We start from the raw sequence: 144,179 nt of genomic DNA on the forward strand, positions 1-144,179 counted from the left end.
ATCTGTTAGTTCAATCTCTAACGTTCTGCTCTCTCTGCTTTTTCTCATAGTAGCTTCATCTGGTCTGTTCCTGTTTGGCTGTGACTCCATCCTGGAGAGAAATATCAGCTGTGCTGCTGCCATCAACACCTTTGTTTCTAGATGTTGGAGCTTGGCCTGTTTTCCAGTGTAGTCCTGTTTCTCTGACTGTGACTGGCTGGATGTGCTCTCTTCTAAACTATTTCAACTATTTAAATATTTACCAGTTGTATGAAGATAAACCAAAAATACTGGATAAACATTAATCAAAAAATGTAGCATTTTGAAGCGGTAGCACGGCGCATGCGCACTGTAGTGTCACAGCAGGACTGATTCTGCTCCGAGTCCAGACGTCAGAGACGGAGCAAGAGGTAGTCCTGACAACAGTTTGAGGTAAGTTATTATTGCTCTACTTTACATTTGTGATAATAACTAAGTCTGCGTGTACATTGACGCAAGAAATGTCACTGTTATTTTGAGCGTGTTTGTGTCGGTTAAATATTCTTGATCTTACATGAGTAAATTTCTGTAATGAATCTTGAAACTGAGTTTTAGGGTTTTACTTTTTTTATTGAATAGTACAATTCCAGTTAGACTGTCAAATTTCTGGCTGGCCCATGAAGTGAGTAGCCTGGGTTCCATTCCGAACTTAGTCCCGCCCACAACGTTTGAGGTCGGGAAGTTCGGTCTGGCTCTGCTCCATAGTAGCGCGAGTATTATCGCCCACCCTCTGGTGATCCAATCAAATTGTCAGGGCGGGCTTTATACGATGATGGACAGATGATCAGCAGTAACATAATCAACGTTGACCAAAACGTTGACCAAATCACGTGACCAAAGCGCGCTTGGTTGACAACAACAATGGCTGCCGCTGGAGAGTTGAGGTGAGTAGATTCTGCTATTAGGTCTGTTCTAGAAGATATCGACAGCAAATTAATTTTAAAAGAGGAACAGAGAAACGCGATCAAGGCTCATCTTCTTATTCTAGGCGTGAAACTGCACGCTTTGATTTTTGTGGACAACAACTATGCGTCGCTTAACATACGTCACGCACTCCGTTGCTCTTATTGGTTGTAGGTCTATCCAATTGAGTGCAGAGGCATTTTCTTTCCTGGTTCGTTCAAAACACGCCCCATAATCACAGCTCTATGGAGCAGCATCAGACTCATTCTGACTAGAATTGAGTCGACTACGTCAGGCTATGAAGTGGGTAGCGCTGCTGCCTTTCAGCAAGAAGGTTCTGGGTTCAATTCCCGACCTGGGGTCTTTCTGCATGGAGTTTACATGTTCTCCCTAAGCATGCGTTGGTTCTCTCCGGGTACTCCGGCTTCCTCCCACAGTCCAAAAACATGACTGTTAGGTTGATTGGCTTCTCTAAATTCTCCTTAGGTGTGTGTGTGTGCATGAATGGTTGTGTGTCTCTGTGATGGACTGGCCTCTTGCCCATCACTGCTGGAGACAGGCACCAGCAGACCCCACTCAGGACAAGCGTGTAAGAAGATGGATGGTATATAAAATGTATAAACTTTTATTTCAATGTATTTGGTAACATTTATCAGAAGAAAAATGGCAATGGTTACCTAATATTAGCGAGTAATGTAACATAATGAAGCAAAGTAAATGTCAATCAGAGAAAATAATTAATATCTACTTAAATTACTTCATAACAACACATTCTACAGGGATATAACATTTACTTAAAATTTTGAGTAAAATGCAAATTCACTTTACTTAATTTTTTAAAAATAAATCTAACTTACAACTTGGATGTAATTAAGTAAATGTTACTGAATATCTTCACAACTGTTATGTTTAATGGAAAGTAAAATTCTCTTGATACTGGCAAGTGTTACTTGATATTGCAGCATTAAATTTTACATAAATCATTTGAGTGCAAATACTTACAATATATTTTTCAAGGAAATCTTATGAGCTGTTTTTTTCAGTGTAGCGAGAACGCGGCCAGCAGTGTTTTGGATCAGCTGCAGCTGTCTGATGGACTATTTAGGCAAACCTATGGAGACACTGTTGCAGTGATCAAATCTTCTCAAAATACATGAATTAGTTTTTCTAGATCCTGCTTGGACATTAGTCCTTTAGTCCTGGAAACAAAGTGTTCATTTTAAGCTGCTAATGAATCCTCGTGATCAAGTTTATCAGCTTGAGATGATCTTTTGTAGATAATAAAATTCTAACTAACTATTTGAAGGATTGTGCATAAAAGAGACATAACACCAAACGTGAGGGAGTCTTTATGAATGTTTATGATTATAATCATTAAGTGTAATTTTATTAGATGACACCTTTAACACTAAGGTGTAATAACGCGTCTTTTGTTATTACACATTGACAATAGTCTCTAAATCATAACCTATCATATAAATATGTTATAACTGATCTATTTATATACCTTTAAATTGTTATTTCAATGTGTGCTAACAAATTTTATTAAAGTATTTGACACTTAATGAAAGCTTTACAATCAGTCCTACATGTTCATATTTATTTACTGAAGTTTTAGTGACACTATCAAAATAGTGGGACAGCTAAAGTTTAGACCAATCTAATTTTACAGGATAATGTTATGTAAACACTTGAAAATAATTAATATGAAAACTGAAATTTGATTCTCCGCTAGTTTACCCTAAATGTGTTTAATATTGCTGAAGTCAGCCATATTTGTTGTCTCTACAACAAACTTTCTCCACCTGCAGCAACAAAGCTTGTGTACAAACAGGAAGTCTCACTTCAACGTGGAGAGGAACTTTGACTCTTTGATGCATTTTTGGCTGAAAATGAGTCTATTTTTTTTATTTATTATTTTATTTATCAAATAGATTTTTTATTAGAATTTATGTTGCCTTTTTATAGTCTCAAAATAGTCTGTCAGAAAGGAATCCAACCTTCGACTTTAGCAACATTTTTTTTAATTAACATTAATGCAGTTTACTGTATATTTTACTCTTTGAATTATTCCTTATAAACTCCAAAGACTGAGTGTGAAAATCTCAGTAGTTCAACAGTTTGTGAAATCATCAGACCAATCAGTTTTGAATCAACAGCCAAAACAAATTCAAATAAAACCGTATTTGTTTCCTTTTATTGACGCTTGCTTCAAATTTCATCAAGTTTTCTTTAGAAATGCAGCATTTAATTTTATTTATTTTCTGTGTTAAAACTAATTAAACAGGTGTACTTAATAAAGTGGATTATTATTTATGCTCAGTTTTAGGGACATCCATTAAAGGAGGGATGTTTAAATTAAACTTCAATTTACAAAAAAATATACTTTTAGATTTAAAGCTTGTAAAAATAACCTATGCTCAGACATAGCAGATGATGGTTTGAGTAATTTAGCTATCCTGAACATCAGAGATGGCAAAAGTACTCACTTTCCGTACTTGAGTAAAAGTACAGATACTTGTGTTAAAAAATCCTCTGGTAAAAGTGGAAGTACTGATTAAACTTCTTTACTCAAGTAAAAGTAACAAAGTACAGGCTTGTAAATTTACTTAAAGTATAAAAGTAAAAGTAGAAACCACTTTTTTCATGCCGTTGCCTACATTTTAAATGGATGTCTGCCAATAGGACTAGATCTCCGTTGTGTTCATTTTCAATCATCTCGTCGTCCATGCTACTATGCTAACGCCACCGCCACCAAGCTGCAATGATTTGCCGCCAATGAATACCGCCGAATCTGTCGATTCATCTTGTAGTGGTGCGTCAAATGCAACGTAGATTCCCATCCAATTAGATTGAATTTGGTATTGATGACGTGAAAAATAATAACGGTAACTCCATTGAAATGATTCAAAACTAAAGTAACGAGCCAATTTTTTAAAATGTAAGGAGTAGAAAGTACAGATATTTGTGTAAAAATGTAAGGAGTAGAAGTAAAAAGTCGCCATAAAAATAAGTAGTAAAGTAAAGTAAAAATATCAGAAAAATCTACTTGAGTACAGTAATGAAGTATTTGTACTTCGTTTCTTCCCATCTATGCTGAACATAGAGAAGCATCCTGTCAGAGTAAAACATGTAATTCTCTTTGTGAAACATTTTGCCACCCAGCATAACAGTTGTTTACTAAAAAGGAATAAAGATTAGTTGTAACAAGATATTTTATTTGAGAAATGTTTAAATACAGTAAAAATACCGTAACCTGTTTTATTTTGATACATTTCAATAAAATATTGTCTCTAAGACATTGCCGTTATTTTACGCTGCGATGCATTCTGCAGCAAAATGATTTGAACAATGATTTGCCTGATTTTAAAATGTCATCAAAATATGTGCAGCGGTCAGCTCCTTTTGACGGTTCTGCATACAAAGCAACTACAACTGCAGTACTTAAGACTTGACTGTATTCATGGTAACAGCTGAAAAAAAGACTATAAAAATAAAGAAAGGTACAAATATGCATTAATAAAAATAAAAGCTTTATTAAAATTTCACCACCATGGTTAGAATTAAACTAATACAGCTGTTGTGTAAAATCTTTTTTTGTGAAGGAATAGTGTAACTAAATCTGAGAAAATTATGTCAGGATGAAGAAAAAAAAAGTATCTTTTTCTGCATTTCTTTATTAAAGTTGGGAAAAAATAAACCTTACAGCAGCACAAAAAAAGTTTAAAGCAGAAAAACCTTCTAACACAAGGTTGAAGGTCTATAGGGCTTTTATTTTGAAACCACCTACTCCTTTTAACATGCTAATGTATGCAGCTGAATGAGGCAGACAAAAATAGAAAAGCTGAGACGGATGTTTATAAAAACAAAAAAATTGGAGTTGAATAAAACAAACAGACTGATTTCAGTAGAATTGACAAATAATTAAAATATCCATACATGTAGGCGACAGAAAGGAAATATACTCATGCACTCATAAAGCCGTTGATCAGGCTGTAATCAGACAAGCTTTCAACTCATAAATACCTTTTGCCACATTTTTAATACATTTGTTGTAATAAAAAAAAAAAAAAAAAAAAAAAAAGTGTGGCATCTGCAGCACTTCCTCTTCAGAAACCATCCTGCAGGTGTGTCTATCACCCCCAAGAATTAAACGTTCAATAAAACCTGAACAAGCCACGCTGGGTAGCCATGTATCTATAAACCCACAGTCCACTGCAGTGCAGAGCTGGGTGTTACTTTCAGAAACACCCGATGACGACTGTTCCCGTCTGCAGATTGGTGTGGAGCTAAAGCCTCGCCCACGGTGCCTTTCCTCATATCTGTACTGTGTAGTTTGCAGGAAACAACCCACTCTGCCCCCGCAGCCTGCCTTTCCACCAAGAATTGTCTGAGCGATCCAACACCTCGATGATGTCACCGGCACTAAACCCCAGCTCGTCGTCTTCCTCAGCGGTGAAGTCGTACAGCGCCCTCACCTGCACTGTGGACGATCGCTGTTGGAAAGGGGGAAATGATCATTACCATCATGAAGGCAGCTCATATATGACCTAGCTCACAACTTTTAAAACATTTAACACCACAAGATGATACTCTACAACTTAAGTTATAAATGTTTAATTAACTTTACCATAAGTTATTGAGGAAAAAAAACATAAAGTTGTGAGTCAGAATTACTCAACTTACAAAAATCTTACAGAAGTCTAACAAATATGGCTAAATTTGACTTCAAATTTGACTTAAAAAGTCAAATTTACTTAATTTTAGGATGCTTTCTTCAGTTTAACTGAACTGAATCAAAAACATTGTCTTTAAAGGCTAAGATTTATAACATAATTAGAGAGACCAACATTTATAACCTTTAATAACACGTACAATTTGCCTCTGATTTTAGATGAAATGATCTGAATTCCCCCTGTAATCAGTTCATTTGAGTGGTCTGTCTCTGAGGAGCGTCAGATGGAGAGTTAAGCTGAACTCAGTTACCCCCATATTACATGTCGTCCTCCGAAAAGATATAAACTTTGAACGAACATAACAAAACCAAACACAGCGGTTTCATTATGTCCACTGCGCAGCGGTGCCAAGCCTACAGGAGCTCCGAGCAGGATGCACAGATTGTATTTTAAAAGCTTCTAAGACCGAGGGCAGAGCAATACTGTACGACATCTTCAATGGATTTTAATCTGTTTTCCTCACTTTGTTTTGAGGATCCAGATATTTTTAGTTCTATTCTTCAATGAGTGATTAGACTGAGTGTGGAGAGGCCATTTTTGTTGTTTACATTTGAGCATTTCATGTTCAATCATTAGGTTTTGATGACCTACATTAATATATACCACCCAGTAATTGATCTGATATGTTTAGTGGATAGAATACGGACATATATAATTATACTCCTGCCTTAAAGGATAGTGGAGGATTTTTGAAAAGACCCGTCCTCGTGAATTACACCTATCAAACATGTGCAACAGCGTGCACGAGCCCATTTCACCTCGTGCACGCTCTGGTTAAAAGTAGCTATTTACATCACTCATACAAGCTTACTTTCCCAAAGATTTGAAATTTTTCCACTGTCAGACTCACCGCCGGTAAGTGAATATGGGGACGAGCACGTAGGACGGCCTTACGTACACATATCACCAGAATGATTGACAATTAGGAGGACCACTTATTTAGATGATCCACCCAGAAAAAGAACATCCTCCACTATACCTTTAATATAAAAAGGTTTTTTAAGCAAACATAGCCGTCTTAAACAACTTTTGTTGAAAATCTTCTGCCATCTTGCTGCAGTAAATCTGGGTACTTTAAATAAAAGACTAAGCTAACAAATAGGGCCGGATTTATCAAGATCCAATTTTGCGTGCAGTAATTTGTGCTCGCAAACTGGAATTTTGCGCGAGGGACTGAACCATGGTTTGCGGGTGATTTAACAAGAGTGATTGCGTAACTGGTGGCAGGCGCAAAACTGTTGGAGACGCCCTATTTAAATGATGGTTTTGCGCGTTTTGGGGTTTGCGGCATGGCGAGTTTGGACAGCAGAAGGCGCAAGAGGAAATTCGACCCCATGGAAATGGAGGTGTTGGTGGATGAAGCCAACAAACATTTAAGTGAGCTACAGCAAAGAAGTGTGACTGTCACACAGAGGAGCGCTATATGTGAACAAATCTGTAATAAAGTAAATGCTGTCGGAGAAACCTTGCGAACAGTGGATGAAGTAAAAAGAAGATACCAGGATATTAGAAGACGAACCAAAGAAAAACTGGCATATAACAAAACATCTGCAAACAAAACAGGAGGGGGCACAGTAGATGAGATGCCTCTGACCAGCATTAAGGAACAAGTACAGCTGACGCTCTGTGAGGAGCAAATCACTGGAATTGCAGCTCCAAAATGGCAATGCTGGATAAACGATATGTTTTGATGATCGTTTCCTCGTTCATTCCAAAAATATTCACACGGAGTGAAAAAATGCGTTCTCTGCGTCTCCTTGCTTCATTTCCATGTCTCCTTCTTGCGACAATAACCGCTGCCATGTGTGCGCAATTACGCATACAGACCATTTGCACTTTCTTTTGAAACGTGTTAAATATAGAGTCAGATACCGTTAGCAAAATTGCTTTCAGGTTTAATAAATCACTTTGCGAGTGCTAAATTAATATATTTACATGTTCTCCTCCCACAAGACGCACTTTTGCGTGTAAACGCCCCATATTGCATATTCATTGCAGAAAAAGTACTAAATGGATAAGAGGCGCTATTTAGCACGTTTTAAAGACCAAATCCTTTTAGCACGCTGTTGATAGATCAGTTTGTACATTTTTTAGCGTGCGCAGTGAAATAGCTCACGTTTTTATACACGCAAACCTTTGATAGATCCGGCCCTGAGTGTATAAAGTTTCCACCCGAAAATTAAACTAATTCTGGGAATTCCAATTCCTGACCGGCCATGGGGGCATGAGTCTGAGTGACAGGGATTTATTGCACATTCTGCTGGGAAAGTACGGTGGCCAAAACAGTAGCGATAGTGGCCATATGACTGAAAACTTTAAACAGTGGGACCGTACCAGAGATTACCTCCCAGTTGCCTCTTCTGAGGTAAATTAAACACACCCTATGACCCATAGGGGGAAGCACTTAGGGAAAGATTGCAGATTTATTCAAGGTGACATAAATAAGCCAATATTTATAGAATAACATAAAAATAGCATCCATAATGCCCAATTTTTACAAACAAAATTTTTGCAAACAAAAGTTGCTTTGGGGTTTATTTACTCAGCCAACAGATGCTCTTACAAACATAAACAAAAGTAGGAACCTGCAATCCTTAGGCTAACTCTAATAGTTTGAATTATCCTGTCAGTCAAGCTGAGTGACAGGGGATCTTATCTGGGCACCAGAAATGATCCAGTCAAGTAAGATGTACAAAGTATGAGGGGTTTTTTTTTGGACCTGCCTATGACATCCCCTGGCTTTGCCCTGGTTGGCAGGCCAAAAACAGCCTTTTTAATTAAAAAAATTATAATAAATCACTGCTGAGTTCTTTTTACTGTATGTAAAATAGTAATAGATGAAAAGTTTCCCACTAAAAAATAACAGAACCAGGCTGACCGTAGGTGGAGGCATGGTTTCAGAGATGCGGCGAGGATGACAGGCGGAGGGGACAGGGCTGCTTCTGCCCGTGTGTCCACCAATGGTGTGCGCTCGCTCCTGAATGGCAGGATTTTTAACCTAAAATCAGAAGAAATAAACAAATAAAAATAAAATGATACATGTTCTTCTTGCATCCATGTCAAGATGGTTAAAGTCGTCCTAGAAACAGAGACCCAGAGTCTGGCATTCAACAGAAATCCAATGATGATTGGTTGATTGAGCGGAAAAGTGGGCGGCTTTGGGTGCTAAACTGGTTCCGTTTTTTTTTTTGGCAGCGATTTACTTTATTCAGTTTAAATCTAGGAGAGAATGTATTAATTATGGAGTTCCTCAAAGATCCCTTCTAGACTCAGTTTAATTGAGCATCTAGATACTGTAATCCCACTAAACCAGATTATAGAGAACTAGAGCATGTCTTTACATATCCTGCCGACACACAACTTTATATTTCTGTCAAACACATGACCATAGTTTATCACAGTCACCAAATCAGTGCGTTGTTTATTGAGACAGAAATTACTGTGTTTGAGCCCAAAAAACTGAAAATCCAGATCAAGACTCAACTAGATTTACCCTGGCTAGAAAAATGTAACATCTATATTTTATATCACTATCTTTTTTTTAATTACCTTTAAATTACTTTAGATTTTCTTTAAGTTTTTTTTACCCTGTACAAAAAAAATTCCAAGCCAAACTTAATAAGGTTACGTAGCTCTTTCAGCTGTAAAAAAAAATTAATTTCTTATGTAATAAAGATGTATAAATATTAGACTGTAGAAAGAAAAGTTGCTACCAGCTGGCTGACGGGTTGATCTGAGGCCCTGCGAGGCGATGAAGCAACGGCTGCAGCTGAGTTGCGTTCAGGCAAACTCACCCTCTTCCCCTGCAGGAAGGAAACACAGGAAGCCGATAAGAGAGATTCATTGAGATATGCAAACCTAAAGAGATAAATGAAATAAACAACTCTCGTCTCTATTTATACGCGTATAAATCAAATGGGTTTTTATCACATAGGAAGTCAGACGGTGAAGATCAGAAGAAAAATTGTTCTTATCCTTTCAGCTCAACCTGGAAGGTCAAAATCTAAATGTTTCCCAACATGATAGCTTCAGTTGGAAATATCTGAAAAATAATTGGTAGGAAACCTTTTGAATTTACAAAAGAAACCATTGAGTGAGATAAAATAATTAACATTTAAACAGGTTTTAAAAAAGGTTTTTATTAGGCCGTTTAGTTGTTTCTAGCCCTAAATAATATATTTATATTATCAAAAAATACTAATAATCATCATTCTGTGTGTAGTTAATATACATAATGCCCTATCACTAAGTGATATTGGTTGATTATGAGGAAACTCATGACTTTTTAATCACAATTTAATGTATTTAATGTATCTGAATGAGGTTTGACACTAAAATAATTATTTCTGTTCACTCAGGTGGCCCCGTCTTTCCTAAAAAAAAAAAAAATGTCCTCAACAACTGAAAAAACAAACAAAAACAAACTCTTTCTAAACTATTGAAATTTTAACATTTCTGAACTTTCATATTAACTGCCAGTTATGAAGTGTTATTTAAAGACTTTTTCCAGAGTGATCTCTTTTCAGGAAAAGGAACCAGAAAGAGAAAGCTTCAAGGTTTAGACACGGAAAACACCTTTCACAGAATAAAGCACATTAAAAAATACAGTGACGTTTGTTACCTTTAAGGTTTCAGAAAAATGGGCAAACATATAAAACCAAATAGTTCCTCACTTTAAATTAGAATCTCATAACTGAAAAGTTTAACTTTATGCAATTTTCTATTCTGATTATTTATGTATTTTTGGATTAGTAGAAACAAGAACAAGAACAAACAAAGAACCCGTAGAACAGAATCACTGCCTGGTTGAGTGATTGTATGGTCATTTATTGCATAAATAGTTTCCTTCAATGAGAAAATGAGAATAAAAGAGCCTTTTTATTACCTGGGACATGGGGCCATTCCTGCCGTCTGAGCTGCCGTCGTACAGGAAGATCTGTCTGGTTTTGGAGATGGAGGTGGTTTTGTAGAAGTCCACCAGTTTGTTGAGTGAGGTGAACTTCTCCGACCACAGGAAGTACTGGCCCTTATTGTCTCTCATCACCTTGAAGTGCTGGACGTCGTTCTCGTGTCTGAGGAGGGACAGACAGACAGACGCCTCTAAGTTATAGAAATAAAACCTGCAGATGGATTTACAATTTTCTAAAACTGCAAGTTGACATCTGGAAAACTGGTTCTGGTTTGGATCTCTGATCAGGTTCTCCTTTATTAGACCGGAAAACAACTATTGCAATAGATGTTTCTAGAACATTGTTTGATATTTCAGCTTTCTTTGTCTCTTTCAAACCCACCATTTATACTATACTATAATCTCTTTAGCTAAACTTTAAGCAATTTTTTAATAGGATCTCTATTCCGTGCGGAAAATGTTTGCAAAAGAAAATCAAGAGTAAATTTATATTGATATTATTGTCATGAAAAAAAAATTCCCAATTTGATATCGATACCCAAGAAAATATACGATACTCGATACCATTTTCACTGCCACAAAGATTGAACAATACCAAATAATTAAAGGAATAAAAGAAACAACATATTTATCAGCATGAAAAACTCCAACTTATTCAATTTCTAAATAGAAAATGGTTTCGCAACAGAATCGCAGATTATATTAACTAAATAGGTGTTCAAATAAATGCAAAATAAATAACCAGAATACAACATTTGATAATATTTTAAGGTTGTTGGAGGTCTTACTCATTTAATGCGAAAATAATCTAGAAATCTAAAATTAACTTTATCAAAAAAATGTAAATAATATTCTGATTTAGAACTGACACCATGCCAAATGAATATTGTCTATTGATACTTTTCAAAGTATCCATACTTTGGAGAGCACTAATCGATATATCTTACATTAAACTTTATCACGTCCCTGAATTTAATTCCTGCTTAAAAATCTGTCAGTTTGGGCTCATAAAAACCATCCCAGATTTTATTACATTTTGTGCACAAAAACACAAAGAATCTAATCTGGGTCCCAAACATTTGATCTTAGTTGGGAGCCCTGATATTTGCTGTAGGCATAATGTCACAACAAATGCATGTTTAATTGTCATAGGCCTCCAAAAAAAAAAATAATTCCACATTATTTCATTTATCAAATCTGTCATGATTTGGTTTAAGAAGGGAAGAAATGTAGAGGCAGACTGGTGTGGAAAAAAAACACCAAAAAGTCCTTTAATAGGAGAAGAATAGACATCAAGACGGCAACAGACATAGAAAATAGTTTTGTCAAAAGTATCAATACTTTTTTGAGTATCGATACTGAAACGTTGTATCCGGATACAATACTCGTTTTTAAAAGTATCAAAAATGCCACCACCAGTGGCACCTAAGCAGTCATTCATCTAAAGTGCAGAATAGAGGAAAATGCACTTTATGAACACTGTGATTGAATAATTCTACGCACTTTTCAGTTTCAGACTTGTTTTCTGTAACAGGTGCAGCTGCTGAGAATTATTTTTGTTTCTTAACCGGTTTGGTTAGTGTCATTGTTATGTCTGCAAAGCATAGCCAAGGAGGGAACACTTCATTTTAATTTTATACGTTTTTTATCAAGCTTGCTTAATTTTGTGCACAGCATACAACCTCAAAATATTGTTCTTATTGTTTATTGTATTTTTTTATTGTATTTTATTTATTAATGAAAATATTTCTGTAGAATTTTGGAGACTTTGTTTTTATCCTTGTAGTATCGAAAATGGTATCGTGTATCGAATATTTTCCTTAGTATCGCTATCGGGTTGAAAATAATAGAATGAGAGAATAATGGAAGAAAGCAGAGAGAACAATGGTAACCAGTGAGTTTATTCACTGATTTCATCCCAGCGCTGCGTGTCCCGAGCCCGTGACATCATCAGTGACCCCTCACCCCCCCACCATGGACTGTTCTCCCTGCTGCCCTCTGGGAAGAGGCTTCCCAGCATTCAATGCCGGACCAGCAGGTTCTGCAGCAGCTTCTTTCCCACCGCCATCACACTGATGAATGTTGTAACACTTTTAATCATGTAACAGACTCTGCATCACACTGATCACACCAAAGCAGAAATACTGCACATTAGCACCATATATATAAATGCTCTGAACTTCCATATCAATGCATTTTTTTCTCCCACACTGTTTACATTTGATCACTGCTGCACTTTATGGAATGGAAATGTTCAATTAGTCTGAAAAACTGTACTAAATGAAATTTCAAGGTTGTCCAAGTTTAAGTCTGATGGGAGAAGAGGAAAGCAGCACTGAACACAGATAATAATAATATAATATAGTTCAACAAAGAAAACAAGAATTTGGTTTTATAACATAAAACAACATGATGGTGAGATTCTGAGGTTCTGATCCAACTATATGACAAAGGCTTGTTGATGAAATGAATCTAAATAAATTCCCTTCAAAGCCAATTCTGTCAATATCTGCTTTATTCAGTCAATCAGGAATTTTACTGCTTCAACTAACGACAGAAAGACTCATTCTAAGATGGATCCCAAAGGGTCCAGATGTTTACTAAGATGTGAAATTGTGGAATTTAAAACTTAACGTTTAGAAGTTTTAAAAAATCTAGGGCTCAATAAAGGTATGGAAGCAAATCGTTACCATATTTAAAATGAAAAAAACATTTCTGGAAATGCTTTTTCATTTTAAATATGGTAACGATTTGCTTCCATAATAAAGTACAGCATAAGTTTCAAGTAAGTCCTAAATATTTGGAAAAACTTTTCTAACCTTCCTGTAGATGTTTAACTGGTTTAAGTCCTAATCTGTTTTAATCCTAGGAGATTTAAAACTGTTAGAGTGATTTCATCAGAGTAAAAACCCATATGTTTATATTCTCTAAATCTGTGAAATTTGCAGAAACATAAATCATCTTGAATAAGGATAATAATATCAATGATTTTATTTATGGGATCCTTTACAGACACTTTCGGTCAGCTTATGTGGTTTAATATAAAACAGACAGAATATTAAAATACACAAGGAAAATAAGTACAGAGGAATATTTAAATAAGACAATGCAGCAGCAATTACCGCAAATAGGCTTCTTAAAAAATAAATAAAAAAAATAAACAAGTATTGAGTTTGAATTTGAAATGCAGCCTTGAGTCTGTGTTACAGAGATCAGGAGGTACATGAGCTTATTCCCTCTAGCAGGGTTATTATTATTGGTATAACTTTATATATTTATTATAAACTGTATTTATCAAGATGCAATAATGATTCTTATTCCATCTTCTTTTTTACAAAAAGAGAAAAAATAATTAATTTCATCTTATATAAACTGATTATTTACAACATGCACTGAATAAATTGGAAATTAACTTTTAGTTTTAGTAAAACCTAAAAGTTAAAAGGCCCTAATGAATGTTTACATTCACTGAATCTAGAAATAATCAAATAAATTTCTGTTTTTATGAGCACCATAACATCTCCTGTATGATATTTAATACAGAAGGTTTATTTATTTCAGATTAAGAGTCAAGCTTTTCAAGCTTATTTTAAGCTCTACAGGAAACACACCTTTGACTGAATTTGTTAATCTTTATGACGGATGGATTAGTCATCCAGATTAGGTCAGAAAGGTCGCTGAAAATGGACTGATAGCTGAAACTGAAACTAGTTTTGTAATAATTGAAAATATGTCGCTTTTGTTTATTCTGGGCTTTCCAGCTCTGTCCCAGTTTCCCTGAGCCTCAGCTGTTTGCTCAGCTGGATTGTCCTCTGCTGGTCAACCTGCAGAACTGCAGCTTTAACAACAAGAGGTCAAAACTTCCATCAGAAAATCAAACCGCAGCAGCATTCTCAGAAAGAAAGAAGCTCAGTCAGTCATAATTCTTGTTCAGCATGAAAATGTATAAAAATAATGTTGGTAATTTAAAAAAAAATCAGGATAGGAAACAGAAAAATTTACTCCTGATTGTTGATTGTTAAATGCTTCTTCCTCATTTATACAGGATTTCAATTTAAATCCATACAAATGTTTACCTTTCCACAGAATCTGTAAATTTCAAATTATGAAATAAATAACAGAAAAACAATTTAGATCTCCTTAAATTTAAATCAGGATTAGTATTCTATAGACTTTTTTTTTTTTGCTTAATTATTGCCTCAGTAAGTGTAAAAGTTAATAAACATGTTTGTGTGCAGAACCTGTAATATCCTGTTGTATAAATATAGAAGTTAAAAATCTTTGGTACAGTTTGATCAGTGAGTTCTGCAAAGATAAACTAAGGCTGCGAGGCAGAAGAGAACCGTGAGTCACCGCAGGATTACTGCTTTTTTTTTCAGCTATAAAAAGAAATTTTCCTAAGAGCGAGCGTCGCTGCAGGTCCGACACACGCTGGTCAGAGAGGAAACTGACTGAACTTACAACCTGTTTAATGTGCAGCTGCCTTCAGCTACAGTATAAGTCTGCCAGTCTCAGGGGAATTTAAAGGGTAAAAAGATGAGTCACATCTTGTTTTATCTTAAAGTGTAAAAAGAAATACTTGTGCTAGTGAACCAGATTTTTTTTATGAACAAAAAGAAACTAACAAAATCTTATATTAGCAGCAAGGATGTGTTGCAACTTCGTTATGGTTACAAAACTGCTTAATAGATTTGTGACAGCCTGCTGTCACACTCTGAAGCTGTGTGCTAACTTTAACATGAGTTGCACATTTCATATATTTTCATTAGCCTGACTTTAAGTTATCTTTTTGCAGCGCACACATTTAGTTAACTTTATTTGTTGCGTTGTTTGTTTTGTCAAGCTGCAATTGATTGCAGGCTAATCAGAGGGTCAAACCATTTGTAATGGGAAGGGGAATTTGTTTATCATTTCTTTAAATATTCTTAGTGTGGGTAATTTTGTTAATTAGTTAAATTTAAAAAGTACTTAGTGTCTGGCCAGTATTTATCTGTTCAATTAAGTTTAGTTATTTTGTTAGTTTGATGGTCAGTTATCCCCCTCGTGTGTCAACAGTGGTTTGATCAGCCACTATTTAAGTTTCCCTCATGTCTTGTTTTTTTAGGTCAGTTTGTGGTTGAGTTCTTTATGTTAAAGCCTGAATTAAATTCTGTTTTGTTGACCACTGTTTTTTTGGCCTAGTTTATCATTTTTTGAACACTTTTTTTTTTGGAATAAATTAAGAATTTTTTTAAAAAAAATTAGTTTTCTGGCTGGTTTGTGCAAATCCCTCACAAGATTGATAAAAAGGAAAAAATGTTCTAAATAACTTAGCTGTTTTGATTCATTTTCATGGCCTTTTCTGTTGCAGCTAAATCCAATTTATCTAGACAATGTTCCTGTTTTGTCACAGATTCCCAATTTTAGGGAGAGTTCAAGTTGACAGTAATTTGATCTACTTAAGACTTCTGCTAAATCAGTTTCCATTTTTAGCTTTCAGGCCTGTAAATGACTCCTGCCATCCTCCGTTTAGCAGTGCCTACACTCTAATTCACAGCTGCCTCAAACCAGGCTTCTGTTTTCTCTGAAGTGATTAACTGGTAAAAATTTCCCTGAATGTTTGCTGCATTTCACATTTCTTCTTTTTACTGCAAATCACATTTAGTGTGTGCATAAAAAACAAAGACGGTTAATTACAGAAAATGCATCTTAGAGGATTAGAAAACAGTCTGCAGTGAATCTAAAACTCACATCTGAGAACTAAAAAACTCGAGGGATCGTCTTCCTTTAGAGGTGGGAAGTTTTCAGTGAACAGCACTGTGGGGATTAGCCTTCTTGGCTGTAAAACTCTCCGTTTTGGGTATTTTTTATAGATAAAACAAAACTTTGATCAGTTATGTCTAAGTGACAGACTGCTCTCAACAAAGAGCCTGAAGATGCAATCTAAAATATGTTATTTAGTATATTTAGGCAAGGTTTGCTGGTATGAGCTGAGAAACTTATTCTTAAACATTGCTAAGCTGCTGCTCATTCACTGTCTGAAAGTTGTACAAAACGAAATTTTGTTTTCTATACACTCTGTATACGAAATTATGATAAAAGTTGTTTAAGTCTAACTTATGAAGTCTGATAGATCAAGTCAAATTTGTATGACTCGTTAATAGTCTCATTATATATACAAGAAAGAAAAAAAAACATTTGATCATGAACAAAATAAGATTATAACACCAAGCCTCCATCCTGGTGGCGTTCAGGCTTCTTTTTGAGCCTTAATAGAATTGCAGCATCAAGCACAATGAGCAGACATGGCGCCACCTGTTGGCAGGACTTCAGAAGTATCAGAAAACAAGTCTGCAAGTATTAAATAAAGCCCGACTGTCCTGCAATGCCTCCCAGTAAAGCGACAGCTTTGCATGGAGGAATACCAACTGATATTGATTAACTTAGACAACTTTTGTTGAAAAACTGTGAAGTTTTCGTTTCGTAAAGCTTTTCAGGAAGTAAATTAACATTTCCTTTCCATAAAGTGCATCAGCGATCAAATGTAAACAGTTTTGTGGGAAACACATGTTGCAAAAAAACACACTTATATGGAAGTTCAGAGCATTAATATATATGTTGGATTAAATAAAACAACTGACAGCCATTTCAGTTCTATTCAATCCCCCCCAGAGCCTCCTGTCAGATGAACATGAAGGGAAAACAAAATTCCTGTTCTTTGGGAATAAAAACAGGGAGACAGCAGGGACCAATCAATCAATCTATTAATATATTAATTCTGCTGTCACTAGCAGCATTAATAAAGACATTTATCCACGTATCCATTACCTTAGCAGCCATCTATGAACGCCTGCGATAGCTTTAGCTTCTGCCTCATTAAAAACCAACTTTCAAACTTTACTCTGACAGCTGTTGTATTCTTATCTCTCTTGGAATTAAATATGGATTCATTTTTTTCTGACTTTGTCTTGGACTTGTCTTCATAATATTTGCGCTTCCCTGGACGGCACCAACTGGCTGAGCCATAGTAGGCTACCTCCTTTTTTACCTCCTACGTAGATATACCCTCACCGGCCACTTTATTAGGTACACCTGTCCAACTGCTCGTTAACACTTAATTTCTAAGCAGCCAATCACATGGCGGCAACTCAGTGCATTTAGGCGTGTAGACATGGTCAAGACAATCTCCGGCAGTTCAAACCGAGCATCAGTATGGGGAAGAAAGGTGATTTGAGTGACTTTGAACGTGGCATGATTGTTGGTGCCAGAAGGGCTGGTCTGAGTATTTCAGAAACTGCTGATCTACTGGGATTTTCACGCACAACCATCTCTAGGGTTTACAGAGAATGGTCCGAAAAAGAAAAAACATCCAGTGAGCGGCAGTTCTGTGGGCGAAAATGCCTTGTTGATGCCAGAGGTCAGAGGAGAATGGCCAGACTGGTTGGAGCTGATAGAAGGGCAACAGTGACTCAAATAACCACCCGTTACAACCAAGGTGGGCAGAAGAGCATCTCTGAACGCACAGTACGTGGAACTTTGAGGCAGATGGGCTACAGCAGCAGAAGACCACACCGGGTGCCACTCCTTTCAGCTAAGAACAGGAAACTGAGGCTACAATTTGCACAAGCTCATGGAAATTGGACAATAGAAGATTGGAAAAACGTTGCCTGGTCTGATGAGTCTCGATTTCTGCTGCGACATTCGGATGGTAGGGTCAGAATTTGGCGTCTACAACATGAAAGCATGGATCCATCCTGCCTTGTATCATCGGTTCAGGCTGGTGGTGGTGGTGTCATGGTGTGGGGAATATTTTCTTGGCACTCTTTGGGCCCCTTGGTACCAATTGAGCATCGTTGCAACGCCACAGCCTACCTGAGTATTGTTGCTGACCATGTCCATCCCTTTATGACCACAATGTACCCAACTTCTGATGGCTACTTTCAGCAGGATAATGCGCCATGTCATAAAGCTGGAATCATCTCAGACTGGTTTCTTGAACATGACAATGAGTTCACTGTACTCAAATGGCCTCCACAGTCACCAGATCTCAATCCAATAGAGCATCTTTGGGATGTGGTGGAACGGGAGATTCGCATCATGGATGTGCAGCCGACAAATCTGCAGCAACTGTGTGATGTCATCATGTCAATATGGACCAAACTCCCTGAGGAATGCTTCCAGCACCTTGTTGAATCTATGCCACCAAGAATTGAGGCAGTTCTGAAGGCAAAAGGGGGTCCAACCCGTTACTAGCATGGGGTACCTAATAAAGAGGCCGGTGAGTGTATATAGTATCATACCAATGTTATTATTGTAAATATACACAAAGGGATTTAAAACGTGTAAAATAAAAAAATAAAGTGACTTAGTTATCTTTCAGAAAAAACTTTATATGTGTACCCAGGCAGGATAATTGGCATAAAAAAGTCAAATAATGTGACTATGCACCTTTAAAGTAGTATGACTCTAGACCTGTAACTTCCAGATTTAGTCCACCTGAAGGTCCCTGAAGGATGAAAAATTAAACAGTCTTTCTCTATGGTTTGGAATCTGATAGCAGAACCCTAAAGAAACATTCACCCTCTAGATGAAATCCTACTTTAGAGAACTAAAAACATACAGTATCTGATCAGGTAACGGTCATATTGGGTTTGATGCCTTTAGCTCAAATTCCTGATTTAATACAGCAATGAATCTGAACCTTTAAAGATAAATAGGCAAGTTTCTGAGAAGAGGAACCCATAGGGAGCTTCAATACACACTTGTAAAGTGCTGAATATTGACCTAAAAAATGACTGTAATTTATCTAAATTAAGCTGAAACTTGGGGCACCAGTTATGCATGATTGCTTTAACAAACAAACATACTTTTGTGAAAATAATAAGTTTCTGAACTGTAAAAACATACAAAAGACCAATCAGCATGCAAAAGCAAACATCAAAACACTCCAAGCAAACTAAAAAACTATATTAAATTAACTCAGATAAATTACAGTCTAGTTTTGTGTCAGATTGGAAAGGTCAATCTTTTTTTTTTCATCACAGGAAGATTGCTCCACCCCAGGTTTACCAAGAGATTCAAAAATCTTCCCATGTAGTTTCTCTGCAACCGTATTCTGCAATCTTCCAACTAAAAATGACTGTTTCTGAACCAGGCATTCGTTCCAGCATGCCTCCTATTACAACATATAAGGGATGAAACGTCCCATTAATGGTACTAAAAAGGGCTACCGTTGCTTTAAGTTGATTTGTCTTATAGAAATATTTAATCATTTTCAGACAAAAATAGAACTTTAAAGTAAGAATTAGATTTTCTGCATTAAAAACAACATTGGATGCCACAGCATGTTGAAAATAAGCCATCGAGTCGCAAAAACATTCTTTTTTAATCATCTTTTCTTGTAATCTGATTTGTGGTGTAACTGGTCTACAAGCTGACAGCTGTACAGACATTTAACAAGAAAGGAAACCACCGCATTAAGTCAATGATCTTTATGAAATTCAAAGGGTTCAAGTAATTAACCTGCTTTCATTCAAGTTTCTGACTCAAAGCAGAAAAAGTGCAATTTCTCAACTAGAAGCTAGTTTAGCGTTAACTAAATGCTGGAGCAGAGATAAGCCATTCTGAGCCAAAACGTTTGCCACGGTCTGTGGGATATTTCTCTGAAGTAAAATTTGAATGTACAAGATTTAAAGGTTTACTTCCCCTTCTGCCCTGTAGATTCAGTTTTCATCTGATCAAAAGCGAACAGCTCTGCATTAGTATCTAGATGTTAAACCACAGGAAACAAACAGGCACCGTTCTGTGAAATTTAAATCCAAGAAACCTGCTATCAGTACTGAAAGCATTAAACACATCAACTGGTTTTCTGCACACTGTTGTTGCTGTGCAATGACTTTGACAACTTTTATTGTCATTTTGAATACACAGTGTATGCAAAACATTTCATTTTGTTCAGCTTTCATTACATTTCCATTTTTTAAAGTGCAGCAGTGATCAAAATGTCTCCCCTGTGAGATCAATAAAGTCAATAAATCAAAAAATGTAAACAGGTATGGAAAAAAAAAACATTGATATGGAAGTTCAGAGCATTAAATATAACAAATAAACTAGCAAAGTTGGTTCAAAGTCCCACATATTCCTTTTTTAGAGAGATTTTTACAGCTCCATCTGAGGAATTTAAAACAGGTATATATATATATATATATATATATATATATATATATATATATATATATATATATATATATATATATATATATATATATATATATATTTATATATATATATATATATATATATATCTTATTTGGGTTTGACAGGGATATACCTGCAACCATGGGACAATATAATAATTTCTGTTAACTGCTTTCTGTACTGATAGAAGTCTTTATTTCATATTTCTTTGATTTAAAATTCACAGAACTCTGCCTGTTTGTTTCCTGTGGTTTAACATCTACTGTAGATTTTACGCTGCACGGCTCTTGATCAGGTGAAAATTGAATCTAGAGGGCAGTGAGGAAAGTAAAACTTTAAATATTGAAAAGTCATCATTTATGCTAGATAAATATCCAATAGACCATGACGAATGCTTTGCCATTACTCAGGTTTTGCTGAGTCTGAGAAAAGCTTCCCTTTGCTTCAACATTTCCTCTTTGTGTTTGTGCAGACTGGGAGGAGCTATGGACATAAGAACCAGTATGTGAGGTTGGGGGCAACGTGTTTCCTGCAATATTTGAAACAAGCACATTTGTTTGTCCCTCCAGCACAAAAAAGCAACAAAAAACCTTTATATATTTTTAAAGGGCAATGCAGCATGATGTAAGGTTCCCAATGTTTAACTCCTTCCTACAGCTTTGGTAGTAGCTAATGCGGAATAGCTCCTGGTAGCTTCGAATCAATCAATCAGTCAAATCAATCAATCAAATCGATCAGTTTCTTTATCATCAACTACAATATACATTGTAATTGAGATTTTAGTTTCAGTACAAACTAGGGACGGAACGGTTTATGAAAACAATGCTTGCACACTGTTGCACTTTTATCCACAACTTTCTTCCCGCCGTCATCGTAGGTCACTCTAAATGCAAAGTGGTCCCATACAGCAGACCTATAAAGTGCTGCTGCCGCGTCTTCCAACTCCTGTTCTTTCCCACTCGCCATACCCACACAATTCTCCACAACAACTGATTGTTTTCTGCTACACCCGGCTACGCTGCTTCGCTTCTTCTTCTTGTTTACTACTGGTGGTTGGCTTTGGTCGCAGTAGCGCCACCTTCTGCTCTGGAGTGTAAACGCTTCGCCTATGAGAAAAAGGAGCAGCGCATGAACCGAACGCAACACACGCGAACCGAACTGAACGGTTCGGACGGTTTTCATAAACCGTTCCATCCCTACTTAATATGGATTGTAAAGTTGCCTATTTCTTGCAGAATAGGCAAATAATCGTTCATTCATCTCTATTCATTGACCCACTTTGCTATCTCTGGTAAAGAAAAGCATCCCCACAGCATGATGCTGCCAACGCCATGTTTCACAGAAGAGATGCCGTGTTCTAGATGGCACATAACGCTGGTCTCATTAGATAAAAGCACTTCTTGACCCTGGCAAACTAATAACAGGATTTTTTTATTTATTTTTTTTTGCAATAGTAACTTTCTTTATCCAAATCTTCTGAGCGTTTGGTTCAGTTTTACAATCTTGAGAGAATGTGTCGGCCTCTCACTGAAAATTAATTTTAAAAACATAGAAGTTTGTAATGTGAAAACATTTTAAAATGTTCTTGTGTCTAGATTCAACTTTTCTACACGTTCACCTACTTGACAGAGATGGAGAAGTCTCCTGGGGAGCTCTGGCATCCTCGGATCACAAAGTCTCCGACTGTTTTGTGCCTCAGTAGATCCTCTGCATGGCTGCGACTGGCGTCCTCCTTAAACCAACTAAACAGAGATTCCCCATTATTATCTCACATGCTCAAAACACATCTTATTTATTGTATTATATAACAGCTACATGATTTCATTTAGAAATTCAGCTAAAACTCTGTTTTTGCGCTGCATCTTTTATTCCATTTACATAGGCAGTTTCATTTTGCTGAGGCATCGTTCTCTTACTCTGGAGTCTGCAGATCGATGTAGTTCTTAGGTATGTATCCTTCCTGTCCATTCATCTCAGCCTTACACCAATCATCCTCATGGTTTATAATCTAACCAGAACAGAAACAGAGACAGGGGAGGTTTTATACAGAGATTAATAAGCACAGAGACAGATTCTGTCAGCATCGCATGCACTGACCTTGAGAATGTCGCCCTTTTTAAAGCTGAGCTCGTCATCCGAAGTGGCGGAAAAATCGTACTTTCCTCTGGCCTCCATTTGGATCCTTTTAACAGTCAATCCAACAGAAACAAGAGGGATGAGATGAAAATTCAAAAGATGAGGAAAACGTGCAGACCTGTAGGGAAGAAGAGAAATAAAAGATGTCTTACATAAAAGCAAACAATTCAAATTCCAAGCAAAGCAGGTCGGTCTGAGGCAACATCAAGAAAAATTAATTATTAGCAACAAAAAAACAAAAAAAAATCTGTTTGAAGAAAAGATATCAGTGTGCTTTAGTTTCCTTAAAATCACATTTTTCAATATGATGTAGTGATAGTGATCTGCATGTGCAGTTGTGCAAACTGAGGTTTAATAAACAGCTCAGCTGGATTTCCACTATGAGTTCCCCTCAGGTTTCCCACATGTTTGGTAAAATGCTCCCAACTCAGTGGCAGCCTACAGCTAACATGCAGGATAGGCATTTTAACATCAGTTATAATATTTAACAAAGAAACTGATTGTATTTATCTATATCACAGTTTAATTAGAATGTTTGTATATGAGGCATATAAAACAGCTCAGGTTCATCATTTGGAAGAAGTGGATCCCTGAATAACAGGCAATAATTCTATGAACCAGGGTAACAATTAGGCATGGGTTTCATTGGTTTTACAGTGTGAAAAAGTCATGTTTAAAAATCACTAGAGGTTTCCATCATATTGCTGATGCAGTATAAGGTTAACATGTGCAGCCTCACGACTGGAGATGAACCCATTCATCCACCAGCTGATGTGTTTCCAGCTATTAGCATTTTTTTTCTTCTTCTATCGATATTGACCCATACATGCATGCACTGCCCCTCCCTCTGTTTGTCACTGTTTGTTTAAAAAAAGCTTTGTTGTTGTTTAAATTTAGACTTTTTGCAAGACGAAAAAGCGATTTCTGCCTAAAGAATTGGCTTAAAAAAAAAACTGGCAACATTTGTCAAGAATAGTTTAGGCTGTCAAAATAATCGGCATCGGCGTTAAAAAAACCTCCATCAGTTGCAGTGACGGTTAGCCCCTACAGGGAGCCAAGGCACCGCCCCACCAGCCCAATGACCATGATTAAGACATAAAACAAAAACTGTTTTTATTGACTGATTTAAGGTGTTTGTTAATTTGCATAGTTGCTCTTAAATAAACACATTCTTATAAAATAAATTGTTTTTATATATAAAAAAATGTAAAGCTGACTAATAGCTTCTCCATTATTAAACTGGTACATTATTTTTTTAGGTTAGTGACACAATATTGGACAATTCAAAACACAGATTTACCTTCAGAAAGCCTCAGAAGGACAATATTTATGTGCAAAAAGTAAACCTGTACATGAAATTATGTTTTTATAATGTTTTTTGTTGTTGGCATTCATATAAATATACTGGTGTGATAATGTAGTATACGTTTGACTGGTTTTTGAACTTACACTGTAGGGAGGGAAGCTCCCCAAACTTTTTCTCCATCTTTGGCTCTTTCAAACCTTTTAAAAACACTTTAAAATAAATTTTAAAAAAATGAATAAATAAGGTGGCTGCCTGAAAAGGGCTATCGGTCATTACTTGCTTCCAACCCCTGACTCTATGTGGAGAGTTTATGTAAGATGGTGCCTTTCAGAGTGCTCACTTCTAACAATAGCTGTAGTGGTCACATACTGTACAAACTATGGTGAAAAAGAGCGTTCAGTGGGAATCTGGAACGCCATCACCTCAGAGTTTATGTCACTCTGAGACGCCTGTTCCAAGGTACTATTAAACGCATCATTAATCCCAAACGTGGATTAATGGTGTAACATAAGAATTCACCTGCAGTAGCCACGCTTGCACCCATAGAGGGCAGCACTTGGACGATTTAGGCCGAATATCCTGGAAAGAAACATCAGCTGTGCTGCTTCTATCAACACCCTTGTTTATAGATGTTGGAGATCGGCCGGTTTTCCAGTGTGGTCCTGTTTCTCTGACCGTGACTGAGTGGATGTGCTCTCTTCGTCCTCTGGCATGGGAGCTGCCTTGGAGCTCGTCTGCCTGGCTGTGTGTTTCCTGGACGGGGCCGCCTTTTACAGCTGCTTTTTGTATCTCTGCTTCTGTCTCCTTGAACCCCAGTCGGCCTCGGCAGATGGCCGCTCACACTGAGCCTGGTTCTGCTGGAGGTTTCTTCCTGTTAAAAGGGAGTTTTTCCTCTCCACTGTCGCTACAAGCATGCTTAGTGTGGGGGATTGTATTTGAGTCAATGAGTCAATGCAATCAACTGGTTTTCCTTAGATAGAAAACTTTGTATCAATTTGACTGTATGATCTGGTTGAACTGTAAAGTGCCTTGAGATGACATGTGTTGTGAATTTGGCGCTATATAAATAAACTGAATTGAATTGAACTTATATAGCACCTTTATTCAAGTTATGAGACTTGACCAAAGCGCTTTACACTATATTCACTCACCCATTCATGCACACACTCACGGTGGCAAGCTACATTGTAGCCTCTGACCACCATCAGTAGACAATGCAGGTGAAGTGTCTTGCCCAAGGACACAACGACACTGAAAGTCGGAGTCGGGGCTTGAACCGTCAGTCCTTCGATTTCAGGGCAAACTCCTACATCCAACGCCACTGTCGCCCTTAAGCTTGCATGAAAAATTCAAACTTTGCATGGAAACATTATAACCTGACTCCGCCAGATGGATTTGCTCCGCATATCCATCTGCAAACCTTCCGTTGAATAATTTTGGGAAGGGGCGAAAATACCTGTTAGCTGATTGGCCTATGTTGGTGATAGACGGGCCAAATAAACCAATCAGATCAACGAAGCATATGACGTACTAACAGAGCGACGACGAAGAGGAGCCAATTGATAGATCAAACTCTTGCCGAAACCAGTCGGGAGAAGAGCAAAAACATCTTTTCCTCTGACAAAAGCCTCCAGAGCAGTGTTTTGCTCTTCTTTCAGTGAAGAAATACTCTGTAATTCCGATAAAACTTGCTCGATAGCCACGCTAACGCTAGTTTCATCGGCTGAAGCCGCCATGTTCTTTAGACTGAACTGTCGCGCTTCTCGTTGCGTCACACCTAAACCCGCCTCAAAGCCAACACTGATTGGACGTTCGTTTGGTGAACGGCTCCAAATTTTCTTTAACGGAGAGTCTCCTGACTGATTTGCGAGTGAAACCTTGAAAGCTCGTGAGATCAGGATGGTCTCACGAGGCTAGGAACATTAGATAGCACCATTAAAACCCAAGTTTTAAGGTAAGCTGCAAAGAGGTTGATTTGGCATTTAGTTTCTCTTTAAAGTCCATTTCATGGAACAGCCGGGAAAGTAACCAGAGTTTTCTCTGCCAGCATAAAACAAAGCATCACCCCAACCTGTTACAGCACCCTGCAGGCAAAATGGCCGTCTGCTTGGAAATCAAATACAGAGAGTCGAACAAAGAAGAAGCCACTGATAATACAGCTTAAAAACTACAGCTGATAAGTTAAAAGCTGGTTGGTGCACAGTTTAGATTTTTTAAACATTTGTTATTTTTAATCTGGGTGTTTCCAATGTTACATTAAATAACTGGTGTTTTTTTTAACATCATGAGAATTATTCATGCTGCCAACTAAGCAGATGGAAAATGATTCATATTCAATCCAGCTGTTATAGGGTGTTTGTGGTCAGATGGCATCTTTAAACTAATTAAAACTGACAAACAGAGGCTGAACGTACTAGATTAGCCTTTTTACAATCTGCTCTATCATAACAATTATTATTTAATAAATCAGAGATTAATTTTACCAATGAAAAGAAGGCTTCCTGCTCTGTTGGTAGGTTTTAGATAACACAGGTCGTACCGATAGACTTCTTTTTGTATCAAAGGAGGCAAAGATGGCTGGGAAAAAAGGAAAGTGGCAAAGACTGATCACCACATGCAAGCGAAGGCAATAAAGATATTCTGGTTTGGTTTTTATGGCACCTAAAGGCCACAAAATTCAAATAATAACTGGACATGCATGGCTGCTGAGCAGTTATGGATTTATTATCAGCAGCATGGAGGCTGCTCTCATTGGGCCTGTAACAGACATCAAACACCCTGTTTTTGCTTCAAAAGATCAAGAAAACCTGTCAAAGTCATCATTAGCAACAACAAAATGATTAGATCTTTTAAAAAAAATAACTAAAATGATTTTACATCATTGTTTGGAAAGCTTGGCCAACTCCTTTTAGCGGGAGAAGCAAAGCTGTTTAACAGGAGCTGCTTCTGCTGTGACTTTGTTTTTTTTCCACATAGAAAGTACTCCTGGCTCAGTGCTTCTGATCAGTACTGCTTGTGTGTGCATGCCCTGTTTTCTGAAACCCCCAGTCAGTCTTGGGAAACAGCCAATCACATGCAGCCTGGTTCTGGTTCTGCTGAAGGATTTCCTTTCTGCTGTCGCTGCTCAGCATGAGGGACTGATGCCACGTCAACAACCCGATGCAGGCGATTAGCCAAACATCCTCATCCAAGAGGAAGGAAATCTATAAGTCAGTGACTTGATGCAAGCTGGGTTTCCTTGGAAAGAAAACTTTGAATAATAAACGGTTAAGAACAAGGGATGCACCTATTGATTGTTTTAGTAATCAATAAATCTATCGGTTATCTTTTAGACATTTTTTATTCGATACTTTGGTAATCTAACACTTCTACATAGGCTAACATTTGAAATTAAAAAAACTTTATTGCACATTTTAAATTAAGCACGATTGGCAAAATGTAAAAAATACATTTAATTATATAAATGTATTTAAAAAATTTATTCTTTAATAGAAAAATATGAATTTTTATAAATAGTTTTAGTTTATAACTGTAGAGTTTTTTCTTAATTAGTGAGGTAGAGTCAGTGTGTCATTTCTCTAAGTTACAATTTGATTCAATTGAATAATTATGATTTATTCAATTAATCTTTATGATCTTAAATTTAACTGTACTGTTAACTAAAGAAATAAATGGAAATGGGAAAAGCTGATGTTTTCCTTATGATTGGATTAAATGAACTTATATTTAGTCAAAACCTCTGATCTTACATCTAATGTGGAATCAGCCCTAAACTAAACTGAGATTGGATATCATTTTCTTTTTATCCAATGCAATGTTTTATTCTTATTTTTTCTAATCACTTTATGCAATTACTTTTTTTAATCATATAATTTCAGATTCAAAATCTGAATGATTACATCAAGAAAATATTCCTTAAAACCTTCTTTGAGTTTTATTATAGATTTTATTCTATGAGAGGAATAATTGGTATTCAGACCGCCTTAAAACTAGATGGCTAAATATATCAAACGTTGACTGGAATTTTTATCACATTTTCAGATTCTTTAAATCAGATTTTTGGATTTATGAACCTTTAATTGATTGTTAGAGTAAAAACTGGTAGATTTGGGTTTTCTCCAATCCTCTAAAACTGTCATTTTGTGACGAGTGTCATGTTTATTGTTAAACCACAACATGGAAAATATAAAAAGATTATCGCCCCAATCCACCATCCACCCCCACCACCCCCAAAAAGTGTTATTTTCACTTATTGTTGTGGAAAGTACACCCTTTTTTTCTTTCCTGTAATAAATAAGATGAGATGCTAGTAATTTACATCAACAGCTAAAGAAACATTTGGGTTTTCCTGCTAGATTCCACAGCTAACGGCTAAAACAGGGACCTGGGAGAAGTGGAAGGGAATAATTTCACTTTAAATGTATAGTTGCCATTTAAAACTATTTCAATTGATAAAAATCAGTTAAAAGTAATTATAAATGCATTATATTGACTGATATTATGAAAGTGGCATTTCTTCCTCACATTGATTTAAAGTCAAATGCAGCTTCCAGAATCAAACATTTTTAATGAGTAAAAAGATAAGTAATTAGGTTTTTTGTTTGTTTTCTTTTTTTAGCACGATTTGGGAGAAAATGAAATCTTGTTTTTAAAAGATTTACAAAAAAACCTGCTTGTGGAATGGAGGGTGCTGCTTAAGACGTGTTGAATTGAGAGGTTTTTAAACTAGTTCACTGACAGGAAAGAAGTTCTAAAAGAGTACTGACCGCCTCAGTTCAGTTTCTGTTTGGTTTATTTATATAGTGCTAATTCACAACTTACTAAAACAAAAAAACTCGCCTTTTTCAATCTGAACATGTAAAATATTCCTCAATAGAATCACAGATGCTCGTTAAATAAATGTGCAAATAAAAGCAAAATAAATAACCCAATGAAAGCTTACTGTAAGGTTGTCTGAAATATTATTCATTTAATGTTAGAAAATTAAAAGATCTAAAATTAACAAAAGCAAAACTATGCAAACTACTTTAGCATCAATATCATGCCAAACTATTATTTTATCTGGATACAGATTTTGACTATTTTTTTTTTTTTTTTTTTTTTTTACAGTGTCCTGTCTGGCAAGGTGGCAATAAGAATAATTGTCTTGATGCCAAAAGGAGCCCAACAGATTTTACTTTCACAAGTGTAGCGGTATGGCAATTGCCATACCGCTACACTTGTTTCATGTATATAAATAAAGATAATTGTTTCAATTAAAACAAGTTTTATTAAGCTGTTCAATCCTAAAATCTGATCATGGCAACAACAGATAAAAGAACAAAAAGACAAATCTATCATGTTTTCTTTCTGTTGTTAATGTGTTTAGTTGAAGTACGAATTAGGGATGCACGATATTGGGATTTTGGCCTATAGCCGATATGCTGATATTTTAAAACTCATGTAGCCGATAACCGATATCGATACCGATGTTAAAGCTGGACAAAAATAAGTAGTCATTGAAAATAGCAGTTTTGTTATCCATTTCTGACACTTTGAAAAATAATATACTCAAATATATTTTCATATGCTGATATAAAATTTATTTTTAAAAACGCGGTATCGATCTATTTTACTTTCAAAATCTCGTGAAATTTCCTCGTTCTGTTATAAATCATCAAAGACCCCTCACACCCCCACCATGGCCTGTTCTCCCTGCTGCCCTCTGGAAAGAGGTTCCGCAGCATCCGCTGCAGATCCACCAGGTTGTGCAACAGCTTCTTCCCCACTGCCATCAGACTGTTGAACCTTTGATCCACAATCCGAACTCTGCACCTATTGCACATTATCGGGCATCAAATGCTGCTGAACTTTTAACTTTTAGCCCTTTAAATTGTTCATCTCATTGTATTTTTCAATAACGCATTTTTTGCACAAATGCCATTTTGCACTGAACCACTGCAACTTGCACACTGTCTCTTATCCTCTGCACTGTTCACACTTTGACCACTGCTGCACTTTTTGTATTTTTCTATAACTCGTGCCATTGTGAAATATCAATGCAACGTTCATAAGCTGTATGTAACGCAATTTCGTTCTGTATGCACCCTGTGCATACAAAATGACAAATAAAGAAGTCTAAGTCTAAGTCTAAGTCTAAACTCTCGTGATATCTTGCAAATTCTTGTGAGATTTTGTTAGTAAAATAGATCGATACCGCGTCAATATATCAACATATAAAAATATGGCAACATTTGGTGAATTTTCGGGGGATTTCATAGCATAACGATGACATATAGCAATATTTCATTAGTAAAAGAGATTGATATGGTGTTTTTAAATGGCAATATATCAGCATATGAAGATATTGGGATATTTTAATGGATCAATATTTTTTCCCTCGTCTTTAGAAGTTTTTAAGTCTGTAAAAAAAGAAGTTTTTTAAGGAAGAAGAAGTAGTTTTTTGTTTTTTTTAGACTTTAGAAACTCAGAAGCTGATCAAATATCGGGTTAAATATCGGTGGGGTGGCCGATGTCCGGTATTCAGTTTTAGGGCCGATACCGATAGGGGGCCGATTATATCGTGCATCCCTAGTACGAATGCACATATAGATCTCTGTACATGCATAGTGGTCGATTTATGGGATATTTTATTTAAAATAGGTTCCAAAAATGAAAAAGCCAAGTTATGAATTTTAAAGTGGTTTGTTTTCTTGGAATGGAGGATCTAATTCCCAGCGCTGTGGCACAGATTGCCCATAGTCCCGATCAGCTGTGCCGTCTAACTCAATCCTAATCCTCCCACCCCTTATAGGCGCTTCCATCTGCATCACAATATTTCTAAAAAAAGATGTTCAACTCTCGATGTTTCCTGTGATAAATAAAAGAAAAAAACATTTTATCACGAAATAAATACAGCAAACTTCTATAAGAAGTGAAAGGAAGAAAAAAACATAAAGCATTTAAACATTTTTCAAATAAATAACACACCTTCAAACATATGCTTGATTAAAAAACAACATTCAGCAACCCAAAGCCATTTTTATATCATTTATAGTCTTAATGCATCCTGAGCTTTTCCACATTTTATCCCATTACAGCTGCAAACATTCGCTTTTATGTTTTTTTTCTCCAAAAATAACTGCAACCACTGAGTTCTGCATTGACCGTTCTGAGTCATTAATAAGTATTCAAGTCCCTCTACTTAAGCAATATCTTAGTTCCTGATAACTGCATGCCATGTGGCCCTGTGAATGAATGCCTGGATGCACATATGAGGAAATGAAATTTATATTTTTGGACTGGCTAAAGACTTTTAAGTTCCTTAGACGCCAACAAACAACCAGCGCAGAAAGACTTTAAAAAAGGATCAAACCATCAGAGCGAATCTGAAAGTTCTGCAACATTTAGGAAAAAAAAGGTGTTTTAGATGAAGGAGCTGAATCCTACAGTATGGGTGCAGCTACAGCTTTAGGGGCGTTCCGTTTTCCCACAGACCCAAACACATGTTTCACTCAGTTTGTGAAGTGAAGGATGTGGTGAGTTTATCATACAAAAAGAAAAAAAAAAGGTTCCTGCCGTCGCTGCAATGATGCAGCTGTGGAGCGCTTTGCAGGTTACATGTACTTTATTTAAGCTGCACGACTTAAAATATCCCACAACCAGACAGTAAATACAGTGCTCAAAAAAATAAAGGGAACACATAAACAACACAATATAACGTCAATCAAATCAAACTTCTTAAAATCAAACTGTCCACTTAGGAAGCAACTGATTGACAATCAATTCCTCCTGCTGTGATGCAAATGGAATAAACAACAGGTGGAAATTATTGGCAATTAGCAAGACCCACTCGATAAAGGAGTGTTTCTGCAGGTGGGGACCACTTCTCAGTGCTTATGCTGTCTGGCTGATATTTTGGTCACCTTTGAATGTTGGTGTTGATTTCACACTCACTGTAGCATGATTCAGACTCTAAAACCCACACAAGGGGCTCAGGTAATGCAGCTCATCCAGGATGGAACATCAATGCAAGCTTTGCCAAGGTTTACTGTGTCTGTCAGCGCAGTGTCCAGAGGCTGGTGGCGCAACCAGCAGACGTGAAAGAGAGCAAAAACCCCAGCAAGAGAACCGCTACCTCTGCCTTTGAGCGAGGAGGAACAGGAGGAGCACTGCCAGAGTTCTGGAAAATGTGCATGTGTCTGCACAAACAGTTGGAAACCAACTCCATGAGGATGGTATGAGGGCCTGACTTCCACAGATGGGGGTTGTGCTTACAGCCCAATACCTTGCAGGATGCTTGGTATTTGCCAGAGAAGACCTGGATTGGTAAATACGCCACTAGCCTCCTGTGCCCTTCACAGATGAAAGCAGGTTAACTGAGCACATGTGAAAGACATGACAGAATCTGGAGATAATGTGGAGAGTGATCTGCTGCCTGCAACATCCTTTCAGCACGACGGGTTAAGCAGTGGATCAGTAATGGTGTGGGGGGGGGCATGTCTTTGAAGGGCCGCGAAGCCAGCCATGTGCTCGCAAGAGGTAACATGACTAGGGCTGGGTAAAAAAATCGATTTAATCGATTTTGATTCGATTCCTTTACATTTTTGCAAAATCTATGTCCAAGGAATGAGATCGATTCATTTTATAGTGACCCGCATGACGTTCACATTCAAATAAGCAGGAAAGATGCACTCAAGATTACTTTAGAAAGCTGCAAATAGGTCGACTGAAGACATTAACAAACGAGGGCTGACCAGCAAACACCCTGGAGTTGTTATAGACAACGCTGCAAATATGGTTTGTGCAGCGAAGATAATGCAGCTCATAAATGTCTGCTGTTACGTCTGCTTGCTCGAGCGAGGCTTCACTTTTTCACTTAGACAAACAAGTTTGCACTTTTGAGACAGTTTTGTTCACATTTAAACTGTCTGATTTACAAGTTTGCACTTTGTGTTTAATGTGACAGGAAAAAACAAAATACGTGAGTATTTTGAAACACAGTTGAACCACTTTCATTATTGTAAAAACAGATTGAATCGAAATTAATTGATTTAGAACTGAATGAATCAAAATCGAATCAATTCAGGACTTTGGTGAAAATACCCAGCCCTAAACATGACTGCCATTAGGCACTAAGATACCTTTGTGAGGTCATATGCAGGTGCGGTTGGCACTGGGTTCCTCCTTATAGAGGACAATGCTAGACCTTATGTGGCTGGAGGGTGTCAGCAGTGGCAAGATGAAGGCATTGAAGCTATGGACTGGTCCGTCTCTTCCCCAGACCTGAATCCAATTGAGCAAATCTGGAACATCATGTCAGATCCATCCATCAATGTCCACCAAAGGAGTTGGTGGATGCTTTAGTCCAGGTCTGGAAGGAGATCCCTGAGGAGAACATTCACCACATCCTCAGGAGAATGCCCAGGTGTTGTAGGAAGGTCATACAGGGATGTGGAGGAGAATCCTTCATTCATTCAGATCTAGGATTTGTTATTTGAGTGTTCCCTTTATTTCTCTGAGCAGTGTTTATGTTAATTTGTGCCATGAACTAAAACTAGGCTTGAGCTTTGTACGTATAAACTGGACTCTGTGGTCCAGGAGCCGAACAAGGAATCTAGATAGCAGAAAATTTCAAAAAATTGTTTTCTGTTTTTAGAAATTTGGTATAAAATATTTGATTAATTAACGCATGGAAATAAGCCTGGACACATGCAGGGGACACATTTCTTTTCAAACTAGAGGCAGGTGACACAAAGTTCAATTCAGTGATGAAACATGAGGAGAAGGAAACAGGATAAGAAGCCTTCATCTGGCTGCTTCTGGTCTCAGATTTTTGGTATTTGGGGAAAAAAAGATCTGGAAAACAAAAAGCTGGTCTCCATCCTTTAACTAGACTGAGCCTGAATGAATCAGGAAGTAGAAAAACTGTTGAGCTTATTAAACTCAAAGATTTAGAAATTTAACGCATTTAATGTTTTTGAAGCCCATGAAAATAAAAATGCATCCCAATACAAAGCAAGAAGGAATAAACAACACTGGCAGAGATAAACATGCAAAGTGGCTCATTTAAATTCACAGAGACTAAAATAACCTGGTTTGGATTTCAAATTGTCTCAAAGCTCCATAGTGTGGTTGAAGACAACAGGACGGGCCCATATCAGAGATATAAACCAACCGACATGTGCAGAGCCAGCAGAGGCAAATTCAAATTCACCTGCAGCTCAGACTTTCTGGGTTAAATGTAGTTTTAAAAGTTTGCCTGTGTGTCTGAGTCCGAAGATTCTGCAAAGACAAAATGTTCAACAAAAGACATGAGGTGCTTTGCAAAAAGGCCCCATTTACTTTAAAGGACAATTAAATCAAAAGTTTAAGTTTGTCTTTGAACGTTTGCAGCCTTTGTCTGTTTTGTTTTTTGTTCCACCGCTCTACTTTTACTCAATGTTTATTAAGACTATAAGAAAAAAAAACTACTGAGGGACGTTGTGCCGACACAGATACAAAAAAAAAATGTATTTTAAAATTAGAGGCACAGTTTTACTGACAGAAAACTGGATTCTTACACAAATAATGTCTGAAAACGTGGCAGTACGTAATCAGCAGAGGGATGATGAAGATGATACCAGATTCTAAGAGTGACATTTGCAAGAAATACAACATAATCTGCTCTTGCCTGACATCTACAACATGAAAATGTGGTGTAAAGCTGAAAGGCTGCTGCCTCAGGAATGGGAGCAATTTATTAGAGCGCCTGGAAAACTGAGCGTGCATTTCTGGTGCAGCACTGAATGGTTAAATCCTACTTGAAAGACAATGTTTTTATGTCAGTAGGTAGCTTTACCACAAAAATAACGTATGGTGTTCCCCAAGGGTCGATCTCAGGGTCCCTTCTGTTTAATATGTTTAATGTTTCCCCTAACTTAAATTATAAAAAGCACTAATATAGTTTACCATAACTAGCTAGACGACACACAGCAATAAATTACAATACAATTTTACCAGGTGACTAAGTTCTTGGTAAATGCATAGAAAAAATCAACATGTGGATGGGATAAAAAAATCTTCAGCTTAATCAAAGCAAAACTGAAGTAATCATTTTCGGACCAAAGGAACATTTTTTCAGAGTTAGCACTAGAGCTGAAACAAAATAAAAGTCAAATAATTGAGTAATCGATTAATCGTTAATTGGATTATAGAGACTCTAAAATATGCCTTTAGCTGACAGAGTAATCCACCTTGAGCAGCAAGTTTATCAAAATTGTAAAAAAAAAAAAAAAAAAGTCACAATTTTGCATTTAAGTAAAAAAAAAAAATCCATCTGACAATATGGTCTATGCATAACTCCTCAAGTAGAAAAGTTGGTTTAATGGTTTAATTTGGCAAAAACTGTTGTTTAAAGAACCTTTAGCTATCCAATTATTAATCGGCTAATTGAAAAAATAATCAACAAATTAATCGATTTTCAAAATAATTCAATTCAGTTTATTTATATAGCGCCAATTCACAACACGCCATCTCAGTTCAACCAGATCATCCTGTCAAATTGACTCAAAGTTTTCTATCTAAGGAAAACCAGCTGATTGCATCGACTCATTGACTTAAAGGCAATACCTCATACAGAGCATGCTTGTAATGACAGTGGAGAGGAAAAACTCCCTTTAGACAGGAAGAAACCTCCAGCAGAACCAGGCTTAGTGTGAGCGGCCATCTGCTGAGGCCGACTGGGGTTCAACGAGACAGAAGTAAATAATTATTAGTTTCAGCTCTAGTTAGCACACAGCTTCAGTTAATCCAGCAAGAAAACACCAATCCGAGATTTACCTGAACCTTCAGAGGCTCATAAAGACAGAAACAAAGTTGGCCTTTTATCGCCTGAATAACGAAATAATGAATTCCTGCTTCCATTGTTCATCTTAAATAGGATTGATCACTGCAGTGGCGTCTTCCTGGTTTGCCTAACAAGTGGAACAGACAGCTGCAGCTGATCCAGAATGCTGCTGCCAGCGTCCTCACTAGAACTAAGATTGCGGAGAACATCAGACCATTTATAAAGACCTTCACTGCCTCCCAGTATCTCAGAGAATATACTTTAAAATACTTCTGTTAGCCGACAAATCACTGAATGACTTAGCTCCAAAATAAATTACAGATTTATTCTCAGTGGATCAACAGCCAGACCTTCAAGATCAAGTTACGCTGCATACCCAGAAACAAGGACTAGACAATATAATAGTTCAATATATAACACAATATAATTTCATTCAGCATGTGTGATATGACTTCGAAAACATATTTGATATTTCAATTAACATTCCAGTCTGTGATCGAAGCATTTGTCACTAAGGTACTACAGTTCTGTATGTTTTTGCTTTTTAAAGCAAATATTGCGAAAATGTTATGTTGGACTTTTATAAACAAAATCATACATGTCATACGTTTGTTTAGGCATCTGTTGTGGTCATTCTCGGCAGTCTTTCTGACACTTCATTGTTTTTGTATCAATATCGCAATTATATCGTATCCATTAATGCATCTTGATATAAGCTTTGGCCGTATCGTCCAACCCTACGAGAACTAAAAACAAACATGGAGAATCAGCTTTTCATTCTTTTTGCTCCATTAATTTGGAATAAACTCCGAGATAACTGTCATATTCAAAATCCGAAACTGCTTTAAGTCCAGATTAAAAACTCATTTGTTTAGAGCTGACTTTTGCTGAGCTTTCTAAACATCATTAGCTTATGTTTGCAGTCTGACGTTCCTTTCTTCTTCTTATAATTTAATCAACAATCCAGTGCAATGCACTTTTCCTATGTTGTTTTTTATTTCTTTTATTTACAGCGCTTTGAAAAGTCTTGGTACTGAAATGTAGTACATAAATAAACCTGCATTGCTTTGAGGACAAATTTAATTTGAATGTAAGAAATGTGCAATGAAAAATATAGATGATCTAATTTCCTAACATCCTATAGATTAAGGTTTTTTTGACAAAGTTTTCAGTTCCAAAGCTAAACTTCTGTTAAAAGCCTCCGGAATCATCTCTGAAGAGCATTTTGAAAGACTAACAAATTTGGGTCCCTGGAGGAAAAACACTCCTCATCAATTGTTCCAGTTTAGAGGGGAAAAGGCTGCATTAAGCTCATATTAATCAAGCTTAAAAGGGAGGAAGTGTTTGTTATAAAATGCAGCAAAACACAAAGATTCTCAGCTTTTTTTTTCTACCAGAGTGAACCGCCTGCAGTTCCTATTAAAAACACAGAAATGTTGTGTAGATGTCGGCTGCCATGAGGAACACTAAAAAGGTTCTCTTTAGTCTTCTGTATTTGCTACGAACCACAAACACATTAATTCATCTCTCTAGCCTCTTAAAACTTTTTAAATACAGAGTTGTAGATCAGTTCCTTCCAGATATCTAAAAAGTTGTTGTTCCAGAGGTTTAATTAAGCAAGATATGCTATTGTATTACATTTGGAGAAGCTTTTCTTTTGGCAATCTTTCCAATCACAGCAAGCTTATAATTGATCCTCTTCGCTTCTAATAACTCCGTTCCCGCATTAATAGGCAGAAACAACTGGTTCTTTAGAGTAGGGTTGGGAAATATGCACTTAAAATCTTATCATGATATAGGTGATATTATTGTGATAAGAATAAAAGAGATGATTAGAAAAAGATGAGTTCTTTGCAGTCTTTCTTTGGTACTGTATCAGTGTGACTGCTTACTGCTTAAAAAATATGATTTTTATCACTGAATATCTTGTAGTTACCGCATTTTATTATATCCTTTGAGTTTGTCCAAGCAACAATGAAAATAAAAGAAAAAAAAAGAAAAATTGTAAAAAAAATAAAAGTTCTCACAATTCAACCAGTTTCTGGAGTTTTTAATCATCATTGAGTCTAATTAAAAAAGTTAAAATTCTTATCATGACTACAAACGCATCACAATAAACGATACGGTAAATGTCCTACTTTAAAAATATTGCTGTTTTCTTTCTAGCCTGGGAAGGGTCTAAACGTAGACCTATGTGCTCCAGAGCAGCAAACAGAAAAAAATCACAAGGATGAGAATAAGTTAAAGGGTTTTTGTTCAGCAGCACCACTTTACCAAAGGCAACAAGAGGGTACAACGTTGCACTCAGTCGCCATCTTTACTGCCTTCTATGAGTAAAGTCCTAAACATTTTACTACGACGTGCAAACAAAATGTTTGTTCAGAGGCAATAAAGTTAGATGGTTTCATCAAGTGGCGACGACCTCTTATGGTTTGATGGTAGCTGTGGTAAAAATCACCACAAACAATAAACTTTATGGTTTTAGCATCGAAGCCAAACACCTCATTTGTTAAACTTTCATTATAGTTTGAAGGTTAAAGCAAATAAACTAGGACATTGTACCCGCCGAGCAAGAATAGGTTGAAAAGACATTTTAAAGACGACATGATTTACATCCAAACACCAACATTGGGTTGAAAAGTGAAAAGCCAACATATTTAGATAACTGAAAAGATGTTGAAAACGTCTATTATTGGACTAAAGTGGGACAAAATCTGACCGACCAAACAGCAAAATTTTTTACCAATTATTTTTTGACTAAATCAAGACAATGACGGACCAACCAGATTCAGCTTAAAAAGCACCGTCTAAATGACTTCTTGTGTTTGGTAAACAGTAAATGAAAAATCTGACTAAATTTAAACAACATTACGCCATCTCTACTGGTTCCAGGTTTACATTATTTCAACTGGTATGGAAGTGTTTTCTAACAACTACATGCTATTTTCGCTCTTGTCTAAATATACCGTAAATCCTCTAATATTGGCCTCTATTCTATTAGCGGCCAGGTCTCTAATAATGTCTCGTTGTCTGCGGAGGTAAATAATGACCGGACTCGTATACAGGCCGGGGCTATAATTAGAACCAACGATGTTCCTGGGCAGTCCTCAACAACTTGTGATAGTAACATACAAGTACCACAGGGGGGCAGTGTTTGCTAACGAATCCAAGCCATTAGCATGGGAAGTCCCATCCTTACACAGAGATCATAGTTACACAACCGTTCTGATCCGAGAGACAAATGTGATTACCGGTAGGTCTGATGGTAACCAGGCAGCGTTTTAAATGACAAAATTTAGTTCGTTCCTTCGTTGTTCTGAATTTCCCTTGAAATATATGATACTGGTAGCCTACTTCCACTTAGCCTGCCTCAAATAAAATTTCGCTGTGATGGCAGAACAGTGTCCATTATTATTTTTTTTTTACTTTGTTTCGCAAGTCAGTTTGGCCAAGACTCCATTCTGTTTTGTCTTTTTTGTATTGCTGTGCAGAAAAATTGCAGCTGCTGGAAGATGTCTGAATATTGTTCTGTATACCATTATGGTAACTGTACTTTTTCAATAAATGAACCTAGCATTTTATAGGTTCAAAGAGACACAAAATCTTGTTTTTATTCATTCCACTGCTAGTCTGTTTTTATCAAATAGAAATAGAGGCCTGCCTCTAATTCTGGCCCCGTCCTACAGTATATTAGAGGATTTACAGTAATTTAATATTGTTTCCAGTTGCAATCCTGGATGATTTGCATGAATTTAAGAGTCTAACAAAACACATAAGGACCGGGTTTTTCTATTGCATAGATGAAATCCTGAAACGTCTCTAAGTGACATCAGGTGGTGAAGTTTCCCTTCAATCCAGTGGTAATGCTTCTGCATTTTCCTACAAACACATGTTAAAGATGCACAGTCACGTCACGTGTCTATAGAAAAGAGACCAAACACAGTTTACTCATGATAAAATAAGGTTAAATAAACCGAGCATCAATTCTGATACTGTTTAGATAGACCTTTTGAGCCTAAATAGAGCTTCCAGCAATCGGTGTGGCGCTATCTACTGGAAGAATTACTAGAAACCTTAATGGAGACAAATGAGGCAGCTAGTTAATAGAGCACAACTGTCCTGCAATAACTCAAGGTAAAGCGACTCGACGTGGTCGAAGACCAACCCGATCTAAAGCAACTCCAATTTATAATTTATCACTAGTATCACTGTTAATATGGATGCTCGCTCACACATCCACCAACTTTGCAGCCACATCTCTAAATACCCATCCATTGATTTTCAGACCCGCTTAATCCCAAGTGGGATCACGAGGGGTGCTGGTGCCTATCTCCAGTTGTCTAGGGGCAAGAGGCGAGGTACACCCTGGGTAGGGCAAAACAGAGACAAACAACCTTTCTTGCACACACTCGCACCTAAGGGGACTTTAGAGAAGCCAATTAACCTAACAGTCATGTTTTTGGACTGTGGGAGGAAGCCAGAGTACCCAGAGAGAACCCATGCATGCTCAGGGAGAACAAACAACCTCCATGCAGAAAGACCCCAGGCCTGGAATCAAACCTAGAACCTTCTTGCTGCAAGGCAGCAGTGCTACCCACTGCTCCGCTGAGAAACCCTCATCTAAATACCTGGGCAGCTTTAGCTCCTTCTTCAGGGGACGCCAATAATGACACTATATTCAAAGATCTGCTCTAGTTTTTTTACACTTGGAATCAGATTTTTTTGCACTTCTTCACACTTTTTTTCATGGACTTTTTTATGATGTTGCTGGGAGTTCGACCTTTCACTCGCTTCTTTTGCTGTCTCCATGGTAAATATTGAGCTTGTCATGCTAACAAATGATTGCAATAAATTTTCAATTCAGTTTATTTATATAGCACCAACTCACAAAACATGTAATCTCAAGGAACTTTACAGAGAAAATTCAACCAGATCATACAGTCAGATTGAAGTTTTCTATCTAAGGAAAACCAGCTGATTGCATCGACTAATTTGACTCAAAAGCAATCTCTCACACCAAGCATGCTTGCAGTGACAGTGGAGAGTAAAACTCCCTTTTAACAGGAAGGAAAATATTTGTTGCATTTTCAATATAATCACAAACTTCATATGGCAGAGACGTTCAGTTCTGGTCACATTACATTTAAAAAGGGTAAGGCACTGACATTTTCACTGCAGTCCTTTAGGTGGCAGTAATACCCTTAAAGTGGGTTTGGTGCCACATAAAAGGGAAGAGGGAGTTGCAACTAGCTCACAGATTCATGCATGTGTGTAGAAATCAACTCTAAACAAGCAAGCTTAAAAATCATGGAAACAGTAAAAAAAAAAAAAAAACATGGAGTTAAAAATATACATGCTGGTGCTTTGTGCAACCAAAAAAAAAATCAGAATTATGATTTTTGGCTAAATTTTTAAGCCGGAAAGGAAATATTGTATTTCAGTTTCCCTAATAAATTGAGCAAAATTGAAGTGTAAAAAGAAAAATAAATATCAAATATTAAGATAGAAGAACACATTAATCTTTCAGAAAAACTTAATATGCAACCAGACACAGCATTTTGTCTATAAATTTGAAGTCTTATAATTATAATTAGGTAATAATGCACAGCTTGAATGACTGTAAGTTAACTTAGCTCCACATATCTTTTATTGCTTTGCTTCATGGGTCCAAAGTCCCTCCTTTCTGCACATCTGCTCAGAGCATTTCTTCCTGCAGTGCATCGTTCCAGCAGCTCCATCATTAGCTGCTCTCATGCTAAATTCTATCATTAGGTGCATCTAAAAACCGTCTCTCAGGTGCGGCATCTAGATTCCCATCTACCATCCTAAACGCCTTCATTCAGCAGGATTTAAAGCTCTTTTCCACTTAGCTGCATTTATAATAATAATAATAATAATAATTGAACTTTATTGATCTCACATTGGAGAAAGTTTCCTCTGCATTAAACCCATCCCCTTAGGGAGCAGTGGGCTGCCATTGTGGGGCACCCGGGGAGCAATTGGGGGTTAAGGGTCTTGCTCAGAGACCCAGAGGTGCAGTCTGTGGGAGTGGGTGTCAAACTCAGAACCTCAGGTTTCCAAGCTATTTGCCCTAAACCACTAAGCCACCACTCCCCACTTTAAAGCCCCTCCCTCTGCCTGCTGCTGTGCATCAAACTCTTCCAGCTTCAGCACCATTTAAAGTCCCTCCCCCCTGCAGCTGCATACCAAACACCCAAACTTGAACTTACTCCCACCTCCAGCAACCATCACTCTTTGTGCTATTTGCTATAAATGCTTCTTCCCATTAGTGAGTTTATGTTTGATGAGTTTGTAATGTCTATAATCTTATTTTCTCATGACATCAACAGATTTCTTACATCTTTGTTGTGGTGCAGGTTTCTTATGGTGTCCTAAAAACGTGACCTTTCTACCTGCTGGTGACATTTTCCCCAGAGCCTTTTGGCTCCTCAGACAGTTTGTGTTTCAGCCACAATTAAATCAACAGTCGGCATTTCAGCTGAACGCAAACTGGGTTGATTTGCCCGCTCTGTAGCTACAGACTCTGATCTTCTTGGTCATATTTAACTTCAGTATACATTCTGCTTTAGTTGGTGAGTTTATATTGACATATAGATGATAACTGGAGTAGATTATAAGCTTTAAACAGAAGCCACAATCACCCAATCACAAACATGCACATTGATGCACGGATAAGCAGGTAACTTTTGGTTAAATGCCTTGCCCAAGGGCTTTTAGATATCTGGAAGGAGTATGTTGGAATGAAGCCCACAGCTTTCAGGTTGGTAGATCCTTACCTCTCCCCATGGTGGTCCAACTGAATATTTTTTAATAACAAACCTTCTTTCTAATGTTTTAGTTTAGTTTCAAAACTGGCTTCTGAATTATTCAATTTATTCTTATCTTAGATTTTTCATCTGATCCTTTTCCTTGAACGTTTCAGTCGACCTTTAATGACCCAAGCATAATTTTTTATCAGTTTAACTGAAATTAAAGATCAAAAAGTGGAGAATTCCTGCAATATCTATGAAAACATGAGGGTGAAATACTGCGAGGAAATGGATACGTCATCTGATTTTGCAACAGGCTGTTCTGTAAGGGTGTATCTGTCGGATTCAGATACAAGCGTTGCATGCAGCGTTGCATGAAGTTTCACTGCAGTGAGTTTTTCTCTCTAATGCTTATCTATCTGCTTTAATGGCCGCCTGCACCGCACACCATCATTCTGCACCCTGGCTGAAGCGTTTTAGTAAAATTAGGGTTAGGGATCCATAGAAATTACTAAAATATATTTAATTCCAACTGTTAAGATTTAGAATTAATTTGATCAGATCTGATATTAAAGTCCATTGCTGGTATTTAAAAAAAAAAAGCTTGTTGATAAAATGTTTCTTTTTATCATTTTCTCTCTTTTACCTTCTCTTTCTTTCATCTTTTCTCCTTTTTCCTGTTCGTCTTACATTACAGTGTCCATATAATCTGTAATACTCCCTGCATGAATTATAATAAAGCTATTTATATTAATAAATCAAAGCGATAGACGTACTGCTCCACGTGTGAAAGTAAAATTCTTATTGCCACATTGCTGGACAGGACACTGTTCAGAAAAAAAACTACAACAAAAAAAAACTACTGTTACCTAATTGACATGACTGTGAAGTTATGCAACATATTGATGTTAGTATTAAATAAAGATGGAACAGCAAATTAATAAAGTAATGGTACATTTTGGCTGAAAGGACAGTGGGAAATGATTTTTTTCCTTTTAGCGATCTTTGGTTATTCTAATCTATGATTTGATGTTTAGGGATTAACATGAGAATTGATCATAATTGGAAATAAATTTCTATTAGTTAGTTTCGGACTTTAAGAAGTAGATTAACCTGATTCTTCTTTAGCAGCGGTGAGCAAAGTGGGGGCCATTTTGGGGCCCTTTACTTGTATTTTGCCTCCTCATCACAGCTTATCTGTGCAGATGGAGACCTTTTAGTTTTATTACGACACAATTATAACAGAAAATCTAAAATAGAATAACTAAAATACTAGATACAAGCAGTTTTTTTTACATTCCTTTTAATTTCTTTGTTTAACCAAAGTCACCTTTTAATTCACTTTTTAAACTTGGCTAACAGACTAACACAAATTTTATTCCTAAAACAAAAAAGTGTCTAATGTTTTGGGTTTTTTTTTTTATAAAGAAATAAAGAACAAATGTTTTTTTATGTTCTGGCTCTACAGTAGTTTTTTTTTTTTTTTTTTTTTTACATCCTTTTCCTACAAAAAACGAATTGTTGAGTTTTAATTAAAATATTACATTCTCATATTTACGGAGCAGCAAAGAAAATAAAAATAAATCACATATATATCTCTTAAACATTTGGATCCTGGACTGGACATTGAAGAAATCTGTTTTTTCTCTATAGTCGTTGGAGGAACAGAGTAAATTTAACCATTTAAATTTAATATAGTGAAATTAGCTGTTGAATATGATGACTTCTTTTAGACATTAAAATGAGACGTTCTATTTGGCTTGTCTGGAATCTTAACAGGAACATTTAACCACAGGCATGAATATCTGATTCTAAAAGCAGCTTTACCAAAAGTTCAACTGTTTGCATAAAAACTTGCTCCATCTGCGTTTTTCTTTCTCCTACATATTCAATATTTCTGCATTCAAAACAACACGAGAAACCATTTCTTCCATAACAAAAACCAAAGACTCAGCAGACTCTTCTCAAACTCAAAGGTGCAAAATATATTGATTTATAATCCTTGTAATAAAGAATTTCTGCAGTAGCACAATCACAAACATCACATGGATGCAGTATTAGATTAGTTTAGAGTTTAAACCTTCATGCATTTAGTCTGCATGCTAACTGCTGCTCTTTATGCCATCACTTTACGTAGATCTTAGTGACTAAGATGCTGGATGAGGGGGCTGTGATGATGGTAATCAGAGAGAGGAGGGAAGATGTGGTCGCTTCATGATCGATAACAGTTGTCCTGATATTCTGCAGATCTTTTTTAAAGAAGAAACATTTAAACATCTCATGAAAATTTTGTACAGCAAACTTACATGTGTTTATTTATCATTAAAGACTGATGAGTTGCCAGAGAAAAAACAAGAATGACAAGAGCCTCTCTGGGAGGTTATAATCCCTTTTCTTGCTGTAAGCTGCTGGTCAGCTGGCTGAAAGAAGGGGATTCTTTCCCAATACAAAGAAGACCATATCGTCTGTAAACATGGACATTTATAGGATGCAAACTAACAGAGCTCCATTGATCAATCTTTTTAAAGTTAACCTGAAAACTACATTTAGCAAATTAACAAATAAGGAACAGCCTGCAGGCTGGATAATCAGAGCAGCCAGTCTGGCGGATTTACCGTCAGAACAGGAAATAGATCGGGCTACATTTAAACATTTAAAATAAAACCTTAAAATCAAAAATCTAAATTATAATCTTTATATTTTACATCAAAATTTTACTTATATTTATTTATAAAACACTTGTTTCTAATTATAAGTCACAGTGTGTATAACTGTTGCTTTAGTGTTTTGAATAAAAAGAAAAAGACCAAATTAAACCCTTTTTTTTAACATTTAATATTGTAGATCTCACGCCTGCAAATGAGTTATGCTTAAAAGTGATGCTGTCCCTGATTCTGTGAGGATTTCACCCGATAAAAATTAAATAAAACCAGTCGATAAACGATCAGGTGAGCTGACTATCATTGGTCTGAGTTTATGTAAAGTCCAGCAGAGTTTTCTAAGTGGCTGTTTATTGGGAAACTTTAGGGAACCACGCTGCACGTCTGTTTACAGAGACAGATTACAAAACCAAGGTAAACTTAGCAGAACCTCAATGAAAACTTTAAAACCTGATAATCTTAAATCAGTAAAGCCTCAGAAATGACAAGTTGGTTAATTTTACACCAAATATGCAACACAGATGCCAGAAAAAAGGAGAAGTCATTAAGTTAAGAACACATTAAGAGAAAATTTGTCTTTTTTTGCAACAAAACTCTGCAACTGAATGTTTAAAGCAAACATTCAAACAAGTTCCCCTTTTTCAGCCATGTGTGCCAACTGCCTGAACTTCTTGTTTCTACTGACTGAGCGTCTAATAAAAAACTACAATCCAGATAAAATATGAGAAAACTGCAGCTGGAAAATGGGAACCATTGAAGCTATTTGCATGGTGGAGGAGATGGGACTGAGTCAAAGTGATTTATTGTTGCTGATTGTGAGCTGCCACTTCCTCTCTCCACTATCAGGCTGCAGAGAAAACCGTCCCTGCTGCAGCTGCTTCAGACAGAAACCACTAAATAACTTCAATAAACGTTTCGCTCTGACCTGTATGCTTTTTTCTTTTCTCATGAGTGAAGCTTTTTTTTACAGAACGTCCCTAAAGTGTTGCATGCAGTAAAGCAGCTTGTAAACATGCAAAGGGAGATATGATCACAGAAAGTTTTAAAAATTAAGATTAAACATAAATCCAGAGAGTTGGGGGAATTTTTAAAAACATATTGTTAAATGTGTTTGGTTTTTAGGTTTTAGGAACTATTGAGAAATAAATCAAGAGTTAAATTTAGGAACCAAACGAGTTTCAAAGGCTTTACGCGTGAAATGTCGCAGTAAATGTTTCTTTGGTTTGGTTTAAGTTTCAAACGCAGGAGAAACAGAAAGAAACAAAAAGAGGAAGAGTGATCACCTGACTTTAAAACAATTTCTCTGGTTTGTTTCTCCGGTCAGTTTCCAGCAGCTGGGCTCACCTTCTCCTCCCTGAAGCTGCAGATCTGCGGCTCTTTATTCTAAGCGCAGCAGCTTCTCCTTCCTGAGCAACAGCGACGCTGCATCATTGACGGTTTGAGGAAAAATAAATTAGAATTAAACTGTTTTTAATCCAGAGTCCAAAGAGGGAAAAACATCAAAGGATGAGATCCTGAATGAATGAAGCCAGGAGGAGGTGAAGGAGCAGGAGGTTTGTGATGCAGAGGCTGCAGGAGGAGAGGTGCAAAATAACTTAACTTCCGTCTGAAATGAAAATATAGATTTAAAAAAAACTGGAGCGGCTGATTTACAGGCGCAGCACAGCGCCCCTAGCGGAGCTACACAGTACTGCACTGATTAAAACCCTTCACATATTGTTATAAGAAATTCATGTCCCCTTAATTTGAGCAGGTAAAAAAAAAAAAAAATTCCAAATAAATGATTATCTGAACTTAAAATAAGATCATTAGATATTATGCACTTATATAATGGAGTTTTAGTTTTTCTCCTCAATTTAAACATAAGTCATAATTTTCTATCTGCAAATGGTCTTACATCCTTAAATCAGAGGAAAATAAACTAATTTCAGGAAAAGTTGTCCTACTTATATTTTAATTTGTGCTCTGCATATTTTCAGTTCAAGGGCCTTAACAGGGGCCAGGACCAGAGGCCCCTCTTGCCCCCCAGTCTAGCCGCCCATGATCATAGATAATAATTCACCGATTATAGACGATGGTTCATAATCTCTATTTACCTGACAAAGAACTAAACTGCGGGATATTACACACTGTCATCAGAATAACAAACAGTCAGCAGTTAAGGGTGTGTGTGTGTGTGGGGGGGGGGGGGGTCATTGCTAAGAAGTCAGAAAGATCTACATATCTTTCTATTAAAACCCAATTTCTGCAAAGAGACATAACAGAAAACAGTTTTCACTGACGCTATTGTGATTATAAAATAAAGAATTTAGGTGATTGATTTATAGTTTTTATTTTTATTCATCTCCTCTGAGTGAATAGTTTCTAAAATGTCCTTTAGCTGCAAGAATGCAAGTGTTGATAGGTGTGTTTGTACCTAAGAATAGAATACAACAGAACCAAATAGAATATAACAGATAGAATAGAATGGACTAGAATAGAATACAATAGAATCAAATAGAACAGAACAAAATACAATACAACAGAACCAAATAGAATAGAACAGAATAAAATAGAATACAACAGATATAATAGAATGGACTAGAATAGAATACAATAGAATCAAGTAGAAAAGAACAAAATAGAATAGAACAGAACCAAATATAGCAGAATAGAATAGAATCAAATACAATAGAATAGAACAAAAAAGAACCAAATAGATCAGAATAGAATAGAACAAAATAAAATAGAATAGAGTAGAGTAGAGTAGAATAGAATAGAATAGAACAGAATAAAATAGAATACAACAGATATAATAGAATGGACTAGAATAGAATACAATAGAATCAAGTAGAAAAGAACAAAATAGAATAGAACAGAACCAAATATAGCAGAATAGAATAGAATCAAATACAATAGAATAGAACAAAAAAGAACCAAATAGATCAGAATAGAATAGAACAAAATAAAATAGAATAGAGTAGAGTAGAGTAGAATAGAATAGAATAGAATAGAATAGAGTAGAATAGAAAATACCAATACATCACAGACTTGCTATCAGTGTATCAACCCTCCAGACCACTCAGGTCTTCTGGCTCCAGCCTGCTCTGCAGACCTAGAACCAGAACTAAACATGGAGAAGCAGCATTTAGTTCCTATGCTCCACTTATCTGGAACAAACTTCCAGAAAACTGGAAAAGTGCAGAAAGTCTGAGTTACTTTAAATCAAGACTAAAAACACATTTGTTTAGGATTGCCTTCCACTGTTCTAGTTAAACAGTTCAACTGAAACATCATTAGTTCAGCTTTTGTATTTTCTTTAGTCCAACTGTTTTTAATGTTCTTTTTTGTTTCTGCATTTTTTATTTTTTATTTCATTTTTTTTTATTCTTGCTTTGATTCTGTATTATTTTGTTTTATATTTTAATCATGTAAAGCACTTTGCATTGTCTTTGCACTGAATTGTTCTATACAAATTAATTTGCCTTGCCTTGCCTTGCCTAGAATAGAATAGAATAGAATAGAGTAGAGTAGAATAGAATAGAATAGAATAGAGTAGAGTAGAATAGAATAGAATAGAATAGAATAGAAAAGAATAGAATAGAATAGAATAGAGGGACTTTATTTTCATTGTGTTCAGACCAACGGCCTTGGTGCCTGATTGTGATCTCAAAGAGGAGACAAAAGTAAAATAAAACATAACTGAAATTTAGATTTTTGGAGGGGGGGTCAAAGTAAAAACATTGTAATAAGAATAACCAGAGACTTTTTAAGTGTATCTAATCAGCCCATTTTAAATGTCTAAAATAAATGATGCACTTAAGACAGAAAATGTTGCCCATAGCAGAGTAAATGTCCAGAAATTTAGCTTTTCTTCTTCTCCTGCTGACCAGCTGCTCTCTCTAAGCTGCAGAATGCTGCTGCCAGTATGTGTGCTGGTTTTAATGGTGAGCTTGGGGTTAGTGCATTGTTAGCTGTCAGCTGCATATAGCATTGTAGGCCAAAACCTTCAGCTTCATCTAACCTAACCAGAATACCTTCTCTATGCAGCTCCTACCACTCTACATAAAGGTTCAGCTTTGACTGATCATGTTCTTGTCCTGATTCTTCTACCTGAGCTGTGAATCTCTGCAGCTCCACCAGAGTTACCACGGACCTGTCGACAGCTTCTATGATTAATTCTTTCTTTCCCCGGCCACTTCCTAAACGCTCACTTCCTTTTCTTGTTCTCGTCATGTTCTTAAATAACATCCATGTAGGTTTGTGGTTGTAACATGACAGAATATGAGAAAGTTCAAGAGGTATAAGCACATCTTCAAGGAGCTGTGCAACCATTTTATCTGTCCTACTGCATCTTTGTAGTAATTAAAGTTATAAAAGATCTCAGTTCTGTGTTTTCCATTTTCCCTGCAGCAGAAATAAACAAAGTATTTCCTATTTCTGCTGCTCAGTCCTGGGAAAAAGAAAGAGATTAAAATGATGCTTGAGTAAAAAGAACAGACTGAATATTAAAACTTCCAGTTCTCTGATCTGACTTCCCCCTTCATAAGGGAGCAAAATTAAGCTGCATGACTGGTTCTAAAATTGACCTTTATCAACAAAAATGCACAAACAGCTTTCCTGGTTCTGGGTAAAGAACATTTCGTTGTATATAAAACCGATCATGTTTAAATAGTATTTAACACATAAAAAGTCATAGAAAAGACAATTAGAGAGTTTTATTGACATGAGAAAAGTATAATTTGGCACTTAGGCCCTGGTGGAAGAAGTAAGCAGGGAGAATTATGATATGATTTAGCAGATGAATTAGGATAGAAAGTCCTGTTAGATCAGCGGTCTGCAAATTTGACCCTTAGTCTCATTTTAATGTACTAAACAAGGTGCTTCTCTTTCATTGTAGGTCCCCAGATCAGCGTGATCAACTGCGCCTTCCCTGCCTCTGTATCGATGTAAACAATACCTTGTATGATGGAGGATTTTCGCGAATTTTTTAAAAGACCCGCCCTCTCCACCGTTAAAAAAAGTGCACATGCACAACCCTGTAACGGCTAACCAGAGGGAGCGCCTATTAAAGGGGAACGCCATTTTTTTTTTACATTTGGCCATTTATTTTACGTTATTACATCATGTTCTACTCACCCATATGAGTCTTGTGTCAGTTGGAGCCGTTCTGAAGATATTCTGTTAGGTTATATCCAGTAACGTCTTCCTATGTTCAACGACTTGAAGGCACAAACTGAACTGTTCATCATTTATTCTTTATGGTACGCCAGCATTCAGAACATGGAGGCCAATCACTGTCCCCCAGACATCCACGGTTATATATTTTATATTTATATTTTCTAAAAACGAAGCGGCGCGTGTATGATGTCATCCGTGCGCGCCAGTTACAATTCAATCATCCTGTCAGCTGAACTGCTGCTAGTTTTCCTCCCATGCCTGGAAGATGTCGAGTGCTGCTACCACAGATGATCTCGCTCTCCAAATGGAATTGAACGATTCAGATTATCTAGAATGAATAGAAGCGGTAGAGCGTAGCCGCCTGTGGCCCGGGCTGCCTGTCACTACTCCAGTCCGCATGCGTGGATGACGTCATACATGCACCGCTTTGTTTTAAAAAAATATAAATATAAAAAATATAACCGTGGATGTCTGGGGGACAGTGATTCGCCTACATGATATGAATGCTGGCGTACCATAAAGAATAAATGATGAACAGTTTAGTTTGTGCCTTCAAGGCGTTGCCCAAAGGAAGACGTTACTTGGATATACAGTAACCTAACGGAATATCTTCAGAACGGCTGCGAATGACACAAAACTTATATGGGTGAGTAGAACATGATGGAATAACGTAAAATCAAGGGCCCAATGTAAAACAACTGGCGTTCCCCTTTAAACACGTGCAAGAGCGTGCACGAGCCCATTTCGCCTTGTGCACGCTCTGTTTAAAAGCTGTTAAAAGCTACAAGATTTGCAGTTTTTTCTAAAGTGAAAATGGGGACGAGCAAATAGAACAGAGTTCAGCATACCCCGCCAGACCAGCGTACCCATAGGCAATACGCATGCGCAAGACTTCAAACTTGCATACGTCTGACTCTATAAGTGGAAGGAAGTCTAATAGGCTACCTTATTTATGAGTGATAAACAAGAAGTTGTAGTTGAAGGTAAACACTCAAACTTACCAGAAAAGCAAACCGAAAGTCAAATAGGCTAGTTTATTTATGATGTAATAAACATAAAGTTTTACTCTGGGGTAAACAGAATTTAAAGCTAAACTGCTTTAAACAGAGACAGCCTCGCTTTCTGCGTTCGCTCTGACGTAGCAGCTAACCTCTCTGATTGTCATACTGATCTGCAAATGTAACAGAAGTTGTTTCTGTGCATGCGCGTGCATGCGTATTACTATGGGTATGCTGGTCTGATGGGTATGCTGATCTGACAGAACAGCAGCCTTATGTAAACATATCACCAGAATGATTGACAATTAGGACGACCACTTATTTTGAGGATCCACCCGGAAAAACAACATCCTCCACTATACCTTTAAGGGTCAATAGCAGCACTGAAGCTGATGGTAAATCCATGAACATTTCAAAAACAACTATCTAAAATTGTTGCAATGCAATATTCTAAATCTATAAATATAATCTAAGAACTTTGAAAAAAAGAAAAATCCTCTCCTAACATGTGTCATTGTGCAGCATTAAAGTTTCCTGCACCGTAGTGTTTTGGAAGTGAGCATCCTCTCTGAGCTGTTATTAGATTAAAAGCTCCTGAGCTGCACCATGCATGTCGGCTGCGGCTGTTTCCAGGAAAGTGTGAAGATGAGCATCTGACCTGAATCTCCAAACCGCGTATTGTGCACACAGCAGCTGCAGGTAGATCTCTCACATCCGCCTCGCAGCCTGTTACTCAATACCACAACATGCTCTCACTCACAAAGTGAAGCTGGGCTTCACAGGAAGTGTTGCAGGTGTAAATGTTAACTTACTGCTGCTGATTGAACCAGTAATATCAGCTCCTCTGAAAGCTTTTTATCTACTTCTGTGGTTGTTGTGGACCACAGAAAGCAGAGGATCCTTGCATGAAAATTATTTATTTCACATCGGTCACTGTGCAAACTAGTGAAGAGTGGTCGCAGCCTAGAAAATGTTCATAGGTTTGACCAGGCAGGGGCCAATGTGCACAGAGGAGTGGTCATAAATACACTCACTAAAGATAGACCAGATTTTTAACAAGGCATCCTGCACACATATCTATACATATATGTTGTTTAAGAAAGTTATGGTTCTGTATAATATGTACATTTCTATATACATAGATGAATGGAAAGACAACCTCTTCCCCATAAAACCTAAAATCTAACTCTTAAAAGAGCATGAATTCTTTATAAATTAGACCTCTTTAATTTTAGTATACTTTTGTGAAGAATTCATTGCTTCAATTTTGCTGTCAGTTTAGGTTAATGTACTAACTTTCAAACTTCAAAGTAGAACATTCAAAATAATGATATCACTGCTGCCACCTTCTGGTTTAGAGGAGAACCGCAGGTTACAGAGGCACAAGTTCAATATTATTTATTTTAATAACTATTTATATGATTTATTGTTTCCTAACTGACTCTTTTTTTTTAATAAACTTTATTAGAAAAAGTTTTATAATACAGAAAAAGGTACAATTTACAGTGAACAATCACCAGGGGTTTCAGCAAAAGAAAAAAAGAAAATAAAAAGTAATAATAGTAATAGTAAATAGAAGCATATAAAGGGATTATATAAATACTTTAAATTTAGAGCTTAAAGTTATAGTTTTAGCAGCCTTTTCATTATTGGAGGAGGACAATGTAGTTGCTTCCTTTAGAAAAGAAATACATGAGGGTTTAGTCACAATAATTTTACATTTGTAGATATAAAACTTGGCCAACAGTAACAAAAGTTTACATAAGAAGAAATGTTCAGAAAGTTCTTTTTATATTTTGTGATTCCAAATAAAACATCTTTAAAATAAAGTTCAAATTTACCGTAAATATTGTCCAGAATGAAGCGACAGATACCTTGCCCAAAACGCCTGGTGTGTTCACTGGACCAAAACAGATGAGAGAAAGACTCTGAGTAAATGTTGCAGAAAGTACAAGTGGTATCAATGTCCTTTTTATATTTAACCAAAAATGACTTTACTGGATAACAGCGGTGAATGATCTTAAAGGAAACCTCTTTAACCTTGTTTACTAGTAAATATTTATTAGGTAAAGACCTCCTATCTGACTCCTTGTGAACATTTCTTCTAAAGGCCAGCCATCCTTCTCGAGTATTATTTTTAAGACTAGCAAAATAATTGGCAGATAAGATATACGATCTGAAATGGGGTTAAGAGTACTGACAATATTAGCAGATTCATTATAATTGTAGCAGCTAATATCCTATATTCTAGGCTACTGGTTGTTATTCCTGAAAGGCTTTGGTTTTACATGAGCTCAATAAAGATTATAATGCTGATATTTGACTTAAAATAAAGTCCTTTAAAATAAAAACAATGTCCATAGTTTTACTACCTGCCTTTTACATAAATACATACATTTGACATTGATCTGAACCGAATAAAGTAGAAAACTTGCCTCTTCTCATTAACAGCTGAACAGAGTCATGGTGAACTTTAAATAACCCCATTCCCATCAAACAATTGGAAACTCAAGTGAAAAACGCCCCCTGGTGGCGATAAATAAAGGAAAGGACTAATGGCTCCTACAATAATCTTAAATTAAAATACATCTATGGTTGGAACAATAAAGGCCTTCTATTCCAGCCTCAGCCTGGTTTCTCCTGGGCTACAAACATCATAATAACAGACCATTTATTGTCTTAACTACGTCAAGTTTTCCAGGAGAGGACTCAAGGGGAAAAATGAGGTTACTAAAGCTGTAATGGACACTTCTGCCACTAGATGGCGGTGTTAATGCAGAATTCTGTGACCTCTACAGGAGCCAACAGTGATCACATTATATTTTCTTTTTTGTGGTTTTCCCCACACCTTATGTTTTGGTAGCTATAAACCCCCAAATGTCTGTTGTTCCAGTTGTTACGATTTACCTCCTCACAAAGTAATATCATTATAATTTGTGTGACCATTTCTTGTATAATCCTTTTGCTGCTGTAGCAGAATTTCCCCATCGTCTGACAATAAAGGGACTTTATAGTCAATATATATCTATATCTATATATATCTATATCTATATATCTATAAATATTTATGTATATATATAATTTTTTTTTTTTTTTTTTGCTGTCTGTTGAATCAATATTATATTTTTAGGTAGAGATAAAGCACCTTTTAATTGGAACTATCTTCTATCCTCTCTCTATAACCTCTATTTATGTTTCTAGGAAAGGCTCAAAATTTTCAGATTTTTGTGACTGTTTTGTGTCTGTATAATAACTGTGATCATATTTTGTTCATGTCTAACATAATCTTTATTTGAGAGGTTTGTGTGTTTGAATGTGGGTTCTGATTGTTCTGCGCGGCCATTTTTGGATGTTTGCCATTACACTTTTGCATCTGCCTTGTTTATTTGTCCGTTTGTTGTTTTTCTTTCTTTAAGGATGCCCTTGAAAACAGATCTTTTTTTTCTGGTTTAAATATATAAAATGACTTTATATTGTAAGGATATTTTCTAAGGATGCTAATTTTCTTGTTATGTGTGTGTGTGTCCTATATGCACATTCTGACCCAAATATCATAAAATTTCATTATGGACTCATAATGAAAGTAAATATTTGTCATTTTTTGATGGTTTCAGCACAGTTCTAGAAAGAATATGACTCTTGTTGAAACTCCAGATTACCGTTTCTGCATTTTTTCATCATTAACTTTAAATCTGCCACAACAGCAGTAGGTCTCAATGTCCCGGAATATAAAGAAAGAAAGCATCTGATATTGGTTTCTGTTTTCAGATGGAAACAGACACTTGTTTTTTTCATTTGTGGACTAACTTTAATTATCTTTATATAAATTTTAAAACAAAGTTTTGATATCTTAGGTCTAATTATTCCCCAATATTTACTGCAGTCTGTCGCAGAGGTAAGATTTTTATCCAGTTGATTTTTCTCACATTAATAGAACATTTTTGTTGATCCCTTTATGAAAACCTGGTTTACTGGAAAAAAATGTACGAAAAAAATGGTTTACTGTATCAAACGATGAAGTAAAACAAAAAAAAACAAAAAACACTGCTACTACCCCTCCCCCATCCAGGATGGATTTCATTTCTTCTATTAAGTAACAGCATACTGTCTCAATTGAAAAACATTTTCTAAAACCAAACTAACGAGAATTTATTTTCCTATTTTGCAAACAATATTTCTTCAACCCCTGAAATGTACTTAAATAAAACTGTCTTTAATAACGGTTAGGGGAGGGTACAATATTTTGCAAAGAACATACAGAGTGAATTGTATTAACATAATATTCAGGCTGTTTACATATTTCCAAACCCAATAGATCTTCTGATTGCTTCTGTGAGAAGAGCCATCATGCTCTCCTCATCTATTACATATGTGGGAAGGCTCAGAGTCAGGGAGGATGTTGAAGCGTATGGATAAGAGCACTCGCCGCACTGTGTATCAAAAAAGTCCACCTGCAGTGGTTTGGCGAAGCCGAGGAGGGGAATTTCATCGGCTCCGGTCCAAAACGCTAAAATGTCTTCAAAAGAGATGGGTGCTTCACCTTCTGAAAACACAAGGGCTTTAAAGTTTTATCCACTTTCTCATTAATGTTCAAACAGATGAATAAAAACCTACCTGCGATTGTAACGAGGTTACTCTCAAATAAAAACATGGTTTCTTCCTCTTCCGCTCTTTTAGCTGAGTCTACGTTACTCCACTTCACATAGTAAAGAGCCTTGAACTCCTCCCTGCTCAGTGGCTTTCTTTTTGTGGAGAGCTTCTGGAACACCCTCCTATTTTTCTTCACCGTCTCCCAGAGAAATCCACCGGAGTTGAAGCCCTCGTTAAACTGGTCTATCATGCACCTTGGCCTGCATGAAATAACAATCTTGGTGTCATTGTAAAAGTTCACTTTATCTAACCTTTAAGCTTTATATTAAGAACAACTGTGTATCCCTGAACACCTGGAACCAAACGCCTGTGGTGTATATATAAGTGTGCTTGTGTATATTAAGCCAAAAGGCTCCTTCAGTGGGAAGATATGCTCAATGGCAGGTGTGAGGGGCCCCAGACCCACCCTCATATATCAGGAGGCTGACACAGAGGAAACCAGAGCCCCTGGTATCCAAAGCAACCCCAGAGATAAGGGACAAAGGGAGTGCAGATTGAGGGACGGCAGCACCCTCCAAGATCCATAAGGCTATGGTACGGAAGCCCAGAGGAGCTTCAGCAACGAGCCCAATAACCTTGTGGGCCTAGAAACCTGAGACCCAGAGGGCACCACCATGAAATGGAGATCCAAAAGGTCCAGGACACCCGAGGCTGACTCAGCATAAAACAATATCTTTAAAAAAATGTACCCAAAGATTTCGGCCATCACAATGTTTGCATGTGCCAGGAAGTAACTGCTCTGGTACATGCAAACAATCTGTCATGATCTGCCACTCTGGTTCTGTAAGTTTTCAGATATGTTTTATTTTTTTATTCTGTTGGTCAACATTTACATCATTTTTGCCATTATTTATTATTATTATTATTATTTATTCCTTCTCTTATCTTTAGGTTATGTTTTCCATGGCTTCAGTTATCTACAGTTCCTTATCTTATCCTCTAGTTTTCCCCTTGGTTTGTCCTTATTTTGTAGTTAATTATTATTCCCCTTTACCTTTATTTAAGTTTCTTTCTAGGCAACAAAGAGTAAATAGTTTCCCTGGTTGTTCTTTGTTGCCCCCTGGTGTTCTATTCCTTTCCCCTTGGCTCCTTTCTAGCTGCTTCTTTCCACACCTGCTCCCAATTAACTGATTACTCCATCCTTGGTTCTGTCTCCCATATATATAATCCTCCTCTGCAGTTCATCAATGCTGGTTTCTTGTTGTTGCTTTGCTCCCTATGTGTTGTTTCTCTCTGGCATCTCCTGGTTTTTGGCAATTGTATTTTGTTTCTGTTGCCCTGTCTGATTAAATCTGCAAGAACCCATCTCTGCCTCCTCTCTGCATTTGGGTTCTCTACTAAATTCCACCAAACCCTGACACATTCAAAACATGAGAGCCTTAAAACAAGAAAACAGTACAGAATTCAAAAGGAGATCTTTAAATCGTATTGCATAAAACATAAATTAAAGCCGCAAGCTGCGTTGGGCAGCCTTCACAGCTCAGCCTATTGTGACCGCGGGACTTTTGCAGTTTCATCCCCATACATACTCCATTATGTCCTTAATCCAATGTTCCTGCAGCAGTTCTAGCCATTTCCTACCCCAAATGGCACGCATAAAAATGCAAGGGCTTCCAACAGTGAAACATGAGACTTCATGATCTAAGAGGGCGGGGCTAAACTGATATCTTCAAATCTATTTGTGGTTTTTCAAGATGATACACAGAAAAAATGTACTCCTCTTACCTTGCTTATTGAGGTTATAAAACCATGTTGTAAGTTTTCTTATTTTACTGTTCAAAAATATAAGTGATTTTAATTCAGACTTATGTGCAGCCCTGTTAGCCATGCATGTTGACTAATTTGAAAAACCAGGAAAGCTGCCTGCATGGAGGTGTAGTTTGTAATACTGCCTTCTGGTATGATGGATATCATGGGTTCGATCCCAGACAAGGCATTTATGAATTTAAAAGTTTTTAAGTTTGAGGAGATGTTGAGTAAAGGGCGGATTATACTTCTGCAATCGCTCACATAAAATGTTGTTTACATCTGGTCGCAAACCAGTTCTGCTGGTATGCTTCTGCAACGTCAGTCAATTTCTAGGGACGCACAGCAGTTTCCCACCAAAGCACTAGGGGGAGCATATTCGAGAACTCGCAAGAACTTCGGCGGATGGTCAGGAGAACTTTTTCGGCGGCAGCAGCGGGTGTTTATTTTCCAAAACAACAATGGAGTGTCAGGAAGATATCACGGTCATAAGGATGGATCTAGCGTTGCCAGACATCGAAGAGGAACAGGTTCTGTTAATGAAGTTGGCAAAAATACAAAGGCGGATACGTAAGTGGTCTGTACGCCCCATGAATCAGACCAGGGATGAGACTGGGGAGTTTCGACCCGGCACCAAATCGAAGGACGACCGTACAGACGGCCGGAAAGGCATACCAAGGACTAATCACAGCTTCTTTTTGTCTGCGTGTGTTTGCGACCGTCTGACCCGTAGTCAGGATTTTTTTGAGGTGCGCAACAACGGTTGCAAAACCTCTGTGCAGGGGGCGTGGTCGCACACAGAGACAGATTTGACGGTTGCAGATGCTATGCGTCAGAAGTATAAATTGGCCTTAAAGTTCATCAACCAAAAGGAGTTAAAATTTTTAGCTTCACTTTTTGGGGTAAATTCTATAGGACATTATTTATAATGCACATTATAGCGTTAATTTGTGTATTTCCTGAAAAAAAGGATTTTATTGACGAAATAATGTAAAAGATACTTATTTGATGAAACACATGATTTATTGTAAAAGTCTTAGAATGAATAATTTTTTTGAAAACTTTGTATTTTCTACAATAAAACACATAACCGAGGGGAATGAAAAAGTGGACATCACAGTCTGAAATCCATCTGCTAATTTCCCATACGAATAAGAAGAACACATCTACCTTATAGATATGGAAGCCTGCTGATCTCTTGGCTGAAAACTTGAAACACTCTGATCTGAACCCTGTTAAAACACAGAAAACAAGTTTAAATATGACTGACTTGTTGTTTGGGTAGTATGTTTAGTTAGTAGTAGGACAAGAGGTGTTAAGTAGAATAATAAATAAAAAAAATTGAATCTTAATGGGATTAAGATTCAAAATACCAATCACAAAGCCTCTGCACAATAAAAGGCTCCACCAATTCAGAAGAACAGAGGATGGTTATTTAATTAGCATCTGACTTGGAATGTGTGCAGGAGGCTGGACCTCAATGCTGCTTAAAGAAAATCAGCGCTCCAACTAGAGTTTGCTCTGGAGCGAACTGACAGAATAGACAAAGACTCCTGGATAGGTGTCGAAACAAACTCAGCAAAAGTCCAGTTGCCTTCCAATTTAAACCTGTTTGTGGTTAAACTGGAGCAATTATTTCAGTCAAATTTTCACCTGCACACTGTCATGCATTTATCCGTATTCTGAACTACTGATTAAAAACATTTCACGATATTTGTGTTGATTCAAAATAAGGCTAAATGGACCTTAGAGTAAAAAATATTTATAGGCAAATATCCAATTCATTATCTTACTTTTATATAACTCTTGAACCTCCAGCCACTAGTTGGCATCGCACCATCAAATAACCTATTTTTAAAACAACAACAAGCTCTGAGATTTTTCAGAGCCATAATAAAAACATCGTAATTTATCATCTTTGTTAATGTATCCAGAAATATCCAGATAAATTGTATCATGCTGCCTATTGTATCGCCAATTCATGACCGAACTACTTATGCTGTTCAAAAGGATCTCATCCTTTAATGAAAACAAAGATACCACCCAGATTTATCGCATCATCACCTTGTTTTATGGATAAATGCAAAGAAATAAACATATAACTTCAACATTCTAATACTTTATGCATGATCGATTTTAAAACAGTTTAATGCAGAGCTCATGCCACACATAAGGAAGGACATGATACAAGTCATGATGCCTAAAATGACGAGGTTTGTCAGGGAGACTCTCAGGTAAGTCCCAGGTAAGCTCCAGTGAAGAGGTTTAGTGAAAAATACCAGACAGCTTGGGAGATGAAGAACAGCACATGGATCATGGATGGAGCCACAGGAAGTACAACAAGCAGGCAACAAGTCGGGCAACAGAACAGAAAAAAATTATATAACAGGAACATTTCAAATATAAAATTAACTCTATAATAGGAGCAAAAATGCAAAACAAAGGACTAATATCAGAACCAGAAAAGGCTTTTACAAGCATGAGAATTGTGCTTTGGTGATAAGCTGCTTCACAACGACAAACATACAGCTGACATAAAGAGATCTGGAAATAATATGGAATGAAGAAATGCAATGTATAGGAATTAAAAAGAACATAGAAAACGGCTGCACCGTTTTGCAGAGGAAGACACAGATGCCTTTCATTCATAGGCAAACAAACCCGGTAAAAATCACAACAGTGGAAGCAGGTTTTTCTCCCTTTGACAGAAACGTACATTTCCTAGACTGGTTCGTTGTTGCAGAGGTGACGGCATTTCTGCCACTTCATCACTCCCACAGCCGTGGGAAATGTCACTGTTACAATAAATGAACACAAGAAAAAAATGTAATAATTAATTAATAATTAAGTGATATAGCACACTGTGAGTACGTGAGAATGACCATCCCTATGCACATTACACATGATTACAGTTACTAATGTATACTGTGTCATCTAAGACATTGGATAAAGGTGGTCAGTTTGTGTGAAGTGTATTAGGAACTATTTAAATATATTCTAAATAATAAATGCTGTCTGCGCTAAATGTCCATAAAACGTACTACTGTATGAGAGCTACACAGCAGCAGCAAACAGATCTGCTTTTTCCACGACATCAAACTTCATTAACTCCTTCTTCAATCTCTAAATACCGACTCAGTAAAATAAAATAACATGCACAAAGAATATGCTTAAAAAAATGCCATATATTAGCAATATACTGTATATTTGCTTGCTTGTCTCTAGGCAACTGTGACAGCAGCTGATGCGAAGCTGACAAGGTCATGCTTTAAACCCACATGGATAATTTAGGTAGCTGTAGTAGTTCCTGCAATGTTTTTCCTTACTTTTTGTTAGATTTAGTGTTGATGTGAATTTGACAGACAAGTGTATTGGAAATTAGTGGATGGACATTAGTCTGAAATACATTTCTGTAATTATTTTCTATACAATCAGGAAGAAAAATCCACCTCACAGATGTGGAAGGATGCTGATATCCTGATCCAGAACTTGAATTACTCTGATCAGAAACCTGCAAACATACAGAAAACAGGTTTGCAAGTTTAACAATGACTGACTGATGACAGTAGTAGGACAAGAGGTGTCGTATAAAAAAGTAAAAATACTTTGATTCCTTACATAAGTAAGTGAGAATTTAAGTAATCTATAATCCACTTTGGCAGAACAAGTTATTTACAGTATGTAAAATATGTCAATTCAATTCAAAATGTTGTATATGAGAGTAAAAAAGAGAAAAACATTAGAGTTTCAGCACTTCTACTGTTTTCTTTGAGTTTATTCCATTTTCATTTCATTCTTAGGTAATTTATGCTTTCCATATTAAATAACATAAATATGTTTGTGGAAGTTAGTAAGGAAACAAGATAAATACAAAATAAAAACATATAATAAATCTGTATTTATAAAAATGGATTTAAATTTGATGAATTGGGAACAAAAATTAAAGTCAGACGGACTTAATTAGTTTTACTGCTGCTTTGATGAGCTCCGATAGCTCAGTGTGAAAACCAGCTGATCCCAGGCTGTTCTCTACATCCAGTCTGTTCCTCGGCTTGGTTTGGATGCGTGTCAAAGATGAAGGTGAACTCAAACATATAAGAATAATTTTTGGTTGATAAAAGCTTGTTTAATCTTTCATTTGGGGTCTCACAAAGCAAAAGAAATCCCACCCGTGTTTTATTTTGCTACCTAAGAAATAATTTTTACGTATCCCTTGCAATGCACTCGCAGACCACTAGGGGTACGAGTACCCTGTAGGGAATCACTGATCTAAATACCAGTTTTAACCACATGGGTAAATATACACAACTAAATATCTCTGCAGGTTGAGCTAGACACAAATTAGAGTAAAAAATGACTTTATATGAATGACTATGAATGAATGAATGAATGAATGAATGAATGAATGAATATGAAAGAATGAATGAATGAATGAATGAATGAATGACTATGAATGAATGAATGAATGACTATGAATGAATGAATGAATGAATGAATGAATATGAAAGAATGAATGAATATGAATGAATGAATGAATGAATGAATGAATGAATGAATGAATGAATGAATGAATGAATAGGAATTTATTTCAGACAATATATAGCTGTTTATTTTGAATTAGGAACAGAACTTTAAACATTTCCTTTTGATAAAAAATATATATACATATATATTCATCCTTACTATTGCATAGCTAAATAACCTATATAATGTATTTAGAGTAATTCATAGCTTTATTGCTGTGCTCATATATTAATTTATTTAATAATTAAGGAGTCAATTTTTTTCAAATAAGTTTATTTAGTCGATAATGGGTTTTTGATTAAATGCAATTAATTGTGATGAAAAAATAAAAGACTCTCAATTAGATATTTTATTCCAGTTCCACTGCTATTTGGAATAATTTTTTGGTTGAGTAAATACACAACTGCAGATCACAGTCATTGCTTGGCTGAGTGATCATCAAATGGACACTGTGAGTTAAAGCATAACTAGATTTGGAGTCTTTTCTTACTTGGAGGACATCCCGGTCGGCTGAGCTGCCGTCGTACAGGAAGATCTGTCTGGTTTTGGAGATGGAGTTGGTTTTGTAGAAGTCCACCAGTTTGTTCAGTGAGGGGAACTTCTCCAACCACAGGAAGTACTGGCCCTCATTGTCTCTCATCACCTTGAAGTGCTGGACGTGGTTCTCATGTCTGAGGAGGGACAGACAGACACCTCTGTCAGCTACAGAAATAAAAACTGCACATGTGCTCCTTTGGCCGGGCGGCTTTAACCCAGCAACCATAGTCATCAATAGTGTGCTAACTAGACAAATTGCAATGCATGTCTTCATGTAACCAGTTGTATTTTTAATGACTTATTAATAAATGTATTTGTAGTTATTTTTGACCTTTTGTGACTAAACATTGTTTGACAAGCTGACTGGCACCTTAGTAGTTCAGCGCCGATGCATCTATAACCCTGTAACCTATTTTCCCTTAATGTGCTTCGTGTCACAAGTTCCCACAATCCTCTGTGGATGTGACGTCAAATACATCCATGTTAAATAGTACCAACCTACTGTAGCAAACCATCGAAGCATTATATTCTAAATGTATTTTGTAAATACTAATCGAGCTCAAGCTACTAGAACGAGCAGGAGATTATTCAGAGATTTGATTAGGCTTCCTTTCATCTGTTTGCTGATGATATTCAGCTTTTCTGCTTTTTTAAAGGCTGATTTATACTTCAAAACCAGGACCTCTGCATAGATGTCGCAGTGAACAAAAAGATGTCCCCGCCCCGTCCGCAGACACTCCGCTGCACCTCTCCTAAATTGTAACTGACAGCAGACAGTTCAGCAGACAGGAGGAAGTTTGACCAGATAGAAGATTGAGGTGCAAAAGAACGCTTAGGCCCTTTTTCCACTTGGAACCCCGCTCTCTTTCGCCCTCATCTTCCTCTGCTGTTGGACTAAACTCGCCCCCATTTCCTGCAGGATTATAACCAGCCCTTAGGTCCTCGGAGACCAAGAAGTTAAGCTCTCTGCTGAAATGTCTTGCACAGGTTAAAACATGGCTTGGTGCAAATTCCAACTAAACTAAAATCTATTTAGGGACAGTTTTTCCTCTCCACTGTCGCTACAACATGCTTAGTGTGAGGGATTGCAACTCTACTAGATGCTATTCCAGGTATCCACCATTATCAGAGCGACTTTAGTTTGTCTGCTAAACCAAGCCTTAGAGACATAGACTTTAACTTTGACAAAGCATTGACCTTAGCACAGGCGTAACTTTCTGGAGGACCGGTGTGGACATATGCCCACCAACTTTGGCCTGGTGGGGACAGTCCCCCCAGTTGGGAATCACAGATCTAAAAGACAGTTTTAATATCTGCACACTGAACTAGATTATAATTTTAAAAAGATTACTTTATATAGCTGTTTATTTTGAATTAGGAACAGAACTTTAACCCATTAATTTTGATAAATTAATTATGCAGTATTTGAATGACCTAAATAATGTATTTAAAATAAATAATATTTTTGTGTTAATTTATTTAATAATTTTTTTTTTATTTCATTTGTTTATTTGGTAGGGACAAGTGTTGGGATCTGGAGGTCTGTCCACCTTTCTCCAGCAGAGGGCGCCCTAGGTCTCCTGGAGCTGAGCTGACGACCACACCTGCGGCTCATCAGTCATCAGGAGTCCAGCATATAAGCAGCGGCAGGACTGCACTCCAGCGCCAGAGTGTTAAGCCAGTTATGGTTAGCGAAGCCTGAGCCAACCAGCCGGTCTGATTCTCTGACTCCCCTGAAACCTGAAACCTGAACCTAATTAGTTTTTGTCTTCTCTGCTTCTTAGGAAGAAACCTGACTGAACCCTGGAACTCTGGAAGAGTTTCCTCTGCTGGAATCTGCCTGTCGGCTCTCAGGAGCTCATCTGAAGAATCTACTGTCTGAACCTGCCTGCCCGCCCTCAAGAAGAGGATCGAAGGAAAAACTCTGGACCTGAACACTGATAAGTCTGAAGTCGAGCCCTGCCGTTGCTTAGCCCTCTGCCAACTACTAGCCTCGGACCCTCCTGGTTCCCTCCCTCTGCTGCTCAGCCTGAATCACGTCACAGAGAAACCTGTGTGACCAGTCCCAGATCTGTTTCCCAGCATCAGTGCTTAACTTTGTTTCTTAATAAACAGTCAAACTTTTCATCAGTCTCCGTTGTGTTCTGCATGTGGGTTAGGAACCTGAATCCCATCATGACAACAAGTATGTTTCATGAATCATGTCACACACTACAACATTTTAGCTAAGGCGAATTCTCAATGCCGGTCCCCAGTTAGGCTTTTATACAAAACACAGTGAAATGTACACAAGCCACAACAGAGCAAATTACACACTAAAACATCACAGATACAAGATCAGGTCAGTTAGATTATTAATGTTCACATGTCTCACCTCTCAATAAAAAGTCTTTAAGTTTATGTTTAAAAAGGACCCAGTTTGACTCTCCCTACAGTTCTGCAGGTCATGTATTCCATGTTTTGGTGCCTTGTACAGTGAAAGCTGATTGACTGAAGGAAGTTTTGCATCTGGGTAGGAACTGAGAGGAACTACACAGTCACTCAAAACCTCAGGGGCCTGATCATGCAAGCAGTTGCATGCAAACCAGTTTTAACTGAGAAAATTTGACAAACTTCTCAAAATTTAGCATTTTTTTTATTGTTCAGACTAACACAGTGATGGGACCTGATTGGTTTTTTATCTAAGATATTTATAGATCTATTGTATATCATCTGAAGAGGCTTGATAGTAGTGCTTGCGGCCTGTGACCAAGAACTAATGCGGTAACTTAGATGTGATGTTTTGGTTTGGTTTGAATTCAGGAGCAAAAAGGGTTTTTGGAATAAAAAGTTTGACGATATTGTCGATAATTATTTTGGCATACTGCAGAGGAGTATTTAATGCGAAAGAGGATTAGGGCCACTGAAAAAAAAAAAGTTAACAGATTTTTTTATTTTATTTCAGTTTAGTATGGGAAAAAAGTCAGAATTCTGACTTTAATCTCATAATTCTGACTTTTTTCTCAGAATTCTGACTTTAATCTCAGAATTCTGACTTTAATCTCAGAATTCTGACTTTAATCTCAGAATTCTGACTTTTTTCTCAGAATTTTGACTTTAATCTCAGAATTCTGACTTTAATCCCAGAATTCTGACTTTAATCTCAGAATTTTGACTTTAATCTCAGAATTCTGACTTTAATCCCAGAATTCTGACTTTTTTCTCAGAATTCTGACTTTAATCTCATAATTCTGACTTTTTTCTCAGAATTCTGACTTTAATCTCAGAATTCTGACTTTAATCTCAGAATTCTGACTTTAATCTCAGAATTTTGACTTTAATCTCAGAATTCTGACTTTAATCCCAGAATTCTGACTTTAATCTCAGAATTTTGACTTTAATCTCAGAATTCTGACTTTAATCTCAGAATTCTGAGATTAAAGTCAGAATTCTGAGATTAAAGTCAGAATTCTGACTTTAATCCCAGAATTCTGACTTTTTTCTCAGAATTCTGACTTTAATCTCAGAATTCTGACTTTAATCTCAGAATTTTGACTTTAATCTCAGAATTCTGACTTTAATCCCAGAATTCTGACTTTTTTCTCAGAATTCTGACAGCTAACAAACATGTTAGCATCCAGCCATAGCCATGTCTGTTTTCGAGACTAGCTCTCTTGTTTTAATGACCTTCTGCTCCTCCATTAATGAGGGGACGCCTCTGGCACGTAAAAGTTGACTAATTCCGTCATTTTCCACCAATGTGTCACTGGCCACCTCAAACAACTCACATCTTTGTCAGAGAAGCTGAGTGCTCCACATCTCTACCTTCATGGTGCCCATCTGCATTAAGATCCAAAATTCTGAGATTAAAGTCTGAATTCTTAGGAAAAAAAATAAAATTTTAAAATCAGTAAACATTTTTTTTTTCAGTGGCACTAATCCTCTTCCGTAATTTAAGGCTTTCTATCAACGGTAGCTTTTTCTAAAATGGTTCAAAGGTTGCCAGACAATGGGCCTAGATTGAACTTTTCTACACGTTCACCTACTTGACAGAGATGGAGAAGTCTCCTGGGGAGCTCTGGCATCCTCGGATCACAAAGTCTCCGACTGTTTTGTGCCTCAGTAGATCCTCTGCATGGCTGCGACTGGCGTCCTCCTTAAACCAACTAAACAGAGATTCCCCATTATTATCTCACATGCTCAACACACACTTCTTTATGGTGTTATTTATCATCAGCATGATCTCATTAAAACAGCTCAGCAACAGTTAGATCAAAGGTACTCTGTTTTCGTGCTGCATCTTTTATTCCATTTACATAGGCAGTTTCATTCTGCCGAGGCATCGTTCTCTTACTCTGGAGTCTGCAGATCGATGTAGTTCTTAGGTATGAATCCTTCCTGTCCATTCATCTCAGCCTTACACCAATCATCCTCATGGTTTATAATCTAACCAGAACAGAAACAGAGACAGGGGAGGTTTTATACAGAGATTAATAAGCACAGAGACAGATTCTGTCAGCATCGCATGCACTGACCTTGAGAATGTCGCCCTTTTTAAAGCTGAGCTCGTTTTCCGAAGTGCCGGAAAAATCGTATTTTCCTCTGGCCTCCATTTGGATCTTCTTAACCGCCAATCAAACAGGAACAGGAGGTATTAGATGATATTTCAAAAATGAGGAAGACTTTTCTCTGCAGGGAAGAAGAAAAATAGAATAGCTCCAATATAAAAGCACACAATTAAAATTCCAATCAAAACAGATCCGTTTGATGTAACATGATTAACTTTTCTTAAACCAATTTTTGGGGCTTTTGCAGGTCTGTAATTTTTTTTTTTTTTTTTTTATAAGAAAATATAAGAGAAAAGCTCCTTGAATAAGTCCCTAACTTAAGGGCTTTGTTAGTCTTTCTCTGCAGATTTTCACCACTCGCTTCAGCCCGCCGAATCCGTTCAACTGCCTCCTCTTCCAGCGTGTCCAACTGCAGCCTACTTGTTAGTTTTCATTCACTCTATGTCAGTACTATTCCACGATAGATTCATCCTTTTTAATTTGGTTTATTTATGTAATTTTATTTATTTATTCTGAAACACTTCCCTAGGCGTGAAACTTTTTTACAATGTTTTGCCACTATGATAAATGAACCTGTTACAATAAAAAATAAATTATCTGCTCAATAAAATTCAGGTGATTAAATGTGCTCAATAATTTATGTTGCTTGTTTGCTTGCCTTGTTTCAGAAGGTGGCTGACACTGAGCCTGCAGATTCAGAGTGAAGTGCTCTGAATTTACTAGTGGTTCCTAGAATTTCTAAAAGTAGAATGGGAGGCAGATCTTTTAGTTATCAGGCTCCTCTCCTGTGGAACCAACTACCAGTTTTAGTCCGTGAGGCAGACACCCTGTCTACTTTTAAGGCTAGGCTTAAAACTTTCCTTTTTGATAAAGCTTCTAGTTAGAGTGGCTCAGGTTATCCTGAGCTATCTCTATAGTTCTGCTGCTATAGGCTTAGACTGCTGGAGGACATAGGGACCCCTTTTTCATCATTCTGCTTCATTCTATCTCTATTCTCCCACTCTGCAGAATCTGTTAGTTCAATCTCTAACGTTCTGCTCTCTCTGCTTTTTCTCATAGTAGCTTCATCTGGTCTGTTCCTGTTTGGCTGTGACTCCATCCTGGAGAGAAATATCAGCTGTGCTGCTGCCATCAACACCTTTGTTTCTAGATGTTGGAGCTTGGCCTGTTTTCCAGTGTAGTCCTGTTTCTCTGACTGTGACTAACTGGATGTGCTCTCTTCATCCTCTGACATGGGAGCTGGCTCGGAGCTCGTCTGCCTGGCTGTGTGTTTCCTGGACGGGGCCGCCTGTGGAGCTGGTTGACAGTTGCCTTTTGTATCTATGCTTCTTTTTCTATGTCTGCTTCTGTCTCCTTGAACCCCAGTGGGCCTCAGCAGATGGCCGCTCACACTGAGCCTGGTTCTGGTCCTGCTGGAGGTTTCTTCCTGTTAAAAGGGAGTTTTCCTCTCCACTGTCGCTACAAGCATGCTTAGTGTGAGGGATGACGAGTCAGTGAGTCGATGCAATCAACTGGTTTGATGCAATCAATGGGTTTTCCTTAGATAGAAATCTTTGAATCAATCTGACTTAATGATCTGCTTGAATTGTCTCTGTAAAGTGCTTTTAGATGACATGCGTTATGAATTAGGGCTATATTAATAACTGAATTGAAAGTGAGAGCCTCGTGGCTGAGAAGCAGCAAACCAGGCGAATGCTATATAAGATTTGGAAAAGCAAATATCAAATTAGTTTCAAACATGACAGCTCCATTTTGTGAGCACTTTAAATTCAAATCTAATGACAATGTTATTGTTCATCACAACAATTTCTGGGTCAATTTATGGTTCAGCAAAACTGTTATTGCAAAACTGAAGGGTTAAGGAAGCCATCTTTGTTAACCTTCGAAAAACCATCTGTCAAAAGCGGATGTGGCCTTAGTCAAAACCTTTCACCAACCTACAAAGCACTTTTAGGAACAATACCCAGAAGATTCACCTCCTACCTGCCTTGATCTGACTCACACTTCAATGAGGTATGTGACCAAAACCACTCTGGCGAGGGAGTTAGCGACCCATCAGAACCCCCAAACGACCATTAACCCCATTAACCTCCTAATGACCATTAACATCACCCATGCAACTTACCGAGATGATCAAAGGGAATAAATCAGCTATGCATCATCTGCTGCTGTCAAACCTATTTCAGACTATTATAACTATTTTAATTAAGTCGCATAGCCTCTACAACCGTCAAATCTGTCACTGTGCACAACCACGCCCCCCCGCAGAGGTTCTGCAACCATCATCGGGCACCTCAAAAAAATCCTGACTACGTGTCAGACGGTCGCAAACCCGTGCAGACCTCAAGTGGAAGTGCGCAGACAAAAAGCAGCTCTAATTGGTCCTTGGTATGCCTTTCCGGCTGCCTGTGTGGTCGTCCTTCTTAATTCGGTGCCGGGGCTCGCCATTTTTAAAAACCGAGTAACAACTACAATGGACAACTACGACGAAAGGTTAATCGAGGAGGTTCAGATGTACAACCACTTGTATGATGACAAATGATATAAAGATGCTAAGGTCTCTGCCAAAACAAAGTTCTCATGACCATCCGCCGAAGTTCTCGCGAGTTCTCAAATAGGCTCCCCCAGCAGTTTCCCTAGCTTTGGCGGGAAACTGCTGTGCGTCCCTAGAAATTCCAGACCGACGGTGCAGAAGCATACCAGCAAAACTGGTTTGCGACCAGACCCAAGCGACATTTGGTGTGTGCGGTTGGAGAAGTATAATCTGCATTTTAGTTTAAGACACCTTTGCAGCTTCTCTTCTTTTACCCTCCCATTGCTCCATCTCAGAACTGCATGTCCACAGCTAAACTCAAATAAATTACAAAAGAATCAGAAAGTAAACAATCTTGATAATCTAACACAAATTAACATGACTCCAATTAATTAAAGAAATACATTTGGTTTATTAAACATAAGATCTTTCTCGTCAAAGATTTTGTTGGTTAATGACTTAATCTATAATAACAAGATGGATTCATGTTGCTTTACAGAAACTGACTGCAACAGGAGAATTATGTTAGCATAAATAAGGAAACTAGCTTCAGCTTTTAAAATTTGAACAGGACAAAATGTTTCCGCCCGGAGAGGGAGTAGGGACTGGTTATCTCCAGTTAATCAATCACCAGTTAATAATTCTTTTGAACATTTAATCCTTAGTCTTTCCATCCAAATTGTAAAACTTAGTCTGTGTGTAACTGTATTGTTCACCAGGTCCTTACTCTAAGCTTTTATATCAGTTTTCAGACTTCCTTTTTGATTTAGTAATAAATACTGACAACGTCATTATAATGCTGATTTTTAAGGTGATAGCTTAAATGCAATCTTTAAAGCTATCTTAGGCTCAACTTGGTTTGTTCAAAATTGCATATTCCCACGCATTCTAATCTTCATACTCTGGACCTTGTACTGACATTACTGACAGTCATATTTTATTAATATGAAGCTGCCACCCTGGTTTCATATAGAGCTGCCTACTTTGAAGCTTAATTTCAATAAAATTCAAAAATGCTTTATTAATCCCCAAGGGACATTAAATGTTGCGATAACTCATAAGTTATTTTTTAAACAGATGTTGTAGATGTTGATAGCTGTAGGTGGGAAGGATCTTCAGTTGGGGTCTGTCATTTAAAAATCTTCTGATGAGGATGATCACTGTCAATAATGTTCTTCACTTTTTGAAGAATTCTTCTTTGCAAAATGATCTCCAGAGGTTCTAGAGGAGTTCATAGAACAGAGCCGGCCTTCTTAATTAGCTTGTTGAGCTTTTAAAGCATTTAAAGCTAGGAAACTGGAGAGCAAATTGTGCTCTACTCATCTACAGGAATCTTACTTAAACTATAAAATCAGCTTACTGTTTTATAAAATGACCCTTTCTAAAATAAGAGCAGTATATTTGTCTTCATTAAATATGAGAATAAGAATAACAACAATAATCCTAGATTATTAGAGAGTTGCCCCGTTGAGCCAGTCTCCTTTCCCCTAGCTCCCTTCTAGTTGCATCTATCCACACCTGCTCTCTATCGGCTGGTTAGCCCATTCTTTGTTCTGCCTCCTATATAAACATCTCCTGTGCAGTTCCTTATTGCTGGATTCTCTTCATTGTTTATGTATGGTTCTCCTTGGCATCTCCTAGTTTTGCTTACCTATTTCTTATTACTTGGTTTGTGCTTCTGTTACCATCTACATCTAAATTAAGAATAGATGATCTCTGCCTTCTCGTTTCTGCATTTGGGTCCTTAACTAACTTCCACTAAACCTGAGTTATTCAAAGACCTGACAGTTATTTTTATCAGGACCGGCCATTTAAATACTATATCAGAGAGGTTTTTAAAATGACCTTTCTTCATCTCTGGAATATTTCAAATATTTGAAATATCCTGTCCAGGGGTGATGTTGAGAAACTAGTCTGTGCATGTTGTTCTTCAAGGCTGGACTATTGTAATTTTTTACTATCAGGAAGTCCACAAACTGCATTTAAAAGCCTTTAGCTGATCCAAAACGATACAGCTAGTGCTCTGATTAAAATTAAAAAGATAGTTCCTCCTATTTTACTGGCTTCCTAATAATTCCAAAATATAATCTTAAATGCTGTCTTTAAATTAAAAAACCCTAAATAGCCAAGATCTTGATAAATCTCCATCTTATATCAGAGATCCTTTATCCTTTAAAGTGCCTTGAGATTAGATTTGTGTTCTGAACAGTTGCTATCTAAATAAACTGAAATGAACTGAAACAAAGAAATGTTGCTCATCATGCTGATTGAGGTAAACCTGAAAACCGCAACTGCAAACTAGATGCAAAAGATCTGGAAACATCCTGCAGGCTGAATATCTGAGCAGATAGTCTGACTTAAAAACCATGAGCTTCTCATTAATAAAGACCAGAAATAAGTACGGTGACTTTTGAAATTAACACAAACCAACCAGATATATATATATATATATATATATATATATATATATATATATATATATATATATATATATATATATATATATATATATATATATATATATATATATATATATATACCACCCCACGAGGGGTGAGAAAATATTTTTTTTTAATCATTTTATAAAGATATTTCTAAATGTATGTTTCTTTGTATATTTGTTTTTAAATGGCTCACTTATTTAAATGATATTATCTCAGCAACGGATTATATTTATTTATTTATTTAATTTTTTTTTTTTTGTCTTTCTAACAATGATAGGATTGTTCCTCCATATCATAAAAATAACTTTTGGTTTTCTGTTTCTACAAAAAAAAAATTTTTTTTGGTTTGAATTGTATATATCTGAAATTTTTTTCAGTCTCATTCCAGCTCATTGGTCAATATTATAAATATATTTTTTTAGGGATATTAGATCAGTTTTCAGACAGCAGCTGGACTCACCTTCTCCTCCCTGAAGCTGCAGACCTGCGGCTCTCTGCTGGAGTTTTATTCTAAGCGCAGCAGCTTCTCCTCCCTGAGCGACGCTGCATCATTGACGGTATGAAGAAAAATAAAGAAAACACGAGTTCATCCAAAATCCAAACAACTAAATGATGAGGAAGAGGATGAGGAGGCGCTGAGTGGATAAAGTCAGATGAAGGAGCAGGAAGTTTCTGATGCAGAGGCTCAAAATAAGTTAACCTCCTTCCGTAATGAAATATAACCTAGATAATAAACTGGAGCTGCGGTTTTACAGGGCAGCATTGCGCCCCTGCAGGGTTGGCGCATAAAGAGCGCTAATTATTAAAAACGTGTTGTTTATTTTCTGACATAAGCATAATTCTTAAGAAATATTTCACCAGTTTATAATTTCTATGTAAAATTCCCAACTGCTAAACTGCAGCATAATACAAATTACCATCAGGATGACAAAAAGGGAGCATTTTACTATGCAGTTATTTATTGGCTATGTATGTATGGAGGACCAGCTCTACCATATTTAAAAATAAATGCAGAAATAAATAAATGCTCTATAAATAAATAAGCATGCAATTAATTGCCCCCAAAAATACAATAAGCAAATAAATGTAGGTAGAAATTAAATAATACAGTGAGACATAAATGTATATATCTCTTAATTAGCTTCTTTATTTATATGCCTTCATAATTATTTGTTTATTGTCTGTTATAACCTTCAACTTTATTTATTAATTACTTATTTTTTAAAGTATTTATTTATGTGACTATTATAATATAAATAATATAATTTATAGTGTTGCACCGATACCAGTATCGGGCGGGGCTCAGATCCAGCACTAAAATGGTGGTATCGGTATCAGCGAGTACCAACCAATAGAGCACCGATAACCTTTTGAGAGCCAAAAGTTTATTCAACTGTTGTCACTCATTCCAGGTAGGCAATAAAAAGTTCTACTGGATTCACTTTGTGTTAGCCTTTTTTTTCCTCTTTCACAAAGGTTATTTTACATCCAAGATGTATTCAGTTCTTCATATATATACGCACACATCAGTTTCAAACAGATGGTATCGGCCAATACTGCACAGCCAGATATCAGGGCCAACACTAATAATTTATCTGCATGTTTATAGCTGCTGTCCATGCAGGATGAGAGGACAGCTCACCAGTCTGTCACATAGCATTGATATAATTCTGCCAATAGGCAGAAGTCCACCCTCTATAACACAGCTTTTCCTCATTTGCATAATGAGGCAGAAATAAATAGCATTAAAGAAATAAACAGGGTAAAAAATATAAAGGAAGAATAAAGCAGACAAAAATATTATAACATGCACATAAATAAATAAGGTAATTACTACAAAGGTGAATACATAAAGAAGCTAATTAAGAGATATATACATTTATGTCTCACTGTATAATTTAATTTCTACCTCCATTTATTTATTTATTGAATTGCAATAAATGTATGCTTATTTATTTATTGAGCATGTCTGTATTTATTTTTAAATATGGTAGAGCTGGTTCTCCATAATTTTGCAGAAAAATGAAGTCACAGAAAAAATAAGCATCCCACATGATTTGCAAACTATATATATATATATATATATTTTTTTTTTTTTTTGTTTATAGCTGTTGTCCATGCAGGATGAGAGGACAGGTCACCAGTCTGTCACAAAGCAAATTATAGATCATCATACATAAAGCTGGCAATTTAGAGACAAATCAACTTAAAACATTTTTGGACAGTGGGGAATCTTTGGGAACCAATAAGCCGGCGCTCCCAGAGAGAATCCAGGTGTTTGACATGATCAACATAAAGAGACAAAGACAGGTGTCGTGCCAAGGTAGTTATACCTGCGAGAATTTGTATCCCCTTCATTGGGAGCGTGCAGAAAGTAGACAGAGCTGATCGAGTTCACTCTGCCTCAGTTGCAACCTACTAAACGTGAAACCTGAGAAGTGTTATGTTTATGAAAAATGAGTTATTTTATTCTTTACTTCACATATTATAGCAGAATATCGCCAGTGATATTGTTTTAAAAAAAAGGAAACACAGCAGTGTCACCTCCTCTCTCTGAAAGCCAACAGCTCCTGGTTTCGCTTCAACATGTTCATTGTTTCACAATGTCTAAATGTTCTCATATCATTATAAACGGTAGTAGACCATTTTCTTTTAATAGAAAATGAAATAGTAAATGGAGTGTACGTGTACGTATTATAGGCTATACCCAGTAGTAATGTTACTAATAATTAGTGTTGCACCGATACAAATACCCTGATCCAGCATTAAAATGGTGGTATGGGTATCTGCGAGTACCAACAAAAAGGGCACTGATACCATTTTGAGAGCCAAAAGTTTCTTCAACTATCAGTATGGTATCGGTATCGGCCAAAACTGCACAGCCGGGTATCGGGGCCAAAAAATAGCATTGGCGCAACACTACTAATAATTAAATCTATATTTGTGTTTTAAATTAACTTATACTTTCTCTATGTTGACCTATCCTTAATAAACAGTGTTTGTTCTAACATCTGGCTTTTTATTTCATTCCATATTGCCTGAACTGGTATCCCCATCTACTCTACACATTCACTATAGCAGTGGTCCCCAAACTTTTTTGCACCACGGACTGCTATATGTCACACAATATTTGGTACAATCAAGTAAAGTGATACGACTGGCATAAAATCAAATACAAACAGCATAAAAATAAAACAACAAGCCGGTCCCATCTAGGCGTAATCGGAGACAATGACAGACGAAGTGTGCTCCTGATGTCCAGTCGTCAATAAATTATATATACGGTATATATACGGTATATTATATACCGTATATATACCGTATATATATATATATATATATATATATATATATATATATACTTTTTTCTGTGCGGCCCGGTACCAAATGACCCACGGACCGGTACCGGTCCGCGGCCCGGTGGTTGGGGACTTCTGCACTATAGGAATATACACATTCTTTAGATTATGATTAGACAGTAGGCTGGAAATTCAAGCACAGAGTTTGCTGTCTGTCCCTGCTATAGTTTGTTCCTTCAGCTTCATTTAAACTAACCAGAATACCATGGGTGGTTCTAGATAGGTGCCACTGGGGGCCCGTGCCCCTGTAGATCATGTCCTGGCCTCTGTTACGGCCCCTGCGCTAAAGACATATTCCTCAAAGAAATTCTAATGATGATCAGACATGGTTATTGATAGGTCCTTTGGATCTATTTCATTTTTCTTCTTTATAAATTCTGTTTTACTGATTATTTAAAAGTGTGATAGCTTCAGTGGAATTGAGATAGGATCCCAGTTTTCTTCTGCTAAATGTTTTTTTCAAAACAAATTTAAAAAAATAGTAAAAGTTTTAAAGCTAAATTTATGAGTTTTTCTTGAGTTCTAATTCTGATTTTATAGAAAATGGTCATTTTTAACTTTAAAAAAGTCAAAAATATGTGAAATTCATATTATGAATGTATATTGTACGGAAGAGGATTAGGGCCACTGGAAAAAAAAAGTTTACTGGTTTTAAAATTTTATTTCAATTTAGTATGGGAAAAAAGAATTCTGACTTTCTTCTCAGAATTCTGACAGATAACAAACATGTTAGCATCCAGCCATAGCCATGTCTGTTTTCGAGACTAGCTCTCTTGTTTTAATGACCTTCTGCTCCTCCATTAATGAGGGGACCCCTCTGGCACGTAAAAAGTTGCCTAATTCCGTCATTTTCCCCCAATGTGTCTCTGGCCACCTCAAACAACTCACATCTTTGTCAGTGAAGCTGAGTGCTCCACATCTCTACCTTCATGGTGCCCATCTACATTAGGATCCACAATTCTGAGATTAAAGTCAGAATTCTTGCTTTTTTTCCCATCTTAGATTGAAATAAAATGTAAAAATCAGTTAACGTTTTTTTTTTTTTTTTCAGTGGCCCTAATCCTCTTACGTAATATTGACCTAATAAGACATAGGATTTTAATTAAACCTAATTGAATAGAACTTTCACTTCATGCAGCTATATTAATATATTTGAATCTCTTCCCCTGTTTTTTATTTCATGGTTATCTGTGCCCCCATGGAAACATGCTGATGATGTAGGTCAGAAACAGTGATTACAGTTATTGCAGGTCTGAGATCTCAGTTTTTCCGAGCAGCAGAATAAAACAAGCAGCCTTTTTTTCCATGTTGCTCAGCTCTGGAACAAAGAAAGAAATTTAAGCACTGCTTTAGTCAAGCTGAACACAATAAATGTTCCAACTTCCAGTTTTGGGATCCTACTTCCTCCTTCATAACCAACATTTTAAAGAAGTCCACATAGAGGATCATATCTCTGATTGGGCTTTAAGAACCACATGAAATGCTCCAGGTATTCTCTGTTATCTCTCATTTACTTTAAAGTTCCTCAAAGAATGTTTGTGAGTAATATATAACGATTGTTTTGGTGTGAGGACTGCAAAGCTCTTTACCCACTAATGGTAATGACATCTGCCCTGGGCACGTCCAGGAAGCAGGACTTTGAACCAGCAACTGGTCACGGAAAGTTCCCTCTGCCTCAGTTCCAACCTACTAAATGTGAAACTTTATTTCAATTTTAAGAGTTTATCAACTTTTCAGGTTATCTGATTTGTCAGGATTTGGTTATGGTAGTTGACCCAAAAGCAGAGGCAGGAAGGCAGAGGTGAATTTCTTGTGATCATTTAATGAAAGGTTTTACTGGAAACAGAGGCAGGTTATCCAAAAATCCAATTATGAAAAGTCCAAATCAAACAGGAAACCAGGAATCCAAAACCCAAAGTGAAAAACCAGGCCAAAAATCCAAAAACATGAAACAAGTCAAAACGAACCAGAAACCATGGAAACATCAAAACAACAAATGGAGGAAGGCTCAGAGAGACGGAGTTAGAGGAAGTTTGACGAAGTTAGACGAGGACCCAGCCAAGAAGAACTGAACGTAGAGAGTATTTATAGGAGACTGAAAACAAAGAGAGGGCTAATGAGCAGACTGGGAGCAGGTACGCACAGAGCAGGAGAGGAAAAGAGCTAGGGAAAAAGGAGAGCACAAGAGGGCAGCAGAGGGAAACAAATAAAAACCTGAAAGACTGAAAACAACTAGAAAACACAACAAAATAAGAATTAAACCACTAAGGCTACAAAACATGGAGCAAAGTAAAACTAAACACTCAAAAGAAAACATAACAGAATGAAGACAGGAACATTAACTGAGAAAAAAAACAAAGAACACAACAAAATAAGACTTAAATCATAAAAACTAGAAAACAAGGAACAAAGCAAAACTGAACATCCAAAAAAATAAATAAATAACAGAAGCAGAACTCTACCACGATTGCTTTTGATGTATTTGACTTTTATTTTTAAATCTAAGCTAAAATATTAACAAAGATGTCAAATTCACATCTAAAAGGTTTTATTTAGATAAAAGTAAAAAATATAACCAAAACACCATGTTTGCCTCTTCGGTATTTTATATTCATGCATGCTGCCTGTGTGACCAGTAATGCCAGCAAACTGCTGCTGATTAAGCTATGATCATTTTAAAATCTAGTTTACCCAAAAATTCCTTTGTAGTATTTACTTAATGTTATATTATTTCTGTTATTTGATCTCAGGGAGGAAGGATTATGGAATAAGTAAACGCTGCCCACAGACTAGTGAGAGACAATTATGGATTGTAGTGAACTATTCTACATTCCTGAGTCCATCCACCTGGATGACACCTTTTCTCTCACTTAGCAGGTTTCTTTAGTAAACTGTCTCTTTGAACAGCTGATTCCCAACAGTTAGTGTGGCCCGCTATTAAAAAAACACTTCTCCAGGAACCACTACACTACTGGGTGGCCGTAATGCATCTTAAAGTACTTTGTCAACCATCATTACCACTAGACAGAACTTACGTTCTCCAAGGAAATATAAGAGACTTTTGGAAATTTGGGATCCCCTGTTACATTACATTGGAGAGAATTCAGCTACAACTATTATGCAGGACTTCGCCTTAATGTGGCTGTAACATTTAAAATGTTGGAAATGAAAGTTGTTAGATCCTGAAAAATGTGATGTGGGTGTATGTGTGGTGATTATGGTTGTGACTGACTGGGTGGTCTGGGAAGGATTGCAACTGGTTAGGCAGTCTAGAGTATGGGGGGGGGGGAACTCGGGGAGGGAAAACGGGTAGGAATTACTGTTTATTGTTGTTTTTTTGTAGTTTTTTTTTTCTTCATTTTTATCTGTATACATGTTTTTATGGCATTTTTTATTTTTAAGTTAGTAAGTCTGCAGATAAATATAGCTAAATTACAGTGAATATTTGCATAATTATGTTCTATATATATATATATATTACATGCACGGATCGAGACGAAAGAAAGAAAGAAAGAAAGAAAGAAAGAAAGAAAGAAAGAAAGAAAGAAAGAAAGAAAGAAAGAAAGAAAGAAAGAAAGAAAGAAAGAAAGAAAGAAAGAAAGAAAGAAAGAAAGAAAGAAAGAAAGAAAGAAAGAAAGAAAGAAAGAAAGAAAGAAAGAAAGAAAGAAGCACATAAACAGATTTCTTCTTTGGACAATACCGTGGACCATAAATAAAAATACAGCTGGAGGACTGAACACCAAAACCACTAAACAAACGATCCAAAAGAACAAAAAGAGGATTCAACCTTAAACAATCAACAGAAAGATGATACAATGTTTCCTCCTGTAAACAAAAAGGACAGTTAACACTAGCGCCAGGATTAAGGTGTGCCAGATACCTGTTTGTAGCTATTGCCCCATGTAACATCCTCCACTGGAGTTCACCAACCCGTTTTTCAATCGGGGGTTTGTACAGGGACTGCCAACAGCCTCTTAGGGTAGAGCTGGTGCCAATAAACACAGTCCACCTCGACACCCTCACATCTGCCAGAGAATGTAAGTTCAGAACCTTCACACAACTAGTGTACAATTAATTCTAGATGGTTTTTGCATTGTAGGGCAGACATTCAGACACAGCCAGGGTTGTTCTGCTTTACAGTTTATTGTTAAAAGCTGCAGCTGCAGACATATTTGGTCCAACACGTGTAAGTTTGCTCAGTAAAATAATGCAGCAGGATTTTTACAATATCTCTGGCATGTTTACAAAGAGACCAATTCATCCACATTTATATTTCTTAACGGACTATTTATATTTTAACATTTTAAATCTAATAAAAAACACTATATGTCATTTTTTTTCTTTTATTAACAAAACTAATTTTCCTAAATCTATACTAATTTATTTAAATTAAATCAAACATTGCCATGGTGCTATTGTGGTTGGCAAGCCATTGAAGTGCATGACTGTTTTTATCTCCAGCAGTCTATGAGGGAGATGGGGGGGTACAGCCAGTCTGTCGCAGGGCAACACAGAGACACACAAAGACATGCAATCAGAGTGGGAGTGGCGGCCTAGTGGTTAGGGCATAGTGCTTGGAATCCTGAGGTTCTGAGTTTGAGTCCCACTCCCACAGACTGCCACTCTGGGTCTCTGAGCAAGACCCTTAACCCTTGATTGCTCCCTGGGAGCCCCACAATGGAAGCCCACTGCTCCCCAAGGGGATGGGTTAAATGCAGATGAAAATTTCTCCAATGTGAGATCAATAAAGTTTCAATTATTATTATCAATTATACACACACACTCACGGCTAAGGACAATTTAGAGAAGCCAATTAAACCTAACAGTCAATTTATTTGGCTGTGGGGTAAAACTTGTCCACATGATAGAAAAGCTGTATTATGTTCCCAGGAGCACCAACAATATTAGTAAAATTATTTTTTCTCAAATTAAAAGATATCTATGGAGGGAACAAATAAGGCCTAAGAGTCCAGCCTCAGTGAAGTTTCTCCAAACCATCCTGGTCTAAAACCAAACTCATTGGAATTGAATTACTAACTTCTGCCACTAGATGGCAATGTTGATGCATAATTCGGGTATAACTAAAGGAGCTCAGTTTACAATTCATTGTATTCTTAGAAAGTCGATACAAATCTAATAAACTTAATCAATATGGATTCCTAAATTCAGCAAATAGAGAAGTTCCTGAGCTACTCTCTGTTGTTAAAACAGACGATGGGTTGAAGGGAACCGAAATATAAGTTATAAATCATTATAATTGCATCAACTGGACATCTTATAAATCAGTAACTTATCAAATATTAACTATTTCTGTCATTTGGAGAAGAATCTAACAGCTAAAATATTTTCATTTTATTTTTAACGGAAATAGGACACAGTAGTGAACCCAATTAGTGCCATGATTGTTTCCAGAAACTACAAGTCAACTTTTTTGAGGATAAGTGCCAGTGAAAAAATAAAAAAAGTTACCATGTTTTTTAAATGTCATTTAAAAAAACAAAAAGATATATGATTTCTGAGAAAAAAATCAGAATTCTGAAATTAAAATCAAAATTCTCAGAAAAAAGTCAGAATTCTGAAATTTTAGTCAGAATTCTGACTTCCCAACTTCATTATGTTTCCATTCTCTTTTCATTTCATGCATACGGAAGAGGATTAGGGCCACTGAAAAAAAAAGTAACTGATCTTTAAATCAGTTTTAGTTAAAAGTAGCCTATATATTAGACTATCGTGTTATAGTTATATAAAAATTTACACAGATGGTTGAAAAATTAGAATGTAAATGTGGGAATAGGGAAATACATTCCATAGTTTCACATAGGTATCTGTTAAAGATTAACCGACCTTCTGTCTGTCTACACAGCAGAAATGGTCGCAATAATTATCAGTGGGTGGAGGAGGTTAGACCAGACAGGGTGGTGATTTGCACAGATTAAAAAGCAGCAATAGAAGCATTCACTCAGAAGGAAACTATTGGACAGACCTCATGAGAGTTTATTCAGGTTATTTAGGTATGGAATAGATATTCAGTTCTGTGGGTTTCAGCACATGAGGGGTGAGAGGAAATGAAGAAAAGCTAAAAAACAGATTACGGTACAAAAACTTAATTTCCTTCACATCAACCAAAATGAAACATCCACACAAACACTGTATTGTGTCATGGTGAGTTTTTATAGAATCTGCAGCCTCTAAGGAGGTCTGAATGTCAATTGTAAAAATTTAATAAGATAATGAGTTAAGATTTTTAATCCTTAGCCTATGACCAACTATTCATACACAGTGTAGTTTGCACAGGATTCGATTCCTCTATTAGTGCCATTAATCCAGTAATAACTCATTTCTTTCACTTTCATTTTTCTTGAGCTGCATAGAATTATTAATAAATAGTGAAATTCTTAGTTTACAGTAGATGCAAGTATTTTAGTAGGGCCCATACTTTTAGTTCAATTCTCTAAAAATCACCAGAATATAGAAAATAATGTATATTGTGTGAAAAAATGCCTCCATTTTTTGCATTTATTTGTAAATGCACTTTGAACCAGTTCCAACACTTCTTTTGTTCTGTGGCTTACACACCGTGTCCTTTGTTGCCTCTGGTGCAACTCCCTGTAACAGCAATAATAATAGAAATATCCACAAATTAATGACATCAATATAGGAAAAGAGTAGTCAGTACTAATTCACCGGCGTCCTTGGCCAATGCCGTGTCTGCAGCAACCTGGTGCATGGCAGTGGCAATGTCAGTCTTGAAGCCAAAGGTGCTGTAATGAGCCATCTGAAATAGCAGGGCTGGTAGGTGATTACATAGAGCTTTACCTGCAGCACAAGAACACAACAGGCAGAGCTACAGGGTTTCCTTCGTCACCAGTGTAAACTGGAAATAGATTCATACATTTCTAATTTATCAGAATCAAGTTTATTGCCAAGTAGGTTTTCAATTACAAGGAATTTTACTTGGTGTTAATGGTGCAAACAAATTATATATATATATATATATATATATATATATATATATATATATATATATATATATATATATATATATATATATATATATATAGTACATACCGGTAGCCATATACAGTGGCTGTGCAATAATGTAACGCAGGAGGTCTGGAGATGCTATGTTGGTGTAGCTGTAGGTCCTGCACGGGGAAAGGAGAGAGGTAGTGTCACGGTGGTATGACTGTTGCAAACAGCATATGTAAAGAACTTAATGTTTTCCCTCAAAGAAAACATTTACATGTGCAGAAAAAAAAATCCGCATTATAGGAAATAAATTATCCATTTGTCATTTGAACTAAAAGCTATAAAAGAAAATCTGATTAAACACCACGTCTTGCTGTTTTAGAAATTGAACTTTAATGATCTCACATTGGAGAAATTAACTGTCTGCATTTAGCAGTGCACTATGCGAAGCAGAGAGTAACGGATTAATGACTCTGGCCAGAAGTTCGATGGCAAATCCTCCCTCTTCAAGTTGGCAATCCAACGACGAACCCGCCCGTGGAATCAGGAATCAGAAAGGTTAAATAATTAGAAAATAAAAATTAGGTGTTCGCAACGAAAAATATTGCTTTTTATTTTTTACCGATTAAAGCTAAATTCATTAAGTGACCGCAAATATATTAGTTTTAGGTATACATAATGATCCATTGGTTATTCCTTGCTGATCAGACTTTTCCTTTAAATATTTGAGATTATGGACATCATGGTATGCAGTGCTCTCAATATGCAAATTGTTCGTTGATTTAATTCACAGTTAAGTTTTAAAAACTAGTTGGAAATGTAAAACATTCAAGATATTTAACTGTAATTTCTGGTGTGCATTTTTTATTTGTAGGTTATCAAACTACACTCATGTTTTTGAGATGTGTCTGAATGAAAAGACAAATAAAGAAACCAAACTGAGTTGAGTTGTCCCAGCATCATTTTGGTTGTGGCTAAGCCTTTGGGCAAGAGCTGGAGAATCTGAGAAAACTTGACAGTAATGGAAAACGTATTTCTCTACAAAGATCTTTTAACCTTTGTCGTGTTTGGAGGGGAAAAAAAATGTAGGTAGATTGGTGAAGGAGGGTGTGAAATCCATCTGCAAAAACACCACTCTCCGAGATGCTGGAAATGAAGATAACCAGCCTATAGCCTGTTTCTATCTCCAATCTGTTTTATTACACATAAAAAAATCAAACTTACTTTTTAATTTTCTTCACTCTGGTGAAGATTCTCAGTCATACAGGTCATAGTCATTCAAAGAAAGTTAAAAAAAAATCAATCCACTGGACTTTGTTTCCAAGTTTGAAGACGTTTCACTTCCCATCCAGGAAGCTTTTTCAATTCAAAATGTCAGAAATGGCGTTGAGTTCCAAGCTTTATAGAGTGGCTTAGAAAACATGCTAATTGAACCGGATGAGCAGGTCCACCCCTTTGGAATCAAATCCAGTGGATTGTTTTTTAAGTTTTTTTGGATTATCATCAAGACATTTTCCTGACAAACACTAAATTTACCGAAATAACAATTAAAAAAATTAAAAAGAATAGGAAAATAGGAATTCAATATATATCCAGGGGCTCTTCAAAATAAGAGATTTTACATATTTGATTCCGTTATTGTCACAGTCTTGGTTTTGTTATGTTTATGTAGAGTATTCAGTCTTACTTTGCTCCTTGTTTTAGTGTCTAATTATTATTTTGTTTTCTTGTTAGTTCCTGTCCTCCAGGTTTTCCATTTGTTGTCCTCTGCTGCCCTCTTGTGTCCTCTATCCCTAGCTCTGTTTTCTGCTCTGTCCCCCTTGCTGTTTTCTCTTTTCTGCCAGCACCTGTTGCCAATTTCCTCGTCAGCTCTCTCTTTGTCCTGTCCCCTTTAAAAGCCCTCCTTCTTCAATTCTTGTTTGCTGGATCCTCGTCTTAAATCTCATCAAACCTCTGGTCAGTTCTGCCGTCCCTCCTTGTCTCTTCCTGGTTCTTAGTTTTGGTTTTTCCCTGATGTCTCCTAGATTCTGGTTCTGAAGATATTTTTGTTGGACTTTTTGACTCCTGCCTCTGAGCCTGTTTTCCTCCTGCCTCAGAACCTGAAAACCCATTAAAACACTTAAATTCATCTCAACCAACTCGTCTCTGCATTTGGGTCCTCTACCAACACCACCAAACCGTGACAGTTATTACATCTTTTCATGTCTTCACATGCACAACAAATTAATCAAAAATCTACAGTATTTGCTATAACCAAACACTTCAGTGCTAATCATGACTGCATATTTTTATCTAGTTTCAATTATCACCAGATTTCATGGTTCCAACAATTTCTTGTCAAAAACATGTGATTCTTATCCAGACTCTCGATTTGTTTTCTACATAAAAATCTGAAGTTGTTTCCTGTTTTAGATGCAGCAAAGATAAACTTCACAGCTTTTTAAAAATTTTAATATAAATATCTATCTTTCTAACATCTGTATAACATCCTGAAGATCAGATTCTGTCGTGGCATCGGCCATCTTCTATAGTCTAGTCTGTAGAGCAGCAGCTTATCTGTGGCTGACAGGAAACAGCTGGATGAGCTCTTCAGGAAGGACAGCTCTGTGCTAGGATCCCTCCTGGACTCCGTGCAGGTGGTGGGAAACAGAAGGAGGCTGACTAAAATAACATTTTTGTCAGATAATGTCTCCCACCCCATGCATGAAGCTGTTGCTGAACTGGATTCTCCTTCAGTGGCAGACTGCTGCACCCTAAATGCACAAAGGAGCATTATCACAGATCCTTCCTCCCAACAGGTGTAAGGCTTCATGACCATCACTGCTCCCAACAATGAGTGTTTTCAATCATGCTAAGTTTAGTTTTTTTCTTTTTTTGACTCACTTTTTTTTTAACAGTGTCCTTTCTGTCAATGTGAAATAAGAATAATTGTCTTGATGCCAAAAAGATTTTGCTTTCACAAGTAGAGCAGCACGGCTTTCGCCATAGTGTTCCGCTCGATTTATACATATAAACAGCTTTATTATGAACCTTTTGACTTTAGATAACATGCTGCTGTCATTTTTTACATTTCAGCTGTTGCAATTTCTTAAATCCATTGATTTCAAAAATGGCCACAGCTGTATATTATGGTTATTGATTCTTTGTTAATGACTGCACTGTATTTCTATTAAAAATGCAAGTTTTCGCTTTATGTACAATGTTTTCATTTTTAACATTTTTTCTTCACTTCTGTTTTTCATTTATATACTTTTTAATGTCTACACTTGTGTGACCATTTTACTATAATGCCTTTGGCTTTGCTGGTGTGACGCCATCATTTCCCATTTTGGAACAATAAAGGGATTTTCTATTTCATTCTATTCTTTTCTATTATATCCGAAATTTCATGTTTTTAAATTTTGTCTCAAATATCCCTCGCTAAATCCACAGCCTTAGCACCTGCATTGAAAATCAAGGCATTAGGGATTTTAACTCGGCTTCTCTGAGGGAAACCGCATATATAAGAGATGCTGCGTTTTTTTTCTTTTCTTTTTTCATTCTTTTTCTAAGTATCATGTCATTGGGATTTACTATAGATTACATTTTGAAAAATGTTTCATTTAATGCTATCAGGGATCTTAACTGAACAAATCAGTGATGCATCTTTTTTAATTCTGTCCAAATCTACAAAACCTGTCAACATCAACATTTCTAAAACTTAAAATTAGAAAGGGAACATGTATATAGGTGTAATTTAAAAAGAGAAATGCTAATGAGGTTATTCAGGAATAATCATTGGGAATTCCCACATTGGTGAAGTTACGCACAGATTATATTACATCTGGACAGCAAAATGAATTCTGGGGACCAGCACCGTAGTTGAGACACACTTTGTCTAAATAGTATTGTAAAGTTTTTATTGATATTTATTAGGCTATATATTTTAAAACTACAAATTGGTAAGCAGGGGCGGATTTACCATTAGGCAAAACTAGGCAGTTGCCTAGGGCAAGGTATTACTGATTTGTGCACATTAATTCAGTTTTTGATAAAAAAAAATACTTTCCTTAAAATGCCCTCAGAATGCTTCTAATATTAAGTGCACCACATTGGTCCATTTTCTCCATATTTGCAGAAAGGTCCGAACAAGCAGCAGCAAATAATTTGAAAACTACGGATGGGCAGAGCAGTGTTGCCAACTTAGCACTTTTGTCGCTATATTTAACAATTTCAGACCCTTCTAGCACTTTTATTACAAAAAAAATGCTTAGCGGCAAATCTTGACACTTTTTCTGTGACTGGAGACTTTGGCAACTACATGTAAAAGCAGAGAACTCTGCCCTCCAGAGCAATGTAATTGGTAACCCCGCCTCCTGCTCTCCTCTGTCTTGTCTGCTGTCATAATCCATGCAGCTATAATATCATTTAAATGAAAAATGGAGAACAGATAAGCAGATCATGGCTTGTCTACAGTGAAAAGAAGGACTGGGTTATTTACTTTGGCCTTTTTGGAAACACAGGAAGGAGCAATTAGCTAAGTTAGAGTGGGCTTATTGATTGGAAAATCTTTGATTCCTTGTGAGACAGCATGAAAAGTCAGCTGAGCACAACGTCAATATGAAAAGAAAAAGTGACAAAGGAAAAACATAGAGGAAAACAGTAATAAAAGGGATAAGAAGAGAGAGAATAAAGGTAGAACAAATAATGTATGTCTATACTATCATTTTCTGTATCTGTATAACGCAACGTTTTATGTGTTATCTTCTCAATTCATTGAGCCCCATGCCTGTCTTTGCCTAGGGCCCCAAATTTCTTAAATCCGTCCCTTTTGGTAAATAAATTGCAAAGATTTTGTGTTTTGATGGTCACAATAATGTTTTGTTGTGTTTTTTTCATCTTAATGTTGTGGAAACTGAAACCAATAACATCTGGCAACTCTTACAAAACCACAGGGATGGGCGCATCTATTAATTAAACCTGACCAAATATGGAAAACTACGCATGCAACATTTTTTTTTCATCAAATGTACTAAAAAGCATTTTCTTTAGACCAATAAAAAATAGAAAAAATGACTGGATCAGCAAAAGAGAGCAAAAATATATATATATTTTAAAAGAACAGAGGAAAATACCTCACAGTTCTACAGTGAGTTGCAGATGCCCTTTTTTTGTAGTCTGTTTGGTTCATTATAATTCTGCTTTTTGCTTAAAAGTTAAAAATAAATAAAAACATTTAATGTGTTTTTAATTAGGGGCATCGTGGGACGCCATAATGAACTAATTGGGGCCCCTGTGGTACAGACAGTTTGGACAGCGCTGTGTGATTTAGCCACGCCCCCTTGAGGCACGCGCTGGTGACGTCGCAGAGAAGCTCCGGCTGCAGCGGCAGGTTGCTCCATCCAGTCCGCTCAGGCTGCGCTCTCTAACGGACCTAACGGCTCCCAGCATGAACCGGGATGTAATTCCACCGCATCTCCAGAAACTTTCCCCTTCGAACGGACCGCTGGTTCTCCTGGAGACCAACTTTATCTCCGGTTGCTTCAATGAAAAAAAGAAACAACTTTTCTTGCGTTTTGGAATCCATTTAATGTAAAACATCGAAACGGTTTTAGTTTTCCTCTTTTTTCGTGAAGGAATGTCGGTTAAAACTGGATAACGGTCCGCTTGGTGGTATCGGCGGGGCTGTAGGAGAACTTTTCTCTCTGCTTTTTTGATTTTTGTTTTATCTTTGGAGGAAAATCATAAGTTCTGTGAACTTTTTTGCTGTTTTTTTGAGAAAACTTCTCCCCTCCGACCGGAGCTAGCAAGCAGCGGCGGCGCGAGGGGACAATGCTACCCGCTGCTCGCATCGGTCCTCTCCGTCATCCCTTCTTGTTTCTGTGAGGCTGAAAAAAACAACAAGCAAACAATGATTTCGGAGGAGAGGAGCAGCCACGTAAATAAACAAGCCCTAAACTTTCCTGTGGGTTTGCTCATCCGCTCTCCCAAGAGGCGCCTGGCCAAACTGGGGAGGAAACCAAGCAATGGATCCCTGCAGTAAGTCTGCTAATAAATACACAGAGCAGGTTTTCACTCATCTGAAACTGTAAGCTCATTATTGGACGGAAAAATTGAAAAAAAGTCGATCAAAGGTCAAAATATTTGATGGAAAAGATCTTTAGTATTGTGATGTACGGAAGACGATTAGGGACACTGGAAAAAAAGAGAAAAAGTTAACTGATTTATATATTTTTAAATATTATTTCACTATAATATGAGAAAAAAGTCGGAATTCTGACTTTAATGTCAGAATTCAGACTTTTTTTTCTCATATACTGAAATAAAATGTATAAATTAGTAACTTTTTCTTTTTTTGTCACACCTGATATCATGTGGATGCATTGTGAATACTGTATATATGCCATTCCTTTTTCTTCTCTTTTTTGACTATTAGAGCTGATAAAACAAGTAAAATGTTCCACTGTGAGATCAATAAAGTAAATCAATCAAAAACATTTTAACCATACAAAACAAGATTTCTTCACAGAATCATTTATAGATGTTTTCATATTGTGACCCCATCTCTGCAAGCTGATCTAAACATGTAGAGATGCCCTGCATGCAACTTCTACATGCATCCCTCCTCCAACCTAAATGAACTAAACAACCTAGATTAGTCTTTTGCTTGCCCTCAACTTTGTGAGAAGCATGGTAGAGAGCCAGTTTAGTTGAATCAGGTTTGTTAGAGCAGGATTGCAGATAGAAGCTGCACCATAGTAGCTCTGAAGGTTGTTTTTCGAGCCTTACTTTACTTTAACCCCCTAAAGGTTTCCACAAAAACTTTCTTCAAGCGTTTACTGTGGCTAAAAATTAGTATTTTCTGTCATTGTCGAGGGTTTTTTTGCAGAATTGTTATAAATCATTTTGCAATCAAGGGATTTAAGTTTGGAACCTGAACAGGTTTTACCTCAGGTGTCAAAGTGCGGCATGGTTTAAATCTAGACTAAACTACGCCAAACTAGAACCTTTCCAAACCGCATCAGCAGAGGGCCTGTTGTTTTTTTTGGATCATCATCATCATGCTAAATAATCCAAGTGAGCTTTAGGTAATGAACTGATTTTTTGAAAGTGAGCAGTGCTATGAACTGTGAGTCGTCAAAGTCCCAAAGCTTACGTCTCAAACCAAAGATCCAATCTGGCCAGTTATGGTAGTTTATCAGGCCCTTAAAGGAATAGTACACCCAAAACATAATTAGCCTTCATTTTCTACTCACCCCCATGCTGAACAACACTCTGCAGTACTTTTTTGATATCTCAAATGCATCTGGAGATCTGGGAGGCTTCTTGCTGTCTGCTGACATTCAAATAATGGAGGTCTATGGCGCCCGAGGCAGAAAGGTCCATAAAAGTCCACAAAAAACGTGTCAATATTCCTCCATACTGCTCGTCCAATGTATTCCAAATGTCCTGAATAAGTGTCAGGATTTCCTGAAAGCGCGCTCACGACGCTACGGAAGCCGGCAGACCAAACCAGATGAAAGTGCGCATTCAGCGTCTGCTCTGCCGATAATGCAAGCGTAGAAGAAGAAATGTGCTGTTTACCTGTGCAAAGAAAGAAACAACGAAAGAAAAATGTCTGAGGACTTCAGTGTTGAGGAAGAGCATGAGTTCTTTGCCGAGCTGAATGCGCTGGTTTGGTCTGCCGGCTTCCGTAGCGTCGTGAGCGCGCATGGGGGCGCTATTAGGAAATCCTATACACTACTGTTTATGCTCTAAAAACATTCTAAATGACTTCGTTTCGAGTAAATTCTGGATGCTACCCACTCAGGACACTTGGAATACATTGGACGAGCAGTATGGAGGAATATTGACACGTTTTTGTGGACTTTTATGGACCTTTCTGTCTCGGGCGCCATAGACCTCCATTATTTGAATGTCAGCAGACAGCAAGAAGCCTCCCAGATCTCCAGATGCATTTGAGATATCAAAAAAGTACTCCAGAGTGTTGTTCAGCATGGGGGGGAGTAGAAAATGAAGGCTAATCATGTTTTGGGTGTACTATTCCTTTAAGAGCCAAAAAGGCACAGCATCATGATATAAAGTGACTTAAAGTACATTTTCCTTTAAAGTGTAAAATTTGGCTAAAACTGCCAAATAATTTGGGAAAAAATATATTTCTATATAGAGCAGAGTGTAGATGAAATAATGAAATTAGAAGTTTCATTTATACAGCCAGACCAACCCTTCTGAAGACTTGTAATGCAGCAGTTGCCCTATGTGAGCTTACACCGTTGCCCTGAATCATAGCAGCCCCAGACCATAATACTACTTCTGCCGTGTTGGACTGTCACTGTAATGTTCTTCCTCTACACATACAGAGGATTAGTGCCTTAAGATCACTTCCTCCATTAACTGTCCTTCCTTAATGTTTCCTTTTTTGTTTATATTGGGATTTGTTCCACTTTTTGTCTTCGTTGTGTCATTTTTATCATGTAAATGGTGTAGGAGAAATAAATATTGGCTTCAAAGATCAGCCTAAAAAAATTTGGCTGCACTTTTAAGGGTTTACCGGTAGTTAGACTGATAATCTGTATCCTCGTCAGCTCTAAAAAAAATGTCCTACATCGGTTTATCTCTATTAGTTTTAATATCCAGATGTAAGTGTAAACACACAGCCCAAAATTTTTCACCCAACTGTTTCAAAATAAAGGATATTTTCCTCCAAATCTTTGGATCATCAGGATGTTTTTTTGTTTTGTATGATGTGTTTCTTTTGGTGTCAGTTCTGGTTTTAATCTGAGAAGGGAAGCTCCTTCCTGTTGTTGGATAATGAACTCTGACCTTTGCCAAGGTGTGTGAGGCCAGTAAAGCTTTTAGGCTTTTGTTGCATCCTGGTTGATTCACCAATGCACCTCGTTGTAGATTTCATCGGGTGGCGTCTCTAGGGAACGTTCGCCACCGTTTCTCATCGTCTTTGGTGGTGATAGATGTCAATGATGTTGCTTCTTGTCTGTTCTTGATTTTAGCAATGCTAACCACTGTTTAGCATTAGCAGACCAATAAACAGGCTAGCAAAAAGTAAAGAATGAGGGCAGGCCAGCCTGAGCGCTCCTCCTACTGGCCATGAGGAGTAAAACATGTAGCTATTAGCTTTAAATTCTTCCCAGGTTTAGAGATATTGAGAAGAAAAAGCTGTTTAAGAAAAACATTTTCTACTTATATTCTACTATCTGAGTGAAAATGTGTAGAAACTTTGTTGGGAGCTGTCCAAATTGTTGTGAATAAAGTGTTGACAATCAAAGAAAACAGATATATTAAAATATCCTCGATTAAAGAAATAATTTTTTGCTTTGTCAACCGAATGTTCAGTTATAAACTTTGCCGGCGTCAGTGAATCTGGAGCCACAACCACCTGCCGAGTGTTGACCTGTTCCCCCTCTGTCTGGTCTTAGGTCCAACAAGTCGGACAGCACCGTCCGTTCTGCAGAGAGCGTCGGTGTGCGGCAGCCGGCCAAGAGCAAAATCAGGCGTCACAACAACAGGCTTTCAACGGTTTTCAACCACAGCCCCAACCTCCGGGACGGTGGGCGACGCGGCCTGACCAGGGGCAGCGGGAGCCTGACCGGAGAGCACCAGGCTGCTGATGACCCCGCCGAGCTTTCCAGCCAGTTATCTGTGCCTGGGATCCTGAAGATCTTCGGCAGCGATATCTGTCAGGGGACCCACTACAAGAGCGTGTTGGCCACCACTCATTCCTGTGCAAAGGAGCTGGTGAGGGAGGCCTTAGAGAGGTGAGAGTTTCCTTCCAGACACACGTCCTGAAAAGATGTCAATCATGTCACTGTTCATTGTGGTCAGCTAAAAATTAGAAGGTTCTTTTTCCCACTTTCTAATGTGTCTCCATGAAAAATATTACCATCATAAATAGATTTATAGGTCAGCTTTTTATTCCATGTACAGTTCATTATTGATGTATTTCTGTTTGAAATTACAAAAGGAAAATAAACGTTTAGTTTTTTTATGTTTTATAAGTCTAAATGTAATAATGTGATATTCAAATAATTAAAAATACATTGTGTTTAAATGTTCTTTTTGCTATACAAATCTAGAACAAACTATACGACTTGTTTTAGTTTGAATTGACGTCGGTTTTGTTCTAGAAATTGATTATTGCAACAGTTTAAGGCTAATATTCAGTCTATCAAACATAATAATAGGTTTATGTCTTATAGTTTAAAAGGACAGGGAAAAAATAAACCAGAACTATATTTAATGGTTATAATAGATTAATTAGGAGATTAGACGTTTTAAAAATGCAGGGTGAATATTTCTGTACACATAGTTTAAATTAGCTACAGTTGGCATCATCAGTTTTTACCAAACCGTCACTTTATGTCAAATAATGGATAGAAGACACCATTGCTGCACCTAAACCCAATTCTGCATCAATTACAGAACTTTTTCAGATGGAAAACTCTACTCCTGAAATATTTTCACTCTTAAATGGTGATCAGGATGCAGAAACAAATTAAAGTTGTTCTGTTTGTAAATAAAAACACTTAATAAACTACTTCAATAATCACCTAACAATTCAACCACCTGTTTAAAGGTGCTGCTGGCAGCATAAAGTCTATTCCAGCACTATTTACTGGATTTTGCTTAAAACAGAAGTTATATCACAATTAGTGTCCACTTTATTGAAACTAAGTGGTAAATAGTCGGATCATCATACCCTGTCTTCTTTTCATAGTTTAATATCTCTTTAAATTGGAAATTAAATGTTTATTGTATGATTTTATTCAGTAGTCTATTTGGTTACTGTATATATATATACTGTGTATATACTCTTTATACATCTAGCTTCCTAGCAAAATAAAAGCAAACAGTTTTTTTGTTTATACAGTCAGCTGACACAAAAATCGGTTAAATAAAGTGCTGCCTTGCTTTTTTAAATTCACCATATTGTTAAAAACATATTAAGGCCCTTATGTTAATAGAAAGTTCATCTTGATATAAAAGAAAGATTAAAAAAAACTTATTATAATCAATTTATTGTTTATCCCTAATTAGATTATTAGACAGTATCACAGAAAACTAAAAAGTTGATGTTTATAGAAAGACAGTGAAAGTCCTGTTAACCGTTTGTCCCAAAGCATTAAGGGAAGGCAGGAGATATGAAAAATGCCCTTGCAGCTTACATTCATAAAAACACTATTCTCAAACACGGTAGTGGCTGCATCATGCTATGGAGAAGCTGTTTATTTTTCAGCATTTCGACGTGATAGTTTCCAAACTGTTTGGATAATTCTGTGCGTGTTTGTACAGGACTACATTTAAAGGCGTAGGGAAGTCATTTAAATGTTAAATCATTCTGGCTTAAACATGTATATAAATGTATTCTTTATCAGACCATATTGTCCCAAAAGTTAGAAAAAAATTTTATAAAAAAAAAAAATCCTGTCTTAAAATCTGTGTTTTTTCACTATGTTATGCAGGCCAGTTAGTTATATGTCAGCTTATACACCTAAATTCGGCCAATCATATATCAACGGTCATCTGTCAATAACATTTTCTCGGTCATAGCATTTTGATTCATGTGTCGCAGCTAATATACGCAATGGTTGAAATCAGAATCCTTTCCTTTCCCATTGAGTTGCGTCCCAGTGTCCACGGGGATGGACGTCTGTGTCTTCGGCAGGCGTAGAGCTAACAGAACTGGCAGCGTTGCGAGGCAAGGGCTCAAACATGTACGGCTGGAAGCCTTCTACACCAAACCAAGCTTCTGCCGCCCTGGCGTCCTCTTCCACAACATCTTCGTCCCGCTTTCCTCCTCTAAATAAAAAATTTATCACAAAGGAGACTCATTCATGACCTCGGACACAAAAATTTCCTCCTCTTGCATGTTTCCGCTGTCAGTAGCGTTCCTTGACAGCGTCGTTGCTAAATGCTACTGGGTCCCAATGTAATTTCTCATTGGGAACCTACTAGCACTAACTTGCTAACTGGTTAGCCAGATGGTTCCGACAAACCGGCCACAATCAAACTTGCTTGCGAACCTTCCACCATATCTCGCCCCCTTGATAAAGGACCAATCACATTCACTTTATTCACTCCTTTAAAGTCGGGCACCACTCGGGAGAATTCGGAAATGCAAACGTTGGAACAGCCGCTTCCCTACGACTTTAATTTTTCTAGCATAGATCTATCCAAACCCTAAACCCCCAAAGTCGCTGTCCCCTCCTCAGTCCTGCTGCCTGAACCATGTGCTTTTTTTCTTTCAGGTACTGTCTGGAAAAAGAAGACGCCAATGACTACGTGCTGTGTGATGTGATCGGTCAGACGGGGGCTGATAACCAGTGGAAGAGGGAGTGCTTCAGGGTGGTGGGGGACAATGAGAGGCCCCTCATGCTGCAGTCCTTATGGAAGCCGAAGGAAGGCTTCTTCAGGAGATTTGAAATCCAGCTGCGGTCCACTGTGAAGCAGCAGAGCTTGAAGGACAGAGACACGATCACAGCAGGTAAACATCTCATCTCCACGTTGTTCACAATAAAAGCTGGTTGAAGGTTTGCTGGTGTGCAGAGTCTCGGCGGTCCCGTTATCTTTACGTCCGGGAAGCAAGATGGCGCCAGCTGCGCCAGCTGCTCCGATTGTTGTTTGTTTTTCTATTGTTTATAACTTATTTTGAACATACCGTCAACACTCTACGGGTGTATGATCGCCAAACACTGTTAGATCTGAGGATTTACGCCAAAAATCTTGTCAACGTCAACTTCAATTATTATGGACAAAAATCGTTGCCTCCTTTCCTATCGGGCATCCCGACATACCTCTGCCACACTCCGACGCCACCCCCGCGGCGAAAACGGCCCCGCCGCCGGGGTAAGCGTAGCGGCTGTCTGGTGAGGCTGAAGGCCGGGTTGGTACGTCCTGATCGAGGTGGATATGGAGCGGGGCTTCGCCTTTGTGTCTCTCGACGTTCCCTGGACCCCGTCGCTGCCTGGTTGGTACCGGTGGCGGGCTCGGATGTGATGTTTCAACCCCGCGGACTCTGCTCTCTTCGTCCCCGCTGGCGCGGAGTAAATCTGGGGAACCTGCGGCCTCTGTGTCGGGTCAGCTGATCGCCCTGACCCGCCAGCTCATGCTAGATTTGGCCTGGTAAATGCCAGATCGCTTGTGAATAAATCATTTATTCTTAAGGATTTCTTCATATCCCGGAATTTGGATTTCCTCTTCATCTCTGAGACCTGGCTGAAGGTTGGTGAGTCCAGTGTTTTCACCGATCTTCTACCTGATGAGTGCGCCTTTTTTAACTCTCCTCGGACGTCTGGCCGAGGAGGAGGAATTGCGACTGTTTTTAAGAGTAACTTTGATTGTAAACAGATATCGCTCTTAACCTCCTTTACCAGCTTTGAACTCAGTTTGTTTGAGCTGGGGCATTCTCACAGGGTACTGTGTGCTGTGGTCTACCGGCCTCCAAAATATAACAGAGACTTTTTAACAGACTTTTCTGTGTTCTTGGCTGATATCATGCCCAAATATGACCGGGTCCTTATTGTTGGAGATTGTAATATTCATGTGTGTTGCCCTGAAAGCCCTTTAGCGCGGGAATTTTTAAATATCATTGATTCTTTTAATCTTGTTCAGTCTGTACTCGGGCCTACACATGAACGTGGTCACACACTTGATCTTGTTTTATCTTATGGTTTGCCTGTTCTTAACCTGGAGGTCTGTGACGCTTTTTTCTCAGATCATATGCCTGTACTTTTTGAAGCTCCTGTTTGCTGTCACATAGTTAAATCTCACGCTGCTGCTCACAGATGCAGAGTGATTAACCCTTCCACTGCTGCTCACTTCTCCGCAGTGTACAGTCAGAACTGCGTTATTCCTGAGTCTTTGTATGAGGATACAGAGGCTCTTAACTCATGGTTTCTCGACACCTGTCAAACTGCCATAGACATTGCAGCTCCATTAAAGATCAGGCAGCAGAAAGCTAAATCAGAGCCTTGGTTGAACGAAACAACCAGGACTGCCAGACAGAATTGTCGAAGAGCTGAGCGAAAGTGGAAAAAGGACAAATTGCAAATATCTTTTCAATTACTGAGAGAGTGTTGGCGTCATTACCAATCCACTGTGAAAGAGGCTAAAAGAAGATATTTTTTCCGATATTGTTCTTTTAAACTGTGGTAAGCCTTGTGTGTTGTTTAAAGTTATCAACTCTGCTCTGAATGCACCTCAGACTGTAATTGAGGCCTCCCCTGCTGTGTGTGAGAACTTTCTTCACTACTTTATTGATAAAGTCACTTCTACCAGAGCACTTATTTCACCTCCTGCTTCTGATCCTTCGGTGTTTGTCCCCTGCTCTGCTGTGTTTGACATGTTTGAACCTGTGACCCTGCCTTTTGTGCAGGAGATTGTGGGTCACTTGAAGCCTTCAGGGTCTCCAGATGATACTGTCCCACCCCGATTTTTTAAGGAGGTCTTTCCCACTATCGGGCCATCGTGTCTCACAATTATTAATAGCAGTCTGTCCTCTGGAGTAGTCCCTTTAAATCTTAAACATGCAGTCGTGCAGCCTTTATTAAAAAAACCTGGGCTGGATCCTACTGTTCTGTCGAATTTTAGGCCTATCTCTAAGTTGCCTTTCTTCTCAAAAATCTTAGAGAAGATTGTTTATTCTCAGCTCATGGACTTTTTAAATGAACAAAATGTTCTTGAGATTTTCCAATCTGGTTTTAAAACATTGCACAGCACAGAATCAGCGCTTTTAAGAGTTTTTAATGACATCTTTTTAGCTACTGACTCTGGACACTGTGTTGTCCTTGTACTTTTAGATTTGACTGCAGCATTTGATACAGTGGACCATGAAATCCTGATTGCTCGTTTGGAACAGTGGGTGGGCATCATGGGCTTAGCACTGGAATGGTTCATGTCCTACCTGTCACATCGGACTTTCTGTATCAGCCTTGATGACTCTGTGTCCTCCACTGCTCCTCTCTCATGTGGGGTCCCACAGGGCTCCGTGCTTGGCCCTCTTTTATTTTCTCTCTATCTACTCCCACTTGGCTCCATTCTCAGGAAACATGGCATTTCCTTTCACTGTTATGCTGATGACAGCCAGATTTATGTCCCCCTCAAAAAGGCTGATTCCTACTCTGTTGAACCACTGTTAAGGTGTTTACATGACCTTAAAGCTTGGATGTCTTTAAATTTTCTGAATTTTAATGAAGAAAAGACAGAAGTCATGGTCTTTGGTGGCACATCTGTGACCCCCTCCCTAGTTGATCTCGGTTCTCTATCGCAATACAGTAAACCAACTGTAAGAAACCTCGGGGTAAAAGTGGACTCAGACCTTAAATTTGACAGCCAGATAAAAGCTGTAATGAAATCTAGCTTTTTCCAGCTAAGGCAGCTGGCAAAGATCAAACCAGTCCTTCAGAGAAAGCACTTTGAGACAGTAATCCACGCCTTTGTGACCACTCGGCTGGATTACTGTAATGCACTTTATGTGGGGATTGCTGGGTCCTCAATTGCTCGTCTTCAACTTGTTCAAAATGCTGCTGCACGTCTTTTAACTGGCACACGCAAGTACGAGCACATTTCACCTGTTTTAGCTTCACTCCACTGGCTGCCCATCCATTTTAGGATTAATTTTAAAATTCTTTTATTTACTTTTAAAGCCTTGAATGGCCTTGCCCCAATTTACCTCTCTGAGCTTCTGCACCCCTACACTCCCAGCCGATCTCTCAGGTCAGCTGATCAGCTGCTCCTGACAGTGCCTAAAGCAAGGCTTAAGCTCAGAGGGGATCGAGCGTTTTCTGTTGCAGCTCCAAAACTCTGGAATGCATTGCCGCTGCACATTAGACAGGCCACCTCTCTGTCTCATTTTAAAACTCTTCTTAAAACCCACCTCTTTTCTTTGGCTTTTAACACCATGTAGAGTGTTGATTTTATGTACACATGTTGATTTTATGTATACACATGCATATTTTTATCCTGTGCGGGCAGTGCTTTTATTTTATTTTATTTTATTACTTTTATTTATTTTAGTTATTTTATCTTTTTGTGCAGCACTTTGGAAACCTTGTGTTTATTTAAACTGTGCTATATAAATAAAGTGGATTGGATTGGATTGGGTGATCAATCACTCCGTCTCTTATTGCAGGCTAGCTGCCATCATTGTCCTGCTTATCACCAGCTACAAGAGGGTAGATAAGAGCATGTGAGAGTGGTCAGGAGGAAACAAAAGCTCCAGGGAGGGATAGAGAGGGTCACAGTAGCGCCGCTCTTATCTTGGTTTCATTTCGAGGGCCAATAGAGCCACCATGAAGCATCAGCTCGGCCTGAAACCATCACTGCTGGCTCACTGTTTCCATCCTAGCTCACTTTCAGCCATACATTATATTTAGTGTTAAGCCCTTTAAATAAGATGCCAGATGTATTAACCTCTATCATTGCACACTGCTGGTCAGCTGACCCAATGTAACACCATCTCTCTCTCAGCCACAAGAACAAAATGACATCGTTCTGTTCTCACAGCTTTTTCTCTGTGGGGTTTTCAACTGCTGGCCAACGCCTTGGCAGGATTTTATTCCCTACAGTGTCTGAGAAGAGTCATGTGATGGTCAGGCGGTGTGGTGGTGTTAAGTAGAAAAACACAGACTATTTTTCTCTTTTGTTTTTGGGTTTTACATGATTTCAGGTGTGGAAATTTGTCCAATTATCTGTTATGCAACGGATAGTTTTAGGATCAGCTGGAAGAAACAGAAAATTTGTGTGAAACGTCTTTTAAGTGTCCCCCCTCCTCCCTATCAGTCCAAGAAACGCCTCCACTACCATCGAGTTTCTGTGGTGTTTTCTTTGCGGGTGTGACGTTGGCCACAGGGGATGAGTTTTCTATGAGTGCAGCAGCTGAAATCCTCCTCCGAGGAAAAGCAAAGCTTTTTCTTGTTTAGTCACCTCAAGAACAAGAAGACATTTCTTGGTTCTTTAGAAGAATGAAAGCTTTACACCTTTATCTTTTTAACACGGAATACAAGTTTAGCTGCTTAGAAATGTTTCCAGCAAAACCCTACTATTTATTTTATATCACTGGTATGTAATAAATACCAAATGGGAAAGTGTGGTATGTAGTGTGGCGTGAATATGTGGGATGACTCTAAGATTTAGTGGATAGTTGAACTGATTATTTTTGCTTCAGTAACTGGGTAGAGGTGAAGTTTGAGAAACGTCTCCCCCAAAGTTATGGGGAAGTTTCTTATTTCACATTTGAAACAAACAGTCGGTTTTCAGGTGGTCACTCTCAGCATTAAGGCATTTTAGAGCTGCTGTAGTTTATGATCCTCCCCATCATCATCATCATCGTCACTCCCCTCTGCTCTCTGGACAGGAAATCTGGTCTTACCTCTGTGGGGTTTGTGGCACAGAGCCCGTTCTGTCAGAGCGGTGCTGAAAGAAGTGGGAGGGGGGAAGAAAGCACCCGTTTCCACAGCTGATAGGAGGAGCAGCGGGTTTGGGTGTGAAGCCCGGCTCTCTGGACATTCCACCGCGCTTAATGGCTCCAGCAAAGCTGAATGGTGTTTGTGTTACGTCAGACCGCCGGAGCGATTGTTGATATCAGATAGAGGACGCCGCATTTCACTTTCCCCGCTGCACATTAGCCTCATTTTCCTCCGGTTCTGTTGCATTTGAGTCCGCGCCAGTGGAGTCCAGCATTATGTTTGAGTCGCTTTTGTTTACCAGAGTAATTTCATGGGAATTTCAGCCTCTGTAAACAAGATTTCATAAACAAAAGTCCTTTTCTGTTTGTTTTTTTCCCTTTCAAAAAATTTTGATGAAGTTAAATGTTCTAGAGATTAACTGATTGGGAGTTGTTGATGTTCTTGTATCCCTAAAACATATTTTGAAACATTCATTCATTTCCTTTTATAAACTACTTAGTCCTTTTACAGACATAATAATCTGAGGCTGCAGCTTTTTCTTAATTTGCCTGATTAAGAGAAAAAAAATGCTCTTAAAGTCTGAGAGAAGCCTGCTGAGGCGACACTTCAAGACTTATTGGATCTGCAGAGAGAAAGAAAATTCATTTTAAAAGAGAGCCTGCTTGTCTTTGAGTCCCATCTATTGTCTATACCTGCTTATCTCTGCACAGTAGTGGGAGGGTTGATGCCTTTGTCCAGCAGTCACTGAGCAAAGGGACATTTGAACACAAAGGACAGAGAACCATGAACACTCTCTCTCATACCTAAGGCCAATTCAGAGAGACTAATTAACCCGACACACATGAATTGGAATGTGGGAGGAAGCTGGAGAGCCGAGGAGAAGCCAAACATGGACGGTGAGAACATCCGACTCCATGCAGGCTGGGATTACTGCTGCAGAGCAACCGTACTGATCAGCGCTCCCCGAAGAAGGCTTTTCCTCTTCCATCGCTGTCATCTGATACACAAATTTTACCTTTTACTGAAAATGCTTCCATTCCTACTTATGATGTAGGTAAAGTAACCTGAAAGTAAAGAGAACAAAGCAGCTTGGTCAGGAAGCTATGGAGAAGTTTTAAAGCTGGGTCTGGTTAGGAAAAAACATCCAAACGCTTTAAATGTCCAATTTTGAATCCATCATCTAAAGATGGATATGATTGAACATCAGCAAAAATGAACCCAAAGGTTGGGTCTCATTCTAAGAACCAGTTTTCTCTGCTAAACTGAAAAAAGGAAACAGTGGTGAGATTAAAAACTTAGTTTTTAAGTCTTTGGTAGTTAAAATGTTTATTTTTATTATTCACAGATGCTCTCATTCTGATTTGACTGAGCTTTAGGTACGGCATTCACCAACGCTTTCAGTCTCTAGTTCTGCAAAGCTGATCGATAAATACCCAAAAGTATCTGCAGCTAAAGTTAAGCAAAGTGTTTCTGCATTATTGATCTCTCAATCTAAGGACTTTTATAAACATTTCTGGTTTTGTGTTAAAAAAGTATTATGTATCATTTAGTCACAACATTGCCAAATGTTGAAATTAACAAGGTATAAAAAGTTTGGATTAAGAGATATAGAGTGGCCCAGTCAAGGTCCAGATTTAAGACCAATTGAGAATCCTTTGGCAAGATATTAATGTTAACAGATTCTCTCCATCTAATGTAACTAGAAAGAAGATTATTGCAAAGAGAAATAAGGAGAAATTTCCATCTGTATTCCCCTTAAGCCCAGAGGGTCTAAGGAGCAAAGTCCGCCTAAAAATTACATATGTGAATTAAAGCAAGTACAAACTACTCCCATAGTATAAATTGGAAATACAATTGTTTGTATTTTTATGACAGAACAGCATTGATGTCACCAAGTCTGATTTATAGGTGATCAAAAAAAGAACAAAACCTCATTTGAAACTTTGGATGAACCCTCAGACTTTATAGATCCACATCTTGACTATAAGTCAAGCTAATTCGGACTGAACAGGTTGAAGCATGTTTGTTCCATAAAGGTTTTAGTGAGCAGTGAACTAGGCGGAAATGGGATTTTGGCACAATGCCAAAAGTGCAAAAATGCATTTTTCCACAAAAAAAAAGGGAATCTGGCCAGACAAATATGCTGATTGACATGATTGGAGACCTTCTGCTTAAGAAAAAGCCTTTGCTGCTGAAATAAAACCTTTGTTTCAATGAAATTTACCACTAATAACACCAAACGGAATCAAAATAAGAATAACAGAGCAAGCTTATGGTTACATCACCTAAAACAGACGCACAATTACCTCCAACCCCTACTTGGAAAGGTGGAGTGGAAATTTAAATATCATTTTATTTGTTTACACAGCTATAAAACAAAAATTACTTGTGAAAAAATCATTTTGAAACATGTGTTAGAAATTTTAAAGCCCCATTTGAAAGGAGTGTGGATGAAACACCATGTGACTGTCTTTTGGCCTTTTCTATAAATAGATAAACATCAGCAGGTGTCAGTTGGAGTTAAAAGCTGGTAGAATCATAAAGCAAATGACTTCCTACTGTAACTCAAAGAGGTTCTGCAAAGTAGCGGGCTAAATACCATTTAAGGCAAACCTCTCCAGATGGTATTGTCAAAATCTTTGTTTGTAACATGCAAAAAGGTTCAAAGTATACAAATTTGTGTAAACACTTTATTTACAGTAACTGGGGGAATCTCTGCAACATTAGTTTTAAAAGATGGAAGCTTAGACTAAAATATCTGCACAGCTGCAAGACAGAATAAAATTGATCTGCAAATGTGGCGATTATAATCAAAAGCTAACTTGTTTATTTTGACACAAAAACGTAAGTATTTTAGAAAGAAAAGTAACAAGATGCCTCTCTGTCATGTCAGGGATCAATGCTCAAGCTCGTAAACTGCAAAAGAACCGGTCCAGAGTGACTTCCCTGTTCGTGGACAGCGGCGGGGAGGAAGCTGAAGGTCTTGGCTTCTGGAGGAGCCTGAGCGAAATGGACCTGTCTGCGATGGAAAAAGAGGCCAACCGGGCCCAACAGAGCGCGCTCAGAGAGGACCCAGAGGCCGAGGCCGACAAGGAGGTGCTGCGGCTCGGCATGGAGAAGGAAGAGACGGAGAGCAGTGACGACAACACCACCCAGTACTCCATCCATCCACCCTTTGACTTCCCTTACTTCCTCCTACTGCAGGGCTATAATCACAGACAGGTGAGCCTTATTGATCTGAATGTTAATGTTTGGAAATGATAAGTTCAACTTAAAGCAGCAGAGATCAGACCATCCCTGAGATCGATTTACCTACTTTACTGACTGCTCTAATAATCAATAGAAAATGCTAGAAATGTCAATATCTGGATGCAATCCAATGGTTTTTCTAAACAATCTTACAGTATTGATTCTGTAAGTTGCCCTGAGATGAGATGAGATAAAAAGATGAGCATCGCAATAACAGAAAATACTAGAGATGCATCAATTACAGACGAGTCGTGAATTTTTCACACTAAAAGCCTTTTTAACAGCCTTTCCGTCCTCAATGCCCACCTTTGAGCTTTACACTGACAGCAAGGTGAAAACAAGAGCATCAGAGTTCTGGATTATCATCTGTTAATCCCTGAGTCTTAGAGTCAGAGTTTGGTTACCTAAAACAGCCTGGGGCTCAGGAAAGATTTCTCAGGTTGTGGAAATGGGACCAGATTTATTTTTTGAGAAACGTTTGACCAAACCTGACTGTTCTCAGATGAATAACTGCTTCTAAAATCAACACCACTTTACTTTCCCAGATTTGCTTTGTTGACTCGTCGTGTCAAACCTCTTGCCTGCATTTCCCATAATTCATAATAACTCAGAGGAGCAAAGCATGTTTTTTGTTTAGCTCACTGTACCAGGAAGCTTTTTTTTTTTATTTTGGTCTGTGTGTTTATCCCTGCTGCTGGAGGAGATTGCTGACTGTGCAGGATACTGGTAGCGCTGCGGCCTGCAGAGAATCGAAGCTGGCCGCTGCCTTTCTTTTGACATTGGGTCAAAACCGGTGCCAAAGCAAAGAAACCAAGCTGGTCTTTGTTGTGTCAGTTGACATGAAACAGGAAGTGAGAGCCGATGTTTCCCATCGTCATTAATCTTGTGTTTTCACAGACGGACTGAAGGAAAAACCAAGTAACCAACATTTCAGCTGACGACTATTTTAGTCCCTGCCTGAAGTATCGAGGTAGTTGTGGAGGTTTACCGTACCCGAACAGTATCTTTACAGCATTGCATGCAAACATCCCAGTGGAGTTTCTAGAGCTAGATTAGTAGAATGTAATGAACTGTGCAGCATCTATTATCATGGATATATTATTGACATAGCGAGTCCAGACTTTTAGACGGGAAAAGATAACGCACAGTATCATAGCTCCGCTGTCACATTAGAGCTGCAAGGCTTTAACCAGCACCCATGATAAGCTATCATTAACCGCCTAATAGTCTTACTGCTGTGACCCTGAGGTCAGAGACATCAGCAGCGTCTCACCTGGAAGCTCTTCTTCTCTCGTCGCGCCTCATGCTGCCAGTCCAGGTTGTACTTTTACCAGTTTATCCTGTTGCTGCTCAAACTCTCCCCGCTGCTGTATTTCTAGACTGTTACACAACAGAATCAATCCCATCCCACACACTCCTGCAGATTTAAAGTACGCGTTAACTGAGGTGGATTAGCAGTAACAATGACTGGCATCATGTTTAAACATGTGGTCTTTAAATTCATGTTTAATCATTTTAGGAGAAAAAGAAAATTAAAATGAAGCTCATTCAGAACCCTTGTTTTTCCCTGTGAGGGTACGCACATGGAAAAAGCTGTAAATACGCAGGGCTCATGACGTGAGCGCCATGGCTTGTGTGTAAGCGGAAGTTTACATCAGACGTTGCAAAGTATGCTCCACAGCTGTAAGGAGCAGCATCATTAGATCGACTCCTTAGAAGACTTAAGCTGCGTTCACACCGGGCGCTGCAGGCGCAGCAGAAGCAGCGAGTTTACATGCAAAGTCAATGGTTGACGCGCGTCAAGGCGCAGTAAAAGGTCCCGCAGCTCGTTTTAAGCAGCAGGCGCAGCACGTCTGAGCAGCTGAAGCAGCGCGTCGGGAGCGTTTAAGCATCTGACGCGCCGCAAACGCACTGCTGCTCGAGATGGAAACATTTAACTTTTGCTGCTTGACACGCCGCATCAACCAATCAGAGAAGCTGATCTGGGAGCTGGCTGGGAGAGAGACACAGCGCTGATGACACAGAGCGCTGTGATCACTCTTCTGAAACAGTTTATTGACGCCTAAATTAACTTAAAATGCAGAAATCTGTTGGCTCAATAATCACACTGTTGACGTTAATATCCACACTTTAATGGTCGCCATTAACAGTTTACAACATGCGCTCCCGCGCTCATCACACCACACAATGAAGAAGGAAAAACACAGATCTAGCCCCGCCTCCCATTCCTTACATCTCATACATGCACAGTCTGCTACTTACAACTTAACAATCTCCCCTCTTTCTTTAAAGAACACATAACAGGCTAAAGAAATTATAGCATTCTAACTTTACTTATTTTAACTCCATTTACTTGAACTTAACTTATGTAAGGAACAATAGTCTTTTTGTTTGTTTTAATCTTTAAGTTGCCATTTCCCTTCACTTAGGGCTCTCAGCAGTCCAAGGGCAGACGCCCCCACTTTTGTTAGGCAGTTGGCAAGTTGGTCTTTGGTAGGTGTCCATATGATTTCCTGAATTGTCCCAGAACCCATGAGTTCTTTGATGCTGCTGATCTCAAGCCGGAGTCTCTTTTCAGTTACACATTTAGTTCTTCTCCCGTATTTGTCGAGTGGATTAGTCCCTGCAGCTGTTCTTGAGCTTTGCTCTGAGTTTGAACTCCGTTCACGCTTGCCTGTGTATTTGGTGAAAAAGGCTGAGTCGCCCTCTTGTGGAGGATAGACATTATCACCGAAGATTCTTTTCAAAGCCGATTTCATGTTGTCAAAAGTTACAGTGGAACAGGCGGTAAGAGCTAGCTGTTTGTCTTTATCGTTTAGCCCCGCGGTGTCTAATAGCTTGAATGCTAACACTGCATCCGGTAGTTCCATTTTGAACTTACGTAACTTGTTGTACCGTCGTTCAAATTCGATAATGTAATCCATCATGGACGTGTCGCCGCGTCTGTCGATCCGGTCAAACTCCGTGTAAGCTTCGTACTGTCGATCTTTTTCTTCTTTTAAAAACACTGAATCCAACTTGTCTAAAAGAACACTCATTCCTGTATCGACGTTGAGATGTTCCGCAGCGATTTCCAGCGCGCTTTCTCTCGCTCTTCCTGATAGCGACAGGGTAACCGCCAGGGCCTGCTTCTTTTTGTCCAAGTCGGTAACAAGTCTCCAGATTTCAATTTCATTTTTCCAACTTTCGTAAGACGTCTTCTCGTCGAACGGTGGGGGAACTTTGTAATTTCCAGCAGCGGCCATCCTCTGCTACCAATGTTGGCTCAATAATCACACTGTTGACGTTAATATCCACACTTTAATGGTCGCCATTAACAGTTTACAACATGCGCTCCCGCGCTCATCACACCACACAATGAAGAAGGAAAAACACAGATCTAGCCCCGCCTCCCATTCCTTACATCTCATACATGCACAGTCTGCTACTTACAACTTAACAAAATCTGCCGGCAGAATATGTTCGCTTTTATTATCCTGCTGCCTGCAGTTTGGATTATTTAGATGAAAAACACCTACCAGCCGCCGTGGTGAACCGCGAGGAGGCGACCTGGCCAGAGGCTGCTGATGAAGGGATTCCTACTGACAGCGCACCGCTTTTTTTGGGGTCTGAGCGGCTCCGACAGAAATAATATTGGAAGGCAGGATGATAATCTGGACGAACTGACTGCACTGATGAAGTTTTCAGGTGGATTTTCTAACTTAAAAACATTAAAACTACTTTATTCCCACTGATCACAGCAAATATAGCTGCAGAGAAAGGATAGTGAAGCTCCGCCCAACGCGCATCAGACACACTTTTGCACCGCGCAGCCAGAGCAGCAAAGCTGCTTCAGTCGCGCGTCAGAACTAACTGGTACAAGCAGCAAAAATGAAGCAGCAGACGCGATTTTGCTGCTTTTGCTGCATTCGGTCTGAATGCAGCGTTAAAAAGCAAAGAAGGCTGGAAGTGATCCGCTGTGATTGGGACTCTCTGTCCTTCAGCTGCTGTCCTGCCCTCAACTCAGCGTAACATCGGTTGCCTACCAATCATGACAGCGTGAGACAAAGATTTGCACTGATAATTTGAAGAACTTTTGCCTCTTACATGATTAAATTATTAAATTACCATTAAGATATCAGATGTTTTGATCACCTAATGCTCTGTGTCTCTACCTTTGGATTAGAAATCCCCGTTTTGAGTTAAATTTGTTAGCTTTTCACAACTAGCAAAACCTTCTCATTGATTTGACACTCGCTGACGAACTGAGGCACAGCATAGCATAAATATGCACTTTGAATGTGCGTAATTATGCTGCTTCGCTGCTCTTATGTGCTGCAACATGCCTGGAGTGTTTTCTCCTCCAGACTTCCATTCGTGCTCACGTGGATGTCGCATTAGCAACATTAGAACCATGGATCACTTCCCAGTCCTTTACACCAAAGGAAAAAACTTAAACTTAGACCATTTTTATTGTCATTTTGTACACACAGAGTGTGTACAAAAACAAAATTTAATTTTGTACAGCTTGTATGACATTTCCATTCCTTAAAGTGCAGCAGTGATCAAATGTTAACAGTGTGGGAGAAAAAAAACATGGTGCAAAAAATTGATATGGTAGTTCAGAGCATTAAGTGTATATATTTTGAAAACATGCAGTATTTTTGGTTTGGTGATGTCAATGTGATGCAGAGTCTGGGACGTGATTTAACGTTTAAAAAGCAGCAGCTCTTACTGACTGCATGCAGATTGTTTCCAACAGTCAGGAGGACTAAATGAAATAAATGAAATGTTCACGTCTCATTTGCTTTAGAGCTATTATTAGCGTGTTTGCTCTTTGTTTTGATAGATCATGTTGATCATTAAACAACAGCTGCAGAGTAACCTGAAAAAATAGCCTTAATTTGAGCAGAAAGTAGATTTTGATACCTGAATTTAGCATTGGGCTAACAAAGGACTAGATGGGTAGATATTAGCTCACCTTTTTGAAATAGTAGAATTTCACTGTAATGCATAAGTCTAGGCATAATGTAATGAGTCCTTAACTGTGTTTTAAATGATCTGTAGTTAAGATTAAACTCAACCTGGATTGACTTGTCCTTTAATTACAGATGTTGATGGCCGCCATAATGCTAAGCAAACCTTTAACAGATGATTAGCTTTTGTCTTTCAATAATAAAATAAACAATTTATAAACAAAAAGGCTATTCTAATGAACCTTGGTTCAGTAAGTCCAGCTATCATTAGAATTTTAGTTCATTCCAAAGATGTCAAATAATTACACTTTACCTGCAACCCTCCAGTTTTACTGGTGCTGAAAAGCATTTCTATGCTGCTTCATCATTCCTTCGTTTTTTCACAATAAGAGTCTCTAACAATGAAGCCTCTGTTCTTGTCTTATTTTGTGTGTTTTTTTTAGGATTTTGTGATCTACCTGATGAGCGGCACCACCACCATCTTTGGATGCTGCAGGGAGCACTGTAACGGAGAGGACGAGGAAAGGCTGAAGGTGGACATCCTCCTGTTCGCTCCTGATGTGCTGCCGCAGCACTGCTGCGTCAGACGCATCGACTCCAACATCCAGACCTCAGGAAAACACAAAAAGACTTTGACGATGCTGAAGCCCCTCCATGGTGCTCCCGTCACCAGAAACGGTTGCCCTCTGAATGAGGAAGTCGAACTGAATCCTGGAGATTTGGTTGGTTTGGGAAAAAACTACCTGTTTATGTTTAAGGATCCGACCACTACGTCAGGATCAGCTCATACTCCACTTTGGATGAGCAGACTCTGCCCGAGCTCCGACTCTAAGACCTCGTGTTTATCGTGTGGCTCTTGTGTGCCCATAAAGAAGCTCCAAAGGAAGCCCATAGCTCCTTGTTGGAGAGACCTGGAAGGAACAGAGGCTTCCCTAAGCTACGAGCTAGAGCAGGAAGAAAGAGTCCTGCAGGAGATCCTGGACATGGTGGATCGAAGTGAGAATGAACCAAAACTAACTCCTGCTTTCCTGATGATTCTTTGCATTCAGCGCTCAGCCTCTGCTTTCGAGTTAACACACTTCAGACAGCTGCTACTCAGGATTGCCAGTCAGATCCAGCTGATTGCATGGGTAAGTAAAGAAGTTCTGCAGCTGGGAAGCTCAACATATACAACTAAACGGTGTATTTTCTATTGTAATTGTTTATGGGTTCGTCTTTTCAGGAGAAGACAAAGGACCTCGCCGCAGTCCAACCAGAAACGTGAGTCCAGCACAGTGGTTTAAATTCCAAGTTTCCAAAAAGTATGAGATTTACGCAGTCAGTAGCTACATTAGCTTGGAGCGTGTCACTTTAACACACCAGTCGGTTCAACTTCAGGAGCATTGCAATGAAATTGTAGTCTGCTTCTTAGGATGAAATTCTTCTGAATGAGGTGAACTGAGCGGGTTGCACTTGTGCACGCTGCATCAACATGATGGATTTCCTGCTTTGAGCAGCTGAGCTCTACCAGAATATTCCAACTGGCATGTTTATGTGACGCCTGTCAGCTCTGATCAGCTGTTTTATTCCGATTATTTTTCCAAATAATCAGTAAAATACAATTATTTTTTGTTTTGTTTTTTAAACCCAAACACATTTCAATACTCATGAATTTTTGTGAATGTAATCATAGCTAATGCTAGCTGACCGTTTAAATACCACTAGGCTACAGGGAAGATAGTGACTGCTAAATTAATCAAACCCCTTAAATCTGTTTCTGAATCTGACTTTTGTTGACTTTGAACCGCTAGCTTGAATGCATTATTCTGGTATTTAACTTGAAAGACCTACAGAAAACTCTGCAAAACTTTACTGAAAAAACCTTGAAAGCCTGCAATGCATTTTTATTCTGTCCATCTAACACCACATGTGGTAGAAACACTTTTCACTTTACAGCTGTATGTTTTTGGGGTCTGTCTATGCAAAGTCTGCACTAAACCTTTTGGCCATTCTGGCAAAATAAGTTAAGATTAGCTCAAATGCAGGAAGAATCTGTATAACGTTGACTTATTTAGGAAGATTCTCTGTAAAATGTAGCTTCGGGGGCTTTGATTAGACCTTTCTAATCGCCTTGGTTGTAGATCTGGCTGTTTGAATGACATCCATGCCAGCATCAATGCTTTTTCAGCTTTTACCAGGTTTTCTTTCAGCGTTTTACTGTCTTTATCTCCATCCTTCCTCCCTTTAAACTCTGACCATCTGTTTGCCACACTGAGTGGAATGGAGGACCCCAAAAATGCATTAAAGTTTATAATAGTGACATAAAGTGTGAATAAATTCAATATGTAGGTCTTTTTCAACAAACTGATTCCAATTTAAAGTTTTTACATTTTTTAAATCCTTTTCGCACTCTTTAATAATTTCAAACATGCAAATCCAGCTATTAAAAGTATGACTTAGATGTCTCTTCTCACTTTAACTGAACAGGAGGGAAAAGAGTCACACTGGGAAACGAGGACATTGATTTAAAGTCAAAGGATTTTATTCATTAAAGCAGTTTATTCTGGAATTCATTAACTGGTTCATTCATCAAACAATTGTCTCACTGGGCAAATATTAACACTAAAACTATTCTAATTTGGTTCTTTATCAGCTTGAAGCCCCATTCTCCTTTTTTTTTCTGCCCTCTAGTTTCTAGGAGATTTTTTTTGTTGGCGTTGATACTGATTTGTGCTTAATCTGATTTATTTTCAAGAACAGCAAATTGAGAAGATGTAGAAACAGCATTGAGCCTTTTTTCTCTGGTTTGAGTAGAAGTTTTGTCCTGCTGACTGAGGGGCGATGGAGCAGTTTGTCTAACATAGTTTTATTATTTTAGATAAAGACTAAATGTGGCTATAAAGTCTAATATTAGCATGCTAATGCTTTGATTTACTAAAATTGGAGATTGGAGGGAATAATACTTCTCAAATGACATTTTTCTCCACAGGTTGAGGGTTTGAAAGGATGGAACAGAAATGTTGCTGCTCTCTGATCAGCCTTCCTGTTCAGTTTTCTCTCTGTCCCTCTAAGCCTTAATAATTTACAGACTTTAAAACGTCTAGTTTGACACAGGACATGTATGGAATGAATTCTGTTCCATCATTGTTGCAGCAAAGAACAGGTTATGCAAGTGGAAAAAAAAAAATGCAATTATACTTTAAAAACAATTCTAAATCAAAAAAGGTTGTGAGATTAACTTTGCTGTTTTCTGGTATTTTATTTTGATTTTTTTTGACAAATTTTTACCTCTTGTTTTTAAAAGTCTCTTTCTCAGATAGTTTTACGTTCTCTTTGCTTTAAGCCCAATACAAACGTTCACTCTTGACCAATAAAAATGTTGTTGCTAATGTCACTGCAGACCAATATGAGGAAAGCGAACAAAACCGAACATCATTTTAAAACGATACTATTTGTAAAACTAAATTTCAAAAAGAGATTTAATTTGAAAAAATAAAATCTGAGAAAACAGCGAAGTTGCTTTCCATTTCCACAACGTCTTTTCTTGACAAAGAAATTCTCTCCATAGAAATAACAGAGCTTTCTTACCTCAGTGACGGACTCCACATCAACGTTTGTTCTTGGTAATCGAGGTTTTGTCATGCTTTGGAATGGTGGCTTCACAAACAAAAAAAGACGTTGGATTTTTGAGTTTCTGATGGATTGGTCAGAGTTAAAAACAAAAACCTATTGGTCCCACAATGTTCAGTGTCAGTGGAAGCTGTATGTTAGCGATAGAACTGGTATTCTTCTAATGATACCCACACTGAACGTTGAATTAATTTCAGACTTTTCACTCTTAGATTTTCAGCAAACTGTTGGAACCAAACAGCAGGAAAACAGCTTAAACATAATATTAATTTAAGACCGACGGCTCTAAACCTGTGTGATGAATTAGGACTGAACGAAACATCTGCCTGAATTAGCTTAAGTTATTTCTGCAGTCCTAAAAACCTCCGTTCTCTGCCTAAATAATCCCTTAAATCAAAAGCAGACAAGTTTCATCTGTAACTCCTGATTTCTTCCTCGTTAGGAGTGACGGACAGCCTGTAGAGATTCATCTGCTCAGCATGGAGCAGCTGATCCCAGGTCTGCGGCCGTTGGTGCTGTGGATGGCCAACTCCATCGAACTGCTGCACTTCATCCAGCATGAGGTTCCTCAGCTGCTTCCTTGGAGACGGGAAAGTCTGGATGAAGGTGAGCGTTTGCTTTGACATTTTGAAAGCTGTTAAAGCTGCAATGGATAAAGATTAGAAAAGCACCTTATCATGTGTTTTCATCAGATCTTCTGGAGTCAGAGATGTCGTCCACTCGCATCGCCTGCGAGGAGGCCATGACAGTCCTGGAGGAGGTCATCATGTTTACCTTCCAGCAGTCTGTCTACTATCTCACAAAGGTTGGCTCCTGCCTACAGGCATACGCAGCATAAATCCTTTGCCAAAATGCTTCACATCCCTTTGGACCGGTGAAACCTGGTTGTCTTTCACATGTGAAGCAGGAAACCTGATTGTGTAAACACAATATTCTGTTTTCGTTGAGCCTATTCCAGACAGAAAACACAATAACAGAATGGAAACACAAACCCGCCGCCAGGAAAGAGCTGTGAGATAGAGAGCGGGGTGTCCTTTCCACTCACAGCAGCATAAACAGTGACGACATGGTATCTGAAGGTTGCAGAGGTTTAACTGAATAAACCTGAATGCTTGATTTATTGGGAACTGCTGGGTTGACATCTGCACATGTTGTCTTTGGCAAAGTTAATAAAGAAGCTGCTTTTCTGATACACAAAGCGGTTAAAGTGTTGAGAGCCTTGGCTGTGTTTGCTTTGCCACAGATTATAGTTTATAGAAAACTGGTTTTAACCACAAAGATATGTTGACTTTTACTTAAACAGGAAAAATTAAAATTTTTGCGGCATAAAATCCTCATAATAAACACAAAAGTTTAAAGGGATAGTGTGTTATGAATTTGGCTTTTTATCAGCAAAAATCAAGCACTGCTTTCATAAATACATATTTTGCCAAAGTCTCATTATAACTGAATCAAAAATGAAAGTGTCAATAGCGCAGAATGAGTTGCTTCTAAACATGTAGGTGGTGGTGTCCCCTGTGCCGACTCCATCCTTCCCATCAGCTCATTTACACATGTACAACCAGAATATCACCCAGGTTACCATTAAATAGTGACATTATGGTACCAGAAGGACATTTCTATCCTTAAATCATTAAACATTGTAGGGCTGAAAAAATTAATCGTTATTAATTTATTTAGTAATTAATTAATCGTTAACTGGAATGCAGAGACTCTAAAACCTGCCTTTAGCTGACATAGAGACCCACTTAGAGCAATAATTATACCAAGATTGTAAAAATATATATATACAAATTTTCCATTTAAGATAAAAAAAAATCAGTATGCTCTACCCAGAACTCCTCAAGTGGAAGAGTTTGAGTTCCACCTGGTTTAACCTGGTAAAAAAAATTCTTTAAAGAATCTTTGGCTTTCCCATTATTTATCAATTAATCAAAAAAATTATCGACAGATTAATCGATTTGCAAACTAATCGTTAGTTGCAGCCCTAAATCAATGTATAAAATAGTAATTACAACTTTTGTGATTGCATAGATGCCTTTACAGTGTTTGGTTATATTGCTTTTATTCCATATTTATCTGTATTTTAGTTGCATCACTCTTTAACTTATGCTATACTTGTACAATGAAATGCAGACAATAAACTAAAATGATGAAAAGAGTGAATGATGAGTTATATCAGGTCAGATATAAATCCAAAGCTGAAAATTGTGCTGCTTGAAGTATGTTATGGTATGCAGGAAACGTCTGGTACAGACCAGTGACATACCAAAAGGATTTTAAATGTGTTTTCAGAAAAGTCGTTATTCTTTTTTTTTTTTACAGTATAGTTTATTATGCTTTATAATGATTAGTGATATAAATAAGTCATTTCGTTCTTTCTGATTTTTTTTAGACATTGAATTCCTTACACTTGGTTAACTCAAGCCAATGCAATCTACACTCGATAGAGTCGAGCAGCTTCTAGCCAGTGAAATTAACTCATTTGATCACGTGACACAACGGCTGTGCTCAGCGCTGTTGCCAGCTGAATGAGGATTATTTTTTTTGTTAAACAGAATTACAAAACGTCAGTTAGCTACTAACAGACATCTACTGTATTAGAGTTTTTCCTCTTATCAGAATGGGTGAAACAACTTAGCCAATCACAACAAGAAGCGGCCGGCGGCAAACTTTTTTTCTTCTTCATCTGAAGAAGAAAAAAAGTTTGCAGCCGGCCGCTTCTCCCGGATCAAACCAAGAGCCTCGGCAGACAGGGGTGCCGTACTAGCTGTGATTGGCTCAGTTGTTTCACCCAGTCTGATAAGAGGAAAAACTCTAATAGCTGTCTGTTAGAAAAATTCCTCATTCAGCCAGGAACAGCGCTGAGCCCAGCCGTTGTGTCACGTGACCAAATGAGCTAATTTCATTGGCTAGAAGCTGCTGGACTCTATCGAGTGTAGAACGCTTCGGCTTGAGTTCACCAAAAGGTCAACACTTTTGCGGCTGAATTTTTGCAGCTGAATTTTTTTCTGGTGAATTTTTACCAGATAAAAATTGAGTGTAAGGAATTCAATATCTAAAAAAATTCAGTATTTAAAATTCGGTGTTAAAAACAAGGCAGATTCCAATGAGACTGTTTTTCTTCCATATGTTTCTGGTTAAACATACGCAACTAATCTGAGGAGGTTTCAGGCTTTCTGCTGGACTGGTAAGATCATCCAGAATAGCAGCAAAGTTTATGTTGGTTTATGTTAGAAACAGGACAACTAGTCTGTCTCACAGCTAGTTAGTCTCACTGGACGAACTCTGCTGCAACCGTTATCAGCTGCTGTTCTTAACAAAATTCATGCCAGCAGGGGGCCATAGCTGTTAGCTATTAGCAGTAGCTTCCTACTGAATACATGGAGGACACGCTTGTAACCTATTGGCATTAATAAAAACACTGAATTATGTACCGTTCTGTTCCTCCTCACCTGGCAGGATATTCAAACCTTCCTTATATTATAATGTTCTAACAGCGAGGCCTCAGAGCAGCCTATCAGTTGTGTGTAATTCACTTAGCACACCACTAGGTGGGATAAATCTCACACACTGGGGCTTTAACTCGACAAATTGTGTAAAAGTTCATTGACGAGCTGCCGGATCTCATTGAGGACTTTTCCAATTTACAACCTTTCAGATCCTAGATATAAGGTCTGAGTTTGAGACGAATGTAATAAAGTCAAGATGATCCATTAGCTTCGGCTCACGTGGGCGTCTGCGGCTTTATGGCTCCCCTGGCTTATTTATGTGACTTTGACATGTTGGAGCCACTTCTTAGGACTGTCTGCTTTGTGTCAAAACCAGCAGGCTTTACAGCTCAGACATTTTTATTCTCAGCAACAACAAATCAGCTCCTACACTTTGATGTTTAGATTTATTTTAAAGAGTTCGTGTCTGATGTTGCTGTAAAATTAGGAGCCGGTCAGGATATACAAGCTGCTTAACTGATGCGTCTGCTAAATACGGACTTGGTGTCATTAGAAGAACTTTAAAGCCTTCTATCATTTAACTTTCTAAATAACCAGAAGCAGACGGAGAACTGAGCTGTTTTATTTGCTGAACCATCTGTGGGAAGTGCCTGAAACACCGCCACCCTCATAGTGACTGTTGGAGGAAGGTGGGGAAGGAAGCAGGAACAGTCTGTTCTCTCATTTGAAAACTATGGGATATTTGCAACAACTTAACTCTAAAACTTAAGTACAAAAAATAAATAAATCAGGTTTTGTTGAAGGCTTGAGCTATTGCTGAAAGCAGGTTTGATGTATTTACGTTATAGATTAGTAATCAGATCACGCCGCTGGGTAGTGTATTTATAATCTCTTGTTTCTTATATCCATTTATACAGATCTGTATTTGTAAAGATTGTAGATTTTCTATTTGGTTTAAAAATGGGTTGATCAGCAGCAATAAGCTCTTTCCTGCAGAGGAAAACAAGCTGTCATCAGAGAACACAGAGGAAAGGTAGGGAGGAGCACAAAAAGGTCTTTCCTTTGATTTCCTGTAGACGACCGAATGTTCAGACTGGATTCCTTTACCTCTCCTCCACATCAAACTACTTATTATTGAACTGGAAATGAAACGGGCTTAAAGTTACCTCAGCCTGAGCAAACATGTTGGCATGTGAAACGTTTTCACATCCTGTCTGTAAAAATCTTCCACCATCTGTTATTTCTCAGCATGTGGTCTCATGATAACACCTGCTCAGCGTCTCAGGAAAGCCTCAGCTGACCTGTTGCTTCATGCACAGAGTTACTGCAGGCGGATGGTTTGCTCCAGCAGAGCTTTTTATCGCTCTTCATGTGTGTTTTCTGTCGGTGCCAGAGAAGTGCCAAAACAAACACTTTGACCACCACAGTAATAAAAGCTGATATTCTGTTTGAGGTCAGTAAAAAGCCTCACCAGCTGATCCTGTTCTTTTTAGACTCACCAAGTTGTTTTAAATGCCTTGAACTTGAACGCATTTTATTGGGTTTTCTAGCAATTGGATCACAACCTTCAACTAATAAAACCTCAGTTAACAGTTTAACCTCAACATTCAAAGGCAGCTCTAAACAAATGGGTTTTTAACTTTGACTTAAAAGAACTGAAACTTTTAACACCTTTAGGGTTTTCTGGGAGTTTATTCCAGATCAATGGAGCAGAGGAACTAAATGCTGCTTCTCCATGATTGGTTCTAGTTCTGGGTGGACAGAGTTGGCTGGAACTAAAAGACCTGAGTGGTTTCGGAGGTTGATACACTGACAACAGATCTACAACAGCTATCCATTCAGTGATTTATAGACTAACAGGAGGATTTTAAAGTCTATTCTCTGAGCTACAGGGAGTCAGTGTAAGGACTTCAGAACTGGGCTCTACTTTCTCAGTTCTAGTGAGAACACGGGCAGCAGTGTTTTAGATCAGCTGCAGCTGTCTGATGGACTTTTTTGGCAAACCTATGAAGACATGATTGCAGTGATCAATTCTAATCCTTTTCTAGATCCTGATTGGACTTTAGTCCTTTAATCCTGGAGATTTTCTTCAGGTGATAAAAGGCTGACTTAGGCTACGTTCACACTGCAGGCCTTGATGCTCAATTCCAATTTTTTTTTTTAATCCATGGAGGACACAATGACGTCACAGGCCAGCGTGCTCTATGTTTACGGAAGTAAACGTGGATGGTAGTGCCGGCGCGGATCTAGCGGTCTTTTCCAACCATGAAAACTCAATCTTTTCAATATGGTTAAACATAAATACTGCTCTCCGCATCATCGTCTGCCATGGTTGTTGTTTTTCTTGCCGCTTCTGCGTAGCAAGACCCAGAATAGAGACCTTTGTTGGGTATTAATGGCCTTCAGGTCGGATGAATGTGACCTGGCCGTTCAGACACAGGTCGCATTTGAAAAGATCAGATTCATATCGGATTCAGGACCAGATAGCCAAGTGGCCTGGGTCAGATTGGATAAAATCGGACTTGTGTTGTTCAGACAGCCATGAAAAGATTAGATCCAGGTCGTATATGGGCAAAAAAATCGGATTTGGGTCACTTCAGGCTGCAGTGTGAACGTAGCCTTAGTGGCTTCCTTTATGAGCCTCTGAAGGTTCAGGTCTGAGTCCATGATGACACCCAGACTTTGGCCACAATTAGTGGTTTCTAGCTGTAATAGTTGAAGCTGTGAGCTACAGTAGCACCCATTCAAAATGGCCCTTCCCAGTCGAATGGCAGCCCACACCCCTGCAACTCCCAGCAAAACCCCCTACAACTTCCAGCCATTGGCCTTCTCCTGGGCGTTCCGTTTTTTACTCTGACTCCACCCTTTCACTGAATTAAAGGCTCTGACCAGGAGATGATGCTTGTCTTTAGACCTTAATGTCTACAAATATTGACAGAAAGAATATTTAAGTACAAAGATTGATGGAATTGTAGGGGACCAGCCAAGGACCCATCAAGGAAACTGGGGACATTTTGAATGGCTACTACTGTAACTCTTGATTGTTCCTTTTTTGGTCGAAAGATTAATATCATTATTAGTGCATCCACATATTGAGCATCTAACCAACGCTCTGATGGGTTCATAGTCACCTAGTGACATTGTGTCGCCTGCATAGTTATAGTAACTGATCTGGTTGTTTGCTATAATCTGAGCTAAGGGGATCCTGTAGATGCTGAATAGGAGGGGCCCCAGAATGGACCCTTGAGGAACCCCACATGTGATTTTTCTGCTTTCCGATTTAAAGTTCCCCACTGACACACAGGAGTCCCTGTCCTTTAGGTGGGATTTAAACCAGTCCAGTGCTGTACCAGAAAGGCTGCCCCAGGTTTCCAGAAGCTCCGATAAAATCAAATGATCAACAGAATCAAACGTTGCACTAAGGTCCAATAATAGCAGCTCTGTTGTTCTTTATTTGTTCTTAGTATAAAATGTCATCAGTGATCACAGTTCCGAGATATCAGCCTAACTGGATCAAGTCATAACTGTGAAAAATGAGTTTTACGACATGCTCAGTCTTTTCTGTGAATCCCTCCCAGTCTGAGTAAATATGGCGTTATGTTCCGTTTAGACCCAGACCGTGTCAGAATAACTAGAGATCCATCCAATCATGTAGTAAGGCTCTCCTCTCTTTACAGAGTATGTATTCAGCCCTGACTGGTCTGCTGGACGGGAACCCGTTCACTGAACATGGTCAGCTGCAGGTGCCTGAAAGCCTCAGCAGCATCCTGGAGGTCCTCAAGGAGGCGCTGAAGCTTCTTACGGCCTTCCAGGTGCATCCAGACATCTCACTTCAGCTCTGTGCCTACCTGTTCTTCTTCATCAATGCATCACTGTTCAACACCCTCATGGAGAGAGGTAATCTCACAGTTTATCTTCAAAGACCAATTTCTAGCTTTCTGAGGGATTTTAATCAGGATTATAATCTTCTGCTTGTTTTATTTTTACTTTAGTTACATATTATTACATGTTTTACAGAAGATAAAGGTGATAGCTACGGTTTGCTAATTTCAGGTTAGCATTGGCAAATATTTAAGTTGCCTATTCAGAAGAAAAGCAGCAACCTGAGATTAGCAACCTCCGCATTCTCTTTGTTTCCTCAAATGAGTCAATATTAAATCCTTCTGAAACTATCTTCAAATTCATGTTTAATCAGTTTTAGAAGAAAAATAAATAAAGCTAATTTAGATCCCATTTTATACCTCTTTTTCTTGCAAAAGTACGCATGAGAATTTGACCCTTTTGTCTGCTTGTTCATGTGGACGTAGCGTTAGCAATATTATATATTAGCCATGGTTCTATACATTGTTTCCTAGAGAATAGTGTGATGATAACATGGTGGGCTAATGTTAGCACCCTTTGCTTGATGATGTAAATACAGGAAGACAAATGAAACACTCTCCATGAGCCCTCCTGAGCTTTTCTGGTTCAACATAATCACATAATAGTTGCTGAGGAAATGTTTTGTTTTTGAATAAATAATCATTTTGGTGTAAAAGTTTTACTAGCTATGACATTTAAGATGCACTAAATGCAGCATTAAAATAGCATTAAGCTTTTTCCTGCCAATCTTTTTCTAAAGACAACAGCTGCCTTCCTCTGGTCACGCCATTAGCAGTGTCATGCTTGAGGTGATGTTATTATTAAAAACACTGATTCAGACTTTAGATTTCTGTAGTTTTTGCTCTGTGATACATGGAGCTCTGAGGAAAGGCTGCTTAATTTCCCAGTGTCACTGTGTGCATGAATTATATTGATAAGAACTTTATGGAAGTAAAAATTTAGCGTTTGTCATTAATATGCAACCTACATGCAATAAGATTTCCATCTGTGATGAGGTTGATGAGGAGACTTCATCTCACAGCTGACACTGCTGATAAAGGTCACAGAGATCACCAAAACGAATAAATCCAATCCCCTTTACAGTCTGGTCCAACCTTTAAGATTTATTCACTTAAGTCAAATATAGTTTCTGTAAAGCCGAGCATACACTGCACGATTCTCCGATCGTGCGAGAATTTTTCGATCGGGCCAACTTTCACCCTGATCATGTGTCTGTAGTGTACAGGGGGTAACGAGGGGTGATCAGCCTCTCACAACCACCTCACGATCAGGAATCGTAAGGTCGGGAGAAAATCAAACATGTTTGAAAGTGTTGTTTGGTTTTGGGCAAATCGCTAAGTGCGCAAACAAGGATTCTTCTTTTCCTTCCTCTCAAACGAAAACACAGAAGCATGGCGGGGCTGCAATGAGTGAAATTTAGTTCTTTCTGTAAAATTGACAGACCGTAGCAGGCTTTTTTGCTCAGCCACATTTGTACCTCAGTTGCTCTATTTGTCCTATTTTATGTTTGATAGAAAGTTTCTCTCTGCTGCATTTCTGCTGGGTTCCTTAAAATGGATTAGTTCTGAAATATATTGTTATAATAAAGATGTAAGGTGCTCTTGTTTAAATGAAGGTTTGTTGTTCAGGATCCGTGGCTGGGTTCTACCAGTGGTCCCGCGGTGTGCAGATCAGGGCCAACCTGGACCTGCTGATGGACTGGGCCCAGAACATCGGCCTGGGTGACATAGCCGGCGAATTCTTCCAGAAGCTCTCTGCTGCTGTCAATCTGCTGGCCACACCCAAAGAAACGCTTCTGCAGGTCAGCAGACATCCGCTTCTCTTTTCCTGTTTGTCTAAGCACAGGCGGGTGTAGCCCTGATAGCAGAGTCATGCTGATGTCAGCCTTACTGTTTGTCTTCTCTTTAAGGTGTCAGAAGGACCCATTTTGTTTACACATCAATTGTCTTCATCTTTTAAATGTCTCATATTCTTTTTTTTTTTACCAATGCAAAGCCAGTGATTGGCTCTTTGTAAATACTGAGAAAGGTTCTGAATGTGGACTCAGGTCTCTGGTTCATTGTCCTACTACCACTGAGAAAAGGAAGCAGCTAGCAGAAACCCAGTCAGTTCAAACACTAAAATGCTAAACTCATGACATCAGCGGTCCCATTTCTTAAGGTTATATAAACCAGAATAATATTTAATTTGTTACCAGTTCAGATCCCCTTGACTCTTTAAAAAAAAGGATTTTATTGGATGCTCTAAGGTGTTCTAAGTGTTTCATTATCAGTCAGGAATTAAACACCAAATAGATCATAAACAACGCAGCAAATAAAAGAACAAGTGGTTGATAATTGTGTTGTGGCCAGCTTTAGCTTACTGCTGTAGCTTAAGTCCTAATCCTCCTCTAAGTTACCTCTTCAGATCTTGTTTACTTTTCATTGGACTGGAAGAAGCCAAAGTTACGCCGAGTCAGAGTAGAAAACAGACCAATAAATAGATCCAGGTGTAAATTATTATGTTTCTTTAAAAGCTTGTATAAACCAGCAGGTAAAAGCCTCGTTTCTGACTCACATGTTTTATTGCCCCTGAATCTGTTGCCTCCCATCATGTTGAGTAGATTTTTTTTTTTGCTGGGTAGATGCCACGGCGGTCATGTTATGCCAACTCATGTTGAGTAAGGTGTTTAGATCCCAGCCTGCGTGTGAACACAAGGAGCTTTAGGATTCTTTAGCTCCTTAATTTGGTAACAACACACAGATGGATCAGTGTAAGTCACAAGGACTTTAGTTATAGATAGAAAAATAGTTTGAAGAGGTTCAAGTAAAGGATTGGCTTTTAAAGAAGGCCCAGGCCACTTCAACCAATATTAAAGCTTCAGTCAAGTTTTCTTTAAAAAGATATATGGTTTAAATCTGAGGTCCCCAAACTTTTCAGCTTCTGACTCACGAAATGGTTCCAGACTCAGTTTATAATTCAAAGTACCGGTATTATGAATATTTTCAATTAGCTGTGGTGTAATGATATTAAAATCAACATTAAGAACCAAAGTAGTTAGGCTTCATTTTTAGGTGACTATTTATATATCTTCAAACACTTTGACCTAAAAGTTTATTTTTTGGTTTAGTTTCTGCTGTGGATCTCTAAACCCTGGGTATAGACTGTACCATTTTTTGCCCTTTTCGGGCCGATTCTCCAGTCGTGCACGAATTTTTCGATGGGGCCGCGTTTCAGCCTCACCCCGTGTCGTGTAGTATACAGCGGTAACAAGAGGCGATCAGCCTCTCGTTCAGGGGTAGTCTCGTACTCACCTCCTGATCAGGAATCGTAAGATCAGGAGAAAATCAAACATGTTTGAAAATCAGCAGTTGTAAGGTGTTAGTGGACAAATCCTGCTGCTGAAGCAGAGCTACGTGCCGATTTAACTGAACCTCAGAACTGTGCATGTGCAAAACCAGGGAGTTCTGCTTCTTCCAGATTGATGAGTCCGACTAGATTCATGAGTCCAGAATCAGTGCCATCTCTCTGCTCTGAATCCGACGTGGTTTTTGGAGTTTTCTCATCAGAGCGTCGAGCCGCACAGTTTGAGAAAATGCGTCATGAGCTGTGAACTTTTAAACCCTGCGGTTTCGTCGTACAGTTTGAGCTGTAGCTGTGTGCAATGATTGAAAATAAGCCTCAACTTTGGGGAATCAATGGTTTAAAGGGTTAATTAAAGGGATGCCAGTTTGACCAGCCTCCAGTCTATACCGCCATTTTCTACCTGCTTGTCAGCATTTTACCCTTCCTACTTTGATTTTAAACCAAGAAAATAATCAATTTCCTTCTGTCAGTAATAAAACGTTTCTTATCAGTTATGACAGAATAATCTATTAACTTTCGCTCAGCTCAAACATTTATTTACATTATTTTCTGAAAATCTCCCAGCGTGTTTCAACAGACTGTGATTCTTCTCCCTGAGTTTTACCTTTTTATAACTTTTCATTTCTTTGATATTTTCTACAAATACACATTACAATCATTCCAGTTTGTATTTCAAAATTATTAATATAGAAGTAATATAATTTATTGGTTCATTTCTCCATGTCGTGTGTTTCATCTATTTTTCCTCTGAGGGAAACATGAGATTTAAATCACCGGTTGAACCTAAATACCTTGTTGGTAGATTTTATTCATATGAGTCACATATCAGCATTTCCTTTAATTGGATAATAAAGGCTCGTGTTTGAATGAACAAAGCATTCCTTTGCAATAAGCTACTCACATTGTATATTTCGATATGGTTTAAGAGCTGAAATGACGTCCATTTCCAAGATACGACTGTATGTTTAGTGGCGCTCAGAGTACAACTAATTTGACGCTTTGGAGGATCAGGTGTTTCTGAAGTGTTTTAGATATGAGATCTTTGCGTAGGGAGGGGGGCACCTGCTTTCAGGACATGACTCAAATCTTAAAAATCCAACAGAAGCTCAGCAGCGGCTTTGTCTCGTCTCCTCAGAGGGCAGCCTGGTTGCTATGAGGCTGCTGATTTTACAGACATCATGTCTCTGGAATGAGTTTGCTCTCAGTGGTCGTTAGAAGGGGACACGCCCTCCACGGCTTCTTAGTTTTCCATTTACGGATCTGCAGCGGCTCGCTGGCTGGCACTGTGGTAAACCAGACCAGACTGATGTGGCTTTGGTTGCTTGTGGATGGATATTTTAGAGCAGCATGGTTGCCCAACAATAACTGGCAGACATAATATTCAGAAGCATCTTTAGGTTTCTGTTGTTTCTGAGAAGCCTGGAAACATCCCTTCCACTCAGACTCAATCAGTCAGAGCAGCTCTCTACTTATGGTTCTGTTGTCGCCCCAGAAAGTCTGGCTAAAGTCTGACTTCCTCAGAGTCGGTTTGAACGGTCAGAAGAAAACAGATGATGATCAGAATGTTTGTTTTTGGTGAAATCACCCAATTAGTGTTTATTCATAAGCAGCAGCTTTCCTTAAGTCATGAAAAAAATCCCGTCTGGACTTTTTCCAAACTAAACACTTTCACAACATCAGGTCAAATCTCACGGTGTGCTAAACAAAAGGGATGTTCTAAAATGAAACCCAACACCCACATTTCATAGCGCAGAAACAAAAGAAGAGCTGCAGGAGATCCAATCGACACTTTAACCACTACTTATTCATCACCGCTATGAAATATTTTCCCATGAGATTTCTTACCACATCTGTCGGTGGGATAATGGAGTTTAAGCATGTTCATTCAGTCTCTGTTAACCTTATTTTACATGTTTAGAGAGAAAGACTGTTTGTCTGTGTAGCAACCCTCATGACGGGAAAGTTACGGTTCAAACTGGTTAAAGAAAATCAGTAGGTAGCTTTACATCATGTGGCGTTCCCCAAGGGTCCATCTTAGAGCCCCTCCTATTCAGTATTTACACGCTTCCCATAACTGAAATTATAATAAACAACAATATAAATTACCATAACTATGCAGATGATACACAGCTATATATTACAGTACGATTTTACCAGCTGTGTATGAACTCAGAAGCGCTGCGTAAATAAATAGAAAAGATAAATAGAGAAAAGTCGATTGATTGGTGCCAAAATGTTCTTCTCTTGAATCAAAACAAAACTGAAATTATATTTTTGGACCAAAGGAAGAGCATTAGAAGAAGTTACAGATAATCCAGCTAGAAAAAAGCAATCAGTTTCTAAATCTGGGTGAAGTGATGGTCCGAACCTGAACCTTCAGAGGCTCATAAAGACAGGAACAAATATTTATTAAAGGACTAATTTGTCGCAAGGACCTTGAAAAACGAATTCCTGCTTCGTTCATCTTTAGTAATTCCTTTAGATGAATTGCTTACTTCCAAAATACATTACAGGCTTCTGTTAGAGGATCAACAGCCAGACCCCTCAGGTCTTCCCTATTATGCTGAAATGCTCTGTATGAATGAATTTTTTTCCTGTTTGCTGATGTTCCTGTGCCCCTCCAGGCCTCCTGGGCTTCCCTCAGGACCGAGTTTGCGGCTCTGAAACCAGCCCAGTTGCACCACATGCTGCGGGAGTACAGCGCCGGTAAACCCTGTCCAAGCGGATGGACTCCATCAGCAGATGACATGGAAGACGCAGTCAGCACTGGTGAGCTCTGGGGACAGACACCAACTGCATCACCCTTTTTTTTTTCCTTTTTTCTCATGCCAATCATTTCCTCATAATAACTCAGAGGTGTTGCATTGGGTTCTGGTGCATTTAGAGGTTATCTTTGGATATTTTTAGGTAAAGTGTAGATTTTACTCCAGGATTTACCTCGATGTCTTCGGTTAAGTTTGGACCAGCCTCTACAGGAATGTGCCTTTCAGATATTTTCAGACCCCTTAAACCTCCAAACCTAAGAAGTGTGGAGTGTGTTTGTATTCAGTCCCACTTGTGAATTGGGACTGTAGTAGGGCTGAGGCTGATGACGTTACACAAGCACACAGAGCCCAGAGTAGTAAGTTAAAAGTTCTCTTTTCTGTTGCCGTTGTTCTATAAAAGTATGTTTTTTGGGGGGGATTGGCCGGGGGGTGGCTCATTCTTTTTGGACAGTAGGCTGACAGGAAAGGGGGTATGAGAGAGGGGGAGACATGCGGCAAAGGACCGAGGGTCGGATGCAAACCTGGATCGTCGAGGTCTGAGAACTCCATACATGGATTGTGTGCGCTAACCGCTGCGCCACCAAACCACGCCCATAAAAGTTCATCTTCAGATAATTTAGGCGAGAAATGTATACCTTTAAGCTTCACTATATGGCCGATTAACGGCAGTCAGGGCTAACGTTAGCCCGTCTGCAGCAGCCCTCTCTCTGCATAGCCGTTTGTGAAGAACCGCTGGCTTTGATGGCGATTTTTTTGTTTTATTTGTTAAAATGTTTTTATTATATCTGACTGTCCTATATAATTCCTTCACTGAATGAAAAAAGTAAGAATTTATTATTATCTAGCGACTATTAATAACAGGAGGTGAAATGCAGCTCCAGATCAGCCGAGGGTGTGGTGATGTCACGAGTACGCTTATGTTCCAGTTTCCCATATTTATGCTGCTTGCTCCCGTTCTCCCTCAGTCCATGCTTTCCTGTGTTCTTGTCAAGTACTTGGCGAGGACACAAGTCTGTAATCGCGTTCTTGTGAATTGAGAAATTGCCTTTGTTTCTGCCTTTTTTTAGTTTAGAGTATTATAGCATTCACATTGCATTCTCACAGAAAATCCAAGTTTTTCCAGTGCAAATAAAATTTTTATTTTTATATTTGCAAACCTTTTTTGTTTTGTTTTGTTTTTTTTCTTCTTTTTACATATTTCATGCTTTTGTCTGCAGTGAGGCGCGAAAATGCATTTGTATTGGCCCGCTGGGCGTTAGCAAAGACGTGTTTACTGGTCAATGTGTTACGAAAGCGAGCATTTGTATTGAGCTTCAGAGAATATGTTCTGTGGATAGCAATTTAAAAAGAATGCTATACTTAAACTTTAATCTAAGAAAGTAAAATAAAAAATTAAAAAACTTTTTTTCAGTTGAAATGTTTTGAAAGTTTATTTTCTGGGTTTTTTTCCAATTTCCTTTGACAATTTCTGTTTTGCAACAATAATGGAACAAAGGTTACTCTATATTTCTGAGGCCTTTAGAAAGAAGTAGGGTTCATTCTGAGGTTAAACAGCAGATAAATTTATACTGTTCAAAATCTGAACTTGTTGTTCAATGTGAAAAAGACACTTTATATATAATTTATGACTTAATCTAAAATTCAGTTAAAATGCTATAAAAGCTGTAAAAACAATTAAATAATTTGTGAAACATCTAATTTAACTTCAGGTAAAATCATCCTGCACCATTTTTTCCCCTGGGGGGCAGAACCAGTTTTGGATCCGCTGTTCTCAGGATATTAGTGTTTACAGTAAACTGGAGTAACCAGCAGGAATCAGAGCAAGTCTTATATAGCGTACATGTTGAGACTTGGTATTTGGCATGCAGGCCTGCACAACACCTCACGATAACATGACTGTTAGAGGTCTGATGAAATCGCGTGATAAAATGAGGGGAAGCGAGTGCATCTGAAAACAGTCCGGAGTTGGCAGGGCGTCAGCTGGTTTCACCGATACTGTTTTCGATTAAGAACGGCACATTCCCTGTTTTATGAACGCTGCTTGAAGCAGCTGAACAGCATCTTAAAAGCTCTGGAGGCTGCTTTGTTGTTGAAGGAAAAACTAAATCAGGACAGAAGAATTACTGCAGGTTAATGTGAACCTGTAATCCATTCCTGCCAGCCTGTCTCCTCCAATCAGCCTTATTGCTCAGATATATGTCTTCCTGCTGTTTAAAATGAGACCCCAATCAGCCCTTAAAGGCAAATAGGGGAGCTTCATTTCTAAATGCAAGGTTGTTTTATTTGTAGGCCTTCAGTAAAAACTGTCTGCAGTAGAGAGTAACGGTTCCTCTTTCTTCTTTACAGCCGACATCCTGGAGAGCTTCGACAACCACCCGCCTCTCATCCTGCCCAGCAGCTCGTTTCACCTGGAGCTGGGTAAAGCCATCCTGGAGCCGGCTCTTTTTGAACAGCTCTCTAATCTGCAGGAATTTATTGGCAGGCTCGCTAACAGTGAACCCCGGGCCCAAAGTTCTGCTCAGGAACAGGTAACCATCTTCCTGTGACCGGGTCAGGAAATGAGCTGCTGGGTTGGTTCAGCATCGATCTCTGATTTACTCATGTCACCCGAAATCATTTTTCCTCAGGGTTCCAGCAGTGACAGTCCTTCAGCCCATCAGACGCTCTCCGAGGCTGAGACTTGCCCCAGTCCAAAAGCAGATTCTGACCTCGCCTCCTCTGTAGACCCAGGTCAGACTCTAGGCTCTCATGGTGGCCTGAGCAGCTGTGAAGCAGTTCTGGCCCAAAAGCTGAAGAGCCTGCAGCTGCAGAACTCCCTCCCTGGCCCGGTCGACACAAGCTACCACAAGAGCCTGGCTCTGGACCCTTCCTGCCTCCTCACCCCACCCAACACCCCGCAGGGTATGGAGCTGGCTGAGCTGGAGGCGGATCTGCGGGAGGGTGCCCATCAGCTAAAGAAAGGTAACTGAAGGTTTAAAGATCAGATCCCAGATGGATCCGGTTACTGTTTTAATCCTAATGAGTCCAAACTGATCTTTCCTCTAATGTAAAACAGTATCTGATATTTACTGCAGCTATGCTGCTTTCGAGCTAAACTGTAATAGATCTTGGTGTCATGGGCCGGATCTTGACCTTTAACCTTTCCATCCCTAGGTAAACTGTTCAACTGCAAATTTCAAAGGGTATTTTATTGTGGAGGCCAAATTTACTTTAGTCAACATCAATTAGGAATTGGTTCAGAAACCTGAGGTCATAAAGGAGGGTCCTAGTGGACCAACTATTGTTATAGGTCAGAAGTCACGGATTACCTGACCAGCTGGCTAATCTGGACCAACTTGATTTAAAACATTTATAAATTACTGCATGTTGACCGACAGTGTCTAAACTTCCCTTGCGCCTCTTCTCCTGTTAATACGGTAAAGCCCTGGGGAGCGTCCGGCTCCAGGCTACACCTGATCCAAATGAGCCAATGAGCTGCCAGTCTGGGTTGCTGCTGCTGCTACTTTTAGACACAGCAGGCAAACCTGTGGCAAGCCGGGCGATGGGAAAGAAGGAGAAGACCATGAGAAAAAGAGAGCAGAGAAAGTGTGGACTGCTGGAAGAACTGCGGTGAACTGGTGAAAGAAAAGTGAAATGGCGTGCTCAAAGATGACCCTGCACATTTAGAGGATGTTTGGCTCAACCTGCTGCTGTGAAGCAGGATTCTCCACCATGAACAGAATCAACAATAAATCTGGATCCAGGCTCAAAATGAGCTCCTTGATATGTGCTTGAGAATGGCTTAGTCTCCGGTTAAACCCAGGTTTAAAGCCTTGCAGGGCAGCCTAAAGACCACTGCCAACATTAAGACAGAAAAAAGTAAGTAAAAGATAAAAATGAATTTATAAAAAAAAGTGAGTCAGGAAATTGTCTATATATCAAACTGAAAGATTGATGTTCTCTACTTCAAAAAGAGTTTAGATTTTAAAATGGAAAAACTTTCTAATTTTTATTTAAAAATTCATTGTATAACATTGATGCAAAAATGCCTGCCTTTTTTATTTCAGTGTTAAATTCTGCTTAAAGTAACGGATTATAATTATAAATGTCTCCGGACCTTTACTGATTGATGATTTTCTTTATTCAGACCCCGCTGATTTTTAATTGGTTACCCCTTTTATAGGTCCTCCCAACCGTGTTGTTAAGGTCACATTCAACTTTTCAGGGAGACTAATGCTTGGTTCATGCTTAATGCCTCATAAAATACCAGCTGGGTAAGGAGTATCATTGAGAGTTAAGAGTACCGGTATATACAATCAAGCCTTATAACCCTTCATAACATTAAGTATTTTATATTCGGCCCTTCATTACAGTTCTCCAGACATTCCAAGCTGCTGTGTTGTTCTAAAGCCTCCTGCTAAGCTTCATCACTTTCTGTCTTTATTAACATATTTATTATGGCTGAAAAAATTAATCGTGATTTATCGATTATTCAACTAATTTAGTAATTGAATAATAGTTAAATGGAGTATAAAGACTGCAAAATATGGCTTAAGCTGACAGAGCGACCGACTTAGAGCAGCATTTATATCAAATAAAAAGATTATAAAATCATTTAGCATTTAAGATTAAAACATTTTTTTCCGTGTTTCTATATGCTCTATCCAGAACTCCTTAGATAGTTTACCTTCATTTCATAAAAAATCTTCTTTAAAGAATGTTTGGCTATTATTAATCGATTAATTGAAAAATAATTGTCAGATTAATCGATTTGCAAAATAATTGTTAGTTGTAGCCATAATATAAATATGATTGATTTTAGTTTCTGTTGGAAACAAAAAAAATAAAAAATCTCGATCAGACATTTGAAGCTGAAAGCCAAACAGGCAGCATGAAGGTTTTAGGGTCTTTTAAGATGTAATTAGTAATAGATTAATAGTAATAATTCCTTTATTGCTTTTTTGATGGAAAGGTGTCCTTCATTCTTCAGCTAAAATGAATAAAGTAATGAATCTTTCTTACTTAAAAAAGCAAAACAGTTTAAGTTCTATAAAACTCACTGATTGTTGCCTACATGTTAATTACTTTATATAAAATTGATTTAAGGTTTTCTAAATTCTACATATATTCTCGATGTTACATGTTGTGTTAGTGTTTTTATAAAGCAGCAATAAGAGCTGAAAGTGATTAACTGTAACCTGATGAAAGCAGCTGATAAGTTCTCTTAGAAACCATGAAACAAAGAGCAAACCGTTCCGGCGCCACATGATGACAGCTCGGCTCAACCTGAAAGGCCCATTCATGGCTTCGCTTCAGACGACACACAGCTCTGCCTCCTCACATCAAACGAGCGCTGACGCCTAAAAACACCCCTCTGCTGGGTGGTAGTTCACATAAAGGCTTCTCCTGGTACTTTAGGTCAGGCGTTTCCAGTGGAAGGGTGGCTCAGCCATGTTAAAGGAAAGACAGCTTCCTCTCCCACTCTTATTGTTGAAGGACGCCCCTTTATGAGGTCATGTGGAGGAGTCATAGGGAGTCAGAGCAAAGAATTCAGAATGAAAGCTGAGTTTTCCATGCGTCAGAAATCAGAACCAAAAGAATTCAGCTGTTTGACCCGCTGATGGTCGGTGTTACACCCAGAGAACATTTCTCAAAGCAAACATTATGATAAGTCTTCCCTGCAGTTAGTGGATTAAAATTTGTAGGAAAATGCCTCAAACGTCTAGTTGTGCTCCTTCAACCGTTATTCAGGCGTAACTCTGATGAAAGAAGCCTCAGCAGAAGAGAACACCGTGTCCATGACAGGATGCAGTTGGTCCTGCTGCCTCACAGATCCCCTCTCCAATGACTGGGGGAATTAATAATAATTGTTTTGTATCGATGCATCGATCCAACAGCCGACGATCCGATGCATCGACACGTCCGCAAGAGTATCGATTCATGTTTTTTATTTTCATCCATTTGCTCCTGGATGTAATTCTGACTCCTGTGCTGCGGTGGCGCTAGACCTATTTTGCCCTCCTACCTCGCTTCCTTTAGCCACTCCCCCTTTCTGCTTGAACACACACTCACCTAAACACAGAGGCATTATTATTTTTCAGTGAATGAGGTTTTCACTTTGCTACTTCTGTTATTTGCTTTTGTTTCTCAAATAAAATGCATGAAGATATTACAGATTTTATTGATTTATTTCAAATTTGAAACATTGTTGAGCCTGTAAGGTTAAAAAGAAAAAATTAACAAATTAATCGAATCGTGGTGTATTCTTGAGTATGGAAAATAATCGAATTGTTGGGTCAGGAAACTGATACTGAATCGAATGGCCATGATGGGTGTGATTTAAACCCCCTACCAATGACTGATTCCTATAGTTATTCTCTAAATCGGCCATTACTTTAAAAATCAAACATAAAACTAAGCATCATTTAATGTCTGCTCATTGTAATAAAAACAGCCCATGTTTCTCTCACTTAGCTGCTCGTCCGCCTCCATGTTTTTATTTCCTTCTTTACAAGTTCAGTTATTTTCCCAAAGAGAAACATGATTTTAAGGAAAATAAGATGTGTGTTTGTTGACATCAGAAGTTTATCAGGCCGATAACAATATTTACTAATATCATGCGTAACATATTTCCTAACCCTTTGGACAAAATGCAAAAGAAACCACAGTGCTGACTAGGGCTGAGTATTGGCATGGATGTTGCGATACGATATGTGTCACAATACTATATATTATCACTATATAGCAATATCACCATTTATTCCAACCTCTCTATATTTTTCATCAGATGATTTTGATTGTTCAGTTATTTTGGGATCCATATTGCTTGGGGTTTGAATCCGTCCACGCCTTTAACTGTTACTGCCTCAACTACAGATAATGCGCTGCGCTGCACAGCAAAAGGGCTCCACAGCACTATCTGCCAGACTGGCGGTGCAGAGGTAGTCCATTTTCCTGCAGTTTTAGGTGAAACTGTTTTGCTTAAAAAAAAAATCGATACTAGGAACCAAAATATAGATATTATATCAGGCAACGATATATTGCTAAAACGATTTTTTTCAACACCCCCAGTGCTGAATAGAGGTGTAAATAATAGTCGTTTTGTATCGATGCATCGATCCAACAGCCGACGATCCGATGCATCGACACGTCCGCAAGAGAATCAATTGTTTTTTTTTCCTCCGGTCTATTTTTATCTATTTGCTCCTGGACATAATTCTCCCTCCTGTGCTGTGGTGGCGCTAAACCTATTTTGCCCTCCTACCTTCCTGGTTCTACTCTTACAGCACTTTGTTGCAGTGAGCTTGACACAGCCATTTTTGATTTATGCTCAATATTGAAGCGTGGTCTGAGCTACACGCTGTGGGTCTAGATACGGCCGAGGCGGCGAGGAAGTGGGGGCGAGTTTAGTCCGACGACGGAGGGACATGAGGGCCAAAAAGAGCGGAGATCCAGGTGGAAAAAGGTTTTAATAGAAATAGGTGGGGTAAAACTTTTCTACTTCTGTTATTTGCTGTCGTTTCTAAAAAGAAAAAAATGCATAACAATATTACAGCTTTCATTAATTTATTTCAAATTTGAAACATTGTCTAGCCTGCAAGGTGTAAAAAAAATAAAAATAAAAATGAACCAATTAATGGAATCAAATCGTATCGTGGTGTATTCTTGAGCATGGAAAATAATCTAATCGTTGGGTCAGGAAATCGATACTGAATCGAATCGCCATGATGGGTGTGATTTACACCTCTAGTGCTGACGTTACTTATCTGCTTTAGTTAAACTCCTACAGTCCTCAGCTGCGTCACATGACCAAACAAACACCACATGACCAATCCCCTCCCTGAACCAAAAACAAGAACTACCTGGAGATAAAAATCGGTTTTTAATATCGGCCCAGTTTCATTTTTCTGATTCTTTTAAAAATGACCAAACTTTGCCGAAACTGATTTTAATGTTGATTCACTTTTTATGAAACACAACTTCATAATTTTTGATATTTTCTGAAAATCTCTTCTCTGATCAAAGCAGCTCGTTATAGAAGCTTTGTCTTTTTGTAGATTCTGTAGAAAAGAGACTCCGATCTGAGGCAGATGCTCGGGGTCTCGTGATTCATGGTGCCCCCGCATTAATGCTCTCCTCCCCTCCCTGTGTGGTTGTGTGCCCTCACAGAAGTTTAAGCTGGAGGATTTTGTTGATCTTATTCAGGTGTCTTTACTGTCATTGGTTCCTGGTGTCGCGTGTTTTCTCTTAGCGCTTTTATTAAAAGCTATTTGCCTAAACAGATTAAGGAATTACACTGAAAGCGAGCCATCTGGCACCGGCCGTGGTCAATGGAAGCTAATTACTTAAAAACATTAACTGTTCAGTGACGGGATTTTATACAATTATATTTACAAATGTTTTTCTTTTTAAGAAACAAAAAACCTTCAGCAGGTTGTTGGACATTTAACAAAAATATAATTGTAAATGTATTTATATATCGTAGCAATAATTGTATTTTTTTGCCGGTAAACCTAAAATAACTTTCTACCCAGGTTGATAAGTAATAAAAACTATTAGGAAATTCAAGCATAATATATTATAATTTATTTAAGATTCATGAAACATTTGCACAAAATGACATGAAACCTTTAGGCTGAGGATATCCTATAAATTGATTTCTCTTCTTCCATTTATGAAAATTATACAGTGATAACAAGGGTTTCACAAGTTTTAATTTAAACAAAAAAATAAACAATGTAATTTAAAGAATTAAGTTACATTTCTGCTGGCTCATAAATTCAACTGGAAATCTAAATTTAAATACAGAAAAAAACTGTGTAAAAGTGTTTGACTGCTAAATAAATGAAAGAACATTTTAAAACAATCAACACTGGAAATCATATTATATTGTGAAGAAATGGGGCGACGCATATAGAATTAACATCAAACCTGTTTCTGTGACACAGTGAGAATATTAGAGAACAAACAAACAAACTGTTTATTGAATCAAATGTGTTAAAGCTAAGAGACTTGGTTCATTTTTAGAGCTGCTAAGAGACTATTGTCACTTAATTAACCAAAGTTCTTTGTCTTAAATTGAAGTGATGGAAATAACAAGAGGAAGTATTAGGGAAACAGTCTGGATAAAGAGTTCAGGAAAGCTTTACTATAAATCAATAAATAAAATAAAAAAGTCTTAAACATGTTTGGGTCAATAATTAGCAGAATTATATCTAGTTTGCAACCTATTCTGTTAATTTAAGGCAGGCGTCACCGACGTGGTGCCCATGTGCACCGATGGGCCCTCAAGGACCACATAGGGTGTCCTCAGCATCTTCTGAAAACAGAAAAAACTCACCAATAGGCTAAGTTATAGAGCAAATCATCAATCATCTAGAACATTTAAGCATTTATAGGAATTTCAAAATGATTATATCTGAAAGAAAATTAGAAATGAAAAGAAACAATAGAAATACGTTTATAATGTATAAGGTTTATGTGAACGCCGCCTCCTCCAGTTCATAAGTCAGTATTGGTAGCCTGGCCTATGACTCAGTAGCCATGCAGTAGTTTAAGGTTTATGGCCAAAAAAACTAATTTAGGATTATTGAGAAAGGGGCAGATTTTTACTTCCACAGAATGTGTGAATTAATGATTAAAATGAGTGAATAAACTGATTAATTGATTGAAAGATTAACGACCCATAGCAAATGGAAGGAAGAGGGATGTTTGCACCTTATCTTAAGTCATGGTTCAGAGTGCTCTAATGAGCTGCCACTGAATTAACATATCAACTGATATATGAGCAAAAAACTAATATCATGTTCAATCATCTGATGTTCCTGCCTCTCTGTCCCGCATCACCAACATATTCTTAGTCTTTTTCATGATTTGAACTTTCTACCATCCCCATCATTTTGAACCTCCGCCTCTTCTACCTCCCTGGTTCTGCCGAGTTTCATAATCCTTTAATCCGTCCAGAGGAGCTACAGAGAGGCGGTGATGTCAGGAGAGAAAAGAGCAGCGGCTGATCTGTCATGGGAGTTTACAGCTGGGTTGGTGCGTGGAATCTTAATCGGCATTGTTCAGGACACGACCTGCTGGGGGGGGGGGGCTCCATGTTGGGGGAAAAAGGCAGGGGGAGGATGAGGAGGGGAGGAAGGGTGGAGCAGAATAGTTTGGAACGGCTTTTTGTCCTGTTCTAGTGGAGGATGGGACAAATAAAGACATGAGCCAGAGGTGGACAGGAAGAGCCTCACCCACCCCATCCCACCCCCCTGCTGTCCGATCTTTGTGATTTCAGATGATTCAGATTAAAGCCGACTCATTTAAAGAAACAATAGTGGATTTTTTAAGATCAAATGAATGACATCATCAGTTCAAAAGCGGCGTAGTGATGTCAGAGTTAACACTGATTGATCTCCACGCTCATTTCATTCAACATGAAGTCATTTTTGATCTGGTTAGAAAACCGTATGGAAGATTTTATGAACTTTATTTATGTAGAATAAGAAACCAAAATGGCAGAATTGTGCATTTCTTTATCTTCTCTATGACCTTATCAGTTTCTTTCAGTTGAACATGACTTAGTTAAATCAGGTTAATAAGGAAATGTGTTCATGTTGAGCTCCCTAGAAGTCCTCCTCATTTGGTTTAAGGCCCAGATTTAAAATCCAGCTGATTTCTGACGGCCTTCAGTGATTGGTGGAGAATTCTAGAGAACAAACAGCAGCATGAAGGTGAAGGAACCCATCTGACGGGTCAGGGTGAATTAACAGAGTTAAAACCTGTAAAGGAGCTAAAAGATGCTGGAATATGAATCTGTGAGCTTTGATCACCTGATGAAGCAGAGTTCAATCCATGGCCTGCGTGGAGAAAACTGTTTATTATGGACAGGTAGCGCAGACATACATGAGATCCACGTCATCTCAGGCCTGGCTGCTGAATGAATGAATAATCAGTCAAATAATGCATGCAGGCATCGACCGATACAAGAAATAACCTCTAATATCGGCCGGCGGATGTATCGCTCCATCGTCTCAGGTTCTCCAACCAGTCAGACTGAGCTGCTTGTGCAGATGAACAAACCTGATGGAATAACGCAAAACATTTCCTCCAGTGGTTCAGAAGAATACAGACAGTAGTTTCATGCATTACTGTGTGTTGATTCTTCTAAAATCCACCCAAAATGTTTTTCAACTTTATGTTTAAAAAATGTAAAAGAAACGTGGATATTTTTGCACGATGCTGTATGGAGCACAGAATTAAAAAAAATCTAAATCCAGATCGACGGCAGAACCGAGGCGACGCTTTCAGTGTTAGTGTTGATGTGACCAGGTGCAGAGGAGCGTTCTGTTGGAGCGGTTTAGGAGGGTCCATGTCTCTGAGCCGATGTGTTTTCTGTTTGTCTAGCTGCTGGGAGGACCCAGATGGAGGCAGGAAACCCGGAAGCAGAAGAAGACAGAGAGGAAGTGTTCACAGTGGAGATCTGCAGAGGGCCCCACGGCCTCGGCCTGGCTCTAGTAGACGGAACGGTGAGACATCAGTCTCGTCTTTCTAAGCCCGGATTCCTTTTCACAGCTTTTTGCTTTTCCTTTGTTTTTCTTTTTTTTTAGTTCAACGATTTTCACAAAGCAACTTTTCTCTGACCGATTGCTCTAAACAGGAAACCATGAGCTTGTTTCCTGCTTTATCATAAACTATTTATCCCCTGCAGACATCAACTGACCTCTTTGGAGAAAAGGAGTAAAACTTATTCATTAAGTTTTGTTTAAAAAAAAAATGTTTCTGGTCTGAACACATGTTGTCTGGAGAAGAAAACAGTCCAATAACGACATTAAACTGAATCTGTGGGATCTTTCTGTCTCAGAAACAGAATTAATTGTAAAAAATATATTTCCATCAGCATCAGAAAAGGCTGTTTCCCTTTACATGGTTTTGTTATGTCCCAGTTTAGTGATTACATCGACCTTTTAAACACCCCGGTCTAAAAGTAGCTACTTTTGAGTCAAACTTATTTAGAAAAACATCCAGAGTGAAGAGTTTCTTTTTTGGCCCAAGTTCAGATGAAGAAACAGAAACATGTCGTTTTAATGTGTTACTTTTCACAAACTTTAAAGAAACATCTTGTCAAACTTCTCTCTTTAGTGAGGATCAGTCCTTGAGTTTAGAAGATTTTAATGGTGATGAGGTCAGAGCTGTGTGAAGGTGCAGCTTCACAGCAACCAGGAAGTCTTTAATCTCTGACACACAGCAGGAATTCTGTTCCATTATATTTGCAGCAAAGAATATTAGAGATGCATCAAAAATTAACCTAAAAGCGTTCGGCTTTCAGGCAACAGAAAATTAACACAGAAACAACAACGACAAACAGCACAACCAGCATGAAGAAACGTCAATCGCATGAAGAAAAGCACTGAAGCAACAGAGCACAGCTTGCAGAGCAGAGTTGGTCAGAGTTTAGCGCCCTGCAGACAGGTTGTGAGGGAGGGGGGGTGTTTAAACGTTGCACAACGACCTCTATCGGCTTAGCTCAGTGGCACTAAATGCCAAAGAGATTCAAACATCTCCATCAGCTTTCTGTAATGGTTCTAAATGAGAAGAATGCGACACGGAAAAGGAAACCGGCATACAAACCCGCTCAGTCTGTGGCGGACATGTTTGAAAATTCAAGAAAGTTTCCCAGATATTCAGCCAATGTAAAAAGCATAACAGAAAGATGTCAGTGGTAAAATCAATATGTGTGTGTTTCAGTTTTACGCCTTTGATTCTTAATTTTTCCCTAGTGGTCAAGAATTTTCATTTCGGTGCATCTCTAAAGAATATGTTTGGAAAGAAAATGTAATCCAAAAATGAACCTCGAAAAACGTCTTAATCAAAAAATGTTTTAAGAATAACTTTGCTGCTTTCCCAGATTTTTTTTTCTTTACATTATCTAATGTTTTTTTTCTATCTATATATATATATATATATATATATATATATATATATATATATATATATATATATATATATATATATATATATATATATATATATATATATAGAAAAAAACTTTCAAAATTTCCCTTATTCAGATCCTCTAAATTTGGTTTCACAGATCACATTCTCTTTACTTCAGGCCCAGTGCAAACATTTGGTCTTGACTCTCGCCTTGACCAATATAAACAGAAATGTGTTTTCACTCCACGGGGAAGCCCGGGCGCCCCCAGAAGTAAGGAGAATGATATCTGAAAAAATGCAATTTGAAGATAATACAATTAGTGAAATCTGATCTGAAAAGGAGGAATTTGAGATCAATTAAGTTTAAAAACAAAGAAATAATAAAAAAAATATATGTGGGAAAGCAGTAAAGTTATTCTCAAAACCTTTTAACAATTAAAATGTTTTTAGTTTGATTTCTGTATTGTATTTTTTTCAGGTTTTCATTTACAAAATATTTTCTTTGCTGCAACAATAATGGAACAGAATTTACTCCATACTGACAGCCTGAAGGAGAATCAGAAGGAGGATCAAATAAGAATCACTTCAGCTCTGTATTTATTCTGTTTTGCCGTCTGCTCCCATCGTTGCAGAAAACCCCCCTTAGAATGAGCGGCATCTACGTGAAGTCTGTTGTCCCCGACTCTCCGGCTGCTCTGTGCCAGAAGCTGAGAACAGGGGATCGGATCCTGGCTGTAAACGGTGTCAGTCTGGTCGGGATGGAGTATAATGTGTAAGTTTCTGCACAGAATCATAGACCTATGTGAGCTAGAATCCCCTGATTTATCCCCATTTCAACCTAATTCAGGTGCTAGAAATCCTGCGAAGGTCTCACTGCTCTTTCTTTTCAGAGGCAGAGAGCGGATTCGCTCATCAGGAGACACTCTAAGGCTGCTGGTGGCAAAGATGGACACAAACTCCAGCAGCTAGACGTCAGCTGAGGATTCTGGGAGCAAAGCTCTGCTGGAGGAAAAAAGTGCAATGCAAGCTAGCAGAGGAGACCTGGTTCTTCTACAGCATGTATGCTCCACGCCAAAGGGAACACATTTCCTGCTCCTCATTCCAACCTGCTGTAGAGCGGTTATTGTGCATAAAGGAACGCTGAGACAGACGACCAAAAAGCAAACCGAGGGCGACGAATGCTTGCTCTGATCTACTAACAAACGTCACTGAGAGAATGCTCTGAGGACGGTCCTCAGCATGGCTCACAATCACTCATGGATGGCTTTAACTGGAAATGTTCAGATTCATCAATAATCGAGCATCTCTGTTCTGAACGTGTGACTAAGTATCGTCACCGTCTTTAATCTGAGCTTTTCAGGATCTAAAATGTCCAAATATTACAAAAAAATAAAATAATAAATATTTTTTGCAGCTTTAATGTTTTATAAAAAACACTTTTACTTGGACATCAGTGTTCTTCTTTACTCCACCAAACTGAGAACAGTAAAAACCAAAGCTTCGTGTTTGTTTATCTGTGTTCATTGTTCGAACCAAACAACTCAGAAGTTCCAGTTGAAATGACGACTTAAATGATGCAACAATCAGAGAAACGGGTCCTTAATGCGAACTTAACGTAGATTTTTACCGCTTTCTGTAAAAATTAGCTCTAGTAAAGCTATTTTTCACCATTGCTTCATTTTTGGGTTTAATTGTTGGGAAAAAAAAACACAAACATGCAGTGAAGAAAAGGAATTGAAACCAAAATCTTTTGTTGTTTCTAAACAAAGAAAAGTCATAATCGTCAAATTTTACATGAAGTTCTAAATGTTTGGTTTGAATCGTCTCCAGATCTTCTACATTTATATCGTTCAGTCTCCCACTGGAAATACCAACCTGCTAAGTTTACATCAGTAAATCAGAACATCACTAAAAAAGTTCATTTATTTCACTAAATGCATTCAAGAAGTGAAAATATACGACATTATTTTATTTTTGCTTACAGCTAAAGATGCAACTAGACATTGTAGTAAACAGAAAGTCTGGTAACAGTTTGACAACAACAGCTTTGAACCAAATATTAATGAAGTAATCTGGTGACTCATCAGTCGCTGACGCCAGCGAGAAGCAGCAGTTAAGGGAAAGTTGAGTGGAAGGAAAATATTAGGGTGCATAAACATCGGAGATAACTGCTGGAGGATTGTGGAAAAAAACAAACCTTACAGGGTGTGAACTGCAGCTGGTTGTCTGTGTTAACCTCTCCACCCCCACTGATAGCTCACCGCTAACAGGGTGAGCTATCAGGTAGCTTTAATCCAGATTAAACTGGAACAGGTAACTAATAAATCTGCGTTTATCTGCATTTTACTCCTTGAATTACTTGGAAAAAATGAACTTTTTGAAGATATTGTCATTTACAGAAATGCATCCATAACTTCTAGCCTCACATTTTGTTCTGGTTCTGGACCATCAGCATAATACAGAGTAAATATCAGCTGCTAGATGTTATTTCTAAGAGTTTTTGTGTAAACCGTGTTATAATACATCCAAATAATTTCCTTTTTGTAATATGTATATTGTTGGAATAAATATTATTTGGACTTTGAAAGCAAAGCTCTCTGTGTGTTTGTGAAGAGAAGCGGCAGCTGGAGCGGAACCGGTTGGAAGAAAGCTGATGGGTGTGTCTGCAGTGTGGCACGTTTATAGCTCCTCTGTGGTTTCTATTAGCAGAGCACTTTCCACTGACTCCAGCATGGCACAGTTTACACTCTGTGGCCCCCCTTGGGGCCTCGAGGTAAAACGGTCCTTTATGACAGCAGAAAAGTTGGCCCCGCCCTCACTGAAACCCTGCTGAGGGTGGAATTAGTGTTAGCAGTCTGCAAGGTGTGGAGCCCCCTGCAGCTCTCTGACCTCATTCCTCCTTAAAGACCTTTAGATGTTGCTGAGAATTTGCTGAAGCGTCTGCAGTTAAAAATGCAATCATACAATAATAGGGTCTGATTCACAGTGTTAAAATAGAAAAGACTTTCACTGTCTGAGAAAACAGAGCATCAGAGAAAGTTTCCTAGCTGCAGTGTTGGTGCAGGGAGGTCTTTTTTTAATTCTGTTTAATTTAGTTATTCACAGAACGTCATCGCATCACGTTTTACAGACATTCTAGTGAAATCATCATTTATGGAAACCAAGCTGCTCAATTTTTGCTCCTGGAAAAGTCTGTGATGACAGTGGAGACGTTGGTAAAGTATCTAAATATTTACCTCATGTTAGAGTGGCACTAACTTTAGAAGCTCTTTACTCGAGAGAAAATGTAGAAAAAATATCAAGTAGAAATTAGGCTGTCCAATAAATCATTTAAGAAATAATTAGAAAGACTCGCTTTAGCTTCGCCTTGGCTGTGACTCCATCCTGGAGAGAAATATCAGCTGTGCTGCTGCCATCAACACCTTTGTTTTATAGATGTTGGAGATCCGCCTGTTTTTCTAGTGTAGTCCTGTTTCTCTGACCGTGACGGGCTGGATGTGCTCTCTTCATCCTCTGACATGGGAGCTGGCTCGGAGCTCGTCTGCCTGACTGCGTGTTTCCTGGACGGGGCCGCCTTTTACAGCTGCTTTTTCTATGTCTGCTTCTGTCTCCTTGAACCCCAGTGGGCCTCAGCAGATGGCCGCTCACACTGAGCCTGGTTCTGCTGGAGGTTTCTTCCTGTTCAAAGGGAGTTTTTCCTCTCCACTGTCGCTACAAGCATGCTTAGTGTGAGGGATTGCTGAAGAGTCAATGAGTCGATGCAATCAGCTGGTTTTCCTTAGATAGAAAACTTTGAATCAATCTGACTGGATGATCTGGTGAATTGGAAAGTTCCTTGAGATGACATGTGTTGTGAATTGGCGGTATAGAAATAAACTGAATAGAATTGAATTTCCCAAAAAAAAAAGTTTAGTTTCTCCTTTATATATAATTCAATCCATCCATCCATCTGTTTTAAATCACGGTGTTGTAATAAGCCTTCCCTGTGTCGCCTATTCTATAATAACCTGAGATATCTGGGCCCCTAGTCTCCTCTGTGTCAACCCTGGGCTCTTTGGGGCGGGTCTGGGGCCCCTCACACCTCCGACTGAGCATATCTTTCAGCTGAAGGAGAATTAAAGAATTATTTTTATACATGTATTTACTCTGTGTCTATGGGATACTCCCTGTTTTGCTGTGGTTGGTGTGTTGTATATATGTGTGTGTTTTTATTCCCTCTCATTTCCTCTATGGTGTGGAAACAGACTTCTAGGAGTTAATATGTATTTTCTGTGTTTTGTTCTCCTTTATTCTCTCTTTCTCTCTCTCCTCTTTTTCTCTCCACTTAGTTTGTTTCCCCTTCTTTTCCATCTCCATTGTATAGGATTATGTTTCCCAAAGCCACGTATGAATAATGAAGTTTCATACATAATGGGAACCTTATGGTAGCCATGGTGATCTATTTGTGAAAGAAAAATCTGTTGGGCTACTATCAAGCACCTGAAAATTCTCACTACTCTATTGGAAAACAGGATATGTAAAAAAAAGAATAAAATTAAAAAGAGCAGATGAAGCCATATATGGAAAAACTAAGTACACTTGATTCCAGCACCTTTAGTAGTGATAAATGCTAAAGTAGTGTTTTCCTATCTAACCGCAGAGATGGGAAGTAACGAAGTACAAATACTTCATTACTGTACTCAAGTAGATTTTTCTGATATTTTTACTTTACTTTACTACTTATTTTTATGGTGACTTTTTACTTCTACTCCTTACATTTTTACACAAATATCTGTACTTTCTACTCCTTACATTTTAAAAAATTGTCTCGTTACTTTAGTTTTGAATCATTTCAATGGAGTTACCGTTATTATTTTTCACGTCATCAATACCAAATTCAATCTAACTGGATGGGAATCTACGTTGCATTTGACGCACCACTACAAGATGAATCGACAGATTCGGCGGTATTCATTGGCGGCAAATCATTGCAGCTTGGTGGCGGTGGCGTTAGCATAGTAGCATGGACGACGAGATGATTGAAAAGGAACACAACGGAGATCTAGTCCTATTGGCAGACATCCATTTAAAATGTAGGCAACGGCATGAAAAAAGTGGTTTCTACTTTTACTTTTATACTTTAAGTAAATTTACAAGCCTGTACTTTGTTACTTTTACTTGAGTAAAGAAGTTTAATCAGTACTTCCACTTTTACCAGAGTATTTTTTAACACAAGTATCTGTACTTTTACTCAAGTATGGAAAGTGAGTACTTATGCCATCTCTGTCTAACCATATCAGCCTCTGCTTCATTTCCTTGATGTGTAGAAATAAGCTTCCCCACAGCCTTGTTGAGATCCCACTAAAAAGTCGTAGGCTTAAATATGACCACTGCAACACACCAGGCCCTGTGTGCATGACAAACAATCCATTAAAAGCATCCTCTGTGGTTTTCTTATCTGCTCGGCATCCGTTATGCTGCGGCATGCTCATTAAATTCAGCTGATTGCACCCATGCTGGACATGTGCCATCGCTTCCCCATACAGACAGATTTGGTGTTTCCTGTCGCCATGACCAGCCTGTTTTCTTCTTAATCCTTCCACTCTGGAAACCATTTTCTAGCGGCGTTCTTGTTCAAACAGACACATTAAAACTCTTCTACTCTGAAAAAGGAACATTGATGTGTGAGCAGAGCCTGAGTCTTGTCTTTTTTTATGCATTAACGATAACATCCGATTCGCTTGACGAATGTGG

At 38.1% G+C, this 144,179-nt stretch overlaps 3 protein-coding genes across 6 annotated transcripts; 1 reads left to right on the plus strand and 2 right to left on the minus strand.

Annotated features, from left to right (window-relative positions):
* Positions 1-4,740: 4,740 nt before the first annotated feature.
* grap2a (GRB2 related adaptor protein 2a) lies at positions 4,741-73,047 on the minus strand. Of its 4 annotated transcripts, XM_038282500.1 has the most exons (9): positions 73,020-73,047; positions 46,704-46,764; positions 22,840-22,996; positions 22,659-22,750; positions 22,365-22,484; positions 10,543-10,729; positions 9,371-9,460; positions 8,536-8,655; positions 4,741-5,417 (listed from the first exon to the last, which is right to left on the minus strand). In XM_038282500.1, exons 3-9 carry the CDS (start codon positions 22,915-22,917, stop codon positions 5,238-5,240), a joined length of 867 nt encoding a protein of 288 aa, XP_038138428.1. In that variant the 5' UTR covers positions 22,918-22,996; positions 46,704-46,764; positions 73,020-73,047; the 3' UTR covers positions 4,741-5,237. The 4 variants fall into 4 exon arrangements, with proteins under 4 accessions (XP_038138428.1, XP_038138411.1, XP_038138420.1 ...); XM_038282483.1 differs by lacking the exons at positions 46,704-46,764; positions 73,020-73,047 and adding an exon at positions 46,765-47,020; XM_038282492.1 differs by lacking the exon at positions 73,020-73,047 and having other exon boundaries at positions 46,709-47,020.
* On the minus strand, positions 55,129-73,094 carry LOC119781857 (GRB2-related adaptor protein 2-like). Its single transcript, XM_038282465.1, has 10 exons — positions 73,020-73,094; positions 67,550-67,636; positions 67,369-67,460; positions 67,061-67,180; positions 62,989-63,169; positions 61,424-61,485; positions 60,691-60,769; positions 59,145-59,206; positions 56,193-56,428; positions 55,129-56,121 (listed from the first exon to the last, which is right to left on the minus strand). The coding sequence occupies exons 2-10, from the start codon at positions 67,625-67,627 to the stop codon at positions 55,871-55,873; spliced, it is 1,161 nt and encodes a 386-aa protein (XP_038138393.1). The 5' UTR covers positions 67,628-67,636; positions 73,020-73,094; the 3' UTR covers positions 55,129-55,870.
* Positions 73,095-88,257: 15,163 nt separating this feature from the next.
* si:ch73-281f12.4 (RA_Radil_like and Myo5p-like_CBD_Rasip1 domain-containing protein) lies at positions 88,258-140,153 on the plus strand. The gene is made up of 16 exons (XM_038282510.1): positions 88,258-88,905; positions 92,301-92,639; positions 95,130-95,365; positions 103,180-103,508; positions 108,934-109,620; positions 109,713-109,750; positions 112,542-112,705; positions 112,792-112,904; positions 119,229-119,448; positions 121,062-121,234; positions 125,403-125,547; positions 127,890-128,072; positions 128,163-128,504; positions 136,917-137,038; positions 139,079-139,218; positions 139,337-140,153. The coding sequence occupies exons 1-16, from the start codon at positions 88,778-88,780 to the stop codon at positions 139,413-139,415; spliced, it is 3,438 nt and encodes a 1,145-aa protein (XP_038138438.1). The 5' UTR covers positions 88,258-88,777; the 3' UTR covers positions 139,416-140,153.
* Positions 140,154-144,179: the final 4,026 nt, after the last annotated feature.

Source organism: Cyprinodon tularosa, unplaced genomic scaffold (assembly GCF_016077235.1).
Source record: "Cyprinodon tularosa strain WSP-4 unplaced genomic scaffold, ASM1607723v1 ctg104, whole genome shotgun sequence".
Taxonomy (NCBI): Eukaryota; Metazoa; Chordata; class Actinopteri; order Cyprinodontiformes; family Cyprinodontidae; genus Cyprinodon; species Cyprinodon tularosa.

What these genes read in the sequence shown, in the direction of transcription:
- si:ch73-281f12.4 (XM_038282510.1), top strand. Translation starts at nt 88,778, where the DNA reads ATGATTTCGGAGGAGAGGAGCAGCCACGTAAATAAACAAGCCCTAAAC. An exon ending in CCAAAGAAACGCTTCTGCAG is followed by an intron (nt 121,235 to 125,402) that starts GTCAGCAGACAT and finishes GTGCCCCTCCAG; the next exon opens with GCCTCCTGGGCTTCCCTCAG. An exon ending in GGAAGACGCAGTCAGCACTG is followed by an intron (nt 125,548 to 127,889) that starts GTGAGCTCTGGG and finishes TCTTCTTTACAG; the next exon opens with CCGACATCCTGGAGAGCTTC.
- grap2a (XM_038282500.1), bottom strand. Translation starts at nt 22,917, where the DNA reads ATGGAGGCCAGAGGAAAGTACGATTTTTCCGCCACTTCGGATGACGAG. An exon ending in GGAATGGCCCCATGTCCCAG is followed by an intron (nt 9,461 to 10,542) that starts GTAATAAAAAGG and finishes TCCTTCCTGCAG; the next exon opens with GGGAAGAGGGTGAGTTTGCC. An exon ending in AAACCATGCCTCCACCTACG is followed by an intron (nt 5,418 to 8,535) that starts GTCAGCCTGGTT and finishes CCTTTCCAACAG; the next exon opens with CGATCGTCCACAGTGCAGGT.
- LOC119781857 (XM_038282465.1), bottom strand. Translation starts at nt 67,627, where the DNA reads ATGGAGGCCAGAGGAAAATACGATTTTTCCGGCACTTCGGAAAACGAG. An exon ending in ATCGATCTGCAGACTCCAGA is followed by an intron (nt 67,181 to 67,368) that starts GTAAGAGAACGA and finishes ATCTCTGTTTAG; the next exon opens with TTGGTTTAAGGAGGACGCCA. An exon ending in CATCCTTCCACATCTGTGAG is followed by an intron (nt 60,770 to 61,423) that starts GTGGATTTTTCT and finishes TTATTGTAACAG; the next exon opens with TGACATTTCCCACGGCTGTG.